We start from the raw sequence: 117,236 nt of genomic DNA, 5'->3' as shown, positions 1-117,236 counted from the left end.
TGACTGTGAGATGCATTAGCGCATGAGTGACAATGACTTCCAGAGGGAATATGGCACCAGCCAGCAGAGAGGTCCAACAGTGCCGTGACAATGCAGCAGCCCCAGAAAGTGTTGACTGCTGCAGCCATCAGGGAAGATGTGGATGACAGCCATCAAAACCAGAATGATGGATGAGCAAGACACCAAGCTTTAAGACAGAAGACTGTTAGGGACATGGGAATTCAATCCCCAGAGACAACTGTGTCAAAAGAGAACTCACAGAAGTAGAACTGAAGGTGCCACCCAGCTCACCACTGTGAGAGATGACTACTCAGAAACATCTACAATATGGCAGACGCCAGATAGATCCACACCTTAAGCTGGAATTACAAGACAAGAAAGGATCGACAGGCACTATGCTGATGTGGCAATGCATAGAGACTCACAGGAGGGCTACCAAGGTGCCTAGTGATCACTAAGAGCTACGGAGACATCAAGACCAGAGGAAGGTACAGTGTACAATGCACAAGACAGACTTAACAGAGTTTACACAACATAGGTATATGCTGAAAACTGCTTTCCAGGGCATAGTCCTAACACTGCTCCTGAACAACTCTCTCCCCTACAGTGACTTTAAACCCCTCTTTGTAATTCCCAACTTTGCCCCCTCCCCCCAGAGACCTCGCCCCTCAGCAACCTTCTCTCACCTTCACTTTGAAGGAACAAGGTTCTGAAGCCATCTTCCTTGCTACTCTCCAGCAAGCCAAAGCAGGCAGGTTTCAGTGCCACCGCCCTGCTCTGGGGTCCGCCTGCTGTCCGTGCACCCCGAGCCGAGTGCACGCACTGCCCGTAGTTGCAACAGCACCATGGCCCTCACGACCAGTCAAAGCCCCCCTCGTAGCCTCTGCGTTGCAACCCCCCGTGCCAATCCGAGCTTCCCTGCGGTGCCACTTTCAGCGAACAGGAGCCATCCACACCTACTGAGGGGTCTCACTTGCCTCACCCATGTTCACTGGCCCTCGGCATCTGCTCAGAAGGGAGACACACCCCACGCCCCTCGTGATGCCCCTCGTGATGCCCCTGTGACTGAGAAAGGGGTGCAGCAGCACTGCATCCCAAGCACAGTGTGTCCACCACCCGTGCCAGGACAGCAGCAGACAGGAAAGGAAACGGTGCCCTGACAGGGTGGTAGCACTCCAGGACCCCCCAGCGGCACCGAACCGAGAGCTCCTGCAGCTGGCGGGGAGCTCTGGCCACCAGCCGTGCACCACGGGAAGCATTAGTGCAGGGGGAGAGCTTCATTCTCAACAAGCCATCATCGAAGTGCTGCTGGAGTAAGTTTTATATAAAACCGAAGAAAAATACACCTTTGATACAAATAAGTAACAAAATTAATGTAGCTGACAATTATGTAATTTATCTACAATAGTCAACAATACAAAGAATTAGATATAAAAGGTTTCTTGGTCAAAAGCTTACTATACATTTGGAACATCTGTCCCACTATCTCAAGAATGATCAAATACAAAGAAATTAAGCATAAAGCTTTCTGGCCCTCAAAAGGTGCCATGATCCTAAGACTGAAGGAAAAAACCCTCAAACCAAAACTACTGAGTCTGTTCTACAGAACAGATACTTGAATAAAACAAAACTTAGGGGAAAAAAAAAATTAAGCTCCATCCACCACCAAACATATTTGCTACAGGGAGCACCGGGATAAAAAAGGAATGTAGTCAATACTGATATTCTTCCTTATGTTACCTGTATGATTTGAAAAAATCTGTCTTTGGGAGAAGTGAGGTCGGTTTGCAGATACAGTCTAAGGAAACTGAAAGAGAGGGGGAATTTCTCATTGATGGGATCATTTTTAATTCATTGTACCGCAAAATGACCATGGATAATGTTTCTGAGGATGAAGAACAAACTCTTTCACCAGAGATTATCCTGAAGCCTGAACATCTTCAGGAAATTATACCCCTGGGTTTTCTCCCCAGTGTTTTTAGTTGGCATTTCTCTGAGGGAGAGGGAGGCTTTCATGAAGATACTTCATGCTCCCATGCTCTGAAAAGTCAGAAACAACATGATTGTTCCCTCTCAGCAACCACTTCGTAGTTAAGAGTCCTTCAATTCCCACTGGTCCACGTGCATGGATACGTGAAGTACTAATTCCCACTTCAGCACCTGTAGGAAACACCCAAGATAAAGGTGGTTAATCCTCTGATGATGTTCACATCATACTAAATGTTTTCGCACCTCTAAGTAAAAAAGCTGCCTGCCTTTCAGAGACCTGCCAATCTCTGCTCCTCTCCAAATAGCAGTTCCATTTACCTGATGGAGAAGCTCGAGGAGATTAACTATTACATTATAAATTGTAATGTTTATACTTCCGGCTGCTACAATTACTTTTAGAAAGAAAGATGCAAGAGAGAGAGAGGTACCGCTTGCATTGCTTTTAGAGGGATTTAAGGGCATAATCCTTAAAAAAAGGACAAAAACTGAACTAGTAAAGATTACGATCTTACGTCCCTTTTTATCACATTAAGGAGGTATTGGAAGACAACTGGAATTTTTTAGTCACATGGAACACTGTTCCAGCCGATACAGTAATAGTGTAGTGGAGACTTCTGATTTTCTACCTCATCAAGGAATGTTTCCCTTGTCTTCTGCAATTCACAGTAGGTGCACCTGTTTATTTAATCGATACTCAGTTTGGTTCCTGCCCTTCATTACTTAATTCTGCAGGACTGGCACACTGGACAGCATCTCAATCTGCCCAGAAGGACTGAAGCATTGCACTCTTTACAGCATCGTTAGAAAGAGAAACAAAAGGAAAGCTGTTCAGCAGTTTCACGTTCTGTATTGCATTGTTCTATCACTATATGTATTCAGTATACTTCACTGCAATTGAATAGAGCTTCCAAGGATCCAAAACATCTTTGTGTCGATGAAATTTCTAGATTTCAACTTTTTGTACAGTACCTTTCCTGAAAACCTTTTATTAGACAGTAAGCTAAGAGAATACTCCTATCTTTCAGGGTTCGTACTTTTCACACAACAGAAAATTCTGCAGTCACAATCCTGCAATATCTTCCCTCTTACCAAGTCCAAACCTATAGCCATCAGAGAATCGGGTACTGGCATTCCAGAAAACACAAGCACTGTCCACATGCTGGAGGAAGAACTCTGCTGTTTTCTCTGCAAAAGAGGCAGAGACAAAAATAAAATACATTACATACAAACAGATCATGTATTCCAATAAACACAGCATAAAACAGTGAACACATGTAACAATATAACTTTCACATATGCAACTTTATCAGATAGTACTTAAACAGCCTGGGCTAAGCCACACTCATTTTTACCTTCCGCCTAGTATGCTTATCAAGTAGTCACAATTGCAAATCTTAGAAGAAGCTCACAAAGATGAGGAAAAGCAAAAATCAAAAAGATGTCCAACTCCAACTCTACTCAGTTTAGTCAAAGAGAGATTTAGTTGCACGACCGAGGCGAAACAACAGCTGCCCCAAACAGCATTTGTCATTCAAACTGAGACAGTTACACTACAGTCAGCTCTCCACTAGTCTCAAACATGGAATTGCTCCAAATACTGAGAAATCCTTAACTCAATTGCTATTGCAGGTAATATTTGAGAACTACAATGCAGAAATACCACATGTAAGTGTATGAACTTGGAGGTCAGTAGCTCTTAGCAACAAGACAGACATTCAAGAGCAACTCTATTTCCAGTGTAAATCACTAGTTCACCAGGTCCTGTGGCAGTGGTTATGGTATCAAATGCATTCCTTTTAGTGAGATCCATTTAAGCTCAGCAAGAAGTAGAGAAACAGAAGCCTACTTGACTCACACTGGCCAGCCACAGATCAACATGACCTTAACTGCAGCTGATTCTCAGAAGTTGTGGGCTTGGTTTGGTTGGAGAGTCAACCTTTGTCTTGGCACAGCTCTAGTAAGGTTTCGAACTGGCACAGACCCAAGAGACAAACTACTACAGTGTAGCTAGTTGCACTAACACCAGGAATTAGCAGTCAAATCAAAACAGCAGCTTAAAGGAGCCTGGTCACTAACCATTCTCTGTGATAATAACATCCGTATGGGAACTTCCATACTTGTGGATATGTTCAACAGCCTCTTGAACACTGTCCACCACCTCAATGCAGCACTCCAAGTCCCCATACTCTGTGCGCAGAGATTTCACTTCTGAAGGACTGAATGTCAAGTAAGATGCAAACTTTGGTCCAGCATGAATCTTCACCTGCAACACCAGAAACATTTTGTTTGTGGCTACTGACCATACCAGAGCCTTTCAGGAGAAAGTGTAGTTTCTTGTACTCAATATGGGATGGATAGCAGTCCCTGTGGTGCTATGTTTTGAACTTCTGACCAAAATAGTGTTAAAAACACACTAATGTTTTGGCTGCTGCTGAACAGAGCTTGCACAGCATCAAGGTTCTCTCTTCCCCCCCCGCTCCATCTCTGTGCCCCTAGCAAGAAGATAGAGTGTGCAGGAAGTCAGGAGGGGACACAGGCAACAGCTGACCAGAACTGACCAACGGGGTATTCCATGCCATATAATATCATGCTCAGCAATACAAACTGAGGGGAGGGGGTTTTTGAAGAAGGTAGCCATTGCTCAAGAGATTGGCTGGGCATTTTTTTGTGGCAGACAGCAATTAGCTTTTCCTTGTGGGTGTTTTGGGGGACTGGTGGGTTTTTAGTTTTGTTTTGGGATTTACTTTTTTACTGGGTTGTTTCCTCCTCTTTGTCCCTTTTCTTCTTTCTCTTTCCTTCACTTATCAAGCTATCTTTCAACCTACAAGGTTCCTTGCTTTTGCTCTAATTTTCTCCTTCTGTCCCACTTGGAACAGGGGAGAGTAAGCAGGCAGCTGGATGATGCTTAGCCAGTGAGTGGAGTTAACCCACAACATGCAGGCAGTGTAAGAAAAATACACCTGATACACAAATATGCTTTGGAAAACTTGGCACATAGGTGAATTAGCTACAAGGTACAATAACTGACATGCTAAGTTGGCTACCTACCATGACAAGCTCCTAATTCAGGACCTCATTTAAAATTCTTGAAAGCAATTGCATCACTTAGTCACCAGGCAGAAAAGGCCAATACAGCACTGCTAGGAAAACAGTTATCATACTCATGCCAGCCTTTGTTTTAAGACAGCAACTGTGATGCAGAGAATAACGAAAGGAATGCTTTCAAGCTTCCACCTACAGAAGTCTTAAGATCTTGGATGACTTTTATCCTTTCACTTTATAAACTGATACCAGCCCTCTCTGAAACACATCTCAGACACAAAGGAGTTACTGGGTCCAAAAAAAAAAAAAAAAAAACCCAAAAAACACACAGATCTTTTTCATTTGTTATAAAGAAGATTTTAACACGTTATCAACCTCTGCCAAAACACCTAAACAATGAGAGATCATTTAGAACAGATACAGCACAGAAATTCCATGCAAATGAAACACAAGAAATTTTGACAAGACAAGCATAAATGGGAAATAAGGTATAAGTCTACTAAATGGGAAGGCTTTTAAGACGAAACCAGCATTTTCTTGTGCAATTATAAATTACTTTAATTGTATAACCCTGCCCAATATTTGCATGTTTCTTGTTGTCAGGTCAGATTAGGCAAGAGGTAATATCCTCCCCACTGTATAAGGAGATGGATTAGGGTTCATGGTGGAAATGCACTAGTACTCATATTCCTCCCATCCAAAATACAAACATCTACCCTACACTCTACCCTTCCCAAGAAACAACTAAACAAGACATTAAAAAGCCCCAAACATTGAGAACTTTCTACTTGACTACTTATCAGCTTCTTTTATTATAACCCTTTTAGCATCATCAAAACGTATGACCCCTCTGCATTAATCACTGCCTGTGCACTCTATTTGTCAAATACACATCACTGTGTGAAAATCCTTGATTTATGTGAAATTCATACTACGTCATGGCTATTTCTTCCTGATGCACCTCTGCTACCTTTACTGAAAAAACATTGCTTGCATCTAAACAACTAATTAGTATGCTGGCCTTTTGATAACCTTTGGCATACCAGGAGGGAAATAGGTGGGAATAAAGGACATGCAAGAGGAAAATTTTTAAAACCCATGTATGAAGCAAATTTAGAAAGGATAAAAAAGGGAATTTACTTGGGTAAGAAGCTAAGTGAGTAGATTCAGGAAGATGTGGCTTTGCATCTGGCTGAATGTGAAAGGGCAGAGAAAGGGCTGTGTATATGCTTTTATGGCAGAAGAATATTTTTGCTATATACAAGGAAGTATATAGCAAAGGTATCCCAGTAACAGCCTGTAGCTGTTATAGCTGAATAAGCTGCTTTCAGATCATTTCTACAGAAACACTTGATGCTGTGTGGAGAAGCAAAGTTCACTGACGTGTACAAAGACACATATGGGTAACTAAAGTATTATGCCATGTAAACAGGGCTATACCAGCCAGACCAAATGCTTCTTAACGTTTTAGAAAAAAAAAAACAGACAAAAACCACAAAACAAAAGACAAGTATGAGTAACTAACCTGTTCTACTCTCAACATGTCTATGATCTGATCAAACAATGGGGTTCTCAGCAAGTCTCGATGAATTAAAAGAGTTTCCAGAGCATTACAGGCAGCAGGATATTCACACTTTGAGTCTCTGACTGAGGTTTAAGAGTAGATAATTGGTTATATAACATTTACAACAAAGATTTTTGATATTACATAAATTATAAATTACCATAACTACATTGCATACTCCAAAGTTCAATTATACCCATGAGATCCAAGTCACCCTCCCATAGCTTACTTATTCTTGTGACCTTCTCAACACTGGCATCCGTGTCAACAAAGACATGACAGATCCCTTCACTGTGTCCCATCACTGGGATTCCCTTAGCAGCTTTCTGGATATTTCTCACTAGCTGTGATGAACCACGTGGAATGATGAGATCTATCAGCTTATCCAAACGGCAGAGATCTTCTACTTCCTCTCTTGTGTTCACCTGTGGTAGTTGCAATACAAATGGTTTACAGTTTGAACTCTCAAGTTTTGCCCACACTTTTTATACATACCATAGCAAAGAAATAGTTGATTTGACTCTAGGAACTTACCAGTTGCACTGCATCTCTGACTCCATGAATAGAGAGCGCTTCTTGTGTCAGATGATGAAGGATTTGATTGCTATGTGCTGCCTCTTTCCCTCCTTTAAGCAGTAAGCCATTTCCACTGGCTATGGCCAAAGCAGACACCTGTCAAAGGAGTTTATTATGGGGGAAAAAAAACCCCTTAAACGTAATCTGGTTCTTCTGTCAAAGTAACACCCAATAACACAAACAAAAGCAGGATCTTTTGTTCAGTTGATTTACTCAATATTAATCTACAGTTTTCTTTTCCTGGCTCTGAAAAACCATTACAAGTAGCAGCACATTTAACTCCATAAATTAAATGTCCTAGTTGCTGGAGCAAACTTGGGTTTTCAGGGTATTGCTGCCAAGGGGAGACTACAGTGAACAAGTCAAAGGAAACTATGGACATAGGGCTTCACAGGAATTGGATTGCTGTGTGTGCAATTACCTCAAGGAGAATCATTTTAGGAGCAATGACTCTTGTCCCTAACCATTCCAGTAGAGAGTGGCAAATACGTTCTTCCTCCAGGAAGGAAAAACATTCTCATCACGCTGTCTAAAACAGCGGTTATAAATAGGTAATGCTCTAAGTGTGGAGAAAAAAAGACTTTGAGACAATAGGCCCAGCATCATCTTTGCTTCCATGTTTATCACCAGAAGAAACCGATAGATACTGCTGCTCTTCTGTTTAAGGTGTCAGATTTCACCCATTAAAGTCCAGCAACACAAGAGGTTTTTGTTCTTTTGTACCTCAGAGTACGTCAGACGCAATAAAGCTCTTTTTCTAGACCTATTTTACTTTTTATCCTTTTTTGTATTCATCATCCCAACTTCATTCACAATGGCCTCACAATTTTTCCACCCACTTAAAAAAAAGTTTAAAAGCATGCACTCCTTTAGAAAACAAAATCACCTCCTCTCCAGAATCTCTAGAATAAAGAAACCCAGTATTTTAAGTTATTTTGTTGTATTACTATCTTCTGGGAAAGACTATACATATCATTGTCATCACCTGCATATATCATCACCAAACCTACACTCGTTGGAGTATCTATTGTATGTTGTCGAGATGTAGATGACAAAATTAGCCAGGCTCACACCTAACAAGAAATTAGCTTGGTGGCAGACTCTAGATCCTGATTCATGAAATAACCAGCCAGATACATCTTTCCCCTTCTAGTATCAAATGGGAAATAATAATCACAATGCTTGGTATTCTACTTCATTTGAAAACAATATTGAAAAATAAGAAATACTTTAGAAAAACACACTGAAGTATAACCGTCTGGGAAGTCTGCCTTACATAACTATCGTGTGTCTTTTTAAGTTTTATAACTAGACCTTAAAAAGCCATCTGATTGTATTTTAAAAGTATTTTCTAAGCATCTGCCCCTCCAGATCAGTACCCCAAAGGAAAACTAAACAAATAAGCTTATTTAAGTAACAAGGCATAAGATTAAAGGAAAGGTTTTGACCTGGTTAGAAAAAATGAAAAGAAAAAAAATACTAAGAATTAACACACAAAAATCCAAAACTTGTGTGATTAAAAGTAGAACACAAGGTAAGGGGTTTCAAAATGGTTCAGTCTCAAAGACTAGTAAAACATGACTATACTTCAGAGCAACAACTGGACATGGTGGAATCTATACAAAACAGTCTCTGAAGGATGCTTGCAATTTCACCCTGTAAGTATTAGTATTATTGAAGCAAACATGTTGTTTGCATATGCCCACTAGAAACTTATTAAATCTTAACCCAACCAAGCATGAGATGCAGTAGTAAACTAAGAGGAGGGAGCTGCTCCTCTCAATCAGAAATCCCCCTACTATCAGGTACAGGATGGGACAGAAATCACGCAATTCAAATGCAGAGTTATCAAAGATGACCCTCTGAAATTTCATCAGGAAGACTGATATGAGTATGAGGACAGGAGGCTGGCAAGAAGCAAAGCAATTACCAAGACAAGTTATCCTAAGTCTGTTAAACAAAGCAAGGGAAAGGAGGGCAGGGCAGGGAAGCCAGCAGGAGTTAGTCCGCTCTAAGTTTTAAGATACAGCCAACAGAAAGAGGAAGACATCAGCTATGCAAGGCAAGAGATCTGGGTTCAAGTCCAGGAAGACAGATGCAAATTCAGAAAGGTACCATACTGATTATCTGCAACAAATAGAGCCTGTAGTCAAGGGAGACTAGCGCCTTTTTGTTTCACAGGAACTTTTCTTACAGCATACTCCTTCTCACTGTGAAATAGGGACTACTCACAAAAAATCTGGCATGAAGTACAAAGCTGTCCACTGGTTGAGTCTCACATCTTCTTAAAGCAGCTGTGCTCAACATTTTCTACTCAAACACCTGCTCATATGTTAGAGAACTCCTCAGTCAAGCTTCCTAGATACTTAATGTTAATTGTGGGAAAAAATGTTGCTAATCAAGGAGGTTTTTTGCTTTCCTTTTAAAATCTACTTCAGTTGCTCAGTAAAGTAGTTGGGATTTAAAAAGTAAGACCAATGTTGCCTCTGCAACATTAGTTCAGCACCCATATTTTCATGCATTTTATAACAGCATTTACTTACAGCAACACTTCCACACAGTGCTGCAGGGGAAGGCATTTGCCCTTAACATACCTGCCTTATTCCTGGCGTAAGACAAATGATTAACTGAACACTGCAGAAGCAAGTTCTGAAAACATCTCTGCATAAAACCAGGGATGCCAATACAATAGATTGTAGATGAATCCAAGCAAGAGTCCTTTGAAACAATACTTTTTGTAGTCTCTTGCTTGCTCGCCAACAGAAATACCCAACAGTGTAATCTACCTTCCTTACAAACCTGTGGAAGACAGTCAGGACGCGATTCAAAGATGACGAGAAGGACACCAATGGGCACTGTCACCTGCTCCAAATCCAGGTCTTTTGCTATTCGAGTTCGCCGAATTACACGGCCGACGCTGTCCTGCGAGGATGCTGCAATCTGACGCAGACCAATAGCCAAGCTGTTCAGCTTTGAAGTAGACAGACTTAGGCGTTTCAACAAAGGGAGTGCTAATCTCCCTAAAAGAAAGAAAAAGTTGTGCTGAAGATAGATTGGTCTTCCTAGGCTCAAGCAGAAGTGACTTAAACGAGTGCTGAACCTAAGGAAAATTAAGGTATTTCCCACACCCTAGCAAGTAATCTACCTGAGATTAAAAATACACAGCATCAAGTCTGGTAGTCACAATAAAACCCCTCAAATATGGTAATGATTTGAGGCACCACATTTTCAGTTAATGATGTTTAAGTGCTTTGTACATGAAGCAACCGCACAAACCACCAACATCCAGAAAGATAGGTTTGTCCTATTTCATATACTGAATGCATGACTGAATATTTTACAAATTTCTACCCTTGCAATATATCTGCAAGGGAAGGTCCAGGAAGTAATTTCATCTTTCTGTTTTACAAACAGAAACAGCAAAGCACTGACACATGCATAACATTTTCTGTGCAGACTGGGCAAGAATAACTTGAACTTTCCAGTCTGAACATGTTCAAACATTAAGTTAACCCAGCAATGTCCCGTCAAATACTCTGGTCAGTGGTGACTTCCACAGAGTATTAATATAATAATATATTAACATAATATATATATATATAAAATATATATATATATATATAGATAGATAGATAGATAGATAGATAGATAGATAGATAGATAGATATAAAATAACATAATTCATGATGGGTCCTTTTCATGTATTTGCTATGCCAACACAACACGTACACATCTGAATTCCAGCTTCTCAATGAATTCATCAGTCTAACACAGAAGAATGGGTTTCATCTGAGCCACCTAAACAGAACCTTCCTCAATCAGACAAGTGATGCTTTGGCAAGCATCAATTTAAGTGTAGAGATGATAGTCTTCCCTTCAGGAATCAAACATTACATTAACCAGCCCAGAAAATACTCACTTTATGCATGACAGTAACAGAAATATTTGCTCCATTCTTTTTGGTTTTTTTTTTACAATACACCACTTGGTGTTTTGCTCTGCCTCAGTATCTTCTCTGATGAAGGCATCTGTTTTATGCAATGAAGGAGGCTGCAGCTGTTTACTCTGACAAGCTCTCAAAGTCCTGGGTTCAATAATGTGTGTCAGACATATTGCCCAATCCCAGGTGACAGAAGATCCTAGTTCTGCTCATTCCTCTTGAGGTCCAGAGACATCCAACATGATAGTATTACTATGGAAGGATTTGAAACAGTACCTTTATTTTCAGCCTCTTCTAAGTCCTTTTTGTTTGCCAAGAGAATTTCTTCTCTCTGGTCCGTTAGTAAGTCAGCAAGACGATAAATAATCTCTGCTCTCTGAAAGAGAAAACAGTTTCTGAACTGACTTATTATTCAAAGTCCACGCTGTTTGACATGCAGCTCCTACAGTCCATTTATGCTGACCACATCTTCTCACTATCTTAACTCTCCTGATACCTGGCCAGCTGATTTTTCCAGCCTGCATCACATTGAAAGACAAGACCAAACACCACTTCAGCCTTTACCTTGCTTTTTATTATTTTGCTTTCCTTACCCAGTCTTGTTCACCAAACTCATGTCCTTCAAAAGCACCTTGTAACACATCATACCCACGCAGCTGCAGAGTAGTAATTGTCTACAGCTCCACTTTTGTATACATGTTGTATATGCTAAGCACCACACAGGTGTGAATGGACCAAGTTATTCCAGTCAATTCTTCAGCAGCTTTGATCACAATTCACTTCTTGTGTTACTTGATGTAATCAAAATTTTTATAAACCCCACAGGAAAGCCCATATTACTTCACAGCCCCAAGGAACACGATCTTTTTGCTTTTCTCATCTTTAAGCAGGCTACAATACAAACAAAGGATCTGGCAAAGAAATAATAGATTCTTGTCCCGAGTGGTCCATTTATTTTTAAGTCTGTAATGCAAAACTTGCCACACATGCACAGTATTAAAAATTTGTCCATATTGTTCTGTCACCTGCTCAGGCTGTAGAGCCGCCAAGGTCCTGCCACCAGCTCGAGCCATTTCAGCCTGCTGCTCTACAGTAGGCCCTGCAAAAAAACCCAAAAATATGCTATGCATATGCATATTTGTTACAAAGTAACAGCATAGGAAGAAGTGAGCACTAGCCCGTTCATCTTCCAATTCTTTGTTCAGAGCATGAAAGCTGGTACAGTTTTTAACGGACAAATTCAAGAAAAATGTTGTATTCTAAGACAGAGAAGTCTGTACCTGACACAAAAATACTGTTATGGTCCCTACATAATCACCACAAAGATTCTGTCTCCATGTCACAATAAGTGTGCAGCATGTACCAAAAGGACTTGACAAAGGACAAAAGAACAACAGAATAGCTAAGTCTCTAGGGCATAGTAGGCTACTGAAAGAAAAGAGGCAAACTTTGAAAAGTTCAGGTATCCAGCTGACAATCCACAGGGATGGACTTTAGCGACTTACCATATTTGTGACTCAGAATGGGATCACAAGATTAAAAGCTTTACTGCTGATATCAACTTATTATAGCAGGGCTAACCAAAAAGGCACTTGAGCACAATGACACCAAGTGCGTTCAAAGATGATTTCACATATTTATACAAAAAATCCATTAAGGATTACTATAAACAAAGAAATTCACTTGGCTTGAAGTGCAAGTCAAAAGTATCACTCCAGTATCTATTCTGCTAAGGTGATGGATCTTTGGTCTGATTTTATCCAGCAATTATTACACAGTTTGAGCAATGCAGTGGCATGAAAACATTTCTACCGACCATATCAGAAGACTGAGTCATAAAAGAAATTAATGATAAAAAAAAATCTAAACACTACCGTAGTTCAGCAGTACATTCTATATCCGTATTTTCACACTGAAATCATGGATACTTGCTGATAACTTGTAACACTACAGAAGGCAAAACTTCTACTCTACTCATTGCACTCTTCAAATGCAAGTCTGATGCACCAGTTTGTCAGCTAGGGGGAAGAAGAGCAGGGAATTCAGCAGTTTCTTTAGAAAATACCTTTCAAAATCTATTTTGCAAGCAGAAGGTGGTTTCCCTGTTACTGCACAGCTCTAGACAAATTTTAACTCTAGTTTTTCAGGAAATCTCTACAACTGTTAAGGTACACATTAACTCTGTACTCACCTGCAGGTTTTACCTCTGAAAAAAAAGTTCCAACTTTTTTTCCTTCTACAATATCTGTGATGACGTGACCTGAGATCTTTGGGTGGGTTCCATTTGCAATCACTACTGAAGTGCCTCCTTGCAGGGCCCACAGAGCTGCTTTCACCTACAGGAAAGGACAGAACCAGTTGCAAGAGATTCACTGGCTATATGAATCACCACTCTCAACAAGACTCCTTGGTCCACTCTAATGTCCAGATTGATCACTTATGCTTTCAAAGAGCATTCAACTCACTTCGGGAATCTCTGAACTTCAGTGTTGGAATACTGACATTTGCTTAATCCTTCAACAGCATGCTAAATTCACATCAGGATTAGCTCATTAGTAAGGGTCCTTTGAAATCCCTGTGCACTGACTGGTCCTAAGATTTTCCTCTTTGCACATTTTTGAGCAGAACATGATTTCTTTCAAATCCCAGATGCTACCTGCTGAAGAGGTACTGCCAGTGGTTTCCTTCATTTCTTTTCCCAATCAAGGTATAGGCAATATTATCCACTACTATACTTAATTATGTGTCATTTATTTAATTGCAAAACCTTCTCTGCTTACTCACTTCTATGCTTTCTTAATACAGTTCTACAATTTAGTATTACAGTCCACTGTCACTATGAGACAAATGCCAGATAGGCCTATGACATTAAACTCGGCTACCAAAAGACCATCAGCTGCTTCATTATTGCTCAAATTTCACACTGAAAATTGAGATTTGTTCTTTGAGCCACCATCTGTTTTCTGTTATTGACCCTACGGTTTTTCAAAAAATGTCACCTACCTTCTCAACCGTAGCAAATTTTTGTTACAACACTTGCATCAATATTTGCCTCTACGTGACTCAAAAGACACCAAGTTAACTCTAACTGATTATTACTTTTACAATAAAAGTACTCTCTGACCTTGGTAACTTTACCTTCAATACCTGGAATTGTTTAAACTATCCTAGAAACCAGATAAGGGAAAGTAATTTTTGAATAAGCTTTGTACATGCCATAGTTACAAATGCCTCCTCCTTTTGCCACCTTCCAGTCCATGCTCTGATACTTAAGAGTGTGCCTTACCTGATTCCTCGGAAAAGGGAATAATCAATAACAAAACTAGTGTAGAATTTTATTTTGGTATTTTCCTGCTTAGTCAAGATCTGCTTTGGTTTTTACAGACAACCTTCCAGATTCATGCCAGAGAAACACGCAGCAATTAATACTACAGCAGTTTGTATCTCAGCCTCATGAGAGACATATGCTGAAGTCGCACAACACACCCATGTTTATGTACTCACAGCAATGAATACTGAGACCACCTGACTGTACACAGCACTAAAACACATTAGCCCTCCCACCTCCACTAATCTTTCACTGAAAAACTGAAGTACCTTGGTCTCCACCAATATATCCTTCAGAAGTACACTGTACAAACTCAAAGGAGAGGGAGGTGCCATATCAGATTTAAGAGACAGGAATTCCCAAAGTCTTTGAATTATCATATAATAAAGAATTGAGGACTGACTCTTATTTTAATTTAAAACACTAAAATACAGTTCCAAATGTCACCTTTTAAAATATACTGGACTGTAATTCTTAACTTGCTCTTTTCAATCCCCATCGACCTATAAGAAAAGCAAAAGGAACCCATATACCATTTCGGGCTACTCAAAGAATAGCTGAGGCTGGAAAGGATCCCTGGAAATCATATAGTCCAAATGCCTGCTCAAAGCAGGGTCAACTAGAGCAGCTTACTCAAGACACCATCCAGTCAGGTTCTCTTGGCAACCTGCTCCAGTGCTTCAGCAACCTCATTGTAAAATTCTTACACTTCAATTTCATCACTTGTATTTCTTTCTGTGCCCATGGTCTCTTGTATGTTCCCTGGATACCACTGAGAACAATCTGGTTCTGTCTTCTCCAAACCTTCCTTCAGCTACTTATACCCAAACCTTCTCTTTTCCAGTGTAAACAATCCTAGCTCTCAGCCTCTCTTAGCGTGACAGTCCTCCAGTTCTTTAATCATATTCATGGCTCTCTGTTGGTGTCACTGTAGCATGCCATGTCCTTCCTGTACTGCAGTGTCTAGAACCAGATGCAGCTCTAACACATGTGGTTTCACTAGTGCTGAGTAGATGAAAGTAATAATTTTCCTCGACCTACTGGCTATGTTCTTTTTCATACAACCAGGACACTGTTGGCCCACTTTGCCCAAAGGCCAGGTTGTGGGTGTACATTCCATTTGGTGTCTACCAGAACCCCTTTGCCCTTTTCACTAAATCTGCATTGAAGGCAGTCAATTCTCCAGCCCATACCAGTGTCCCTAGGCATAAGACTCAGCATTTCCTTTTACTGAACTCCTAAGGCTCCTGCCTGCCCATTCCTGCAGCCTGCCAAGATCCACCTGAACAGCAGCACAAAGCACAATCATCTCATGCAGCTCCCTTTCCTTTCTGATTATGAAGCAAATGCTCCATATTTATTTCTACCTTAGCTTCCATGCCACCCATTCCCACTCGGGATTTGGTTCCAAATGTTACAGACTGCTGGTCTCCTGGGTAGAATATGTCAATAAGCTTTGCATCATCAGACCCTGGCGGGCTGTCAAAGAGTCCTGAAATAAATAATAAAAATCAGTTATATACCCTCATGTCCAAAGTTCACTCATGAAAAAAGAAAAACAAAACAAATCAAAAAAACCCCAAACAAACAAAAAAAACACCAACAACACAAAAAAAAAAAAAAAAAAAACAAACAAAAAAAAAAAAAAAAAAAAAAAAAAAAAAAAAAAAAAAAAAACAACCAACACGAGCACGAGGCTAAAAAGCTGTGCTCCACTTCAGGAGCAGGAGGAATCCTCCTTTGGGAGGAGAATTCAAAACTTCCACTGAACCCTTCTATTTGTAGAACTAAAAGCACAAAATTCTTAACTGGCAGACCCAAAAATTATAGGTTTATTGAAAGTCTAAAAAATAAGAAACCAAAAACCCACATGCTTAATAGCAGCAAGCGAGTTAGGAGCTAATGGCATTTGGTTGAGGTTTCAGACAGTTTGCAACTTTTAGATGTTCAAAATCAGGGCTTACATACACAAACCCCCAAATGAACAGGCAAAGAATAGTCCTCGTCACCAGAGACTCATATGATATTCTTGAATGGTGGGTGGTACAGTGAGAAAACAGGCATTTCAGAAACATGTAAAAAAGGTAACTGTTGAATTCTACTACAAAGGAACACAACACTACAGAGACATACTCTTATTAGTGTTTTTTAAAATCAAGTAATTCAATGTCACTACACTTGGAGTTTAACGACACTTTGGTTAACTAACATTAAACTTCAACTCTACCACTACACTTCCCAGAAATTCTATATGTGCACAAATACTGCCACAACAAATTAGAGAGCACAAGTGCAGTCTATCTGTGCCCGCCATTGACAGGTTGGGAAGTAGAGGACATCTTTCCATAAACAAGCTGTCACATTGAATTAGTAAGCTTGGAGGACGGGTGTGCTGGTTTTTGGGCTTTTTTACAAACTCCTACGATTATTGCTTTTCTGAGTTGCTCTAAGACAGTCATTTTGACTAGAATTAACCATGAAACCCAGCTGTATCTGCTAAAAGAAACTATGCCTATGGAAAGAAATCTCTTTCCTTCTCAGGGCCTATGTACTGAAGGCCAGGATCTACTACAAGAAGCCCATCTGGAGGAGAAGAATATGTGACTTAAGGTGATACAGACTGCATCGATCTGAAACTGTACCCATTACCCTCCTCTCTCTAGAAAAGGAAGTTCAAGATTCATAGGTGACAGGCTTATATCACAACAGCACAGCTCAGAATAGTAGAGCAGTGTAAGCTAAAAGTAAGTGAGACAGAAAAAGCTAGCAAGACCCAGGTATCCGGAAAGCAATAACCAGGACTTGCAGTACACCAATAATTCACTGACCAAACCTGCTGCCAGAAGAAACAAACTACTGTAGAAGAGTATTTGGTTTATACTCCTGATTCAAGACATGAAGCTTTTATCCTGCATACTATTCCTGACTATCATACAACTTTGAGAAGTCACCAGAGGTACCATAGTACATGTGGTATTCTGGGATCTGGAATAGGTCTCAGGTTCACATTCATTCTAACCCACCCAGATTCAACAGTGTGTCAGACTGTGTTTGGCTAATGCCACAGCATCAACACTTAAGGAATTACTGTAGTACATTGCAATTGCATTTGTAGAAGAGATGAACTGAAGTGATCAGTAAAACAGGAAAAGAGGTTGGTTTGACGATCTGATGTGCTTCACTAAAATCAGAAATTAAAGAAATTACTCACAAACCTTCTACATCTGAAAGAACAATCAAGAGATCAGTTTTCATTTCCACAGCCAGTCGTGCTGCCAGACTGTCGTTATCCTTCACGCTAATTACCTGCAATACACATGCATATCAGAAGCAGTGAATAGTGTCAAGAACTAAGAAATATTTAGTGCCAACATAAAAAAAAAAAAAATCTACCTCAGCACTAACAAGTCCTTCTGAGCTACTTTGTTCACACCCACCAGAAACTTCAAAGGTGATGTTTGTGTGAAAGCACATATGCTTCAGTAAAGTGGTATCCAAACAACAAGCAGTGTCATCAGTACTTGCATTCTCTACCTTAGTGCCCAGTGACAGGGCAAGAGGCACTAACTGACACTGCTTTGAGAAGGGGTGCTGGATTAGATGACCTGAAGAGGCATGCTTGCTTTTGGTAAAGGAGACAATTTTTGCCCTGGTTTCATCCCACAACACTGTATCATGCCAAATACAGACAACTCAACACAGTCTTCCAGTACCCTCTTGTCCATGTACTAATTCTGTATTTTTGTTTCCCTGCTGTAGACTTCAGAGGTCCCTGGTTATGGCATTAGTCTAGTACACACTAGTGCTGCACCATCTGCAAGCAGGACCCCCCACCCCTTCCCCCGCAATACTTTACCCACATTTACCCCCTGCAGATCACTGTTTGGCTCTGGAGGTGGAACAACTGCATCATTGGTGTTAATTATAGGGACAATATTCATCCTTAAAAGCTCATGTAATGTTCCATTTAAGTTGCGACGCTTCTGCTCATCATGGAAATCCAGATTGGTGACTAAAATCTAAAAGGAAAAGAGAAATCATATAAACTTACGTATTAACACATCATAACAGAGAAGTCATGCCTTTCGGGTCACTAAAGAAACAAAAGCCCCATTTAAAAAGATATAGAATAAAAGTGAGAAATATTCTTTCCACAATATTATTACGTTATTCCACTGAAGCCTGTAATAGCCTATCTCAAGCTGGTAGGTCACATACTCCAATAATTAACTTGGGAAAAAAGATCATAATCAGAACAAAGATACTCATGATAACTACTAAGACCCTAGGCAATTCAACAGATTGCACAAGATGCTGCCTTTCCAGTTTCTCCTCCCACTTTAATGTTCCTACTTGTAGCGAGCAGAAAGGATGCTTTAAACTTTCTTTCCACTGACTAGAACTCACTTGCTCTTCTGAAACAATCTTGTCCCCTGAATGCAGATAGCACCCCTTTCTCTTGGTGTTTAAGACAAAAAACACCCGCAATGTCTGCTCTGGAGAAATCTTTTTTTTTTGTTTTTACTCTGTCATTGGACATTTGAGAACTAAGCAAACAACTCCACCAGTCAAACGTACAAGAACACTTGGAATCAATGTGTATGCTTAGCTTCTTGGCATAGGCAATTCATTCTTTTATATCAAAGGAATAATAGTTGTCTACAGATTTGAACAAGATTACAATCCAGCATGACCTATAATGATTTTTAGCTATATTATAATTATTTGGCTATATCAGCTCTACCATATTACAGTAAGAAGTTCCTCCAAGATTTCACGCTAGGCTCCTAAATGGATTAATAGTGTCTAAACAAATAAGGCCTTACAATTAAAGCAACTCTGTATTTTCAGAGTATCTAAGATAAGCAAAGTCTGTTTAGGAGCAGTTCAACTGATACAGTTGCAGCCTTCAGTATAAGACCCCAGCCAGGGATACCATCACCCACAAGTTGGAAAGGTTAGAAGAGCAGATGGACAGCAAGTTCTGAAGTGTGGATATGCACTTCCGTCAACTTTACAGAATGTGTCGCAGTTTAGTCACTTGTGGTTTTTAAACCCTCACTTTGGACCATCAACATCAGCTTTTGTGAAGAGATCTTAACAGACTCTCCCCGCTATAAAAGAGAGGACACACCTCAACAAAAAGCATATTCCTTTTATCTTGACAATAGATAACTCCATTTCAGAAATATTTAGCAAGGCACTCTTGCATAAGCTACCACTTATGTGACAACCATAAGCTCCAAAAGTAGCAAGTCAGTCTAGGAAAGAAGGAATGCCTTACCTGAGCTGCACAGATGCTGTACTGTGTAAACATGGCCTCATACAGAGCCATCAGTCCACTCTGCCCAGCTGCTGCACAGGCCCGGGCCTCCAAGACTGGAATAGCCTGAAAAGACAAAGAGCGGCTGTCAGGCAGTGACTTGAACAGGTAGTAGCCAACACTCAAGGAAAAGCAGGAGTGCCACCAGCCTCTCACCATATCTTTCAGCTGACTCTGGCCTGAATGAAGTGCTTGCCTCACACTCTGAGAAAGCAAGATCTCATGACGCAACCGCTGCTTTCCAAAAGCTACAGCCCCACTGGTGACAATCATCATCTCTCGGCCCTGATTTTGCAGCATTGAGACCTGTAAGTAAAGGAAATAAGAAAGAGGGCCTGGTGTATGATCAGTGAGAGCAAGACAGTCCTGGCTACTATAACCTTTTGCTCACCAATTCCTACTGACCACAAGCATTTTGATTTCTCTATGGATGCACAAAGCAAGGCAATCACCCTTCATAGTATTTCTGCACACCTTCTTAGCCACTTGGAAGCTATGCCAAGGACTGCATGCAATCTATAACTTCTCATAAATCTTATTTTCACAGTACCAGCTTTTGTGACAGAAAAATGCTTGAATCCATAAATTCCCAAAGCTACCATTATACAGTAACTTCAAATTCTAGAAGTGATGAGGCCAACTCTCAATAGTAACCGTTTCAATTACTTCCTCCTTACGTGTATTTGGCTGGATTCCTCTCAAAGCCCCAAAGCTAAATGTCTTACGTTAACCTAATATATTATGTTAACTTTACTTCCCAGAAAGGACATGTCCAGTGCTCACCAAGACAACCCTTTCATTTTGGAGAAGTACTTGAGTTGATCCCATCAGTTTTTCCTACAAGTAATGAGGTTTCAGGCTTTTCTCCCAGGAGGAACTCTGCAAATGCTCAGGTGATCAGAAGTGTTGACTCATTTTGCAGAGTTCACATACTTCAGTGCCATCTTCCCGCTAGAGACAACTAATGCCCCAGCTATGTCTTACTTACTGCACAAAAATCTCACAGTGCAAATCTCTCCCTCTATACTGGGTTTGGCCAAGATGGAGTTAACATTTTTTATAGGGGTCTGTATGATACTGTCTTTCAGATTTCAGTTCTAGAACAGTTTTGATAATATTCCAATGTTTTGCCTATTGCTAAATAGTGCTTGCACAGCATCAAAGCCTTTTCTTTCCCCCATGCTGAGCAGCACTCGCACAGCCATCAAGGCTTTCCTTGTTCCACTATGTCCCATCCCAGTAGGTAGGCTAGCAGCTGGGCACAAAGTTCAAAGAGGATAGCTCTGAGAGACAGCTGACCTTAAACTGGCCAAAGGGACTTTTCACACCATATAACATCACACACAGTAATAGAGGTGCAGAATAGCAAAACGTAGGAGGTTGTCTTCCAAGGTGGCCACCACTCAAGAACTAGCGGGGCATTGGTCTGCTTGAGCAAGGTAGTGATATCTTTATTTCAACCCATGAGTTTTCTTAATTTTGCTCTACCCATTCTCTTCCCAATCCCAGTCATGGTGGGGCAGAGGTGAGGGAAGCAAACAAGAATCTGTGTGGATGCTTGGCTGATAGTCACAATTAACCCACCATATCATCAAAAAACAATTTACTGAGTTACATGGTTTATAGTACTGCAGCATAAGGATTGTAAAGGGAAAGGCTAACACATTGTTTTAAAGAGTATCAATATTTTATGATGTTTTACTACAATCTTCTGTAACATCCAGCACAGAGTACCTGAAGTTAACACAAATGTTCAGTAATAGAATTACCTGCTCTACAATAGAAGCCAGCCTCCCAAGGGCCAAGCCACACTCATCCCCTCGAGTAACAACAGCACTACCCAGCTTTACTACAATCCGTTTTGCATGCTTCAGCTCACTGCGGTGTGCAAATGGTTTTCCATGTGCACGGCTGAGAGGCACAGTGATAAACGGAATGTTGCTCCAACAACGGATGGATTCATTCCTTAATCTTTGGTTATGGAAAGGCAGATCTGTGGATAAAGAAAGAAAGAAAGAAAGCAAGCAGTTTTAAGTGTTTTATTCAGGCTTCTAACCCTTCACAATACACATTTCCCAGTAACTGGGAACAAGAAGCTAGCTTTCAATTCACCAAAACAAAGTGAGAAACAGGAGTATCTGAGCAGCACTAACCATATCTAAGGTATAGAAGGTCACAGAGCTCTAACTCTGAGAATCTAGAAGACCAAACTGAAAGACATTGTAAAAGAGCCCATATAACTCGCATCTCAAAGACTCGTTTTAAAAACAATCTCCTTTGCCTTGCCTCATTTAGATACAGCTAAGAGAGTTTTCCTGTCTAAAGCATCACAGAAAACCTGACTGTTAGAAAAGAAACACAGCTTTTACAACATCTCCAAGCCAAGTATTTTTGCACATTGCTCAGCTAGGGAGAATTGAAGGGGCACAACAGACATACGAACTCCAAGTCACATGATGGCAATCAAGCCCTGGAACAGGCCTCCAGAAGGTGTGTTTGTGCTCCAAGCCTGCCAATGTTCAGGAGGCATTTGGACAATGCCCATGGTGTGCTTTAGCTTCGGGCAGTCCTGAAGCATCAGGCTGTGGGACTAGGTGACCACTCTAAGTCTCTTACAACAAACTATTCTGTTCTAGTCAATCCTAACCAATATATCATCTGAAGATGCAGAGGCTTCTTTACAAATCAGCGAACTGAATACTATGTCATGGTCAGAGTTACCCAATTATATTTCGTATGTTCAGTATCTGTAATTTTGGTGCTTTGGAATACATATATTCATACATAGATTCATTTATAAGTTAAAGTGACTATTCTTAGTGTTACTATTCTTAGTGTTACTAGAGAAAGACAGGAATGAATAATGTGCTACATAAAAAAAACCCTTTTAATTTAACAATGCTTTAATTAAATACATCTTTCACTCATTATATACACAGAAGAAGTTTAAGTGACTAATCATAAGTGAAGGCTGTACTAACATGTCACATATGAAAAGGGAAAGTGGAATTTAGAGAGGAGTTCATTTGCCCCAGTTTTCATGAGGGAATACTTGCAAATCTAAAATTTACAATACATAGGAAAGACTGAGCAAAGGAGTACAATTTGACTGCTGTTTCCAGCATTACACCTTACTGTTTAGTATTATTTAGTATTTGCCTAACCAACACAGTATAACCAGAAAGGAATTTATTTCCAGTTTTCTTGGCTTCAGGGTTTAGACAGTTACAAGAAGGTAGATGTTGCAAGATAACCAGTATCTGAAAAGAAACCATTTACTTTTTTTAAGAAAAGTAAGGGAAAAGACAATAATTCTTGAACAAGCAGAGAATTCAATTCATCCCCCACTACAGTCCTAATCATTAATCTTGTTCTGTGGCTGCATAAATTTACCTTTTTTAGTTACTTTACACTGGATTGAGATGTGAAATCAGCTCCCATATTACACATGCAAAATAGTTTTGGAGATGCAAGCCCATTAACTTTCTCCACATGCAATTCGGGAGGAACTGACATAGTCATCCAGTCCAGGTTTTGGACAAGTAGGCTTAAAGGCATTCCAGTTTTTATATCACATACCTGTCAACAGTTTCACTTCCTTAATGAAGAAAGGGACACATATGAAACATACTTAAGTATCTGGCATTGCAGATCCTTCTATGTACCCTGCACAAGGCTTGCTTCTCAGGAGTAAAGAAGCAGAATTTCAAAATACACAAGTGGAATTGAACAGAAAAAAAACGTGGAGAACAGAGAACAGCAGAGAACAAAAAAAAAAATCCCCATGATAAATGACCACTCCAGCTTTAGATCACAACTGATGAAGCGACAAGAGTTGCTCCACTGCTGGATACTGTCAATACTTGGGAACAAACTTCTCATAGTTAGCACTGTGAAAATTACTGACTTCAGAAAATGTGGAATATTTAGGAATACTACACATACAGAAATCAAAAGAGATTCAGCTCATAAATGAAAAGTTTAGAATTTTCAAGATTTTAACATCTAAATCATATAGTTATTAATAAAAGAGAACTGTTAATACACAGACCAGTGGGAAATTAATCTTGCATGCAATGGTTAACAGCTACTCTCTCGATGTAATAGAGTTTATCTCTCCTTGCCTTTTGTATTTCAGACCACTAATCAAGCAGACACTGAATGGCTCTTTTAAATCAGGTTATCAGGGAAGAACTACTTACTGGGTACCTATGTATTTACACATAGGTTTCCTGAATGCATCTTTTCCACTTGAATTTAATCCAAGTAAATTTGAGTTTTACTCTTTGCTTTACTCAAGACATCTGAAAATGCAGATGGGGGAGCAGATATAATCAGATCTTGTTTTCCAGGAATGTATGAGGTTGAAATAAAGAACTTCTACAACAGCAGAACTTTTACAGCTAATTTTTTTTCCTTGAAATACATGTCAGAAAGAAAAATACACAAATTCAGACATCCAGCTGAATATTACTGAGTTAAGAGAGAAAGTAGCATTGAGAAAGTAGAGCTTCAGCTGCAGTTCACTTCAGAGGCTGTAAGTTTTGAATGATGTTAATGAGCTCATTTTCCTTTCAACAAAAAGGAAAGAGCATAGGCATACCCAGACACATACTGACCAACATTTTAGAAATGTGTGTTTTTCTCTCATACATACATAAACGGGAAATGACTGCGATGGCATGTGGTGGTAACACAAAGCCCCATCCAGGGGAACGGACAAGAGGGCTCAGAGCAGCTCGACACAACATTTTGAGATGTCTTCTGCAAATCAAGGATATCTGCAAGTTAAAACGAAGAGAGGAAGGGGGAAAACTGGTTAAATATCAATGACTTTCCATCTGTATTTCTCTCCTCACCCATTCCCCCAGTCCAATTCCTCTTTTCCTGTAGGAAATTTAATACAATTTCCTCGTGCCAAAGCCCCTCTTCCCGACCTGCTGTCAAATCTCTATTAAAGGTAAAGAATAAAACATGGCTCCCTGAGAAGGAAAAACACTATTAGTGAATGTACCCACAATGGATAGAAGTAATATTATTTTCATGGAGAAGCCTGGAAGAAAAAGAAAAAAGTAGAGAGGTTGGATTATACAGACTTCTCTGTACACCCCACAACAGAGCATCTACTATAATTCTCATGAATCTCAGCCCTATTCAACATAGGAAATGTGCTCATTCACTTTTCCCTGAGCACTATCAAATTACAAGATCTTATCCATGATTACAAATAAGAACAACAATTTCCAAGCACTTGGCATTAGCTTCACTTGACTGAACCGGAAAACACTCAGCATTCTTCTAACTGTAAAATTTACTAGAGCAAATACACAGCAAATAAGGAATACACAATTAGCAATTTCCTATGACAGGTCTAGTTCAAGTAATGCATCTAGTCTCACCAAGGAAACAAACGAGATTAAGAAGAATCCAGTTCTCCCAGACAGTATTTAAACCAAAAAACCTCTCCTTCCCTTTTACAAAACTTTGCTTCCTTTACTTGCTTTCAATCCATTTTCCAGCACCATTGAAATAAAGCAAACAAAACTGCGCAAACTATGGTACAGAGAAAGCACTGAAAAAAGGGCAAGGAGACCTTATAGTAACTGTGCTGGAAGACGGCTATTACAAATACCAGGACATTTACAGCACTGACAGTTCTGGCATATATGTACATGAACACTTAAAGGAGCTTCATTACCCTGTATCAGTGTATTATTATGCCTCATTACAATCCTTACCAAAATATACATCTCTACATTAAACGAGGCAGCCACCAGCACATGTTTCTCCTGTTTTGTCTAGTAAAGCTTACATTGCATGGCATTTTAATAATATTAATCTGCAATGTCCCTCCAGTTCTGTATTTCATCTGAAATGGCAATACTGGCCACTGCCAGGATGAGGCAGACAAAAAATTCTGAGCAGATCATGTAACTAAACAAGTAGTCAAAGTTTTCTTCTCATAACAGGGTAAGCTTAAAGCTGGGAAGAGTACTAATTAGACATTCCCCCTTTGAACTCTTAGCAGGCACCTCGTGCGCCTGCCTCCGGGGTTGCATAATTCCCACTATTCATGTTTCAGCCCTCTACCTTGAAGCCCGCCTTGACTTCCTCTACTGTCAGACACTGTCTTCTCAAGAGGGTCCTAGCTGGGTCTCAGAGAGATGCTCAAAATCCAGCAGTTCCCGACATGAGCTGGCAAACACCAGGTTCTTTATCCAGAACCCCTTCCACCACAAATACCCTGAGTGGCACTGCCCGTTTCCCTTCAGCTCCCTCTAGAGACTGTGCCCCTTAAGGGACAAAAACAGGCACTTGACCTGAAGTTTTACCTCCAGACACTTCCTGTTACCTCTCCTGTCAGACCTTCAATTCCTGCTATAGTAATAACCTCCACCTGGCACTTTGTTGTCACAGAATGTCACAGACCCACACTGGCCAGATCAAGCTGTGCCAACTCCTTGGCTGCTCCTACTGATCTGCTGGAGAACCACTTCACATTCTCACTACAGGCTGCTTGCAACTAAGAGCAACCTTGTCCTTCTGGAAGACTGTCTCCTGTTTCCCTTTGCCGGAGACAACTTTGCTAGAAGCAGGCAGACAAGAAGAGTGAGAAGTGTCAGACAGTGTGGATTCTTTAATTGAAAAAGATTAGAGAAAATAGCATGCTTCTGAAACTAGCTTGTGAGAAATGGCAAGGAGACCAAGTTAACAAAAAAACAGAGTTTAAAGCAGCAGCAGGTACCAGTATGTGAAATGGAAAAGGATGCTGTCAGAAAGCACAGACAGAGCACAATTTACAGTATGATGTTAACTACAGGCTTTCCTTCAGGCTAATCAAACTCCTTTCTCTCCTCTCACTTAATCAAGCATTTAAAGTCAATTTCAATCCTCATTTTCCATTCTACTCACATTTCCACCACTTCCATAGCTGGAATGGTTCTGACATTCAGTGACAAACTAATAAAAAAGGTGCATAACTAAAAGTAATTTTTTAAAAAAGTAAAACCTTCCTGCCTTACTTGGAGGAAGCAATTTTAAAAAAAGCAAAATGCATTATTCAGGGATTCCTCCTAGCATCAGCTTAATTTTTTTTTTCACTACCAGAAAAACCTAATTCAAACTAGTCTCCAAACATGACCTTTAAAAATATTATTTTCCTATTATCTCTTTGAATAATGGAAGTTATCCTTGTATTATTGTTCATAGAAAGCAATACCATGACATAGTTTTGATATTATATTATCATAAAAGCAGCTGTTAGGTAGCAGACTACATTTAGATGCTGTTCCATTTCAGTGTAAAGAGACTGAGCTACCTCCCAAAGCAATCAGCAATCTCAAATCCTAAAACCTGTGCCTTGAAAAACAACAGTGTTATTATTTTTCAGTCTGTTGGCTGCAGAGCCATAGCATGTACACAATTATTTGCAGGGAATTGACTAAATTAAACTAAGTAAACTGCTTTCACAGTTTTAGATATAAAGGCAAATATTTGAGTGTTAAGACATTCCACAAGTGAAAAAAATCTGGAAATCAAACTCTGATCGATAGAACTATTTTGCAAAACACTTAAGCAGAGAAAAAGAGATAAATCAAGGTCAAAGGAAATGCACACAATTTCTATGAAGTAAGTCTTTCCCACAACACAAATTTTAAGTTCTCTGTAACAATCAGAGGCTTTTTACTATTTAAACTATTTCATTACCTTACCAACTGAAACTTCTGCAAGGAGAAAAAAAAAAAAATCAATCTGCAGCTCTTCGTGTAAGCTTTAACCCTAGAAGTATTTCCAGAGGGAAGTCAGCTCAGAAGACTGACTAAAATAAAGGAAAACTTCAAATAAATGGTCTTTAAAGCAGATCGCACATAGGCTCACCCAGGGTCTGCAGACAGTATACGCACAGAGAAGAAGCAATTCAAAGCAGCGAGTATAACGCGATTCCTTTCTCTCAAGAAGGCATGCCAGCAGTACCGTGCGGTCACAGCAGTACTGTCCGGCGCGGCAGAGCCCTACCGAGTGCCTCACAGGGCAGTACGTGCAGGAGCTCGGTGTCGGTGCATTCTGCCAGACCCAGCCTATAAATCGGCCCCGCACCACAAGAGGGGCTGGGCAGCAGCAGCACGCGCGGGCCCCGGGCCTACACGGGCGCGCTCCCGACGCCGCGGCCCCGCTGGCTCGCCGCAGCCAATCCCCGCCCGAAGCGGCCTCGGCCGCAGCCAATCCGCGGCCGCGGCGGCAGCACCCACGCCACGTCACCGACCGCCGCCTCGCCGTCCCCGCCCGTGCTCCTTCCCCCCCGCGCTACCGGCAGATGATGTAATTCCACTCCACGTTGCAGCACAAAATCCTGGCCTTTGTAAATTGCAGCACTAACAACTGTTTAGTCTGGCCCCATACTAGTCCAGACAGCCTTACAGCACAGGGTGCTGAGCCATCTCCCACAGCGGCCTCCCTTAACCTGGATTCTCCTCGCTCTCACATGTTTGCAGACAGCAAAATGAAAGGGATCTGCAGCCAATCTTCTGAGTGCCTTTACCTTCTTAGGCCGTTTACATCCTTTCTTTTCTCCACTGCAACCCAAACCTCTTCAAAAGTGCAAGAGTGCTGGCTTTGCTTTCACTTTGGCTTTGAATTCACTTCTAAATTAAGAGAATCGGGGTATTTTAGAACCACAGAAAATCCTGAGCACTAAAGGACCCATAGGGATCATCAAGTCCAGCTCCTGGTCCTGCATAGGACAGCCCCAACCATCACACCACATGCCTGAGACTATTGTCCAAACGAGCCTTGAGCTCTGTCAGCCTTGGGGCCATGACCACTGCCCTGGTGAGCCTGTTCAGTGCCCGACCACCCTCTGGGGGGAAGAACCTTTTCCTGATGTCCAGCCTAAGCCCCTCTTGACACAGCTCCAGAGGATTCCTCAGGTCCTGTCACTGGTCACAGAGAGTAGAGGAGAGGTCCACTGCCCCTTGGGAGGAAGCTGCAGAGTGCAATGAGGTCTCCCCTCAGTCTCCTCCAGACTGAACAAGCCAAGTGCCCTCAACAGCTCCTGTGTGGCTTTTCCTGGAGACACTTCACCATCTTTGCAGCCCTCTTTTAGATGCTCTCCAATAGCTTTGCATCTTCCTTACGTTATGGCACCAGAACTGCACACATTTAGGAATTTGGAAAACACCTTTAAGATCAAGGAGTCCAACCACAAGCCTAACACCATCAAATCCACCAATCCCTGCCTGCAGCGGCCTTGGATGCAGCCAATCCGCCACCACGGTGGCCCTAATCCAACCCTAAGTGTCACATCTACAGAGGCACAGAGAGCCCAGTCAGCTGCCGCAGGCACTGCCGGGTGTTTTAGATCCCTCCAGGGACGGTGACTCCACCACTGCTGTGAGCAGTGAAAGGGTGCCGATGCCTGATCACCCATTCTGTGAAGATATTTTTCCTAATATCCAACCTAAACCTCCCTTGGTGCTTCTTGAGGCCATTTCCTTTCATCTTGGCTCCTGGGGAACAGAGCCAGACTCCCACCAAGCAGCATCCTCCTGTCAGAGTGTTATACAGAGCAAGGAGGTTTCCCTCAGAGCCTCCTTTTCTTCAGGCTGAACCCCCTCAGCTACCTCAGCTGCTCCTCATGAGACTTGTGCTCCACATCCTTCCCCAGCTCCATTTCCTTCTCTGGACACACTCTAGTCCCTCACTGTCCTTCTTACAGTGAAGGGCCCCAAAACTGACTTCAGGATTAAAGCTGCAGGCCTCACCAGTGCCCAGTAAAGGCCAGTGGTCACCACGCTGGGCATGTGGCCATACCATGGCTGATACAAGTCAGGTGCTATTGGTGTTCTTTGTCACCTGGGCTCATATTTAGTCACTGTCGACCAGCATTCCCTGGACCTTGCCTGCTGGGCACTTTCCTGTCGTTCTTCCCCCAGCCTGGAGCACTCCATGGGCTTGTTGTCACCCACAGGCAGGACTAGCACTTCACCTTGTTGACTCTCATACAACTGGCCTTGGCCCATCAATTCAGCCTGTCCAGATCCTTCCTGCACAACAGCAGATAAACACTCCTGCCCAACTCAGCATCATCTGCAATCACTCATCACTGCAATTGGTAGAAACCACAAATCAACAGTTTTTCATCTTCAAAGACACCACAAAATCCACGGTAGTCCCCCATTTTAACTCAGACACTAGTTATACTGTTGTCTATCCTCACCTATGTTATATTACCACTGCTATATTCCTATTAGAATTCAAATAAATTCCAACAGTATAAATTCCCATATTGTTGCAAGGGAGTTGTTCTGTGGGCTATTTTTGTTAGTTTGGGGGGCTGTTTATTTTTTACTTTTGTTTTGATTTTTTTAAAATTGTTAACACATCACCTTCTGGGAGCAGGAAAGAATCTTAAATTAAGGTCTCAAAATTATGGAGAAAACTTCACAAAGAATGAAAAATATTCATGGTGAGAAGTGGAGTTCAAGATGTTTGGAAAAACTTCAGTGTCTCAAGAATTAACAGAAAATCCAACTCACAGTTATCTTACATTAACACATCGCTCTCTCCAAACAACGGAAATTAAACAACTCCCCCAGATCCCCCTAAAAGGAAGAAGAATACCAAAATCACAAGATCCTCCCCATCCTTCTCCCACCAAAATACCCCAAACAAACAAAAAACCTAAACCTCAAAAATAAGGTCATCACTAAGTTAAAAGCCTATATTTGGAGATCTTTACTTTGCCAGAAGTAGAACCTGGTTTAATCATCATAGTGCATGTAAGCTCTGCTCTCTACTCCTCACTCCAATTATTAGCAACTGCAGAATAAAACCAATGACAACAGCAGAATGTTGGTCACTCACAAAAAAAAAAAACAGAACAGTGATTCAAGGTATATCACAGCAGTTGATTTTTTTTTTTTTTAAGTAAGAAAAGCCTTTTTTTATAGTAAGTCAAGCCTTGCAGGAGGTGGACTTTGCTGATCCTTGTGGGTCCCTTCCAGCTCTGTAGAATTCTGTGACTCATTTTGAATAGCTAACAAGAAATGGAGATGCTCTCATTTTAAGCTCACCTGGCCAATTTTTAGCATTTGCAGCTTCTCTAAACTGTGTTTCCAAATAAAAAGCAGCAGGTTCCCCATAACCATTGCAGATACTGAGGAGCTGCTTTTCTTTTTCAGATACTCAAATAGACATCAAATTGGTAAGAGAAAATGAATACAAAATAAATCAGTACTTTCATTTGCCACATGAAACCAGTAGTTTTTATAGAATGATCCTTGTTAGTGGCAGGGAATCCTAGATTTCCTACATGGTCAGCAGTTACTTACTTCAGAGTACTATGCAAGCACACTGAGAAGTGAGCAACATAAAACTGCAGTTTCAGACAGGTTAAGGTAGTGAACCTTCAGTAATCTTAAAGACAGTTCCATCTTCAAGAAAAAGCATGGAACTATCCTGATGGTAATAACCATATGTGTAGGCACACATGCTTCAGTCCACCTACCTGCATCCCAGACATAATTTCAGGAAACACAAGTACATCTCTGTGCAAATATTTTATTCCCCAGCTAATTAAAAGGACAAAGTAAAAAAAAAAGAAAAAAATCACACAGAGTAGCTGTTTTAATCAAACTTTCTAAGTGAGGAACATAAGGACAGGTTAATTTAATCAAGCATGATTAAACCACTAATAAACCTCAAGACAGGAGTCATTAGCATCTTTCAAGCATTTCCTTCCTCCTAACATCTCTTTACTCTTGCCTCAATCAAATCTTGCTACTTTCTTCTACCACCTGTTTTGAGCACTGAGCAGCAAAACATCAGGTTCCACCAGCAGTTAAGATAAAGATGATACAACAAGCATCCCAGTCCTGTTCCAGTTTCCCTACATCCATCAAATGAAGGTTGTACAATTGCCAGACATCACTGAGGAAAACAAATAAAGTAAAACAAAACTCATAGGTAGAACAGCAGTCTGTTAGATGCCCAGGTAAAGTACATGGGAAGGGCAAGAAGGCAATCAAAACTAGTTGAATACTCTCCTAGTTTCCAGCTTTGTGGAGACCGAGGTTATTCACCTTCATACCACTGATGATTTTACAGACTTGCAGTGCACCTACCTCCTCATTCCTCTACTTGCTGTCATGCTCAAGTTGTTCCTGAACAATTCAAGTTCCAGAGGTGCACTAGTTTTGCCACCCCTTCTGATCAAAGCCGCAATTCCTGTCCCCAAGCAAGACAGCTTGGTCGTGGTAATATTCTGATCAGAGATTAATTGACCCAACCATCCTTACTGATGAATATTAGCAGCAGCAAGAGAGAAGCACAGCAATTCCTTAGACTACACTGCTACTAATACATCAGCATAGGATGCTCTTGCTTTCCTTATATCAAGGCTATTTCATATATTTGTAATGATCTCCATTGCTCTTCCTCCACCTCCCTGATCAGCGCAAACAGTACGGCATGGTAGCCAAGGGAGAGTCCAGACCTGCAGCAGAGAACAGAGTACTCAAATTTGGATGAATAAAGGATTAATATACTGGCATAATATGGTCTTTTATTCTGCATTTCATTCATTAAGTCATAATTTCTACCATTCTATTTACTTTTTTCCCCCACTACATCTTGAATTGACTTTTCAGAGTATCATGGACAGTTACTCTCAGATGTTTTCTTCCCCAGATACTGCAGAAAAACATAAAAATATCATTGCTTTTGTATTCCTAGTAACACAATGCAATAAGAACAGCTGAAGAATTACTGAAGCTAAGCCTGAAAGATGTTTACTTTGCTATTGAACACAATTTTTATGACAACCATGACAAAACTTAGTAGCTTAGAAGAGCAAGTAAATACAGCAAAAAAATAAATCAGCAAAGCAGTTTACACAACAAAAAACATTCTCTGACACAAATATGGAACAAGTAATATTGTTTCTGAAGTGTACTTTGCTACAGAGTAGAAAAGAAGAAAAGTTTGTTTTAACCCTTTGTAAATTTCTTCTCAGTATCCTCAAGAGCAAATCTGGAAAGAGGAAGGAGGTAAACACTCCAAGTATCCATCAGCTTTAGGGTACAGAGTCGGCACAGGTGTAAGCACATGGAAAATTTCTATAAGCATATGAAATATTTGAGTTATGTTTCATTTGAAAAAATAAAACTTTTGACTTCATAATATAGAAACAGTTGTCAAATAATTTTGGTAAACCATGTAAACTTTGCTTAAGTCGCCCTTATCTACAGTTTGATTACACTTTTCAGAGGGCTATCAGGTTACTTAAAAAAAAACTCTAATCTGATCCTGTTCTGTCCACTGTGAAGAAACACTATGTGAAGAACACAGGCTTATCACAAAGTCGGGTCAAAACCTAGCGAGTGACTGTTAGCTGTCATGCAAGTATCAGAAGGGTTTAAATATTTTCTTTGAGCACGGAGAAATCTTTTAAGTAGGCACAAGAGACTGGTAAGGAAAAAGAAACCTCAAGAGGAGCAACAGCTCTGCTCTCCCAGATCTCCAGATGGATGAGGTCCGTGCAGCTCTTACCAGTTGGTCTGATGCTCGCAGAGGCTCAAATTGCGATTTCACACTGCGATAACTCCCGGCAGCAGTAACGCTCCGAGACCGCCGAGAAGCGACCCCGAATCAGCACGGCTCTGGCAAGTGTGCGGGTGCACCCCGGCAGTTGCAAGGCTGAACTCACTTCTTCTTTCCCTCCAGAGCCCTCAGCCTCCTATCACAAGCGACACAGCAGCCGCCCGGTTCTTCACGCCGAAGGGGAACCGGCAGCACCGACGGACGGCGGGCACAACCCAGCACGGGAGCGCCCCTCCGCGAAGGGACCGCGGCACTCCCTCTGCCGGGCCGGGCCGGGCCGCAACCCCGGGCCCGCAGCCCAGCCCACTTGGCCGCTCCGGGCACGGCCGAGGCTGCTGTGGCCAGCTCGGCTCGGTGCTGCCCTGCCCGGCTCGGTTTGGCCCATCCCCACTCACCCGCTCGGCCCGGCCCGGCCCGGTCCGGCTCGGCTCCCCGCTGCCTCAGTCACCGCCACCGCACTTCACTTCCGGCCCCGCCCCGCCCGCGGCTTCTACAATTGCTCTTGCTTTGAAATATACAGCTACATTTTCCAAAGAATCCAGGGTTATGTTTGGAACGGACTTTAAAAATTATCTAGTTAAGATCGTCTTCACTCGGACGGTGTAAAAAAACCCTACTGCCTCAAAAAAGGGAGATGTTGGAAAGACGGCTCCAGCTAGAATGTTGGCAGCAGAGGAATTAAGAGTTTTGTCTCTGCCCTTTGACATGGAGCACAAACACTCCATTCCTGTACATCTGACATATGAGTCTGCCTTGTGTGTGACACTTGTCATAACGTTGCCTGATACCGAATTGCAACACAGACGATTTCAGATCAGGCAGGGGGGAAAAGCTCAACACGACAAAGCAGACAAGAAAATGCACTGTCATAGGAAACTGCAGATTCGAAACTCACAAGCACTGCTGTCGCACGTCTAGAATTTGAATATGCCTTAATTCCGGCTGGACAAGGTTATGGGCAAGGCTCTTTCCAGCTCTATTTCTTGCTTTGGCAAAATGTGAAAGGAGCCTAATACGAGCTAGAAAATAAGGCATGTTGGAGGTTAGTAATTATGGCAGATAATTAATATAAGGCGATACATTCTTACAGAATTTAATGTATTTGCAGCCCAAAGAGTAAACAGTATCTCTGTGGTTATACCTAAGTGAATTACCCCAGTAAGGTAGAAAACAAGGATGCCAGATCCTTTTCATTCAAGCCCTATCCCAACGTATTTAGCACTGACGTGACATTTGGGAAGTTTCTCCAGCTAACCCTTTGTAATTCAGTTACTGTCACCTCTAAATTAATTTCCTGGATTCCACAAATTAGGGAATGAGAGGATACGGGATACACTACAACGTGTTCTGAGAAAAGCTTCTCAAAGGTATTACAGGCACAGCTGAGAAGCCACGTCTATCTAAAAATCAAAGGCTGTTACTGTACCGTGCAACAGTACAGTCCTCTGTAATACTGGAATGCACATGGAATGTTCTCACCAGCTTGGTTGGGCTGCCACAGAACAGAAATCAATGGAAGCTGCAGACACTTGCACAGAATTCGTTCCCAGCTAATAAATCACACAAACAATCACAAAGATAATGTGACATTAACCCAGAAGCTTTTAGATGGGTTGTAGTTTCGTTTTATTTGTGTTATCGCCTTTGATATCCTGACTAATTACAAATTTTTCAGTTTATTTTTGCATTCTTTTTTAGGCTTGTAACGAGGAGGAGCAACAGAGCTGCTATGTGCAATATAGTTACAAAAGCAACCAATAAATTTTATTAAAAGTAGGCTCTGATATTTTTGGCCCTTATTGATTCCACTGGAGTACCTAGCATCAGATAGGGCATATTTTTCCATCATCTGAAGAAGATAAATAATAAAATATTTTGCTAAAAAAAATATACTTTCATGCAACAGCTTCCTGGAACAATTGAGCAGATTTCCTATGTGATGGTAGAGGGCAGACCAGAAAATCAGAACACCACCTTTAACTTCAAAAACAATAAACTTATTTCGTGGTCCCAGAGACTGAGCCAGAGGTAAGCTTGCCAGAGGCAAGCTTCAGTCTCATAGTACACCTACAAATATTCCTAAAATATTCAGTGTCTTAGCTTCAGAACTATTCACAAGTCTATCTGATGTGCTACTAGAATTTCAGTGGTTATCATTTTCAGTTCAGTTCCTATCTGGAGCAAGTGAATGTTTCTTATCTAGGAGAAACTCTATTCAAGCCCATTTATTCCAGGGGAAAAAAAAAAGATCAGGAAGGAAGATATTCTGACAAACCACTAAAATTCAACTGTATTTCAGAGTATGTGGCATTTACAATTACTTTGCTCTGTGCAACACTGTTGCTAATGTGAGCAGTGATTAAACCATGAAAATTTCAAGTGAACATCTTGTATTGCGAATATTCAAGTATCTCAAAAGACACAGAAAAGCAAAATTCAAAAAATGTCACAGAGGTGTGGTTGTCGTCATCTTACAAGGACAGGTTAGGGGTGACCAGCACACGTCTACTCATAAAATAAGAATTCAGGTCACCCGGTAGAGCTCCTGTATTTTAAATGTTCAGTTAGTTCCATAGAGAAAAATCAGGTGCTTCTCCAACAGGGAACTAATTCTTTCTCCATACTCCTTGGTTTACAGAGCATTCTTGGTTTCTGGAGACATGGACTAACCGTTTTAACCTTCTCTTCCTTGTCCTTCATTAATGCAATGTCCCTGGATCTCTACATTTCTCAAGTGTGTCACTGCAGTGACATTAACAGATGGTTCACATACAGAGAACAGGGACATGAGAGGACAAGCTGTCTGCATGGCTTCATCCAAGAAGAGAAGGCATGTAGATATCACAAAAATGGTATAAAAACCTGATGACAAAAGTCCATCATTTGGATCGTATCCTGAATATATCCATTCACTCACCAAACTTTAAATACGGGCTCCATCTATTTTCAAAAGCAGAAAATACTAGATATTATTAGAATCAACAGTAAATATCCAGCCAGATCCCCTCTGTAACTTCCTTCTACATTCAGGGCTATCTTGAATGGGAAAAAGATGTCAAATGGGAGTTTCCAGTGCATTTGGGGCTGGCCTCGTGGAGGTTCTGGCCAATCTGTCATGTCAGTGAAGGTAACGACAGTTGTCAGAGGTACCGTACTCATGTTTAGAAACTGCAACAAGAAGGGAAACAAAAAGAGTTTAGCAGAGAGACACATTCCATGTTGTACCTCACAGCCATTAAGATGCCCGGGTGGGTGTCAGCTGCTCCCCCTAAAGCCCTTACAGAGAAGTGTAAGCCTTGAAATATATCTGCTGCACAAAATACTACGTGATATCAAAACAAAACAAAAAAAACCCCAACACAATGGGATCCATTGACACGTGCTTGAAAAAGACTGCTCACTGTTCTCTGTGGACTTGTTAACCGACACATTGACGCATTCCTGCGGGCATCACAGCAACACAGAATCATCGGGGCTGGAAGGGACCTTTAAAGGTCACCTAGTTCAAGCCTTCTGCCATGAGAAAGGATGCCTTCAACTAGAATAGGTTGTTCAGAACTCTGTCCATTGTGGCCTTGAATACATCTTTGCGGCTTACAGCCTTCCTCCCCAGTTCTCCCAATATGCTGCTATCAGCATTAGTCATTTCCTCAGCTACCTATTGGTGATTTCAGAAGCTACAGAGGAATAGAAATATCTTCTTGCGCAGATGATCAGCATTCTGTGGAGTCGGTGAAATATTACTCAACTCAAATTCCGTATCAAGGCTTTAAGAGACAACTAAATAAACATGGAGTTACTGAATGTTTGTAACTACAACTTTATACCAACCGTAACTGAAAGTTTCAAGACTGAGTCCTTAAGTAGCAGAAAGTGGTTTAGGGTTGGAAAGAAGGTATCTTTTCCAGTTATGCAACTGAGTGAGGACAGTACTGAAAAGACCACAAAACAAGCTTCCTCTATAAAAGGCTACCATTGCAGCCAGACAACTGCTAAAATTCAATAAATCTCAACTTACTTAGTTTCAAGACCATTTGATTCCTTGGTTCTTAAATAATCTGTAAGCCCCCTTTAATTATCTCTGTGTGTGAGAGAGGGTTTTGAATTCCATACCTTGAGGGGGTGACACTGGTAAAAGTGCCGTGCACCCAGTATGTGAGCTTGTGGGTTGGACAGGAGGCCCACCTTAGTCCACAGTATCTGTATCTCCAGGGTCACGGGAACCATACAACAGGAAGTGCAATTCACAGCCTGAAAATAAAACAGACCCCAATCAACTCGTTATAGTCTTTTAAAAGTGATAAAGGACCATTATGGTCAAAGTCTATTATTTTGGATAATATAGGTCACAGAACCTAAATCAATCACTTCAGCACTGGTCAGGACAACTACCCATTCTGGAGCTACATCCATCTCATTGCCATCTCAGCTCCACTTAGAATTTGTCTCAGCTTTACCACTTGGATTTCACATTCCACTTAGCCATTCTCCCACAGATTAACAATTATTATAATACAATTGGCTCACAAACTTTAACCCTATTAAGTAATATAATAAGATATAAATATCCCTACAAAAATACTCCCTGTTCAGGAAAAGCAGCAAGGATTATAATAATAATTAATAGGAAGTAGCCAGTTATTATCAGTTTCAAAAGGCTGTCAGAAAACCATATAACATAACACCGGATTCAGTATTTTACTCTTTTTGCCCGTCTAAATAGCAAAAACAGGATTAAAGAGATAGGAAATATCAGGGTTTGTTGGGGTTTTATGAGGGATTTTTCTGTTAAGTACTCTAATAATATGAACCATAATGACTGCATACACATTTTAAGACCCCTGAGAGTCATAGGATCATTATGCAAAAATAGTCCAGATACCCCCACCTTCCCAAGGCAATACAGAGATATGAAAGGAAAAATATTTACAGATGGTATTTTTGCATTCATATTACCTGCACACTGCAGTTCTGAATCAGAATGGTCATCCACTCTTCTGCCTCGGTTGAATGAGCATTGCCAGTTATAGCAAAATCTTCTGTTCTGTTCATCCCCCAAAAAGCCTTGTATAACTTCTGCTGCATGTAACTACAGTTACTGTCTTCCAGTATTTGGGATAGGCTGGAAATGAGAAAATAACATCTTTTAGAAAGTGACTTCCAGGACCAAAAAACCCCCAAATCACTGTCAACATCCTTTCTTAGCAGTAAGTATTTCTTCTCCTCTTGAAATGAGACAACAAGTATCGGTATTACACAGATGCAGTTTCAATCCTCTCTGCAATGAGAAAGGAGAAAAATATGGCAGGGTAATGCATAAAAAGGAAAACTGACAGCTCTTTAGCAATATTATCTCATCAGTGGTCCTACAATTGCCCTGTCAAAAGAACGATCCAAATCATCAAAACAACCACTTTTTAAGATTCACTTCTCAACTCTACTCTTGCCCAAGACAAATTGCCACATTAGCTCCTCAAAATGTCCCAGAAGACCTTCACAGTGTTCAGATCATTCTAGGAGTCCACCATCTTTCCTAGATTCAAGTTTTCTCAGGAGTAGATGAAAGATCTGTAGAGATCCACTGGTGACCTCAGGGAAGGAGCTTGGCTCCCCAGCAGTACACGAGAGACTACAGAAAAACATGCCAAGTGAGTCCACAACTTCCAACTGTCAGAAAGCATGACTGCAGAGTGTGTTGTTACCTGATTTTGCAGCCTGTTCTCATATTCCTTCCAAATTGTACTATGTGTCTGAGGACCTGTGAACAACTTCCATCACTTTCACTCCTTAATATGCTCATCTGACAGACTACACATCAAGAAGCCAAACAAAAGTATAAACAGACAACATACAACACTCATCTTGTATTTAACAATCCACTCACCCCATATTCCTCCTTTTCACTATCGGGGCACTATAAAAGTCCAGACAGTGCAGAACCAGAAATAAAAAAAAACCCCAGCGATAAACAAAAACTCACAGCAGATAAGGATACATGTTGCATGGCACCACTGTTTGCAATCAACAGTGGTGCTCCAATGATATAGCCAGGGTTTCCACTTCTAGGCAACATACGAGAAAGAGTCCTGGTCTATAAAGACGCAAAGGGAAGAAATACAAAAAGAGGAAAATATTAGCACCAATGACATCCATTCATCTCCAAAGATCAAATTTACATTCTCAAAAAACGTAAATGTAAGCTGGTTTTGAATTACTGATTATTATACACTACTTAAACTATTTGTTTCCAAGGCCTCTTTCTTACCTGGCCAATTTCATTTGTAGTCCAGGAGGTAAAAAAACCCCTAAATGTCAGTATCCTGAAATGTGGATAATACCAGGAAAGTTCTCAATACAATGAATTGCTATTGCTCAACATTTGTCTCTGAGGAAGTGATCAGATCAGTCAGGCCAATTCTACAGAAGAACTGCAGAGCAAACCCTGCCTTGACCCTGATTCTTAGTGGACCATTCCACTTCTAAACGGTTGTATGACAAGAGCCTATGGGCATAACTTCAATAGGGTTGCACAGCACACTTACCAACCCCTGAGGTCACCACTTATCCAATTTTACATTCTCTCTATGGGACATGATTTATGTGAACTTAACACACACTAGTGTTTCCCAGATTTCTACCCCCTTCAAAGTAACTTTCTTTCCTGCTGCAAAGTTAAGTGAGTACCCGGAATAAATTCAGTAACTTTGTTCACAAACACCAAACACGTCAGACACAGGCACCCCAGGGTTCTGCTACTTCTATACCACAGTGACACTGCTCTAACCTTTTCAGGTCTCATCTGTACAAAAATGAACCACAAGCTACAGACTAAAAACGTGGTAAAATTCCAGGGAGGATGGGGATACTAACCCAGAAGTGCACAGTGAAGTGCTGCTGCAGAGAGGATCTGGAGTTCCCAGAGATGTTGCTCACTTGGAACTGAACAGAAACACTCTGAATCCCACTTGTGCCACTATATTCTATCTCATAGATGACCTGAAAGTCCAATTTAGAGAATAACAGGAGACAAGGTAATAGGGTGACTTTAAGTTTGTGTTAAGCTCTCTAAAAGGAAAGATTGACGTACCTCAGAAACAACATTGGTGCATGTGTTGTCTTTCATGTGGGGAGCTCCAGGTGGTGAGACTGCAGTGACATTTACCTGGAGACAGTAAGCATACTAACAGTTAATAATTGTTTGAACGGAGAATGCATTTTTTATTCTTTTTCACTGCTTTTCCATGCAAGTCAGATTTACCTCCCTGCTGTAGTTGTGATCTAGGGGCACATCATACTGCTCCAGATCCCCAATCTTTTTCCAGGAAAGTAAGCTACCTCCCTGACTTTATTCCTACCTATGCCCATTCATTTAAAAATACACCCTTACTTATGTCTTTTTTTCCTCTAATGTCCTACTTTTGTCAAGAAAAATCTTGTCTCAGACACAGCACATTCCCATTTTCCCTTCAGAAGCAGAAATTCTTTTCATTGGCAGCAGAGACTGACCTTCATGGACTGCATAACAGTGTCATTAATTGGGACCTGGGGAAAATAAACAAATCGTTTTACAATACCAATAAAAAGCTAAGTAAATTGCTGTGTCTGCAAGCGACTAAAGCCATAAAATCATTACAAAAGAACCTGAATATTATATTGACAAAATTACTTTGTTTATTCCAGATGTGAAAACTTGTTATCATTTTGTAATCTATAAATGAGAGACACATTCCACAGAAAGCATTTTAAAATACCAAAAGACAATTTTAAGCTTAGCTCTACTAATGTCCTGCAGAATGCAGGTACTTTTAAGCATCACATCTCTGATCCATTCCCGAAACTCCATCTTCTGCAATCAAACAAATACTTCAGCATCCAGTTAAGGAAAAACTGAATTTGGCAAAGTGACAAAGAAAGCCCTGAAAACACTAATTAAATCTGATGAACAGAATATTCTCTGCTAGTTAAGTACATTTAGATTTCCAGTATAAATGTTAACTGAGTCATCACCCTGAATAAGTACCCTATTTAAAATGTTGTTTTCTCTTGGAAAGACAGCAAAATTCTACAAGGTGAGAGGAGACATTTTCATATAAGCATTCAGTAAGACCAGCAGGATGAACCCAGAACAGTAAATTGGTTGCTTTGAATTTATTGTCAGGATAAATAGTAGAGAAATTGATATGGATATAAATAGAGCTAATATTAATTAATAAGGGGCCTCCAGTATGATTTTAGAGGTAACACTTTACGTAAAAAAACCACCCTAATTCTTTACTGAGAACATGTACTGCTTGGTTGATCAAGCTGATAGAACAGACAGGAATACTTTCATAAACCATCTGTTTAAAATGCGAGAGAATTTCAGATAAACCATTAGAACTATGAAGTATCAATGAAGTACCAGTTAAATGCATTAAGAATTCGCTAATAATGGAAATTTATTGGAAAGTAGTTTGAATTGAAGGATTATCACTGGTCATGCACGACATTTTTAACAGGTTTCTCAGCAAGAAGGCCTCGGCAATTGGGAGATCAGGAATGACGTACCAGATGACCTTTAGTTTTACAGTTACCCGAGGTCACAGTGGAAGGCAACGCGAAGTCAAACAGTTAAGATTTTGAACAAAAACAAGAATTAGGAAATGCACCTTTAGCACAGTGAAGTCACGGTAGTAGGAAGCAGCATCTAGGGCAGGGTCAGTCATGCAGCTCTTGCTCAAGTTGGCAAAAATCCGAGTACAGCTTGTGCTTTTACTGTCCAGGAAGCCTGGGTGAGTTAAGATGTGACAACAGATAAAACAGAAGAAAACCACCCTACGATATTCTTCCCCCTTTACTAACCAGCAGGATTTCCATCAAAACAAAGTCCACTGGCTCCCATTTTTACTGGCTGTCTAAGCATGCTCAATACAGATGATGAATCAAAGTAGATTAGGATTGGATCACCAGCCTGAAAAGACAATTTGGAGAAATCACAAAGTTACAGTGGAATACTAAGGCCACGGGCAAGAGACAAATCTATACTTCTTTGTGTACACCCAGTTTTGTCTAAAAGGTTGTCCAACCTCTTAAAGACAAGGCAACTGACCAGAAACTTTTTATACACTAAGGAATGGAAAGTACTGAGAGATAAACAGCTTAACAATGTGCTGGGGTAACCAGGAGGGCCAACTGTGTCCTGAGGTGCATCTGGCTCAGCATCACCAGCTGCTAGGGGGAGGCAATTGTCCCACTCTACTCTGCATGCTGTTATGGCCTCACCTTGAGCCCTGAGGGCACTTATGAGTGCCACAACATAAGCCATAAAGCTATTGGAGTGCATCCAAAAGAGGGTTAGAAAGATGGTGAAGGGAAAGCCATACAAGGAATGGCTAAAGTTGCTTGGCTTGTTCAGCCTGGGGGAGACTGAGGGGAGATCTCATTGCACTCTGCAGCTTCCTCCCAAGGGGCAGACACCAATCTCTGCTCTCTCTGACAAGGGACAGGACCCAAGGAAATTGCTGGAGCTGTGTCAGGGGAGGCTTAAGCTGGATATCAGGAAAGTTCTTCCCCCAGAGGGTGACTGGGCACTGAACAGGCTCCTCAGGGAATGGTCACAGTCCCAAAGCTGACAGAGATCAAGAAGCATTTGGGCAACACTCTCAGGCACACGGTAGGATTGCTGGGGCGTCCTGTGCAGGGCCGGACTCGATGATCCTTGTGGGTCCCATCCAACTCAGGATAAGCTACGATCCTATGATATTATGGCTTCCAGGTACAAAACAATAATCTTTTAATCTGTTCTCGTCAGACATCATTACAGACAGCTTTAGTAAAAGCATATGTGCAAATTGATTGCTATTTTCTTTCAACTCACGCGGTAAAAAGCAGAGAACGATGTCTGAACTTGTGATGGTGCTAAGAAAGAGTGCCTGCCATACTTCTCTAAGAACTCCACAAAATCAGATTCTTTGATATCCTGTGGCTGTTGAAAATAGTTCAGCTTTGCTAGAGTTTGAAAAGGAAAAAAAAAATTCCATCAATATTAAGTTACTAGAAAAGATAACAGTAAATACTGTGCTAATATTTTTAAAAGGAATAACTTAAGTAATTGTAAACTAGCTGGTGCCTTATATTTATTAATCCATAGTAACACTTCTAATAGGCTAATACGCTCTACAAACAGGATGATATGAGTACGGTTCATGGGAAACAGACATTAATACACGGAAAAAAAAAAAAAAAAAAAAAGCATGAGACTCCTTAACAGCTATCTTAATATGTGCTGCAATTTCCGTGAGATGCCCAAATTAGGCACACATGAAATTTTAATTACAAAGCACCACCCGTTTGTGAGTTTACTAAAAGCAACATTAAATGGATTCGAAATAATTAAGTCAAACTGGTAACTGGTAAAACTCAAGATAAGTATGAATAGACTATCCTAAAAAACGAGACTTTATTTGGTATCCTTCAGTGGTATCTTCCTGACCTGGTGGTATTCAATGGTATGGTTATCATGCTATACTGTATTAATTTATTACTGCTACTGCACTGTTATAAAATGGCAAATTATTAAAGGCATGCCACATAGACTTATCCTAATACAAGAAACTTTTCAATGCATTCAAACAAAGCATCTTAGAAGAGTCAAGGATTACATATCCTAGTGACAATAGGAACAAGCAGCAGTATTCTCAACAACAGTAGTGCCAGAAAGAACTTACATAATCCAGTAGATTTGGGGGGAAAAAAAGGAACAGTAAAAAAAAGAATCTTAAGCTCTCAATGTAATTCTGCTGTTCAAAGGTAAAGCAGATGCTCAAAGGTACAGCAGAGCTAGCAGAAACAAAAGCTTTTTAATATCTAAATACACCATTAATTAAGCAGTCAAATCTTTCAAAGAGATAAAAGTCAAAGGAATATCAAGCTCCTACAAGGTTCACAAAAATAGGTACTCAGAGCAGCTCACTTAATAATCACTTGAGGGTATCATCATTAGACTGAAAATGAAAATATTTACAATTGTGCTACTCGCAGGCATTTAATTCATTTGGGATCCAGTTCATCACATACTCTTCCATTATCAAAGTCGAATACTTGCTACCACGGGTTAACAACATTACATAATGTAAAATATACCTGAAAACTGGAAGGAAATATCTTCGGCAGCAAAACTCAAGATATTCAAACTGCTTAAGTTTAGATACTAAAGGCTATTTAATCTTGTAGAAAAATAAAATAAAACATAATCTGCGAGCAATTGTTTCAACACGATGAAGTCTACTTGTACATCACTTTCACTGGCCACAATAATTAATTAGGGCTCGATTCTATCGCTGGAAATGGTATAGCTCATCACACCATCCTGGAAAAGCTGCTGCCACTATCAGTTGAATAAAATATATGCTTTCCTATATTTCCATGGGAAAGGCCACTGAAGAGAAGGCTGTTTCCACCAGAAAATGTTATGATTCTTCAGGTGATTCCAAACAAAGTCCTCCCCATATGTTCTTTCAACAACAAGCCCAGAAAAGAAAAAGGCCATGCCAACAAGTCTGCTACAACTAATGTATACATGCAGTCAAATATTTAGACCTCTTCAGTGGGCCTAATCACCATAGATATAGGGCCCAAATATCAAATGACTATTGAAAATCAAATGAATATTGAAAAACAACTGGTACCATCAGTCTGAACACAGATGATCTTTTCCGTGCAAAACATTAAAAATTCAGAATCCTTTTAATCTTATTTTTAGGATATTATGAGAGGTGTGGGAAAAGGGTAAAATTTAGATTCCAAGTTACAGGTTGAAAAGCCCAGGAGCTTGACAGCACTTTAAGCTGTGGTTAAACCCTCATCTAAATTAATCCTTACTGTGAGACCTACTGAAAATTGGAATGAGTAAAATTCTAGTGCTACTACCTATCATACTATATATTATGAAGCTCTCTCATAATTTATTTGTTCTTCCCTGCATGCAAAACACTCAGGTAAAATCTGTAAAGAGCTGAAAGCAGACAAGATAATAATAAACTAACCTTGTTTTGACTAGCTGTTGTACCTGTTAATCTCCTGAGTCCCTCCCAACATAAAATACTCAGATTTAGATCAGAAGCAGATGGAACTGTGGGTCACAACTCCCAGACAAATAACTCAAAAGAGAAAATTATAAGTGTTCAAATGTGAGACCGCAGCAATTGCACTGAATGCCAGGAACTGGACACTGAATCACTCAAATGAAGTACAGTGTGGAAAGCAGAAAGAGGAAAGAATGTTAATGGCATATCCTCCACGATATATGATTACCGGTGAAAAAAATCTCTGTGAAACTGTATCAGCCAAAATAATTAGCAACAATTATAACTTGTAGTTAAAAAAAATACTCCCTTAGCAGAAGCAATCTGTGAATAAAATGTGTGAAACAAAATATTGCTTACAGTCATCCAACTGCACACAGAACAGCGGATCATGTCCACCAGGATCAGAAACGATGTCTGTAGAATAAGGGGTGTTACTTCTGAAAATGAGTGACCTTTCCACACACACTTGACTCACAGACCTGTAAAGACAAGCCCCGCTCAGCGAATTATACAGTGAACCATGCTTGCATTATTTTGCATTTTACATTACATAACGCCAACTTTATAACACAGTATTACATTCCATCAGTTCAGATGAGCTGTACAATCTGCATTGATAATCAATTACAGAAAACCTGTCTTGTCATTGCAGTAGCTTTGCGGACACTCGGTTAGTGTAATTGGAAATCACTCTGACATTCTCTGGAAGAAAAAGTGATTAAAAACAAAATCAATGCCCATATATTACAGCTCCTCTCGGTCCTCATCACAAGGGCAATCTGCAAAGCCAGATTTTACTCTCTAATAAGTGAGATCATCTTCCTCACTGACAGCATCTCGCGGTCTATACTTGTTTGACGGTCTCCTCATAGCTCTCCAAAGTTTCTTTTCCTTAAATCCAGACTTCCCAGCTCCCACCGCCAGCTGCCTCATCACGGAGTAGCCAAGCCTCGCTTCATCTCGGCCCTTGTGCTTTGAAGCCTTTCTCCCAGTCCCCGGCCCAGCGCCAAGCTGTCCCTGGGCCCAGGGCCGCGGCAATAGCACCGCGAAACACAGCCGGCCGAGGCGGAGCTGCCGCCGGGAGCCCGGCCCGGGCCCGCTCTCCTGGCCCGCCTCGGCCCGCTCCGGCGCCAGCAGCGAGCGGCACAAGCCCATCCCCAACCCACCTGCTGCCGCCAGAGCGCCGGGACGCGCCCGCGGGGCTGAGGGCGGGCAGCGGCAGCAGCAGCGGCAGCAGCAGCGGCAGCACCGCACCGGAGCCGCTCATGACCGCACACCAGCGCGGGGACCCCGCGGAGCCACAGCGCCTGCGCGGCCGGAGGGGCGGCGCCGGGCCCGAGGGGCGGGGCTGTTCCTTGATAAGTTGTTCCTTGCTTAGTCTGTTCCTTGATTTAATTCCTTTCAGTTAATTTAAAAATTAATTCAAATTATTGATTTTAACTTGGTCTGGTTCGTTTCCTTTCTATGGTTTCCTGGTCATTTGACCATGACATAATTAGTAGATTTTGATAGTCACAAACCATGTGACCAGTTTTCTTTACGTAGCAGCCAGTAATTTTCCATTGAAATTGGAGCTAATACAGCCAGACTCTTAGCACAGTGTCAGAGACTGAAATATTATGACTTATGACTTAAACATTTTCATGAAAGACTTTCGCCTGTTGTAACAGAACTGTATTACAAAAGCAGCAGAGAAGACCATTACACCCTGAATGGGCTCCTGACAAGCTTTACACGGCTCGCTGATGAAGCTCAGGGCTGGAGACATTCACAAAGCACAAGCTTAACACCTTCAGGGTGGAGATCACAGCCCCAGGGCTATCAGTGCCAGGCTGCCACAGACCCTCGTACCATAGGGTGGGGGGAAAAGCCTTTGGGTGTGCGTTGGAAAACCTCTGGACAGAGGCGCAGTGACCGCCCAGCCCGCACTGTGAGGAGCAGCCCAGCTGAGGGGCCCCTTCACCCGGGGAAAAAGCCGCACCCACGTGAAGCACAGCAGAAGGGGTGTCATGGCCCCCCTTAAAGGGGTCCCCAGACGCTGCACCAGAGCACTGCAGCACGAGGCAACAAATCCCGAGTCTTGCAAGGAACAGCGTCAAACTGGCGCCCTGCACGTGGGTGTTCCCGCCTGCCCGGAGTATATTAACGCACTGGATCCTATCCTCTTCGGTGTGGCGGTGACAGGGGACCCTCACCACCAAGACCAGATAGAAGGGAGCAACGAGACGTTGTTGGGACCCTCAGACGGGTGATGTGTTCCACCTGACCCCTGTTAGTCTTCCCCTATCCCTCCACCCCCCATGCACACTTCTTTTTTCTATTTCTTCCTTTCTATTTGACTCTTTTACTATTAAATTAAAGATATCATTTTTTTGGCAACAACACTTGACGTCGTTTGGTTTTAGTCACATTTTTTTAGTATATTTTGAACCTTCAGAGTTCTTTCTTCAAAGTTTTTTCAAACTTCAAAGAAAAGTTTTCTTCCAAGTTTTATATACAGAGACTTAATTTTCTTTGCTCTTCTGGGTTTAAACCGGATCATAACACCCAGGTATTTCACGAGGAAGAATAATAAATAGAAAAAAAATAGATATTTATATTATGGTGGTGCTGTTTTTGCTATTATCTACATTACAAAAGTCAGTGGAGTCAGTTGAACTTTCACATACTCATTTGTGTATGAGGAGACACTAGTCTTACCTGAGTCTGGGATTCTGCCAACAGACTCCAGAAGTGGCTGTAGCCAAGCAGGAGTTACAAAGTTTGGGTACAAACATAAGATATAGATATAGGTACAGATTAGATATAGATATATCATGGTAAGCCACAGTAAGACACTGTTATTATCTAACATGATTACACAAGCAATATATTGCTGCCTGCTTCAGAAATCAACATAGGTTTGCTATAGGTTTTTTTCCTTGCCCACCTGTTCATTTCTGTTCATTGATATTCATAGAAGCAAGACAGTTACTTGATTTAAATGGGCACTGCGGCCAGGAGGATTGTGTAGTACACGTAGGGACTGAATCTATTCCTGAATTCTTTGTAGACCCTTGTACTGAAACAGCCTACTGGTACAAAGTTGCAGTCTAGCTCGGTTCAAAATTGAATTTATGCATGTAAGCCTTTAAACTGTGTTCATGACCACAATTATTTCCCTCACAGAATCTGGTATGACTCAGTAGTTGGAGGGCAGTGGTGAGGTTCTAAACACTTCGTTTTGTATGTGTTAATGTCAGCGCAGCCAGGCAGATTTTTTTCTCTCTCTCTTTTCTCCCTCACCTATGATTTCTTCCTGCACTGGCAGATATGATCCCAATGTTCTTGGGTATTTTCTAGTGCTTTAGTCCAAAGGTTCAGCCACTGGTGGTGCATGCTTTATTTCAAAAGGTTTCACGTTAGAAGCTCTCAGCATGGGGACAAAAATTACTGGTGACAGCATTTCTTAGCATTACTTTCATGCGCCGGAAGGCATCAGCCGTTGCCTGTGTCAGCCCTCGAGCCCGTGCCCGCTCAGGTGCCGCCCGTTGCCGCGGCGGTTCCCAACAGCTGCGCCGCCTTGCTACCGCAGCCGGGACACGGCTCCCTCCCGTGTCCCTGCCGGCTCCCTCCCGTGTCCCTGCCGGCTCCCTCCGAGCTCCCTGACGGCTCTCTCCCGTGTCCCTGACGGCTCTCTCCGAGCTCCCTGCCGTCTCTCTCCCGTGTCCCTGACGGCTCCTCGAGCGAGGCTGAGGGGCGAGAGGGAGGAAGGGAGGGAGAGACAGGGCAGGGCCGCGTGTGTTGTGGGAACGCTGCCGGGATACGCGCCTGTGTTGTGGGAACCGCGAGCGGCCGAGGGGCAGCCTGCGATGTCTGGCGGGCACCTCTGGCAGCCGCATCCCTCGGTTGTCCGGGCAGGCGTTCGAGACCTTCGGAAAGGCCTGGGGCTGGCGGCTTAGAGCTGCCGCACGCCCCTGGGCGCGATGGAGCTGGCCGTGAGCGAGCTGCTGCTCGCCGCGCACAGCGCAGGAGGTGAGCGGGCGGCTGGCGGCTGCGACCTCGTGACCGTCTTGAAAAAGAAGCGAAATTAATAATCCGACTTCAAACAGGAAAACAGCTTGATCCTAATCTGTTTTCTAAACTCACTTTCTAGTGTGCTAACGTTAGTGATTTTAAATAACAAGAAGATTGTTAATGCTTCCTCTTAGAACTATCCCTAACTTCGAACAACATGTGTGTGATAGTATTTTCCTTAAACATTCTTCATTTATTTCTGCAGAGGAGAGGCTGGATATCACGTAGCTCATTTGAATGCAATCATGTCAGTACACCTGGAAGCAAAAACTCTTTATTCCTTTTTTTTAATTTCAGATGTTCAGGCTTTGAAGAATGCTTACCAGTTAATCAAATCAGCCGCTGAAGGACAGTCTGCACTTGATTCATCAGATAACGTCAGCACCGATTTATATGTTTTATGTGCTGAACAAGCGCTTCAGGTTTGTAATTTAGGTCTTTTATCTGTATTAAATAAAAAGATGTATATGATGCACTGCATTTACAACTGTTACAGTTACTACTTTAAAAACCTCTGAAGCACCTGAGGAAAGTATTACACTGTTCTGGTTTTGGAGAGCAAGTGTTTAAACATGCATTTTTCATTAAAACTCCACCCCTAAATCCTCATTTCTTTCTGGTCAGTCAGCAAAGTGTGGTTTTTGAAGTTTGTAATCGTATCCAAATTAGCAAGGTGTACCGTAATATATACAAAAAAGTTTTCCATGCCTGTTTTTTCTTGTTATGGAAAACTTAGCATTAAGCAATTTGGTTATGGCTGAAGAAAGTATGTTTGTGAATATCTGTACCAGGCAAAAGAACCCTAATAAAAATAACAATAACCCTCGTCCATTCTAATGATGAAAGGCTGCTGCTAACTGAAACGAAATTACTTCTATAAAATGTGGTAGAGATTTTTAATTTTGAATACTTATTAATATTCAATTTATGATCACAAGTAATTGGGTTTTAAGCAGACAGAGTTTGTAGTAAAACATTTTTTTTCCTCCAAGCTGCAATCCAGTTAAAATCTGTCTGTGGTCTGAAAATTGAGGTACAGCACTGACAAATCCTGCCAGCTAATACCACTCCTTAAAAAAAAAAAACCAAAAACCTGTGAAGAGTTTTGTCTTTACGTCAACAATTGTGTTTAAAAAGGAAACATTTTTTGGATACTCTGAGCAGTTCTATGACTGACTGAGGAATTTTGTTAAATAAAGAAGCTTTTTTTTTTGTACATACATTTGGAATGACAAAACTATACCTTTAGTAAATTGTAATGGGCTTATACCACAGCTGGTATGTACCCCTATGGAATATTGCTTACATACTGGTATGGAGTTAGATGTTACCCTTGATTAGGTAAGCATTTTAAAAAGCTAACAATTCTTAATTATTTGTTGCATTTTTTAAAAATATTGAAATGCTTTTTTTTTTGAGTTTTAGCTGGGATATCTGGAAATTAGCAGTGACTGTCTACAGATGTATTTTAAAGGAAGATTTCCTGTGAACCAGTTTCTTGGCAGAGCATATTTGTGCCAAGGCCAGCTGCATGCTCCACGCTCTACAGATAATTTGGTGAGAAATTATGAAGGTTGCTTTATACTAAGCCTGGTTTTTCAAGTATTTATTCCTAAGTTTTTATGTGTTGCTTTCAATCATTTAAAATACACAAGGATAAGCAGGACTGTGGGAAAAATTGAAGGAAATACATAAACAAGTAGTTTGTGAGTAAACAAAACTTACCATCTGAATCACAGCAGTATTTCAAATATTTTGGAGAAGACAATAAAAAAAGAATGCTTGTAAAAATTTTTAGGTGGTTGATTGTTTTAAGTCACCTTCTTAACTTTTTACTTAAATATGATACTTTCAGAGCAAATTAGCTGTAACTGTTAAAATAATTACTGATTTTATTTGGTAGGCTTCCCTACCTTGGGAAGTGGAGGACTGAAGAGGCCCTCAAAGAGGTTGTACAGTTCTTTTCTGTGGCAGTGTATTTCCAGCACTCACCAGTAACGTTTCCATGTAGTACTTGGATGCAGCTTTTTGTAATGAGAGGTGGTAGCAATTCAGCAGGATACTTCTGCTTCTATGTGTTGCTTTGAGGTGTTACAATTCCCTAGATATAAAAAGTAGTTTTTATCTCCTGCTGATTTTAAAATGGAGTGGGATCTGTTTTCTGTCTTCAGTATTTCACTTGTCCTTGTACTGTGATCAGTCAGCTTTGATCACCTGTTAATGGTATCTAGCCCCCCAAAATAGCCTTAACAGATGTTTAGAATCATAGAGTATTCTGAGTTGGATGGGACCCACAGGGATCATCAAAGTCCAACTCTGGCTCTGCACATGACAGCTTCCTGTGCCTGACAGAGTTGTCCAAAAGCTTCTTGAGCTCTGTCAGCCTTGGGGCCATGACCACTGCCCTGGTGAGCCTGTTCAGTGCCCGACCACCCTCTGGGGGAAGAGCCTTTTCCTGATGTCCAGCCTAAACTTCCCCTGTCACAGCTCCAGCAGCTCCCTTGGATCCTGTCCATGGTCATGGAGAGCAGAGGTCAGTGCTGCCCCTCCACTGCCTCGGAGGAGGAAGCTGCAGAGTGCAATGAGGTCTCCCCTCAGACTCCTCCAGGCTGAATAAACCAAGGAACCTCAGCCAGTTCTTTTATGGCTTCCCCACTAGATCGTCACCACCTTGTAACTCAGGTGTTCACAAATACACCTGAGACATATTCTAGTAGTTTCTTCGAATAATGTGTTTGAATTGGCTTTCAAGCTAGAATCTTTTCCCTGTTACATTTTCTGTACTTTCTTTCCTCTATGAACACATGTGCAGAATAACTGGTCAATGGTCACTTTAAAACTTCATACATGTTTGAAACGTCCAATGTCCAGCTATGTTTCTAAATTAATAAACTATTCTGTTATGTTTTGTGAATCTCAATCAAAATTTGCTGTTTTCTTCTTGGTCTTTGCTAGCTTCTTAGAAGTTAAAAATACAGTTAAAAGTACAGTCCTGGCTTGGTTCCTTGTGTCATGTGGTGTAATGATCTCTTAAGATACACTTCACATCAGTTGTATAGTTTTGTCACTGCTATGTTACTCGGTATTTTATGAAAGTACGCATGGCACAACATCTCATACTAAGTAATCATCATTTATGTAGAAAAGATAAATTTGTCTTTGCTTTGATTTCCATCCTAAGGAATCCTTCTTAATTGATTAAGATGCTTGTGTTCTTAAGGGCCAAAAGTGCAACTTCTCTACTTTAGTACATATTTCATCTCTGGTTTTCTCTTTATCTAGGCAATTCCCATTTATTGATCAGTACCCTTCTTATGCTATCCAAGAGCTCAGTAAGTCAGTCCCAGTTCTCTTGGAGATTTTAGTTTATCTTTTCTAGCATACTGTAGAGACCCTCTCTGGTGTCATCCCATTCCTGCTCATCCAGCTCCACCTTGGCTTTGCTATTTGCACTGCATCCTTCTCCTACACTTTCAAAAATTCCCTTATATTATCTCACCTATCTTCTTTACACCCTGCCTTCAGGAATACTGATGAGATCTTCCCTGAGCTGCCTTCTTCAGGCTCAACAGTCTCAGGTCTCAGTCTTTCCCCATAGGAGAAATACTTCAGTTCTTTTCTGACCTTTGCAGCCGTGTCTTGGACTGTCCACAGCATCCGTGTCTCTGTCTGGTACTGAGGAGCCCAGAACTGGGAGCAGTGTTTCTGGGTGTGGCCTCACCAATGCTGAGGGAAGGATCACATCCCTCAGCCTGCTGGCCGTGCTCCTCCTAAGGCATCCCTGGACACTGTCAGCCGCCTTTGCTGCAAGGGAATACTGCTGGCTGCTATTCTTCGACTTGGTGTTCACCAGGATGCCTTGTTCCTCCTCTGAAGAGCTGATTCCTAGTTCCTTTAATGATAAAAAGGGCATGCCTGTCACATCATTCTGTTGACAAATTCCTGTTGGAGCCTTTTTTAGGAAAATAATTCCTTGAGATTTTTAATGGGACAAATGAATATAACGTTTTTCCCCACTGGATATGCTCTTGGATATTTCCAAACGTTTTTTGCTAAAAGCTTAAAAAGTATGCAGATTTGTAGTTTTGGAGAATTTCAGTCCTGATAATTAATATTTGGCAGAAATGAAATAAGTTGAAAATACAGTCTTAAAATTTGAAATCAGGAAATCATATAAATAGACTATCAACCAGTTTTTAATTATTCTGTTTCTATAGCAACAGCTTGCTATGGCAATATGTTTTAGTTGAGATTGGTCTGAAAATAAAAGTTATGAAATATGTGAAATATGAACATATTGAAATAGGAAAATAATCTACTGATTTATAAAAAACATATTCAAATTGCACTGGCTTTTCTTTGTTCTATTCTAGGAAGAGTTTGAAAAGTTTGTGCTGTTTTTTATGAAGGCAATAGATTTTGCAACCCATAACAGAAGGTAGGCCATACTGACAGGATTAATTCTAAATCCCAGGAATTGCTGTGGTCTGCTTTTTCAATTCTTAGTCTTGATTTTCATTAGGTAACATGGAGTTATGTTATTAGGGTTTTTGGTTTTGGTTTTTTTTTGTTTTTTTTTTTTAGATTTTTTTCCTTTCATTTTGTAACTTCTGTTACTGCTGTGTGTGCTGTAACAACGTAAGGATACTGCAGTCTTACACTGACAGGATGAACAATCCTGTTAAAAGCTGATGGATATCTCAGCACTTCCTACCCTTTCATAGTTATAATCTTTAGAATGAGAACACCATGTTAGCTTATTTTTAAGTGGATAATTATTAAGCAGAGTATGGTTGTAAGAGTTACCATATTCTTCTTGTTCTGTTCTTGTCTTCTTATTTTTAGTCAGGATTGCTTCCAACGAAAAATAGAAGTTGCACTTTTTAACTTCTAAGAAGTGTCTTACAATGCTCAAGCTGTAATTTTATATTTATTCAAGTTCATGAAATATTATTTTTTTTAATTCTTATTTTTCAGGTATTTTTTTTTGATATATAATGCCTCAGTTCTTTATTGGCAACTTGTGAGGCCATTTCTTAAGCCTGGATTCCGCTATTGCCTTATTCCCAGTCTTTCACAGATTGTTACAGCATTAAACCGAATTGAAGAGCAAGACAAAGAATGGCGAGCAGAACTCATGATGTGAGTTTAATTGTATTTTTTCTTATGGGCATTCTGTAGTCCTTTTGGAACTGCTAATTGAGGTAGTGTTTTATAAGGTATATTTCACTGTAATGTTGTAGATGTATTTATTAAAGCTTAATTAATAACTTCTTAAAGAGATGTGAATGTACTGAACATAAAATGTGCTTCATTTCAATATTTACTTTAAGCTTGAAGTTTTAGTGACAGCTAAAAAGAAGTTTTAGAGACAGCTGGGCCCTAGATCGGATCTGAAGTTTCACAGTCATTTTGGTATAGTGTTTGAGTCATTGATAGCAACTGGAAATAAATAGTGTATAAATATCAATGTATTACCATTCTCGCATTTCCTGAGCAAAGCTGGTGCATAAACCCTGAGATAACTGTACTGAGAAAAATAGTTTTATGTGCAAAAGGATGAGCGTTCATGTAATTTTTCGAATTACAGGTCGCACTCCCTTTTCGTAGAGATGTTTTGATCCCCTATTCAACAGACTGATTCCAGTTCCTCTTGCAGTCCTACTATAGTTTGTTCCCTTTCTCTTTATGAGTTTTCTGTTTCTTTGGTCTGTGACTGTGGTGTAGTGATATGTAGCATTTCCTTTATAAACTGGAACTGGAGGGAAGTAACAAAACATTCCAAGGAGTTGCTAAGGACTGTCTGGAATACCATGCATGCAGTTTCTTGGAACAAAACTCTTGCTGGGGTATTGATAAGAACAAACAAATGCATGTAGTGTGTTTGTATTATAAAACTAATGCTTGCATTTGTTTATTTTAAAGTTGCCTTTATTTCTAAATTTTTAAAAATTATGGTTATCGTTGTTATTAATTTATGTTGTGGAATAACAGGCTCTTTTCCAGTCAAATAAGATGAAGTACATAAAATCCAGTAGCTATATTGCAGTTTCCAATAGAAATAGTTTTATTTTTCTAAATGGCTTTGAAATACTAGCCTTTCCAGTTGTTAAGGGAGAATCTTGGAATCCGTCTTACAGAAATATTTTTTCTCATACACTTTAAAACAATTAATCTTTTTACTTCCAGGTCTCTTGTTGATAAAAGTTTTCACAAAAAACCTCCACATTTTCCAAGGTTTTTACTGTGATCTGCACTAAATATACATTAACAGCTGTATATATTTGGAAGAAGCAAAAATCTAGAAATTAGGGGATCTCTTCTGTGTTGAGTCAATGCTTTATAGCACTAATTGCTTGTACTGTGTTTAGAAGTGGTAACTTGAATACAAAGAGTGTTTAAAAAATATAACTAAGAATAATTTTGGAAAGTGTTAATAAATATTTAATACAAACATTTATTTGATCTGCAGAAATTTACTTGAGTGCTTCCTCGATGCTTCAAAACTGGAAGAAGCAAAAGAGTTTTCATCTGCTGCAGCAGTCTTTATTAAGGAAAATGTTCCAGATAAATACTCTCAAATATTTTCTTTAATGGTAATGCTGAAAAATATTTTAAATTCCCATTAAGACAGGATCTCTCTCTACATTTAGTAAGATCATAGTTATAATTGTTACATAATCTGTTTTTTTCATTTAAGTTTTGTGAGCTACCAAACAATTCGGTAGATATGCAGAGATTTTCACGGGTTGTATATTTTTGATACTAGAAGCTAAAGAGCTCCCTGCTGCTCAATGTTTTTTTTAACACATCATGATATAATGGGGATAACTTTGACTAACCATAAAAATTCTCTTTGGGATTAATTACCATTGAAAGAGGTGTAGTGAGAGCAATTTAACCTGATTTATGCCACTGAGGGCATATTTAGTATCTTTTGACTTTTCTCATGCTGATAAATGCTTGAGTGATTCAGTTTGAACTCTGTAAATAATTCTGGAAATTGAAGGATATTACAATAGTCCACATTTCTTGCATGCCCTTAATTTGGGAAAGAAGAGGGTAAAGACAAATGTGGCAAAAGCAGAAAGAGGTAAATAAAACTCAGAAGTTGTGTGCAGGCATATTTTCTTTCATTCCTCTACGCTATCTCTTGTCTTTTTACTGTTCACCCCCCAGTCGTTTCATTCCAGAAGTGTATGTTTATATTACAAATTTCTCTAACATTTCAATTAAGAGAATCGATATTACAACATTCCAGAGGTGTGATAATAATGAAGTGATCGCCCTGGGGCAAGCTTGAAATTGCTTTTGTATTTTTTAGAAGAATTACTGAGCAAACCTGTTTGATAATGTCCTTAAAGAGAAGAATGAAGCCATTTTAAAACTGCGCTTAGGCTACAGAAGTGTGATTAAAACTACTGAGTGCTTTAGCAGCAGTAAACTGGGGTCCTGCAAAACTTAGTGTACAGCTTAAGTAATCAGTATTGATAGTTGTAGGCAGTCAGTGTGAGAGTCAGAAGAAATGATCTGCACACAATTAATGTGTAACTACAGTTAAGTTGAAGTAACTGCAGTTTATTGTGATGTCCTCGTAATATTTTCCCCTGCCGATTATAGCTACAGATAAAATTGAATTGGGCATGTGTCTCTCAGCTGGATGACATGACTTCAGAATGAGTTTTATCAAAAGGTGTTAAAAATGCATTCATTAGGATTCTAACTCAGAAGGTAGTTCCACATTTACCTTTCTGCTAAGAGGTTTGATCCTGGCTATCAGAAGGTCAGTATAGCTCTACTGGGTGATCTTTGTATTATCTATGCAGAACAACATAGATTATCGTAGTAGCCACATTGCCCTTAAAGTCCATGAAAACAGTCAACATACCTGCTTTATTTTAGCCCTGTTGAGTGTTGGTCCTTTGCTTATTTAACCACATAATAATTAAATTGTTATTTTATAGGTGTATCACAAACTAATGGATATTTCCCAGGTAGAGAAGGAAATAGAAAATTCCATCCATCTTTCAGTTATTTATAAAATGCAGGTGTTAAAGTTGTAAGTATGAAAATGTATCCTTCCACTTGTACTTTGATGCTGCATATTACAGAGGTAGAATCAGGTTCAGGGATCCCATATGCTTGTAGAAAAACCTACTGCAGAGTTTAATTCCTCAAAAGGAAAATTATAATGACAGTCTGTGTAGTAACTGTCAGGTCTGTCTAGAGAACACTCTCATCTAAAAAGTGAGCTAGCTATTTGGGAATGTAGGGATTTGTGTGTTATACAGATATTGCCAGAAGAAAGAATTTAAGAGTCTGAAAGACATTTTAATATCAAATGGACTCTCGTTCCATCCCCAAGCTGTGTACAAGAAAGTAAAGATGAGGTGGGGAAATCATCTAAAATACAATGTACAAATCATGAAGCATAATGCTTTTAAACCTCTTTAAATTTTAAAAATATAAGAAAAACTTGAAAATTAGGCTTCATAGCAAATTCTTATGTAATTTTTTTTTCAGTGTCTCAAGATTTCACCATTTAAAAAATATTGATTTCTTTTCTTAGTAACAGTGAATTAATTTATACTGACATTATGGGAAATATCATTTATAATGACATTATATGACATTGTGCACACCTTTTTTTTTTTTGTTCTGGGATAAAATTTACTGTCGGAAATATTAATTCAGATAATGAAGTTAGGTTTTATTGTTTTGGTTTTTCTTCTTGATATTTCAATATCCAGGTAGCCCAGTGGTACCTTGGAATAAGAGCCATCCATTCTGAAGTTAGGAGAGTATTTCGAAATTTTAATGCAATAACCTTTCTCAGTAAATATTATGACCCAATTCCTCATATGTTGCAGGCAGTGGGACACAAATGTATTTCCAAGTGATGCCACCACAAATCTGAATTCTTTATATGTGCTTTTGAAACAATATGATGTACCTCCAGCATCTGTTCTCAATGTGAAGTGAGTTTTATTTGTCATAGCCCCCTGGAAGTTGATGATTAAGCTGATCCTGCTTCCATGGAAGTCTGTCAAAATTCCTGATGACCTTACAGACATTGAACTCTTACTTTGTTGTTTGCATTGTGTTAACACATAAGTCATCTTAAAAAAGGACAGAATCTTGTTAGGCTTTATGACAGAACCCAAGATTAAGTATCTTCTTGTATACAGCTGTTTGTATAACATGATTAAATCTTTCCATAATAATTTCTTATTGGTAAAATGAGATGTTTTTCAAAGGTCTTAAAATTGACATGTACTTTTCAGACTGTAGTTACTTTTTAGCTTTTCCTGGGGCCCTTCCCAACTCTTCAGCATAAGTTTGAAAGACTAAACTGACCACTATTCCAGTAGCTATATCACAGCTGTTACATACAGAAGTAATACTACATTTTTACTTGTTAAGGTAAACCCTCTTTGACAATATTCAGGTACCTCATCACTTCTCCTGTTCCAGACAGTGCACTGTGCTCATTTGGTTATTTACAGACAAACAGTTAGAACAGTCTCCATCTCTGTATCTGTGTTCTTAGTTCCTAGGTAGCAGACTGATGGATTTAACTGCTTTGTGTGCCAGTTCATTGAATTATATTTCCAAAATTTTCTGCAATCTGAAGTTTCTTACTTCATTATGTCTGTGCTTCATGCATTTCATTCTGTATTTTTGTCTTCTTCAGGAACTGTTTGTGCATAGGAGTACACTTATTATTTTCCATAAACAGATTAATTTTTGTATTTTTCATGTAGCCAACTTTGAACTTTCTTTTTCCCTTGTTAATTGTGAGCTTTACTAGTATAATTATAATTGTAATAATATTTAACATTATAATTATAATTCCTCTAATATTCTTATGACTTTAAGGTTTTCAGATACATTGCACAGTTACTTTCAAATAGTGGTTTTTTTAATTTCATGGAAGAGCAATATCAAATTCTCTGAGTGATGTTTTTGTATTTTTAAAGGTTTCCTTTGATTCTGGAATTAGCTCATTTTTCTCTGAAAGTAAATTGCACTGAGCTCGCAGCTCATTGTATACTTGATTTGAAGAGCTTTCCAATTACTGTAAGTTTTAATTATGTGGGTTTGGATATTTTTTTTCACACACCTCTACACTCCTATACCACTTTTGTGTTAATGTTTTAAAAATAGTACTAATGATTCTATGTTTCTTTTGGCAAATAAATATTGACTGTAAATTTGTGCTTGTGTTCTTAAAACGGTACCTGTGCTAGAGTTTGATTAGAAGTTAAATTCCAGTTTCTATTAGAATGAACCCACTTATAGTTACTCATAAAATTTAACTTATCCTCACAATTTTTTTTTATTCTGGGTGTCTGATTCAGGCCCATTATTCTGAACATTTCCTGCAAGTCTAAAATCTTATACAAATCCATAGCATTCCACTGGAAGATGTGTTTAAATCCCCTAGATCAAAGATTCACAAGGATTAATCTAAGTATTTGTGTAGGCAGTAGTGGGAAATATCTGTTATGTGGCAGCAATAAAGAAACTCGGCTTCTAATTCAACCTTCTCCATTGGAGTTAATGTGTTTTTAAGTGATCATCTTCTGATTGCCCAGCATCATTTGATAGTGATTTCTTCTCATCGTAGAGTAAGAGAAATCTATGTCAAAATTTCAGTTCCTTGGCTTTTGCCAAGTACTGGCAAATTTCCCAACCATGACACGAGTTTCATCTCTGTGTGTATTTGTCATTAAGTTTTTCACGATCTCTTTTCCAGTCATGGGGATGTTATTTAATCCAAATATTGTGAATCTTAGGTGTTTCTATAATCCAGACATACAATTTATATGATTTAATAGTCACCTCTTTCCTAAGCTGTTAAAAGTCTAACCTCATTTTTTCACTTAAAAGTTTTGCTGCTCATCAAGATGAATCCTTTCTGTCTTGGCTATTGCCTGTTTATTCCAAGCATGTACCTTTTTAATAATGTTAATGAGTAAATGAAAGAGGGCAGATTTAAATCAGATATGGAAATATTCTTCCTTGTGAGAGTGGTGAGGCCCTGGCACAGGTTGCCCAGAAATGCTGTGGCTGCTCCATCCCTGGAAGTGTTCAAGGCCAGGTTGGATGGGTTTGGGGCATAATGGGATAGTGGAAGGTGTCTCCTACCCATGGCAGGGTGTTGGAATTGGATGGGGTTTAAGGCCACTTCCAACCCAAACCACTCTGTGGTTCTATGATTCTGTTAGAACTGAAACCAAACTACAGTATAGGAGGCATCAGGTGTACACTGGTTTTCTTACTGCAAATTCTGGCAATGAACAGCTTAAAACTTATTTTGCAGCCTCTGGTGAATAAAAAGTGACTGCAGCTCTAACAACAAATTCTATTCCCTTTGTACCATTTTAGTTAACTGGCTTGTTTAGTGGGATTTTCAGTAGGAAAGTACAGTCCTGTCCTACTGTAATTGCATGGCTTTAATCTTTATTGTATTTATTTTTGATTACTGAAATTAGCATTTTGTGTATTAATACTTCATAGGAGCAAGGGAAACTTATTGAGATAGAATGTCTGGAATATGAATATGAAATGAAGAAAAATGGCACTGAAATTGTGACTTATACCAAAGGAATTGTTGAGGTATGTTCTTCAACTTTGAGAGAAAAGTACAAGTTTTAATTTGTTAAATGTGGAAAATTGCATTTGACTGTGTGTCTTAATTACATTATACTGATAAGGAATTCTTTTAACCTTCATATTCTCTTAAATTGAATTTCCAAGAAGGAAATGGAGAAAAATAAACCACAGTTGTGTGTTGCTCCCTTAAGTCTTCTGTCTGACTGTAAAAGTTTGTAATATATTAGGTTCCAAGAGCAAAGATGGTAGCATGGAGGCATACAAGGGCAACACTCTCATATTTTCATATTTTGCCTTTATGGGATCTCTTTTCATGGAATATCTTGAGTTGGAAAGGACCACTAGGGATGATTGAGTCCATCTCAACTGCAGTTGCATATTATGGTCAATCTTATACAAACTCTTATGTCAGAGAAATGTAGATTGTTCCTGATAAATTGTCACACTAGAGAGGATTTTCTTGAATTTCTGTGGTTGGTTGGCTCAGTTATAATTCAGATCATCAAAGTTAGAAGCCTAAATATTAACATTATCAATGGGATTAGAGAGATGCCTACAAAGAGCAGTTTAGACCAGCTATTAGAGTCACCTAAAATTCCTACAGTGGGAAGTAGGAATATGTTTAACAGAAATTGGAAGTGCAAAGACTTACTCCTATCTAGGGCTGTTACAATTTTGGAGTTCAGAACTTCCAATCACCTTTTGAAAAAAACCCTCTTGTTAATGAATTCTTCATAATATGAAACACTATTAATAGTAAAATGTAAAACAGGGTGTTTACATATTTCTAGACTTTAAGTCTACAGTGGATGCAGTTGGAGAGGGATTTTGTTTGAGGTTTTTCTGTTTTGTTTTGTTGTTTACTTGCATAACCTCTAAAAATAGCATAATAAAAGACATGTCTGTTACTGTAGGTAACATTGGCCTTTAGATTTAATAAGAGCCAAGTTTACTTGACAGTATGGCAAATTCCATTAATAATATTTCTTTTTTTCTTCTTCTGTACTGCATTGGTAGCTGAATGTGAAAAAAGCCAAAAAGTCTAAACCTTCTGAATTCAAAAGTATTCACAATTATCAATTTTTGTTTACCATAAGAATGGGGAATAGCTGACAGACTTCTGCCAGAAATATGTGATAGCAGCTTGGAGCACCTAAAAGAAATGCTCCTTAGTCATTGATGCCTATATACAACAAAAAACAAAACAAAACAAAAAATCAAGCAAAACAAAAAAAACTAAAGGAATTATTAGGAAAAAAGTTTCTGAATCTGCTGGCTGAAGGACTGCTTCCTACTGAAAACAGTCCTGAGATTAAAATTTGGAGGAACAAGTAAGAAATTCCATTTATTAAATGCAGTAGCGCTAATTACTTCTTCATGTATGTAGGCTCAGCTGAAATTGATAAAAAGTCTTGAATTCACATTAAAACGTGCAGTTCAGTTGGGAGATCCTGGTGTGATCCAGGTTGTTTGTGCAACCCAGTGGAATCTGTGCTTACCACTACTGCAACACAATTTGCACCAACATGTGCGAAAGCCACTGATCTCAGTTGCTGATGTCCTTGAAGAGATTGACAGGTAATTTTTAATGCTGTGTAGTTTTTTGAAAGGTCTCAAAGCATAAACTCATTTAAAAGCTCAAGTTCCATGATATTAAGTGTCTTTGAGAATAAATGCATGTCTGCATGTTGCATACATTTCCCTGTTACTCATTTAAATATAGATTTGTTTCAGGCACCATCTTACACTGTTTAATAACCTGTAACAAAAATTGAAATATTTTAGGAATTTAAAAATACTCTAGTTAATCAAAATTATTTGAGAAAATGCCAAAGCTGCAGTGTGTGTGTTAGACTGTGGTCTGTATTCTTGTGTTAACATTGCTTTTGTTGGTTAAAAAAATAAAATCATAAAAAAATTACTTTTGAAAAAAACATCATGGCTTCTATACTACATGTCAAATAAGACACTTCTTGCAAGATACTATTTTTGTATCTTTGATGATACTTCTTTTTAATTGAAAAAGCTGTATTAAGAAAATTTATTATTTTCGGGGCTATATTCTTCTATTTGCTATTATGCTGTACTTAACCTTAAGCACCTAAATATTTTCACTTTTTTTGTTAATTTGAGCTGACAAGTAAAAATTGCTATTTGTAACTTAGTTGTTTGGACCTATGCATCAAGACTTAAGAACAGAGATCAGAACTTTTGCAGTAGAGTGAGTTGTAATTGACATTTCAGCAGGACAGTAGGTGGTTTCTGCTGCAAGTTTTGCAGAGGAAGGTGAGGAATCTAGTTCCAGTGTTCTCAAAATTTTTTTTAGTTGCATAAAGAGGAGATAAACACATGCATGAAAGCACTATATGGTATTACTGTACTGTTATTCAAGCATTTCTTATGCTTTCCATATAGAGAATGCAAGATCAGCATAGGCAACTTTGAAATTTGTACTAAATGTTAGTAATGACAATTTTTCGCTAAAAGAAAGATGGGAGATTTTGGAGAGATTAGGGTTTGAGGGTTTGTCACATATATATTCCTGATATTCTTAATAATCCAGTGGACTCAGCCTGAACTCTGATGTGTTTCTGTCTCTAGAGATTGAATGAAGTAATTTATTAATTGACCTGTCTTAATTTTTGTTTTGATTGCAGCATTAATTGTGGCTACTTTGGTACGTAGGAAAAGGGTGACACTTGCTCAGTCAGGCTGTCTCTGATGTGGACACACATTAGTCCTTACAGCATATTTGATGGCTTTGAAAACCTTTCTTCTCTCTCTTTTTCATTGCTTTAGTTTATCTGATTTTTTTTGTTTTTCTTCCTGAAGATAATCAGTGGTAGCATGTGGAGCTCTGAGCTGTCAGGAACAGCTTCCTGGGGCAGGTGATGGATAGGGAGCTGAGCATACCTGAGACTGGTGAACATGCAGTTTTTGGTGAAAACCTGCTGCTGGCTCCATAGAGTGGTGAGTGGTGTCAGCAGCACCTGGCTAGAGACAGTACTTTGAACCTTTATGCCTGAGGTGAGCCACAAAAGAGCTGAGCAAATATGACCAGGGCTAGACTTGGAGGAGTATTAGCTTCTACTTAAATGTTAGGAACAGAGAGTCAACTTTGTCAAAAGTCCTTATTCAGCACATTATCATCTCTCTGGCAGTTAGCTACTTTTGAAAACCTCTTCACTTGATTTGCACACCTAAGCAGTACTGAAAAGGAGTTCTACAGATACGTAAAGATCAGTTAGTTCACAGGATGTGTTGCTTTCTCCTGCAGGGCCAGTAAAAGTAATACGCAGTTAAATTTTGTTATTAATTTCAATTTAAAAGGCATAATAGTGAAAATTAAAGGAACAAGTCAGTTAAAAAGGGAATATCAATTTTAATACTAGAGTCACTTTTAATTTTTGAGTTTCACCTTCAGGTGAGTTTTAGGTCTAAAAATTTTAGTGTGTCTTATTTTAACAGTTTACACTTAAATTTGTAATCCTTAGCATGTTGATTTCGTTGCGTTGCCAAGTTCATATGGAAATAGCTCGTATTGAAGAAGATGGGGAAAGACTAGAGGCTGCTCTGGAGCACTTGCACAAAGCTATGCACCTGAACAACAACGGGCAGTATCGAGAGCATCTGCGGCTGAGTTTCAAGCGCCTTCGTTTGAGTGCTCTGCTCTACGAGTCACCCGAGCGCCTAGAGGATCGGGCAGGAATGCTGATTGAACAGGTAAGCATTTAGAACAAGGTCTGTAGCTGGAATAGGCTTGCTTATTAAATTCCAGCAGAGGAGAGACAGCTGTTTAGTAGAACTGAATATTAGCAGAGGCAGATCAGCTTGTTTTCAGCAAACTGTCTTTGCTTTGTTACCTTGAAGTGGTCGTGCTGTTCCACAGTCAGAAAATTATAATAGAGAACTTTTTTTCCCAATTTTTTCAAATATTATTTTTTAGGGGAAGGCAGGGAGTTGCTAATTAGCAGAAATATCAGCAAATAAAGAATAGCAGTTATCAATAATTAGGATTTCCTTGCACAAAACAGTCTTTTATTTAATGAGAAGCACAGTATCCAAATTGCTAAATGTCCTAGCTGGCTATGAGATAAATCAATATTATGTAATGCTTACAAATGCCACTAAGTAATACACTCTACGGTCACAATATAGGCACTGTCAAGAGTTACTGGATCTAATTCTGTTGTGCTGCCTTAGCACCTGTACAAAAATCATACTGGCACCTTATTGTTTTCCTGGTTTAAATGCTTTTCCATGCAAGCTTACTCTGTTTAAATTTTGCTTTAAAAAAACCCACACCTCCTCTAACTTTGGCTAGTTCTTAGCAGACGAGGATGTTGTTTTATATTTTATAGCAATTCCTAGTAACTGCACACTGGACATCTTACTGTTGGTTGTAAATAAATTCTGTTCTTCGAGAAGGTATAACATAATGTCTGGTTATATACTGAGGAATATACTGTAAAGATTCATGAGAAGCAGGAACAGTACTTTGTATTAAATTATTCATGGTGTAATCATGTGAATATCAATAGCAGTTCCACAGTCACTTTCAATGACAATAATACTGCAGAACGATGTGTAAGATACCTAGATACACAATTCCTATAGGTATTTTTTTTGGTAGTAGCAACTTACATGATGTGTACTCTGTTATGTTTAGTAAATAAGATCTAGTTGAAATATAAAATGAACACTATAACAGTGAGTTCTTTTCTTTATGTAGGCTAAAAGGGGAGAACAAAAAGATAATGTGAGGAAAAACAGATCGCTTCTGGTAAATGCAGGTCTTGCATTAGCTCCTGATACATTTCAAATAGTCCTTGACAGTGAAAATGAAGTTAAAGGTAAAGTATGTGTGTGTGACTAAAAGAGACTGCACTTTGCTTTGCATACTCTTAAAGGCTGGATGTACCACCCCGTGGCAGCATATAGGGAATATTGCAGTACAGGTGAAGTGATAGTTCTGCTGAATTCTGTGGCAGACTTCCTAGCATTTTCATTAGGGATCTAAAAGTTGTATGGTGATACTGGAAAAGATGTTGATTTCCCCTCCAAACTCCCCTGGACCTTACCGTTGTGCTGTAGGGTGCTTTAAGTGTTTCTATTTTTAGTATGTGCAAGTCCTGAATGTTTTTAACCAAGGTCATTTTTAAGTGGTGTTTTCAGAAATTTCACCAATAATAGCCTGTGTTAATTACATTGTTTATTCTTTCTATATTGTAATTGTATTCCTCTTCTAAGATCTTGCTTTTGAAAGCTCTAGTTTTGCACAGAGATTTAGGTGTGAATTCATTATTTACTTTCTAAAACATGGCAGAAAAATGGACACATTTTCATGCCCCAAACGGCTTCAGTTTGTGATTATACAGCTGCTGGTTGAGGAAGAGTGGACAGGGAATAGACTTTCCAGATTGCTTAAACCGTTTTGTATTATCGTGGCAATAAAACAACTGCATATGTGACTAATATTATTTTAAGTAGAGCCAGTGTACTCTTGCAGTAGGGATTATAGATCCTGGTGGAATACGTTTTTTTTTCATGTCAGTTGGTTGGTTTGGAGAAAGCTTCAAGAAATGAGAAAAGGACTGGATTTTGAGTGTTTCAGCAAGGAATTATGAATCTAATTGCTTGCCATTCATATGGATTTTTAAATTTCTAATATATAAAAGCTACCTTTAATTTTTATTTCTTTACCAAGTTCCCTCAGGTAAAAGCAATAGTCAAATAAGCTGCCTCTGTGCAAAAGCCCAACATCATACTAAAAGTGTGGAGAAAGTTGATGAACATTTGAAACACTTAAGAAATGGAAATGACAGAGAAAGGTAATTGCTGCAGATCAGAAGCGTCTCTTTCATCTTCTGTAGAAGTGTCTAAGAGGAAAGGTTCTGTCTCTGAGGCTTTGTAGATGGTGCCTTGTAAGAGGCTGAATGCTTCAGCCTCTGGCAACGTATTGAAGCCTGTGTATAATCTCTTGTCTGAAAAGCTCTGTTACATTTCCATGCTACACAGAATTTTATTCTTTGCCTGTTTCTAATCTGCTCTCTCGCATGCATACTTAAACTCACCTGTTCTATTGATATGAGCCCAGCATACAGAGGGATGCTTGGATTAAGGCTTGTGCTTGATGTAAAATTGAAACTCACAAGTGTCCTTTTAGGTCCTTGTACCACATAATTTGCTACAACTTTTTTGGTAAAAAAACTAAGTAGTTAATTCTGAGGGTCAGAAATATTAATCTGTAGGAAAATGATTTAATTTTGACAATTTATATATCATTTTGTCATTCTTTATTTAATAGGATGTGTCTACTTTTTTGCTGCACTGAAATTTCTGTGCTGAAATTTAAAGGCAGTTGTTTTCTAAAAGATTCTAAATCCAGACTTGTTTGCAAGACTTATTTATAAATTCTCAACATTAGTTTTGAGATATTTAGTTTCGTTTATGAGATAGAAAATGAGGGTTGTCACACATGTTTTGAAATTTCTTGGATGGTATAAATACCATCCAAGACAAGAATTTTGTCTCTTGATATGCTGAGAAGATTATTTTTAATTGATAAAGTAATTGTGCTACCTTTGCTACTGACAAGAAGTCTTCCATATATTAATTTTGATTAGATAGTAATTATTTCTTTCCTGACGGCCATCATTATTGATATTGTTTTTGTCGATCCTGAACTGAGGAACCTAATCCTGCTTATTAACTTATTTTATTTATGCTTTTTCTTTGGTAGAATTATACTTTGGGCAGATTTGGCAAAAGTTGCTCGTAAACGGGAAGTGTGGGATGTCTGTCGTGCAGCATGCAGATTTTGCCTCTTGTATGATGATATTTTCTTTAGGGAGGCAACAAAGCATAAAAAAAGTAAGTGACAAATTATTTTCAATGTTGTAAGGAACTTTTTCATCGTTTATTAAAGTTACTAAAAGGAGTCAGATAATATTGTTTTCTTTCCTCCCATTCCCAAAGTTCCCTGAGTTTCTTTTCTGGCACTGCATGTTGGCATACGTGGAATATTCTTTCTACTTCCAAATCTAGAAATGGGTCATTACATTTTTTTGTAGAAGCTGTACTCTGCCATCAGAAGTGTTTCACCTGTGTTGTAGAGAAGCACTTCTATGAAATACATTTACCTGCCTTAAGGACACAGGCAAATTCCCTAATGGTCATCTAGGTCCATATCATTCATGCATTCTGTAGAGAAATGGGTTGTTGTTACACTTTGTATGAGGCTCATATGTTAATATTTTTTACCCTTTAATCCCCTATTAGTGAGTGGTTCCTCTGAGGTATCCAACATCATACCTTGTTCCTTGAGGGTCTACCACAAACCTAGCACTTGAGGAAAAAGCACTTTCAAATCACTCTCTGCTCGCTGCCATTTTAAGCAGGTTTTGTCAGGAAGTTTGTTTTAAGAATAGATGAAATGGTTTTTCTTTTCACTAGCCAAAGTTAATCAAACCTATTCCATACTGTTGCCAAGGTCCACTTAAAATTGGACATCAATTTGTCGGTTTTCTTTCACAAGTTTTGCGTCTTCGTACTTGCCTTGTTTAGCCTTTGTCTTCTTTCCAAACAAAATAAGGGAAAAATAAGTACACTTAGCAAAAACTAAAGGCAACCACGTGCCAAAAGCATCGTGAATAGAAACTGGTGTGTTCTTACAAATTTTGTGTTTATATTAAAATAACCTTAGTCCTTTCTCTTCATTATTAAACCAAAGAAAAAGAATGCTATTTTCCTTCTTTACTGATGTGTGCATTACCTGAAAGTCAACCCAGTCCATGAATCAAATGCACAAAGGCTTTTGCCTCTGCATAATTCAGTTCTATGGTCCACTTCCACTAATGCCATAAAATTGAACTAGAGGCCATGGAGTCTATTCAACTGAAAATTCAGTATGTATATTATGACTGGGGAAAGTTATTTGCTGCAAATACTGAAGGTTATGCACAAATGCAGCAAAATAACAGGTAACAAATGCCTCAGCACTGCTTGAGAACAGGTTTTGAGTGCAATAAATGGTACTAAAGAAGAAATTGGTTGCTTGAAATAGTTAAAATATTTTCTTGCTAGCTATTCCTTGTGAATTTAAGAATATGAAGAGGTTTGTAAATTTAAAAATGAAGATGATGATATGCATGGAATTAATAATGTGTTTATTTATTTTTTAGCACAGAAGAATAAACCTAATGCAACTATGATGGTTGGTCAAGGTGACAGCTCATCAGGAGAATCATTGCTGCCTGCTAAATCCTTCTCTTTTGAACCAGATTTACTCAGAATACTAGCAGAAATAAGATTTATTAATGCAGAAGTAAATAAATTTACACAACTGTCATTCATATTTGCTTAGTTTTGGTTTATAAACAAATCTTGAATCATTGGAGATTTGAGTTTAGTTATTTTCTATCTCCCTAGGAAGTAAAGGGAGAAGTGGTTTCATGAAGCAACCTTATCAAAATACTGTATGAAAGTAACTGTAGCAATAGTTTTACCACAGGTGCTGATCACACTTCTTTACAAGAAGTCCAACTGTAAAATTTTGACATCTGACATTATATTTCTGGATCCTTGAAGTTCCAGAATGATTTTAAAACTTACGTATATAAATAATATTTTTTTCTCCATGTAAGTATTTAGTAAAGGTAACTGTAGACAATTTTAAGCTTATGAAGTACTAAACCTGTATATTTGTACATGCCTGTACAACATTTGAAAAAGCATTTTGCATTTTTTAGTTTTTGAAGAGGTAACAGCAGTAATATGAAGTCATAATCCATTTTTACAATGATCACCTGGGTAGACAATTTATTTCTCTGTGTCTTTTCAGGCAACTGTTCATTTATTAAGACTGCAGGGAATCAAACTGAATGATCATGCTGTACCTCCAGAAGCTGCATACCAGAGTCATCCAGGACGTGTTCCATATCTTCCTGAAGGTGATCCAGAATGGAAAATGTACAGGTGCTTCTTTCTAATATATATCAAGACCAAGGAACTCTTAACATCATTATTGTCAGACACCAATTATAATTGCAAAAGCTATTTCTTCTTAGTAAAATTGTCACCAGAGTCTTTATTTTTGTAGGTAGTCATGGGAAATGGGAAAAGGATCTAAAAAATCGTTTGAAATATTTTTTCTTAGGTTTCGTTTCACTTTGGAGTGTGGATTTTATCTTTCATTTAACATTTATTTCTCTGAAACTAGAAGCTAGTATTCCAAGTTGAAAACCAAATAAATCGTTGTATATTGACACTTAGATGATTAAATTCTGTATTTAAAAATATGTTTTCCCAAATCAAAAAAACTCTTTTTGTCTATACAGTACTGAATGCATGCGATGAATTAGTCCAGTTTGCAAATCTAGTGTGTTCCATCCAACCAACTGAAATGGATTGGGGAGAGTAGAATATAGCAAGTATTGTTTGTTACTAGTCTCACATGATTATTTCTTGTGAAGGAGAAGAGGGGGTAGAGAGATTTCTGCAGGTGATGCTTAGACTCTCTGCTGTTGGCATTCATAGTAATAGCAGCCTTACTGTCCCAGTGCTCGTGTCCTGGGAGAGCAGAGTTGTGTCCCTAGGTCTGTTCATTAAGGCTCAAAGTGAAGTGAAGTTTCTCACACTGTCTGCTTGCAAATGTGCAGTAGAATGGGAAAAATTATAAACTGATCAGAGCCAAGGGGCAAAGATGATGAGAGTTCTCTTCCAAAATTTGCTACTAGCTATTTTTGAGTTTACCTAATTAGATTAAAAGCCCATATTAAAAAACTACTTTGGTCTGGTACTGTGTCCTATACCATCGTTGAAATAGTAATACCCAGTGTCATTTTGTGCTTTTGACTTTTTGACTTTGAAACCCTGGCAATTCTGTATGATCATTCAAGACTGCATTTTTAGTATTGTTTATTCTAAGTAATAGTACATTTTGATAATAAAGAAAGAAGATAAATTTTTTGAAAGTTGTCACATAGGTTGAAAAAAATTGTATTCTATTTAAAATTATTACAGCATTTTAGAGCACCTGGAAATGTCTTTGAATGCAGGAACACATTCAGTTTTGAGTAAAAAAGACATGTCCTTAAGTCTCAGATGGCATGCCTCACTTACATTGATATTCAAGTAGAGTCTTGACATGGTTATTTAATGATTTCTGGCACCGATGGGTGGATTCACACATGCATTTAAAAAACCTGAACTTGTGGATGAAACATGAACCATAGACACTGGTTTTTAAGCTAACAGCCTTGAATGTCAGAGACTACTCTTTTGATATTGATACTATTTCCTTTTCTGAATCATCTTCTCATGGAAGTAAAATACAAGTCAGTGGATGAGAACTTAATAAATGCAACTGAAAAGTAATGAAATTTTTGTTCTTGAAATTTTTGTTGTTGGCTGAGATGTAGTACTGCATATTTAATCTTACAATAGAACTTCTTCTAGTGTTGAAGCTTTGGAAAAACATCTTCTTTATTCCAATTTTATAGTTTATGGATAGACAACTTATCTTGGTACGCTATGGAAAACTTCCAACGTGCAGCTGAAATAGGAGAAGAATTGAATGAAGCCTGGATTGTTCATAATGCTGTGGTGTATATCTTAAATTATAACAGACATCTGATTTCTTCAGGAAGACAGAGGGACATTATTGAGTATCTCCATACTCTTCTTGGAGCCATCAAGACTGTTGGGCACGACAGGTAAAATTAAATGTTTGGATATGAACTTTTTTTTTTCTTAAAACATAGAAAATATTATTGCAAACATTGAAAGTCAGTTTGTGCTGTGAAATATTTATTGCTGGCTTTCACTGGTAGTGAAAGAGCCTTGGTATATACAGAGTACCTCAGGAGGTAAATTGTGAAAATTAAATGATAATCCTTTCTGTTTGTTCTTTGTTACTATACTGTAAGCCATGCTAACTTTAGACCAATAAATATTACTTTCTCTTCAGTGTGGAATAGCAACATATGCATGTGAAATAGCATTTTGTTAAGTTAGTCAGAAAATTGGGAAAATTATCTTAGACTCAGAATTTGCAAAATGGCTCAAAATGCATTTGCTTGCTGTCAGTTCTCTGAACTTGAATTACTTTGTAAATATAGTTGATTGAAAATATTTCTAACTAGTGTAAGGTGATACTGGTTCTGAAATAAGAGAAAATAGAAAAAAAAAAAAAAGGGAATGTGCTCATTAGTTCCATGAAAATGGGAACACAGATTACACAGTTGTTTAGAAAAATCCTGTTCTGCAGTAAATGCAAAGGGAGAATGATTGACCATTGTGAAGTAAATACTCTAGTTAAAGTCTGACTATGGGACAAATTCCTAGGTATTTTGGCCCTTCATTGACAGTGACCTCATCACTAAGTAGAGTAAGGACCAGCAGCAAAGATATCTCTTTTAACAGTACTGGGAATAAAATCTAAATTTCAGTTTGTGCAGAGATGCTTATTAATTTTGATACTTACATCAGCATGTACTAGCAATACTCTCTTAGATGTACTTAGTCTCATATTTTCTCAAAAAAAAAAAAAAAGAAAAAAAGAAAAATCTCATCTTCTCAGCTTGGCAGTGGATTGGCATGATAACCATAAAAAATGTGAAGGCTTGGTTAAGGAAAATTTTTTAGAAAACATTTGCTCTTTTCATATATACCCATCAATAAAAAGTTGTTTTAAATGTTGGTCTGGTATATGCTTTTTTTTCCTGTGATGAAAGGGAAACTTCAGTAACAGAGTGAGAAAAATTGATGCCAGCTGAAAATTGATTCTGGATTTTGTAGTTTTAATCATTAAACTGCTTAACCAATGGGCAGATTTTTTTTTTTTCTGTAATATCCATAATTTTGCTTTCTAAGAAAAAAACCTAGATTTTCAAGTAATGCTTACTTCTTAAAATCAATAACTTTATTCCTGCCTTTTAGGTTGATCTGATGCAGTATGCACTTCTGATTTTTATTTTCTTCTATAGAAGTACTGACATTTTTCTGATGTTGTGTAATGCTTTGGCTCGAGGCCTAATTATTTCTTGGATTCCAAAGCCAAAACCTGCTGAGAACACAGAAGATACAGCAATAGAGAGTAGCAGAAAAGCTGCAGCAAAGAAACAGGAAAAAGCAAATATCATCCAGTCTTTTTCAGTAGATCCCAGTGGACTTCCTGACATCAAAGCTGCCTTAGAGGTACAAACCCCTGATTTTTTGTAGTCCCTTTCATTCTGCTGTCATATATTACAATTCCTATAAATTTAATAGTAGAAACTTTTGGGGAAAAAAAAAAAGCTACCTTCTTTTACAGTTTCTGCCACCACAGATCGTCCCCAGTTGTACACTGGAACTCCTTAGCAGCTGGGGGCTGAGGACTGTAACTTCTGTTTGCCTCGGGTTGGCTTAAGGGAGATTCTGTTAGCCTTAGAGATGCATGTGCAATAATTTAAACATAACTAATGGATAGCACGTTCCATAAAAGAAACTTTCCACATTCTTCTGTGTTTCACATTTATTTTTTCTCTTCTTGGTGTTTAGGTTTGTGAATTTGCCCTAAATGCAATGACTGGAACCAGACCTAAGGAAAAAGTCTCTATTACTGCACAACAACAGATCATTGCTACCTGGGTGAAAGCAAAGCAGTTAAATCAGCAGCAGATCAGGCAGCAGCTTGGGACTCAGGAGGAGGAGGAGGTATGACTGCCCTGAAATCCTGCGTAACGTTGAAACTTTACAGAGAAATTAAATTTGTAAATTCATTTAATAATAACTGAAGTTATCAAGGTATATTTTCTTCTGTATATTTGATCAGAATGTAAAAACAAATTTTGGCTTTAGTTCCTTATGGAACATAGCAAATTTTTCACATTGGGTATAGCAGTGAGTCTACATTTCTTAACTCTTCCTTCTGTTGTTAGCTGCCATGGAGATGTTTGTCATATGATGACTGTTGAGCAAAACTGATTTTGAATTCACAAATGTAAAATAATAAAATGGCTGTATTAAGAGTATCAAGAAAAATCAGCTATATTTATGTCAACATTTACTATGGCCTCTTTATACATAGAGATTATAGACCTAGTAAGCTGGAAAGAAAAAAATTAATTCTTATATTTTTATTTTATAGTGTCTATAAAACGGGAAACCCTCAGTGGAATATGAAATATGCCTTCATTGTAATGTTGATGTGGGCTTTTAGTGTTGAAACTGTAGTAGTTGAGTTCACAATGTAAATTAAAAATATGTAACTACAAAAAAACTGACCATTTTAAGGACATAGTAGAGAGCAGGAATTGCTAAGAGCAAATTGAGATTTTCCAACGTTGTTGTTGTTATTATTATTTCTCAATTAATGTCCTTAATGCTAACTTGCAAAAAACCCCCAAAACCTCTGAATGTGAATTTTTAATTTTTGCTTAGAATAATGATGAAGCACAAAATCCTCTGGCAAGAATTCTTGTTGGTCTGGAAATGTATTCATGTAATGGCTTGGGTCTCATGGATTTCACTGTTCCTAGCTTATCTCAGGTATTTTGGGTTTTTTAATAAGCTCTTGAGTTTTATGAAATTGTGTACTATGAATTTTATTTCAGATTCCATTTTAAATGGAATTTAAATTATTTTAGAAACTTTTATTGTACCATTATTTGCTTTAACCAAGAGATTAAATATTTATGACAGGAAGGAGATTTTTGTGGCAGAGTAATTTTATTTATCCAAAGACCAGATAGCATTAGAATATAAATATTAGGTTTGTGCTTGTGTTGCTCTAGCAGATTGTTTCAGTAACCATTAGATGATCATAATGAGTTCAGATGAATTCTGTACAGAATCATACTTCTAACCTTTCAGTATTCTTCTGGAGAAAAACTTAATAAAAGCATAAAGTTGTTTAAGTTAGAAAAGCCCTCCAAGACTGTGGAGTCCAGCTGTTCCCCCAGCACTGCCCAGGCCACGAAATGCCACATCCACACGACTTTTAAATTCCTCCAGGGATGGGGACTCCAGCCCTGCCCTGGACAGCTGTGCCAGGGCTGGACAAATCTTTCAGGGAAGAAATTTTCCCAAAATCCAACCTAAACCTGCCCTGGTGCAACTTGAGGCTGTTTCCTCTTGTCCTGTCGCTTGTTCCCTGGGAAGAGAGACAGAGGTTATAGGGTTATACAGAGGTTTGAGTTTGTATTAGAAGCATTCAATATTTCAACAGAAAACTTCATGTTATAGTGAATTTACTTTAGATAGTCGCAAGGTAGAACACAGCTACGCTTGGTTACTGTTGATTGACTCTGTGAAACTAAACAAGCAGGTTGCCAGGGCAGCCACCAAACTACTGCTGACAACTGGGATTTGGGTCCTTATAAGTTTATAGTACCTAATTCTTGTCGGTCTACAGATTTATGTCAAATATGACGAGTTAACTTTAGCTACACTTCACCAGCATAGTTTTGTACAGCAGTGTTGTAGTATCTTCATTTGGACCAATTCATTAACAATCACCACTATCCTAGAAAGGCAGAACTTTGACATGTACAAAAGAAATTAAATGGAAATGTTTAGATCCTATAATGAAACTATACATGAAACTATCTATATCTTTATATATGTTTAGGTTGGATAAGACCTCTAGGATTATGGAGCCCAAGCTCTCCCAAGCTGCCACACATATAATAACAGTGTACATAGCAACTGCTTATTACAATGACCGGTTGTTGCAAAACCAATTCTATGTCCCATTCTTACTTTTGGCTTAACTAAAATGGGCTCTGAAATTTGAAAGTCCTATTCCACTGATTTTTGAAAGATGACAGAGGACATAGAGTAAGTACTGGCAGATACTTCTGGCCAAAAGGCATGCACATTTACAGCTGGATTTGCACACACTGGTAATACTTACTACGATGGATAAGGCCTCTCTATTGTATATTTGGTACTTGTAGCTCTTTGATTTTCTAGATAGCTTTATCACATACTTGTTCCATGCTCAGGTGGGTTGTAAGGAAGTTACAGCTCTAGGCATGTAATTGCTGTAGAAAAAAGCATATAAAAACCTGAAAACTAAACTTTCATATTTTTTTTAATCCTAGTTAGTGAAATTGGCCTTAGAATGCAGTTGGTCAGATTCCTTAGTGGAATTGCAAACACTGACACGACTTACATATTTTGCATATGTATCACAAGACTATGAAAGAGTGATGATGTGTTCCAAGAGGATCTTGGACTCAGATGAGAATGTTGTCCGCAATAGAAATATTAAGAAATATGGCGTGTAAGTACATAAAATTTTGTATGATATGGTAATGTACTTGAACTAAGTTTTGAAGAAAGTAAAGAGGACAAATGTGTTTGGTCACATAATCAAAAATGGAAGAATCTTTTTTCCCCAAAAATGGTGCAGTTAGAGATGAAAATGGAAGTTAAAGGCAGTGAGAGATCCAGATTGTGGTTCTGTACCCTGTTCAGAAAGATTGATGACGCTTGCCATCCGAGTGAGTCAGAGGTTGTACATCTCTGTGTTTGGGGGTCTTCCCAGGAGCACTGCTGCTCTGAAATGATCCCTGGCAATTATAGTATTTTGCCACTTTTTAAATCTCTAAGCAGAAAATCTGATTCTACTTTTTTTTGCTTTTTGGTTCAAATTGCTTTCAGTGCTTATCTGGCTCTAACACACATAATTCATGGGCCAGGTTGGAGCTGGGGGTGATGAAAGACACGAGCAGCTCCTGTACTCCAGGCTCTGCTGTCAGGTAGTCTGACAGCACTGTATTGCCACTTCTGCATATGGGTGCAACAGGAATGAAACTAATTCCTTTGAAAGCCCAGTCTCTTACTTAACTGATATTTTGAAACTTGGCTTTAAAAAAAAAAAAATTATAAAAATGTTGGTATCCTTCAAGCCTTCTATTTTTTAAAATGATTTCGTCCAAAAGCAACATTTAATTTTATCTGAAGAGGAAAGAATCAACTCCGTTTAATAGCAGTTTTTCTGGAATGTCGGAAGTTTGAAATAAGCGTGTGAAAGATTTCAGATACAATACAGCGTTCATATTCAACTTATAAAAACAGTATTCTGTTCCTTGAAACTCGTTTTGTACATGGGTTTAAAAGCATACAAAGCCAAGTAAGTTATCTTAAAATTAAATAGATAGTTTCAGAACTTCACAGAAATTCAGCGACTACTTGCTGCCATCTAGCAATCTGCAAACTGCTGAGAGATTAAATGTTTGTGTAGCGATGTGCTGCCGATGCCGTTCCCAGGGAATGCGGGGCGGAGTTCCCAGGGAAAGCCGGGCAGAATTCCCAGGGAAAGCCGGGCGGAGTTCCCAGGGAAAGCCGGGCAGAATTCCCAGGGAATGCGGAGCAGAATTCCCAGGGAAAGGCGGGCAGAATTCCCAGGGAATGCCGGGCGGAGTTCCCAGGGAAAGGCGGGCAGAATTCCCAGGGAATGCCGGGCGGAGTTCCCAGGGAAAGCGGAGCAGAATTCCCAGGGAATGCCGGGCGGAGTTCCCAGGGAAAGCGGAGCAGAATTCCCAGGGAATGCCGGGCGGAGTTCCCAGGGAAAGCGGAGCAGAATTCCCAGGGAATGCGGAGCAGAATTCCCAGGGAAAGGCGGGCAGAATTCCCAGGGAATGCCGGGCGGAGTTCCCAGGGAAAGCGGAGCAGAATTCCCAGGGAATGCGGAGCAGAATTCCCAGGGAAAGGCGGGCAGAATTCCCAGGGAAAGCCGGGCGGAGTTCCCAGGGAAAGCGGAGCAGAATTCCCAGGGAATGCCGGGCGGAGTTCCCAGGGAAAGCCGCGCCGCGGGCAGCGCTGCCCTCTGGTGGCCACGGGCCGTGACTGCGCGCCCGAGCCTGGCAGCAGACGCCGAGAACTCCCGCAATCCGTCACTGCTCTTTTCTTACTGCAATCCGTCACTGCTCTTTTCTTACTGCAATCCGTCACTGCTCTTTTCTTACTGCAATCCGTCACTGCTCTTTTCTTACTCAGTTGCTATTAATCAATGGTATTAACCAGTGGGATACATTTATTTGTGTATTAATTTCTTAACTGATTAACTCTGGGACTGAAATCTACATTGTTTTCTTCTACATGAAGTAGAGTAGGATACATATCAATTTCTCCAGAGCCCTGGGCAGACTTTATTAGAGTATAACAAATCCCAAAAGAAAGTACCAAAAATTGTCTAATTTTCCTGATTTCTGGTTTTAATTTTAATTTGACTTGGACCTATTTTTTTTTTTTATTTAAGGTACAATAGTGAAAAATAGGGAGAAATTTACAAATCTATGTTGTTTCACTGCTAACAATAGGTAATAGTTTTTAAAAATCCGATTTCATAGCTATTTTCATTAGTGGTGTGAAAAAGATATATTAGTCTACCTTTCCACAAAATAATTCGTTTTTTTAAAATGTTTTCTAATTTTAAAAGAAAACTCAGTAGAAAGATTTGTAACTTCCAAAGCAAGGGACAAGTATATAGCAGCAACTTGAATACATCATTAATAGGAATTGGTATGATCTTCGCCCATCAGACTTAGCACTTCTTGAAGTATTTGCCTTTATGCAGGCTTGGTAACAGGGTGAGACAAGAAATGTTGAGCACTACAGCTTGTATACAAGGAAAGAGCATAATGGAAAACTTGTCTGGAAGAAAACATCTGCGTGTAGCAGCAGTAAAGACCTTTGTTCGGAGTGCCAGGTATGTTTTATGTTGAGAAAAAACGGTTATCAAACAGATCTAAAATTTAATTAGAGTTTTAGGGATCATCATATTTTCTCCTAAGGCTGCTAAAAATCAACATAGTTGTGAGTTGAAATGTTTAACAAAGGATTTGACAGAGTTTTGCACTTTAGTAAATTTATCAAGCACTTTCCCCATAGCTGACTGTCTTGAGTTTGAGTTGCCAATTTGAATAAACTTATTTTTCTTGTTGTGAGACAGAACCAGGAGCAAAAGAGCAAGGCAGGCCTAAAACTTGAGAGAGTACAAAAGAAAATTTATTAACTACACAAACAAAAAGAGAGGAAAAAAAAAATTCAGAATAAGATTTTTTAGATCACTCCTTCCCTCCCTCTCCCAATCTTCATAACAAAACAAACATATAACAAATACTTCGGTCAGTGCCCAATTTAGTCTTTCTCAGTTCACTTCTGGAGAGAGAAGCCTCTTCTTGTTGAAGTTGTAGGGATTTTTCCCACAAGAAGGAAAAAAACAGTTCTCTTGTGGTTTTATCTTTCACGATTTGCATCCGCCCGGGAACCTGCAACCGTGACGCTCCTCCCACCTCTACAGCTGTCCCAAAGTTGTAGATGTGGGCCATGTCTGCTCCATGGGGTATTACTTTTAAGAATGAAATGTTCAACCGCAAAGATTCTCTCTGTCCTTTTTTCTCTGCTCAGGCTTTATCTTCAGAAAACCAAAATCCCCTTCTTTTCTCAGGACAGAAATTCTCAACACAGGTGCTCTTTAGTCAAATCATCTATTAAATGGAACATTTTCATCCCCCCATGTCTCTTTCCATGGTTTATAGGAATATTCAGTACATCAGTTCATTCCTACAATTTCACAAAAAGATTTTCAGCCATTTCAGCATCTTCTCATTCTCTTTCCATCTTAAAAACTTAGCTCTTACATCACTGACTTCAGAAATCTTCTTATTCCCTTTCATATTCAAAGGAAAGGCTGGAGGCTTTGCAAATCTTATCTGAACACTAAAGAGTTAAAGTTTAACACAACTACAAGAGTTGGGCCAGGCTCAGGCCGTGCTGGGGGGGCAGCTGAGGTGTTAATCAGCCTTTCTGGGGCTGGGCAGCAGCCCCACACTGCTCATGGCCACCCGGGCAGGCCCGGCCCGGCCGGCAGCAGCAAGAGTCGGCCTCCCCCCACGCCAGAGCCGCAGGCCCCCCGCATGGGGGAGAGGGAAGCTCGGGTTGGTGTTACCTGCTCAGCCGCCGGAAGACAAAGAGGGTCAGTTCCGGACCACCCCCCTCAAAATGTGTGCTCACGGAGCGAACCAACCCCCTCTAATTGGCTGTTGCAGGTATCCCAACCCCCCACAGAGGAAACTCCCTTAGGAAGAATCTCCCCTGAGTCTCCTCTTCCTAAGTCAACCCATCACACTGACCTTGTAGTGTCATAGGATCATCCCGTCCTCAGAAGGACTCTAATTCAAATTCCTGCTCCAAGCAGGGCCAGCCCAGGGCTTTATCCAGTGTGGCTGTGAAAGCCTCAGGGACTGGAGACACGCAGCCTGTGTGAGGAACCTGCTCCACTGCCTGGCTGTACCCATGGGGCACATTTCTGAACCTTCCTCATTTTAACTAATGCCTGTGTTTGCTTCTTCTGCCATTCCTGGGAAGAGCCTGACTGTTGCTTCTCAATAACTTTGTTAGGTTATTGAGAAACTTCTTCTTGCTAGGTCTCCCAAAGCCACCTCTTCAACCAGCCCTCTTCTCCAGTGCAGTCCAGTCCCTGGATCGTCTCAGTGGCCCTTCACTGAGCTCCTTGTGGTTTCTCCATGTCTGCCATATATTGGGTGGCCTAGAACTGGATGCAGCAGTCTAAACATGATCTAAAGAGTGTTGTCTAGAGGGTGATCAGATTGACAGCTTCAAGAAACTGCTTTTTTTAAAAGACACTACTCAATTGGTGATTACATTGCACCGATCTATAATTTTTCACTAAAATGCCAAGCCATTTCTCATTCAGAACACACTGTGTTGTGTCACAATCTGGAGGATTATTAACTTTTATTAATTCAAAGTATCATTTGCATGAAATATGCTCAAAGCAATTTGAATGCAGCTAGAGGCATTTGGGACATATTCTTGTGTTACAGTGGTACTGTACTAAGGAAAATCCACAGTATGGTAATAATTACTGTGTTTTATTTTTTAATATTTTTTAGAATGAGAAATTAACCTAATAGGAAGCCAAAAAAAGTATATTATTCCAATTAGAACATCTTGAGGAGGTTTCTGCTATTTCTTAATGAATGCTCTTGAGCTAAGATTGTACAGAAATACAGTAAAATCATTAATATGCTACCTATTTATTCCTAGTTCTGCTGAGTGTGTGAAGTTGTTCGGTATATAAGAATGGAAAATAGCTTTTCTATGAAGTTCTTATGCTAAGTCCTCGTTGCTGAGGTGATCCATAGATCAGCTAAACCCAAATGTTCCTAGAAGTAAAATTCTTTATTATAGCTAAAGTCTGGTTGTTTTTCCTTATTAAGTTCTGCTTCCCTTTCTTCAGGTATGCAGGTGAAGCTGGAAATTATTCCCTTGTAATGTTTGCAGCTAGGCACTTTTGGAATGCGTGTTTACCCTTGCTGGGCTCACCACATGGCAGAGAACAGTTTAAGGAACCTACTGAAATAATTCTTAAGAATATAATTAAAGCAGAATCTAAAAACAAACAGGTAAGAATTTCTAATAGGTATTGCTTGTTTTTAGTGATTGGTGCTGATGGTAAAGAACCTTCAAGATACCTATCCTAAGAGTCAAAAGTGACTTATTTGTCTAAAACACATTTCTGCTTTCTTACCTGCAGTTACATACTCTTATATTCCATTTGGTGAATCTTTTGATTTTGGGCAATTGTCAAACTCACAACAGTTTTCTGCAAAGTAATTTGCTGTCTGATTTTTGCTGTAGTGTTTCACTTCATGAAGCGTACAAAAAAGTATTTTTAGAAAATATTCAAAATCCAGAATAAAAGCCACTTCTGGTAAGTATGATAACAGATCTGAAAAATATGATAACAGATCCTAAAACAGTAACTCAGAAAAAAAAAATGTTGCTAAGTTAAGGTTTCTCCCACCTGCAGACTCAAATTTCTTCTACCTGCAAAAGGAAAGTTTTACTTTGCACGTCTTTGGGTTTTTAACAGACTGTTTAGGACTTTGGCAGTAGGAAAGAGTTAAAATTTAGACTGTGCTGGGAGTTTGTGATAAAATGAAATACTTGTTGATTATGAACAGCACGTGTAGTCCAAAGGAGTCATTGCCTTGAAGCAGTATGCAGGTGATGTGTGTCATAGAACACATCTCACCAGGTGGAATTTCTTCTGCACACTGAAACTTCCATGCACATTTGCAACTTTTCTTCAAAACTCCATGGAGCTTATCCATTTCTCTTTCTCGATTTGATTTACATGTCATTTACATTCAGCAATGAAGCTGCTGTGAGTTTCCCTGTACATTTCCATGGGCTCAATTTCAATGAGCCCTTGAAGGAATTGTTGATGACTTTTACTTCCAAGCTTGGTGGTACAAATTTGAGTCTACATCTCAGATCATCAAGTAGCATAGTACAAGAATAGAAACTTTTATTTTGATTTCTCATCAAGCCATGTATAAATCACAAATAATCAGAGATAATCTGTTTATTGGTCTGTAGGAACTGATAACTACAATGTATACTTGGAAGCACAGTGATAATTGCGAGTTTAATGGAACTTTGACAGTATTTAGATAAGTTACAGTAATTGCCCATAGACACAGTCCTAAAGTTGATTTGTAGAGATATATTTAAAACCAATACAAAGGAATACTCCAGTCTGTGTATATAGTTAACTGTCTGCCACAGCATAATTTCAGAGTGAATCCTTATTGAGTGGTATTAAAAAGCAATTATATGTAGACAATTAAAATTTACAGTTATAGGTAGCATAGGTATTTTTATGTCTGAAAATGTTAGTGGCTGACAAAGCTGTCAACACAGTGTTAGTAATTCTTAGTTGGAAGTAACTTCTGATAGTAGTTTAAAATTTCCTGTTAACAGAGTGGTCTATATTTAATTATTTCAGGAGTTGCTGAGTTTTTAAAGTAGACATACACCATAGTAACCATTGTGAGAGGCAGGAACTGGTCTCCACTGATCCTTGACCAGGATAACTAGCCAGTGTTTAAATGCAGTCCCATCTGGAGAATGATCTACCTGCAGAGGGCCTGTTTTTCATCTACCAGTACTCCCAAATCCTTCAGCGCAGGACTGCTCTCGTTTCATCCTCTGGGCTGCACTGATACTGGGGTTTGCCCTGACACAGGTGGAGGAACTTGGTCTTGTTGAACTTCTTGAGGTTGCCTTGGGCCCAGTGAATCCCTCTAGGTGACATCCCTCTTGTCAACCAACCACACCACTCACCTCGGTGTCACCAGCAGATCTGCTGGGAGTGCACTCAAACCCCTTGACTGTCAGCAAGGAAGGTACTGAACAATATTGGTGCCAGTATCTCTGGTATTGGTATCCCTTGAGGTATACCACTTGTTACTGGTTTCCACTGGACATTGAGCCATTTGGATATTGAGCCATTTGGACATTGAGCCAGTGACTGTAACTCTTTTCCATCTAAGTTCTCTCTGTCCAGCTCGGTAGTAGCGAGGTTAGGGGCCACGATACCAAAGGCCATACAGAAATCCGAGTGGATGGTGTCTGCAGTTCTTGTCCATTGATGCAGCCACTCCATAGTAGAAGGCCACTAAATTAGACAAACTTCATGCCTTCATGGAAGTAAATGCTGATTAGACCAAATCTGGTAAATCTTTGATGATGCTAATGTAATACCCAAAAGTTGTGGCTGTAGCTTAGTGAACTTCTTAGCATCATCGTACATGCTTTCAGTGGTTAGTGTGCCATATACAGATCTATTTGAGAAACAAGACAGTGAATTTATCTTTGAAGATGCAGAGCTGTGCTGTAGAGGAGAGAGAAACACCAAGTCTCTGACTTTTGGGTAAGAATTGGGTAAGTGATGTCAAATTTTCACAGGTAGAGTGGAGCCTACTTTAGGCAGGGGCGTAGGCAGAGAGCTCTGTAGGGTTTCTGCCAACCTCAGTTACTCTGTGACTCTCTGAGGGTACTTCATGATTTCATGTTAATTAATGAGTGGAAGCAACTGAATATTACTAAGTCTGGTTATTTTTGTATTGGGTTTGTATTATAGGACTCACTCTGGAGAAATGCCTGCAGCTTCATCTGGTCAAGAAGCTATTTAGGTTACAGATCACTATTCATATTAATAATATGGATTGGTTCACAGACAAGACAAAATTTCAATAATACTTAACTTCAGTTAATATATTAACTGAAAGATAAAGATGTATTGGTTTTGGTTTTTGCTCTTTTTTTTTTTTTAGGAAAAGAAAGATACATGTCCTTTGCATCAGTGGATTACAAAGGATTTTCAAAATATGGGGTTATCAGTTGGATGCTTTCTCCCAGGCACGTTCTTCCCTCTGTTTATCTGGTAATAAAAGAAACCCCAGTATTTTGTAACCATTATTCTAATTCTTCAATTATTAATAAATCGTTTGAATCTACTTCAAAGGTGCTGAGGAAGATCTGACATTGAGAACCTCCTTATATAGTCTATTATTCCACATCTATGCTGATAAAGCTGACTGGGAGACAGCCCTAAAACTCCTGGATGAAGCTATTCAAGTTTTGCCTCAGACAAGACACAGACTGTAAGTTGGTTGACTTATTTTTATTAAAATAGGCATTTTAGTTCTTGAGAAGTATAAAACTCCTGAGTATTTTTTTATTTTGCATTGGGAAAGTATTATGATTACTTTTTAGTGGCCTGTCCTTACAACACAAAATATTCTTGTGCCTTTTCCATGAAAAAGACACACATAGACAGTGCTTCCTATCATTAATCTGCTAATAATATTTGTAAATTTAATTTTTAAATAAAAATTATACATGTCTTACTTCCCAAGCAAATAGATGCATGAAATGTGGCTTTATAGCAAGAAATTCCTAGATGCAAAGGCATCTTCATTAAATGGAAACTAAATTGTTTAGGGAACTGTTAACATAATCTTCTCTGAGTTGGTTTCATGCCCTTTTATGCCAGTTTATAAACTTTGCATCTTTGCACTATACTGATATGAACTAGTGTATGTGTCTTACTCACAAAGTTCCTTTACAGGTACAGACACAAGTAATTTGTAATTTGTTTGATCTTTGTTCTAGCCTGATTTTCAAACTTATGGCTACAGTGAGAGCAGCATCAGGATGCAATTTTATGATGGGCATTCAGAAAGTCAGTCATGAAAGTGAAGATTATTTGCCACATGTGTGGCGACACTTGGTCACAGTCTACAGAAGTATTGTTGGACAGTTGAGCTGTTTTCAAAATGCCATCATTGCTTTACAGGTTTGTCTCTCCTTCCTATTTGTTCCCATGCTGATAGAATGATGTTTCTCAGGTGATTCATAGGACTGCAAGTTCCTGAACGGGTGGGGGGGGGCACATAATTTTTTATAACTTTGAGATTCCTTTTCAGTAAGAAAACTCTCTGTGGTTGAATCTTAATATACAGTAAAATTTTATTTGAGTCCGGCCAAAGAAAAATGTCTAAGAGTAGCAAGTGGTTTTAATAAAATGAAGATTTAACTGGTGAAACTTTGGAATATCATGAAACTTTACATAAAACTTTAGAATATAATTTTGATTGTTTGCATAAACAAATACAAATTAACTCCTCCTTTATTATTTTTATAGAAACAAGAAGCTGAATGGCAGAGAGTTGATTACCTGATGGAATTTGCTGAATGCTTATATTGTAATCAGTTTCCCCTTAATGATGCTATTAAACCTCTGGAGTGGGCAGTAGATCTCCTGCTCCGTATGAAATTTCCTATGCAATCCTCACAAGAGGAAGGTAAATAATGGTTGTTTTTTCCTTAAGAGGAATTTCTCAGCAGGAAACACAAGCGAGAGTTTCAATTTACGGCTTAGTTATCAAAAAGAATGGCACAAGTTTGCCTGTATTTTCTCATGAATTTACTGTAATTTATTCAATGCAAGTTCAGTTCATCTGTGAATTCTGTGTTATGCTGCAGAGACTTACCCTCAGTCTTTTGGTAAGATACTGCTCCCCTCTGACAGCGGGGCTCCTGAGATGTGAGATGCTACCAGAAAGCAGTGCTGGACAGTTTGTTTCAAATGAGTTCTCATGAAGGGACAGATGAAACTCAAGGAAATCGTTTCTGTGTCAAGATTTGGGTACCTAAGTCCGTTACCCTTTCCTTGGCATTATCTTAGCATTAATTTGGCAAAAATTACTTTCAAAGGGATGTATGCCTTCAACTACTTCTGTAAGTGTAAAAATTCTTTGCTTCTTTTACACAAATATCAACTTGTACTGGTATGACCTTAGTGACTGTTCTGGTAGGATACCCCAATATTCATTTGGGAAAAAAGAATCTGATTTCTGGAACCATACTGTCCTGTGTGACATTAATGAACATCTGCTGTGCTGTTCTTTTTTGTTTGAATAGACATGGATCAGACAAATACTTCTGGTGTTTTCATTGAGGAAGATAAATATGCAGTGTGTCTCCTATCACACACTTGATTAGTAACAGTAGCGATATTCTGTTTATACGTTCCTGTTAGTGGGGTTTTTTTGAGGGTTTTTTTCACAGTCTCATGGTGATTTAAGTTTTGTATTAGTTCTGTAATGATCCTCCACCCAGTTTCACCTGTTTGCTTGTGATTACTATCCTTACACCACTTAAGTTTCAAGAAAATTTTTGCAAAGCTCTTAATGGAAAATCAAATAATATAATAAGGGAAATTAGATTCAAATATAGAACAGCCCAGGTTGGAAGGAACCTCAAAAGGTCATCTGGTCCAGCCTTTTGTGGATTTCATCTCTCTATCAGGCTTACATCATTTATTATACTGAACTGTTACATTGTTGATTAAAAATATGGCACAAGTAGCATTACATCATTTTAACAAGAGCACCTGTAGTAGATAGATTTCCATTTTTCTTTTTTCCCCTAAATATTTTCGTTTTCAATTTAGCAATTTTAAATTTTAAATACATTTTTACAATGCTGTCACTGTGAGCATGTGTTTGCTTTTTTTAAACAGAAAACAATGCTATACCAAAGTTATTGCCTACAGAAAATGCTAAGATGGACAATGAAGCAAATGGTACCATGCCCCAAATTAATTTGGAAGACTTGAGCAATATTAAACAACTAGAAGCTTTGTTTAGAGCCCAGACATTAATGGCTTTATTTTCTGGTCCTGGTTCTTCTTTTCATCAGCAGCACTGTTTGATGGCCTATGCCTGCATCGTGCGTATCTGGCAGGTGAGCTCCTGTGACATCCCGTGCTGTGCTCTGGTGCTCCCACCTTGCCAGGACATTTCACATTTCCTTGTGTAATCATGGTTGCAGCTCTTCCTTTAGTGTTTAACTTTGTCCTTAGAGTTTTCTGTTTTATGGTGCAGTTAGCATATTTTCTCAGGTTTAAGGATTAAACAAGAAAATGTTTCTCTCAGGAAAATGGAGAGGCTAAGGATAAAAGCAGTGAGCCATCGTTTTTCTGACATCCATACATATGTTTTGTGCAATAAATTATCAACTTTCGTATTTTTAATTTGTTAAGGCATCTCTGTAGTGGCAGAATACATACTTCAGTATGTATTTCTGGCAGTTCTGAAGAATGGTGATTTCAGGTAGACCGTCATGAAATTGAATCAAAAGGGCTGACATTTGACTGAAAGGAATTGTAGAGGCCGGCAGTGTTCACTGATTGATTTCTCTAATTACTTTTTCATAGTTAGAGCACTTCAAGTCAATCAAATCTACTTCATTTCTCATAAATATGCCCAATTGAAATGACAATTCAGAATCGCAGCAATGATCATAGGAAAACAATTATATGTTAAGTAAAGTAAATATTTGAAGGGACTAGATATGTACTTGATAACAGTAATGCAGCAAATCATTATAGGAACAGTCTCAGTTGGGACCTATCAACTAGATTGGTAAGCTATAGATTATGTATAGTTTTATTCCAATTAGAAGTAAAAGCCTGCAATTTGTTATCACTTAATTGTGGTAATTATAAGCAAGAATTCATTGTGAAATCAGTTGAACATGTGATGTCAGATAGGAATTTGCAAAACAGGAATATTGATATTTTCAGATTTACTACAAGCATACCTTATAATATCCAACACTTGACTGTGTCTTACTAGGGAAAAACTGCCTGAAGACAGTACTACTGTTTGAATAAGCTATTAAAACTAAAATTTAAAAGAGTTGATGCTGCTGTCAGTGCCAGTTGTAGGATAATGATAGTAATTCTAGGAATCATATTTACAGCTGAACAGTATTGTGAGAAAAGGAATAACCATGTGGTATTAAAGGAATTAAAGTAGTGCAGGACACCTTATTTTGGCCTTCAAAGTAAAGCAGACCTGACTGCAGACATCCACTTCAAAGCAGGCTCCTTGGTGTTAGGATTCCATAAATAACTCAGTAGAAGATTTTAAACATTCTCTGAAAAAATCAGCTGCCTCTGACTTTTAAAAAGATGTGTTACCTTTAATTTGAAATTTTTATTTGTTGTGAGTATCCAGAATTATTTTTTTATTCATATTTTGTATTCTACTCTTGATTCCTGCAGTAAAACATGTTCTTCTCAAATTAATGTGATGTTTATTTTATTTTGTTTGTTTGTTGTTTGTTTGGTTTTGTTGTTGTTGTTGTTTGGAGGTTTTGTTTGTTTTCAGTTTTGTTTATTGTTGTGTTTGTTTGTTTAATTTTAGGTAAGATCAGAATATATGCTCTTGCTTGTGCAGAGAAAGTTTCAATTCATTCTTTTGTACGCTTAAATATTTAGAAATATCTTTTGTGTAATATTCAGTAGTAGCATTGTAGCAAACTAACCCAGAAAGAGGACAGAGTGACTCTGCTGTCTTGCAGATTACTTCCTTATAAAATTCATCCCTTATATAATATGAAGCTAGTTAGACTGGTGGTTTGAAAAAACCAAAGAATTGCATTTGCAACCATATAGGATACAAAAAGGTAGCAGTAGTATTTATCACAGGGATGATCTTGTCTTTTCACAGTTCTGCTCTTAATTGTATTGCCATGATTGTCCTACATGCTTGTACAAAAATTGCAAGCATCCAGAAGTCTCTGAAATTGTTATTTTTTCGAAGAAAACTATTACACAAGCAGAATATGTTATATGACAATTGTTAATAGCTGTAGATAGTGACTTGCAGTGAATAATAACTATTACTAGACACTCAGGTTTGGGGTTTTTTTACATTACAAATTGAAAATAATTAACTGTAATTATTTGATTGTCTAGGTGTCATTGACAGCATCAGGGCTTATTACAAAAGCATTCTCAAAGCCTTCACAACCTGCAGGTTCTCAGAAAGTGAAGTTAAAGACTCCTAAAAAGAAACAAGTAAGACCCACTTTTCTGAGGATTTAAAACAACCCTCTCTTTCTAAGAGATTTTTCCCTGGGCACATTTGGTAAATGGTTCAGATGCTTTCCTGTACTGGCTCTCATAACCTGGGAAGAATTTCTGTGTGAGTGTGTGGATCCCACCTTCACTCTTGATCACACAGCCTTGACAGATAATGGATTTACAAACACTTTTTCTTTTGTTTGTTGCCTTGGTCAAATACTGCTGTTTTGTAACATCCACGGTCTGGAGATCTAAAAAACACCCCAAATCTGACAGTACTTCAAAGGATATTAAGCAAACATGTACATTTTTTTTTAGCTGAATATTTAATACTAATAGGAGTATTAATTTGATCTCATAAATGTTCTTGTTTTTATTATAGGCTGAAGTCTCTGTTTCAAAGGAGAAGCCTAAAGAGAAAGAATCAGTTCATACCTTGCCAGCAGATGTGGAAGAATGGGCCCAATATGACTGTCCCAATAAAATCAGAGATACTTTTAAACAGAAAACAAATAGTTACGGTATTAACTGGGATAATTTCCCAAAGCCTGTAAGTATACTCCTCAAAATTCTAGAGCATTTACTGTTTAGGAGAAAATCAGTACCAGAAAATGGTTGTATTTTAGTTTTTCTGTGTATTTTCAGACAGCTGTCCCAAATACTTTTGTATTGTAATATTCATTAATACTTCAAAAGGTGTTAGCTTGTCTTCTGCATGCTGAAATGAAGTTAACTAAGAGAAGACATTTACCAGCTTTCTGTGTACCTTGCTGCTCTTTCAGCTAGAAAGTTTCTTTGTGTCTTTTTTGAGGTTTATTTTGAAACTGAAGATGTAATTATTAATTTAAAATTTATTCTCTACAAAATTATGTTTATACTGACTGAATTTTAAAAAAATTTCTTTTCAGACTTACACTTTGTATTTTATGGACCTTTTATCTAAAGAACTACAGAAAATGTTTTGCCCCCACTTGATTCTTCCGATCTTTCAGCTAGCTGAAGTTATTGCTAGTGAAGTTCTGGAATGTAGGAGTCTGTCTGATCTCTATCACCTTCGGTTTGTATCCCTTATTTATTTTAAATAAAACAGAAACTGGATGGAGTGGACCATCCATTAATATTTCACCAAGTAGTAACAAGAATTTTGGTGTCTTACGGTTTTATATTTTTAATGACTTTTAATTTGTTTTTCTTTTTTTAAAATTAATTTTAATAGAATTTTGATGAATAGGTTTGTGGAATTAAGGCCCCTAAATTTATTTATTACTAAACATGATCTCCCATGTGGAAAGCATGTGAGATTATGAAGCCTGGCCACTTTCATGTGAAAAGTTTTTGAAATGCTTTATTGGCATCTAATTGAAAAAAGCAAAGTCCAAGAAAGTTTCTATGAAAATAGTCGTATCTATTAAGTGTTCAAAAGGCAGAGTCCCTACTTGCATCAAAATATACATTCTCCACCTTATGGGCACAAAGAAGCTGCCCTTGTAAGTGCATTTTTAGAGAGATTTGTCTCCGTGACCAAAATTATGTTTTTTAAAATGGATGAGAACCTCTAAAAGTTTTGATTTAAAAGCATTCAATATGCATGGAATTGAAAATTCTTGCTGTTTCTGTTCAAGCATTTAATCATGCTTTTTTGATAGTTATTAAATAAAGTTTTCTTAGTAAGTAACAGTCCTGAGCAATAATTGTTTGCTTACTTTCTGATAGTTCATGCAGTACCACGTAATGAATCTTTAAAATGCCTGAACCTGATCCCACCAAGCAGAATAGATATTCATGTGTACAAATACGTTTCTCTGCCAATTGATTACTGGGTTGCTTTCTAACAAGGCTAAAAGGGACTTTCTGGTAGGAAATTTTTTTCAGCCAAGATTTGCCAGACAAATATTTTTTGTTGATTCCTCGAGACTTGTTCTTATTTCATGGTATTTTATTTATATCTATGACCCAATATACGTGTAGGAATATATTCCTCTTTACTCAGGAGACAAAAGTAGGTTAGCACATACACATTGAGGGGCAAGGGCGTGGTGGTTGCATGCTATAGTGAGACCATATCAATATTTTCATGCTTTTAGTATATAATTTTTGCCATTAAGTTGAAGAGAAATGGGTTTGATGGACAAGACTGGGGTTACTGGTGGATGTCCCATCCCTGGAAGTGTTCAAGGTCACACTGGATGGAGTTTGGAGCAATCTGGTCTTGTGAAAGATGCCCTTGCCCATAACCTTTAGATATCTTTAGAAGTTCCTTCCAGCCCAAACCATTCTTTGATTCTGTGACATCTGTGAATGGGTAGTTTCCCCTGGTTCTATTTACAGTCTTTCTTATTGCCAGTATTTATTAATCAAGGCACGTGAAGGTAGAATTGACAAATGTGGAATATGTGCTCTGTATATATAATGTGCTTATATGAAGCACCATATGAAGGATTTGGATTGTTTCTTAAACATTTCTTCTTTTTATTTGTAGAATCGCCCTGATATGCTCAGATTTAAAACTGAATCAGGCATCTGTGTATCATGAGAAAGCTGCTGGAGAAGTATACATTAGTGAATTAGAGCAAGCAATGTATGTATGTTCACTGCTGAGGTGGTATTTATTTGGGACTGTTTTCCCTACAGCTGGGGGAAAATAGTAAAAATCATAACCTCAGAACACCTTTGGTATATTGGCTATGCCCTAAAAGTCTGTGCAGGTTTGGTTAGTGTCTATTTACAGAGTAGTGTATGGTAAAGATTCCTAACACTCTAATACTTTGGTATGAAATGCTTTTTAATATATATTTGAGTTTACGTTTTCTTTCTTGTGATTTAGGTGTAGGCAGGAGATTGCACTGAAAAAAGAAAAAACTGTAGGCATGAAGAAAGAAGAAAGAAAAATACCTTTTGAGAATGCTCAGCTTAATGGTAGTAGGAATGAGAATATCCTTACTTCAAGTGAAAAGGTTTTTATTTCCACTTCAGTTTTTATACTAAATTAATTACTCTTCCCCCTTTTTTAAAAATACACTTGCTAGTTTGTTTTTAGATAGTACTTGAGAAATACTTGAACACAAAAATCATCAAAAATGCATACTACCTAAGTTCTGCTAGCAGTCATCTGAAGCTGAGCTGGGTTTACCTGGCATGTTATTTATATCAGGGAAGAACAAGATTGGAATCTTTATTCATACAAAGTAAAACTTTCCTACAAATGGATTTAGGGAGTAATGCAAATAGATTTAAAAGACTGAGAAGCAAAAAAGATACTGTATTCACTCTTGGCCTCGTTTTTTCTCTTCTTTCTCCATTATATTAGCATGTAAGTCTTACATACTGTTTCTATTTATTGTTTCAGGGGCTTGCAAATATTTCAAGTCTGTCTTTACTGTCTTTTCTTCAGGAAGATAATTGCCTTACTGATTTCTTTAATGCTTATCTCCACTTTGCTCTTTAATATGGCAATGCTGTCTGGATTGTCATCACACCATTCTGCTCTCTTTGTATATTTTTTCCATACTTGTGCATATAACATACTTTGTTTTTCTCATTACTAATCCCTCTCAAGTCACCTGTTTTAGATCTTGTAAATAGTATTCCTTTTTGAGTTTTAGTTATTACAAAAAATCAACTTTGTGACAGCAGCATATCTGAAGTAGTTAATCTTTCATACAGTTTAAATAGTATATACTTACTAGTTCAATGCCTTTGGAGGATTGTAAAATTCAAATCTCATAAACTACCTGCTTTTCTTGCAATATAATGTTAAATTTTGAAGTTAGAAAATACAGCTGAGGTGTGGGATATCATAGTTAATAACAACTTGTATTTATCTAGTTTGTTTTGAAATTTATGAAGGTGCATTACTTCTTTAATTTTTCAGGGTTTTGAGGTAAATGCAGTAACAGGAAAAGGACTGAGTGCACTTTCTTTCCCTCGCTTATGGATTGAAAAAGCTGAAGTACTAATTCAGCTAGGCTTGTATCAACCAGCAAGGCTTCTGCTTTCAGAGGCCCATGCTGCAACTCAGGTACAATACAAACTAAATAGAAAAAAACCCCACTAATAGCATGTATAGGGAAAATGTTCATTTTGATGCAGTTATCCCTTAGAATAATAATAATCAAACTACAAAGCCAAGCCTTCTCCTACCACCCCAAACCAATTTCTTACTAAGTTTCAAAGTATGTAATAATGTACATTTAAATATATGGCATTTCTCTCCAACCTTATGGGAGTTGTCTGAAGGTTATATAAATTTCTGGAGTAGTGTCAGCATCTCTGTCTGCTTTGCAGTGGCCTAGGAAGAAATAGGTATATTTCAACATTGTTTGTTTAAATAGGTGGGAAACGTTCAAGGTCTGTTCAGGAGAAAGAGAGAGCATTTAGCTCCATCCTCTCAATATTTTGATCGTTTGAAAGTCTGGTTATTTCATTTTGAATTCTATTAAGGATTTACTGTAATGTTTTGATAAAATGGAAATTATTTCCTAGCATTCTGGAAAATCTGACATAAGTGTCCGTATGTTCCACCAAACAGATCCACATCATCTCATTATTACGAAGGATTATACATTACAGATATTTTCCCTATAGCTAACATTTTTCACTATAGCCCTTTGCTTCATTATGATAGTTATTGAAATATAATTATTGCAGTAAAGCCTTTACTTTAAAAAATGTAATTGATATCCTCTTATTCTGTGTAATAATTTTTCTCATGTAAGGAAAAATTTCCTATGTAAATTTAGTATAATCATGAATACTTTTAATAATAATATATGAATGATATTCATGAATAATATGTGCCCCTTTATAAAATATTAATTAAGCATTGTATATTGAGGAAAGTTCAAAATACTTTACAGAGGACAGTAATTTTAGTTATGTAATTCATCAATAGTATCCTGTAGGTTTGTATGCTGGTATATAAATACTATACAATATTTGTCTCTTAGACAGGACTAGTTATATAGTTTATTGCTAGTGTAAAGCAGTCTTGTGAGTTCACTGGGTCTCTAGGGTATCTGTACAGTTCACAAAAACATCTTCTGTCACCACATTTCTTCATCAGACCCTGGCAAACACTAACAGATATATACATACTAAATAATAGCAGAAAAATAGCTTATTTGACTGGTGAGTTAAAGAAAGAAATATGAAGTAGATGTACTATAAGGAGTAACTAAGAAATTCAGCAGGTACTTGGGGGAATAGCACTCGATTTTATTTCCATAAGCTTAATCTGAAATATGGACAGACATACATGGAATAGCAGCACGGATTTCTGGTGTACAGATCACATCTCTTTCTTTCTAGGAGCTGGGGGCCCGATCTGATGTGTCAAGGTGCTTGTACTTACTTGCTGTGTTGGCTAACCTGGAAAGAAACCACAGACAAGCTCGAGCGCTCCTTGAGCAAGCCCAGCTGCTGGGGGGAAACGAGCAGCTCTGGTATAACTGTGCTCTGAGTGTGACAGAGGCAATTCTAGAGGAGCAGGGGGAAGGAAAACAGAGCATGGTAAGGACATTTTTAGGGTTTGGAGACTGTGGCCTTTTTCAGCAGTGGTTTCTCTGAGTGAAATATTATAACATTTGCATTTCAATAAAAGCAAAATTAGGTGCTAAATGCACCATTTCTCTGAGCATTTAATAGACATTAATTACAGATTCCAAACAGATGCAGGCCTCTAGGAATGAATGAAATTCTACCCAGTGAAGTTTAGGATGTTTTTGTGATAAGCTGTATATTCTTCTATTGGAATAAAACCAGTTATAATCTAGTATGTATGACTAAATCCCAGAGATCTGATTCTTTTGTATTCAGACAGTTCTGTTAACACTGGTGTGTTTATTTTTCATATTCAATAAAAATCATAGCTTTCAATAGTATTTTCTATTATGCTTTTCCTTCCCAAGTATTTAAAATAGTTTTACAAACATTATTTCTAGATTCTGGAAGATACTTCTATAACACTTTTTTTTTTTTTTTTAAATTTTAACTAAAACCCAATAACATCAAAATATCCATTTACTGTTAAATCATTAACTTTGATGAGTTTCAGCATAAATAAAGTCTCATATCTGTGATGATCTAACCTGTCTTGATACACCATGCAAGTCTGTGTCGTGTAGAGGGATTATTTTGATTTTGACTGAACTCGTATTTGCTGTCTTTCACTGTGTACCTCCGAGATGAACCTGGCTCCGTCTTCTCTCTTTCTGTGTATGTGACTATTCATGTAATCATCGAGGTATCTAAGTATGATCATGACTCAAACTTTCTAGGCTTATTGACAGTTATCAAAAGCCAGGCATCTTGGGAATAATTAACATGTTCTGTAAAAAATCGAAGCTTTCTAAATGAGCGATTATTATTATTCATAGACATTTAAAATAGAACTATGAAAATTCTGGTGTTACCTGCAGGCTTGCGAGATCCTGGAGCAAACTGTAAATGTGCTTCGATCTACTTCACTGAAGCGACCTGGAAGGCAATCAGAATTGGGTTTTATGATTGCATCCCTTGAAGCCAGGTAAGCTGTCTTTTCTCTAAAATATGCCCAGCTTCTAATACACAGCTATATTGCAAATATATGTAATTTTTACAATGCTGTCTTATTTTAGAATGACAAATAATGTAGATTCTCAAATATTTTTGTTCTAAGTCCTTTATGGGGTTGGTTGTTTTTTTTTTTAATTTAAATTTCTTTCCAAATTTCCGTATTTCCTTCCCAAATGCATGCACGTGGCCCTACTCCCTGTTATATTGGTAAACTAGACACCACAGCATCTTGTGCTGGACTTGCAGTACAGGCTTGTGTCTGCCTAGGGAGGGGTGTCTCTTGGAACACTCCCACAGCACTGCTGCTGTCCTCACCACGAGCCAAAGCTTGTTCATGGTGAAACCAAACAATGATTTCAGTTCCACTGAAATCCGAGCACAGACACCTTAAAATGCGCCGGTAAAGGGAAAGAGGTATACAACACTTACCCTCCTGTCTCTTTCCATGAATGGGAAGCTTTCAATTAGTAATGGAAGACAATTATCAGTCTTCTCAGTTCATCTGTATTTAGAAGACTAATTAGACCTAGTAAGATGGAATAATTAGATACAGAGAGCAAGTGACATCTCTAATCTCAAAATATAAAACTTGGTTTCTTTCAGAATTACTATAATTTGTAAAACACACATTTACGATTTTTTTTATGTTTTCTTGGAATTTAAAGGAAAGCAGAGAGAAATGTGCCTGTTCTCAAAAACAGCCTGTGCTTTCTGACTGCTACCTTGTATTTCATTTTTATTTCTAGAAAAACACTTATTCAGATACATTTTGCCCAGGATCGTATGACGCTTAATGGCAATTCTGCTCAGTTGCCACACATTCTACAGGAATCCTACAATAAATTAGTTCAAGTTGAGAAGAACCTTTTTCATCATGGGCATAAAAACTACAGTGCTGAAATACTGCTGGAATGTGCAAATATTCATAGGTAAGACTATACCTCTATTGAAAAATTTTATTTACGTTGAACTAGTCCATGAAGTGTATTGTGTACATTTTATAGTCTAATTAAGATGGAACAGAGCAAATAACATTGCTAGGTTTTATATATTGGTCTTAGATGTCTGTTTGCATTCTTCATGTGTTCTGTATTCAAAAAAGTACTGTAGAATCAAAAATTGTTTTCACTGAAGGCAGAGTTCTCTTTTGTGGTCAAAACAAAGTGTCAGGGTCTCTTAAGTCAGCTTTTTGACTTCCCGTTTGTAGAAGTATTTTAGCAGCCACACCAATCATTCTCTAGATTTTACAGGCTTTTACAATTCTTACTGTTGCAATGTTTCTCTAGAAACTGCTGCAACAGTAAAAGTGCAAAACATGGTATGCTTGGAATCCCAGCTGTTTGCAAGATATCCCTTAAAACAACTGAGATGTATTTTGTACCTGGTATGCTGCCGTTGTGTCCTGCTAAATACACACTCTAGAATATGATCTGCCTTTCTTCTCTTTGGCTCTTGGCATCTTCTTGCATTGCAGCAATACAGTTCTAAGAACAAGACCTTTCAGAAATAGCTTGTAAGGGTTCACTCCTCCTATTTTACATTTCAAAAACACATATACAAATTTAAGTTTTTTAATCTATAATTAATCTATTGAATCTACTAATTAATAGATTCATTATTTTATTATATATGTTCAACAGTGTTGATACCGTAAAAAAAAGCACTTTCTTACATTAGTTATTTTGAGTTTATGGTGTTGTTTTGTGTTCTTTTCTTTTTTCAGAATGACTGCCAAACAGGAAAGGAACAAAAAAGACAAACACAGTCACTATCTTGATGCTTATAACTTAGCTCAGAGAGCAGTATCCAGAACAGAGGAAGTATTTCATAGAGTTTGTAGTTTATTTGCATTTAATGAGGTATTGACTTTATTCCCCCTTACTGGTGGAAAGGAAACCTGGTTTAGTTGTAATATTCACTCATTGTTGGATAATCTCATTTGGGGCTTCCAGGAATTATCTTCTTGTAATGATTAAACATTCTTTGTATATAGAAGGAAATATTGCATGCCAAAAGAACTTACAGTTGAAAAAGGGATGAAGAGAGGATTTGTTTGGTCTTTGTCAAGTTTATTTAATTCTAGCATTTATCTAAGTAGCTACAAAAGAAAAAAGTATAAACCTAGAACTATTTTTGATTCTCTAAATATCTTCAAAGTTTAAAATTCTTCAAAATGTCTTTCTTCTCAGGAGAAACAAAAAGACTTCACAAAACATTATTATAAATAGTGTCTGTCTTCAAAATATTTTGGGAAATGAAAGCCTGCAGCCTACTTTGTAACTGTCTATGTAGCATTATTAGATATTACATGTTTGTACTGGGTACATAAAAGGTGAAAAGCAAAAACCCAGCTGCTCTTATTCTGTGGAGTTACTTTGATTGCCTTGTAATATATTTGATATTGAAGTTTTTCCTTTAAATTACTAAAGTATCTTCATTGCAATATTTCTGCTCTATCAAGGTGATAATGCTAAAATGTTTGTTTCTTTGCTTAAAAGAAATACAACATTCTAACTTCTTATCAGGTTGATTTGCAAAAATACTTGATATTAAAATTCTACTTTCTTTTGTATTTCAGAATAAAAATGTTAGTATGCCAATAATGAGGCAATTAGCTCTTAGAAAAATAAATCTTGTAGAAATTCTTTTGGATATTTTTCATCTTGTCATTAATGAGAAAAAGCTTAAAAATGTGGGAGAAGCATCATTTCATGAATTTATGGAGGAATTAATCATTGAAGATGATGCAATAGAACAGGTATTACAAAATATTTAGTCCTATGATTTGCATAAAAGGTATAATAAGGTTTCCATAGCACAACTTCTTCCCCTACTGAAGAAATGGGTTCCCAGCCCAGTGATGTAATTTTGTAGCAATGGAGGTTGAAATGTGTGGTTTTAGTCTTGGGGATGCTTTACTGGCCACCCTCCCCTTATCCCAGGTTTTCCTTGGCACTGGTTGAACTTTGCTTAGGGATATTACATTGAACTTTTTTCTAAATCAGTTGTTAATGAATTTGTGTATCTCTTAAAGAGAGCTCATTTACAGTTGGAAGTATAATCACATTTTACATATGTATTTGTATGTGAATATATATGTGTTACTTTGAAAAAAATACATTCTTCTGTCTGTGTGGGGATATATGAGCAAATAAATATGAATATGTATTTTACCAGGATTGGAAGTACATGAAATGCACCATGGCTCACATTTCACTGGCTCAGTTAGCAAACATACAGAATCTTTGCAAAGGCTGTCCCAACATCAAATCCAAATGCCTGTATCTAACTGGGAAAACCCTTCATTTACTTGCTGTTAATGTGGATCCTGTGTATTCAGAGATTTACTGGAAGCCAAATGTTATGGTATGCATTCTTTCCTTCAGTTAAATTTCTTTTTCTGTGTAAAGTTTATCTGCTCTAATATTTTTCTGTATACATTTGTATAAAAGCTGCTCTCAATGTAGAGCTATTAAGCTAGAGGTTTTATATACTGCATGCAAGCCATAATTAAAATGGATGGCAAAATTAGTAATTTCAAAAACATGCTTCTGTCTACATGCCATCCTCATGTAGCTCATTTTTTATTTGTTTGTGAGATACACTTATTAGCAAATTTTCAAAAGAGAGAGAGAAAAATTTCTTGAATGCCTTAAAGGGCGAGCGAGATACGGTCTCTGAATCCATGTGATCAAGAAGTATTGATTTGTAGGTTAAAATCTTGGGTTTGAGAGTTCCTTTTGTGTTGGAGTAAGAACCCCATGTAAAAAGAAGGGGAGTTGATGGAGGCATTATAAATTCAGTGACAAATTAAAAGTTTTCAGAAGAAATGAGTGAAGGACAAATATGAGAAAGTCAAACTCTTAGAGGTTGTATGAGGGGGTCTTTTTAGTTGATGTTGGTCAAATTGCCTTTGTAACATACTAAGAAAATTTGATGGTTGATAGTATTACTAAATTTCTCACTATGAAGGAATTATGGTAGTGTTTTCTTTTAGGATTTATTCAGTTTTCACATAAACTTTCACAAAGAAATGAAGCCTTCCTTACTTAATGGAGTGATTAATTATTCCCTTTTTTTGTGCTGTGATGGGTAGGAAGATGCTAAATCAGACATCAGAAAATCTTCGCTGACTTCAGCAGAATGCAGTGAACAGGACATGACAGAGAGCAGTTTATCAACTAAGAAATGTCATAAAGATAAGTATAGGAGGAAAATACAGGAATTAAAGGTACATTACTTTATGACCTTGCATTAGAATTTGAGTGCCTTCTTTTTATGAAATAATAGTCAAGTTGGCTTATCAGTTCTGTTTAGACTGATAATGAAAATGTTGTAACAAAAACTTGGTCTTAGAAAAGAAAAAAATCTACACAACACCTTCCAACAAACAGCTTTCCATCACTCTCTGCTGTGTAGCTTTGTCCCACTCCTTAACAGATTGTGTGGGAGCTCCTGAATGAGCTTACCCAGCTGCTCCCAGAAAGAAATAATTTCTCCTTCAGTGCTTTCCCACGGATTGAGCTTGCAGCAACCAGGATTAGATGAGCAGGCAGTTTCTTTCTGCCTCACGGGTACAAGCCTCACAGGTACAGCTTTTTAAGGGAATGTAATATTTTGCAGACTGGGAACAAAGAAAGAAATTACTTTCATCACAAAACATTTGTGAAATTCAGTGAGCTGATCTCTGTTAGTTACTGCAATTGAAAGCACACTAGGAATTGGGAATGTGCAGTTTGTGTTGCTAGCAAAATCAATAAGTACCTGAGGTAAGAGATTCGTGGGTTAATTTGGACTAAATATGGTTAACTGTCCCCAGAAACAATTGTATTGATCCTTGGTTCTGAACTGCTCATATTGCTTGGAATTGAAACTCTGTTCTGCTGGGTACACATTTTATATTAGAAGAAATTTCTGTGTTAAATATTTTTTTAACGTTGTATAACAGATGTTGGTGTCTGCTAAAAAATAAATCCATAGTTGTGTATTTTTGATCATACATTAAGTTCCTTAAAAAGAAAATGCATTAAAATTACTCATTAAAAAGCGATACTTATCCTAGCATGCTGTGGTTGGTGTATGTATAACAAATACTTCATATTAGCCAATTTTAATATTAAGCTTGTTATTTTTATCATCTAGACACAACAAAGGATGGCACAGAAGTATCTTTCTCAATCCAGTGAGGCTTTGCTACAGTCTATGGCTGTTGCATTCAGTCATAATGTTACCGATGTGCTGGCTCTTGCTAGTTTGGAAATGGCTGAATGCTTTAGACAGTTTGATCCAATTTCAACTACCCAGTTTTTGGCACTTCATCAGGTAAGGCAGCTAATGTTTGTGCTGCTTTTCAGTGGGAGGATGTTTGAAGCTGCACAAACTAAACTGTGTTTGCATAGTCTGAAAATTGATTGTACAGAACACATGTGGGGTTCTGTGTAAGAACCGGTGTGTAATATAGATCATCAAATATATTATAAATTTGCTAAGTTCAGAACATTTTATCAGTGTGTTTTAAACAGTTCTGTTATCTGTTGTGTTTGACCTGACATTTTCATTGATGATCGCATATATAAAAAAAATTTAAGAGGAATAAATTACTATATTGTAATTAGCAAAGATAAGACATTGCCACAAAATACAGTTTCATCCCTCTCTAGCAAATAATTTTTAAAATGTTTCTCTGGATTTGTTCAGTCCTTATTTTGAAGTGGAAAATTCATTTTACATTCGGTTTGTCGGACTGATACCTGCACAGCATGGTCCTGTAGATGGATTGAAGGTGCATGCAAGTGCACTCCATCAAAGAGAAGATGCAGAATGGCTGTAGGGTTTATATTCCCTGCATCAGGAACAAATAACACATAGTTCCTAGTTCAAAGGACAGGACTAATACGTTTGCTGAAAGAAAAGTTTATATAGTCTTACCCATTCTTTTCCTCTTTGTGGAAGTCTGTTGTGTGGTCTGATGGGTGACCATTAAAGCACAGAAACAGAAAAGACTCAGCTTACTTGAAACACAGTATTTACCATTCCATGTAGACCTTAGATGGCTAAATGCAGGAACCTTGATGATAAATGTAGACAAAGAAATCAATTCCAGATATTTGTATTTAAGAGCTCTTCCTTCATTATTGTCAGACTGTTTACATTAACCTGTAAGAACAAACAACTGTCTTCTGCTAGTTCATCTCACCTTTCAAGGAAGAGAACTTATCTGTAACCTATGTTATAAAAAGCATAGTGTATATTTATTTGTTTTATTTCTGTGAAGGAAAATAAATAGATGTAAAAATTTTACAGAGTTGTTCAGTGTCTATGAAGATGAAGAGTATCCTTCTAACGGCTGCATCCAACACCAGCAGCTCTCAGCTGGCAGCGTTGCTGCATCTTCAAAATCAGTTAATACAAAACAGAAACACAAGTGATCTTCTAAAATGTGTGGAACAGCAACTCACTGCTAATTCAATGGTAACTTTCTGAGCTACTTATTGGGGGGTTATATATATGTTATACAAAGGCACACAGAGATATATGTGTGTGTATACAGGACATGGGCTAGTGGTGGGCTGGCAGTGCTGAGAGCGTTGGACTTGGTGGTCTCCGAGGGCTTTTCCAACCTGAACAATTCTGAGATTGTAAGAACCACCCCTGCACCTTCCCCTGCTACTAAAATCTGCCACATAAACCAAATACAATTTTATAAAGTACTTATTGGTTAGGTATCTAGCAAAGTTTTTTTCAAAAATAAATGTAACTATTAATTATTCTACTTATTTCCTTTGCTAATACCCTGCTAGTATTTGATAGCATTTTTAACCTCAGAAATTTTGTAGCTGAAATAAAAGTCATATTGTTATGAAGAGTGGACTAAGATACAGTATTTATAAATTGTTTTAAATTATTTTAGTATGTTCTGCACTGCACAAAAATTACATGGTCATAGAATAGTTGAGGTTAGAAAAAATCTCTGAAGGTCATCTTGTAACCTCCCCTGCTCAAGCCAGGGCCACCTAGAGCCTGTTGTCCATGACCACATCCAGATGGCTTCTGAATTATCTCAAAGAATGAGGCTCCACAGCCTCCTTGGACAACTCGTGCCATGCTTGCTTCCCTCCCAGGCAAGCAGTAACTCCTGCTGTTTGGACAGAGCCTGTTGCCCTGGCACATCTGCTGAGTGTTTGGATCTTTAAGTATCTTCTTGAACTACTATCAGTTTTCTAATGAAAGAACTGAGAATGGGGTTTATAAAGTCTATGAAAATAATAGTACTTTTGAACAATTGTACAGGCATGGAGAAACCTCTGTATTCCTGCTGAGCATTTTAATATAGTGAATGAATTGCCGTCCAGTTTCTACATAGTTATTCTCCAGCATTCAGAAGACAGGTATAAAATTTCATCATTTTGATTTAGCACTGTTTCTTACAAATATAAATTTTTTTTTTTACCTGGTTGAATATTGCCTTTCACTTCTAATTTTGATGGACTTGAATTTTAGGATAACGAACTAATTCATATATGAATAAAACTGCCTGCAGCTCAGTTGTACGTTTTCTGTTCTTTCATTTTCCCTAATTATCTCTTAAATCTCCAGAGGTCACTTGAAATGTTTCAGGCCATTCTTGATATCTCTCCTAAGTTCTGTCAGGAGTTTCCTGCTTTTATTGCTTATGGTCTTGGAAATGTTTGAAGGGGTCATATTTAGCTTTATAAAGCCACCAATTATCTGCTTATTGCAGCCTAATTAGCTGCAATAAACTAGCTCATAAACTGAGCTATAGCAACTGACTATGAGAGCATTCAGCAATTTAAAAAGTCTTTAACACTTTTCATGGAACAAATAGAAATCTACCTTATTGGTTATATAGTAATAAAAGAATTTACCTTACCACTCTCAGTTTGTTCCAGCTAGAATCTGCAGGTTTTTGCACTGAAGGTGGGGGTAGTTAATGCATCATGAGAGTGTTTGTGAGCACATTAAATTAGAGGGCAATAATTACTCATCTGATAAATCTGAGTCATATAAACAAGGCTAGACAGTCAAATACTCTATTCAGCACTTTACTGCTTTCCACAGGTCACAGCTGTACAGCTCATTGATTGAGGTGCCCAAAGGAAGTTCTGCACAGCAGAAAGGAAGGCTCACACAGAGGATGGGTAAGTACTTCTTACTTTTAAGAGACAGAAATAATTGCAGTGATGTTATGAGAAGGCTCTTATCTTTCACTGTTGCAGTTAGCAAAATTTTGAAATACTTTTCCAAATAATTTTGACTCTTCTTAATTACAAAGGAACATAAATTCAGAAATATATGTTTCATTATCAGACGTCATGTAACAATTTATATAATTTTTGTTTATATTTGAAGGCTGAAGTTGTTATAAGTAAAATAATAGAGTTTTTTCATTGTACATTTCTGTATATATTTTGTGTTTGTATATATTTCGTGTTTATATATATATATCTGTCTAGGTTTTATTTTCAAAGAATACCACAGCTAGAAACTGATGGTGTTTGTACAATCATTTCTTCAAGTACAAATATGTCTCAAAAAGACACTTAAGAGAGTGTTATCCTTCTTTTAATAGTGCAAGCAAAAGTTTCTCGATTTCCTGTGAATCCTGATGTGTTTCGTATTTTGTTGGAAAAAATGGGTCTTTTCAAGCAGCAAAAGATGGAGAATCATCTGAAACAAGCTGTTATTCAGAACTTGCAAGAGTGTGTCTCCAAAACAGATGTGGTAATATGTTTTATTTCCTTATATTTAAAATTGGATGAAAAACATGTAGTAAAAATATGATAGACATTCTGTATGCAAATTTTTTCCGTTCATTCTAAGTGTGGCATCCCTAGTCTTCATAGTTACTATATGCTTTGTACTCTGCTTCAAAATTTAATCTTACTGTGCTCTTGCTGCTGTAGTTGTCATTCAGGAGCTTTGAAATGTTCAGTAGTTTATCAGAATTGAAATGATGCAGTTGAGATTGGTTTACTTGAAAATGTGCCATATTTCAGATTTGCATTTGCATTTGTACACTACCTTTCATATCACATGAATAATGAAAAATGTTCCAAGGAAAAAACCAAGATCTAAGATTGTAACTTAGATTTAAATAAAATAAAACTGCCTTAGCCAGAGATTTATTGCTGATTTCCAACTCAGAAAAGCTTTCTGTTGGGGCATACAGTATCTTCTGCACTGTAGCTCTTTATTTGGGTGCAGTAGATCCAAGTCAGTCTCAAAATTTTGCTTCAAGGACATGTTTTGTTGGAGTCCAAGTTTGTAGAACACTCTTAAATTCTAGAAGATACTAGTTTTCTGTAACTTTAACTGCAGGAAGGCTTGGTTCTAAAAGAACACTATCACAGTCACTTCCTATATTTAGATTTTCCATTTTATGATCTTTCACATTATTTTATTGAGTCTCTGATTTAACGCATTACAAAATTTATATATATAATGGTGTTTGACAAGGATGGACGTTGAAAGTATTCTAATTTTTGTTTCAATGTGTGTGCTAGACTCCAACAGAGAAAATAAATGGTAGTGAGATTGATTTGACATCAGATTTCTCTGAAATAATAGAAATGATGGAAGACTATCTGAAACCAGTGCTGTCACAGGTTGATTTTTCTGCTATCAGGTAAGATATATTGGCTTTGATTATCATTTGTGGAAACAGAACTGTAACTCAAGTCCCTCAAACAAAGGAATGGCTTTGGCAAGGATACTCTGTTGAATGAATGTTTCATGTCTTGAGAGAGAGTATATTCAGGACATGCCAGACTGAGGCCGAGCAAAATGATGGACTAATGGTCACTTCTGACAAACACTGCTCTCCAGCTTAGTTACACTTAAGTTGAAGCTCAAGATGCAGCATTATAATGAAACTGTTTAAAGATGGGATTTCTAAAGGGCAAGAACTCTAAAGGAAGCATGTCCTTTGTGTAAAATTTCACTGAAACTGAAGCAGAAATTGAAGTTTATAATATTTTCCATGAATTTCCTCTTCCCAGAGAATCCCAGTGTGGATCAGTTTCAGCAGCTGAAACAGGAAAAAAGAAAATGAGAGATAAGGACACCAAACAAGTTGGAATGCAGGGTATGTGCTTCCTTGAGTGGGGTGTGTGTGTATGGACAGATACCAAAATCCAGTAATTTCAATTTTAATTTTATGTAAAACAAGGAGAGGACAAAGGCTTTAGCATTGTTTTTCTCTGTTTTATTTTCTACATCAAGTCAAATATTTCAGTATACTTTCAAAGACATATTTAGATGCTGGAGCAATGCTTCTGCATTTATTTAGAGTCTTCCAAACCATACAGTCTGTAGACACCTACATTAAATGACTTTTTCACAAACCAGCTTTTCAGGAGAAAAGCTAGAATAAAGAACTTTCATAAATTGGTAGATATTTTTGTTTTTGTTTTGGGGGTTTTTGTTTGTTTGTTTGTTTGTTTTTGGGCTTTGGGGGTTTTTGTTTGTTTGTTTGGTTGGTTTGGGGGTTTTTGGTTTTTTTGGGGTTTTTTTTTGTTTTTTGCTTTTAACTTTATAGATTCTCAAAGGTTTTTAGTTTGCATACAAGCCTAATGCTACAGTATGTCTCTAAGCACATCTCAAGAGTAGTTCTGCAAAAACTGGCTAAATCTGTAGAACAGAAACATTGCCATAATAATATTTAATACTTTTATCCTAAATAACAGAAACAAATTTTTTCTACAGGACAACACAGTATTGAATAAGAGTTCCTTTACAACTCTCTTCTGTTTAGCCAATCGCTGCTGTGCCAATTTTGCATTTCCAAACCTTGTTTTCTTGAATGTATTGCACATACCTGGGCTTGGACCCGAGATGGTTGGTTATTAATGTGGGGATATTTTTCCCTCTGGTGATAACAAGTGCATAGAAATTGGAGAACACCTTAAGAGTAATGATATAAACAGAAATGTTTTTCTTAATGCTCTTAATCCACAGTACAATGAAGTTCCTGTGCCATACAATGGAGGAAACTTAGATTTTTACATTTAACTACAATTGTTTATATACAAACTGAGAACTAAATCTCAATCATGTCCTGTCCCATCTCTTTAGATAAACCTGTGGATTTGGGATTGTGTGTGGTATTACTAGTGGATACATTACTTATGGAATTGCCTTTGGAAGCTCTGAGTATTTTTAAAGAGGAAGGAATAAGTTCTGTCTCCAGAGATTTTTCTCTACAGTTTCTCTACAATCGACTACACTGGACTGAGTCAGGTACTATCATATTAAATATGCACAGTCCTTCAAGGACATTTATTTGCTAAAACTACCAATATATTAATTTTTTTTCTTTAATTTTCACAGAAGCTGAATTTAAAAAAAATGTTGAAGTATCTAAAGAAAAAACCACAAAAGCTTCTCAGAAAAAGAATGTCCAAATGGTGAACTTTCCACGCTTTTTGTAAATAACCAGAGAACTTGCATAGAAAAGTGTGAAAGTGGTTGTATAGAAGCTCATTATGTGTGCTAGAATTCTGGAGTGGAATGAATGTCACATAAGTCCATAAGAATCTTGCTTCCTGTTGATTTTGCAAGGAGTTTTTCTTTGAAAAATCACACTTTATAAATGGGACATATTTAATAACCTACAAAGGAAGATGCTTAAAATTACTGAAAATAATTTCTGAAAAAATTACATTTTATATAGTGAATACATATGTTTTTACAAATCTATTTTATATTTGCATATATCTATATATGTGCATGCACATGTGTGTGTATGTATCATATAGGTATATGCATTGCAGCTAATGCAGAATAATTAATTAATTATTAATTTCCACTGACAATTGAGTCATCATCATGGTTGCTTTTGAACACAGACTCAAAACTTTGTTAGTTGTTTGACATGCTTTCTCTTAGCTGTTTGACACAGGGAATGCAGTGCTGTTAGTATTTAATTGAAACTTTGACACCTAAGAGAATATGTGTTCTTTTTAATTGTAGGCACCAATTAATCGTGATCTACCTTCTAATTGCTTGCCTGTTGATACAAGGAATTTAAAATGTATCCTTTCACAACATATTGGCTAAGTGTATCAGCTAAATTTCCTTCTTTTGGTGTTTGAAAAGCATTGTTTGTGATTAACTGTTTATCAGATATTGTGGACCCCTACAATGAAGGAAGGGAAGCCGGTAATATATATTAAATAATATTTTATTCACAATCTACCTGTGGAATTCAGAATTGTTTTGTAACAAAAATGAAGTAATGACATCAAGATGTTGGCAAAAAAGGAGGTGATTTTGTAATCTTGTTTCCTGAAGTCAGGACTCTGGAAACTCAGTCAGTTTATCCACCCTCTCCTGTCTGAGCCTCTGCAAGGGAACCGTATGAGCAGTAGGGGTTTTCCATTCTTTACCCGTTTTTCAGGGTATCTAAAATTTTTTTCCTCCTATCCTTAACCTGTCTACCAAATAATCCTAGCTCATTATAAAAAAGACCTTTCAAATGGGCACCCCAATTTTACTCTGAAAATGTCACAATTGTTTTAATTTTAAAAGCCAGACTTAGTTTTCAAAGAAGCATGAAATCCAATGATGACCTAAAACCTCCTAAATAGGATAGTGTCATTTTAAAGTTAGTTTATTGAAACTGAGATTGCCCAATGTAGTTTGTAGTATGTTACATTCATAATGATGAAATTCTGTTGTTACAGAAGCTTCAAGTCCTTCCCAAAAAATGCAGGAAATACTGGGAAAATACCGTGACCTATTTACACTGCGGTGGGAAGGTGTCCTTGGCAATATGCGTGCTCCAAGGTATGGAATATTCTATCTGCTTTTTCGTTTATCCTGTTTCTTGTTTAAAATTGTGCCTCTTTTCAAAGGCTGACTTTGTTCATAAAGTAGACATATCTTCATATGTTCGTGTTCATAAATATTGCTGAGCTGATAAACACATAGCAAACCATTTTTGCTGTATCAAACACAGGTCTAGGTTTGTAGACAGAATATTTTAGGGATGTGAAATGAAGTGCCACAAAGTGATTTAGCCAGGTTGGTTTTGTCAGAGTTGTTGTATATATAAATAAGCTTTGATGGAAATCTTCTGGTGCAGTCTTTGATGAATACATATGTGTGAGAGTAAGTGTAATTTCTGGCTTTGCTCATAATTGTTTGTAAATCCACGTGGTAAGAGCACAGCATCTCCATGCACCTTCAGCCAACTGTAAATGAGAGCACAGATTTCAGAAGCAGAGTAGTGAGGGTACATCACACAATTTCCAAGTTTCCAATTTCAAACATTGATCATGAAGCTAATACCATTTTATGGAGTCTACTCATAAAGACACTTTGTTCTTTATAGAAATACTTTGCTTTTAAGATCACAGCCATAGAGGGATAAAAGGGATCTCAAGAGGTCAAACAGTGACAAGCCCTATGAGACAACAAGGCTGTCACTGGACCTTCCTTCCTACCTGCTGGTTTAGCAGCCAGTCCTTTGGAATTTCCTCTACTTAGCTAATACCACTGAGTAGGTACTCTTAATATTTTTTCATAACAATTTCAAAGACCATTATTTCCAAATTGCATTTTTTTCTGCCAGCTATCCTGATTATCCACATCTTTTTTCAAAAACTGATTGCTAATGTCCTGGTGGCTGTATACACATCTACTCCCTTTGAATGTTAGACAAAGACTGTATTTTAAAGCTGTACAATGCATGCAGCAATGATTTTTTAAGTTTTGGTTTTTTGATTGAGAAGTTGGTAATTATCTAAAAATAGACTATGCCTCTTGCTTGCTATGAGATGTTACTGAGTAATCATTTTAATACAAGAGCATAGTATGAATAATCCATATGAGTTATTACACTTCTCACAGAATTCTGCAGCCATGTTTGTCTTCTTTCTTTGCATGCTGACTTTTGTTACAATTCTTTCTGGAGTAAATAGCACTGAAATGTTTGCTATGAATAATTTCTGAAAAGTATTCTTGTAAAACAGTAACATGAAAGTAACTTCTTTTCTTTCTTCTTCCTTCCTTTCAGCCAAGCTGAATGGGAGCAGCTGCTGACAAACTGTAGTGCATTTCTGTTCTATGGGATGGAGAGATTCATGTCTCATGTGTTGCTTAATTGGTTGGTTGCTATGAACATCCCAAGTAAGATAAGCAAATTGAGAAATATTTTTAATTACACCAACTTTTATTCCTAGATGTGTCATTATCACAGTATTGATGTTGGCAATTAAGAGCTTTTTTTCTAGATCCAGGATTTTTAGTCAGAAAACCTTTGTGTTATGTTGGTTTTATTCTGTTGCATGCCTTTCTTGTTAATACTCACAAATAAGCTTAGTGCTTCATTTCCATGTGTTGGAATTTCTTAGGTTTCAAAAACTAAGTCATCATCGAATGGTTTTCTCAGTAAACCATCTCCTTTTTTTTGGAATTTAGTATTTGGTTGCAAGATATTTTTTAATGGTAAGACCATCCTCTGCAGTGCCACTTCAAAATTCCTAAGTCTCTGCTGAGGCAGAGGAGAATTGTCCATCGAGGCTGGGTTAATGCTGAAGGACTACTCTGGTAGGACAGAGCATTTGTAGACTCTGAGAAGGCACCTTCCCTCTGTTTCTTCACAACTAATTAGTCCCTCTGTTGTAGCATAAGGCTTAGATTCAGGACTGGTTTTTCGGATTCACAATCTTCCTTTCTCCTTCTGTTTTCCTTGCATATCTGGAAGATCTTGACTTCAGAGTTGTGCTGCATTTGTCAGGGTAGCTGCATTGTGTTGGCATGTGACAGTGAGAAGGAGAGCACACATCAGGCTCTGAAGCCCTGTAGGGCAAGAGGAAGCTTCTTCATGGAGCTTTGATTTTAAAAGCGATTTCAATATCTATATGTAAACATTACAAGAAATAAGATAATATGTTTTCTATATACATGGATCATATCTGAAGATGATGTTTTAGATATCCATAGACCAGATATTGACAGGACTGGCAACTTTTGGAAAGTTTCTAAACCTTGCCCTTTGTCCTACTCTTAAAATATGCCAGGATTCTGTCTGAGATTTCTGAAAGCTGTAATCTAGACCAAGTATTATTAAATATTTGATTTCATCATTTACGTGACGAAATGAAATATATCATTGCTAAATCTGAGCATGAGACCGGGCTGACAAAGAGAACGCAGTGGTTTAGCAAATCCTGAAATGCAAGATTATGATACAAATTAACCTTGCTTTCTGTGGGTGTAATTTGGGAAAGTCTAGTGGGAGATACTATACTTCAGGGAAAATAATCAGTTAATCATTAATAAATTAAGGTAGGACTGCTTAAGGGACAGAGTTACAGAACAGACTCGAGATGGATCACAAATCAAACAACAAACAACATACCCTTGCTAATGCTAAAAACCCCCCAAGGTCTGTACAGGGGGTTGCTTTACACGAGTGGCACATGCAAGCTGTGTGCAATAATTTTCCACTCTCTGTAGTATTCCAAAGGTCTCAACTGGTGAAAATATTGACCACATAGAGTAAGCTGGAGAACATTAGGTCAGAAGGCTGTACCACAGCTTGTGTGCTTAGTTTTATTAACAAATATGTGTGTGCATTGGTATGTTTATATACATTTAAAACACTTTCAGAGGAAAGACTGACATATTGAGAGGAGACATGATAAAAGTTTTAAGTGTGTCAAAGACTTTCCAGGCAGAAAAGTAATTTATTTCTCATCTGCTTGGGTTAGGAGAATAAGTAACAGATTTATGCTACAACAAACAAACAGTAGGCAAAACCTTTTAATTCTGAGAGTACTCCGAGTCATTTCACTGGAGCCCTTTAAGGAAAATAAGTCATGTTAGGGATGTAACTTGGTTGTGAGTGGTGGAGAGGAGCTGTAGTATAAAAAAAAATTCAATATCTGCATACCATAAACTCTTCCTAGAGTTCATAACTACAAAGTTGGGTCATAGAGCTCATTGGCTGTAATAAGATGGTGTGTGGACTTCATTACCCATTACTGTAATGTGGCTTAGGAAAGAAAAACCTGCAAAACACTATGGAACAGTGTAGCAAAATTACATTCAATAATGCTAGCATGACTTTATTAATGTACATTTACATAAGACTTGACAATTGTGGCTGAAATGTGTAGATTTTATACTAATGGTTTAGACTGTGTTCAAGAAAGTAATTAACTTACAAGAGGCCTGTTTTTCTTTCATTATTGTGCTGGCTGTTATTATTAGTGCAAACATCATTGCTGTCTTTTTTCCAGAATGCCATCTGGTGATTCTTCTGGATCTGGTACGATCCCAGCAAAGTTACCGAAGAATCACAAACTCTGATACCCACAAAAGGTAGGTAAGGGCAATCTCAGTCAAGTCCACGATAAGGCAGATTATTTCAAAGCAAAGCTACAATTTTGAGTTATGAATATTATCCTTTACTTCTGCAAATAAAAGAGCTTCTTTTTAGGACTAAATAAGATGAAAGCTCTGTTAGAAGGCAATGATAAGAAAATATGACACAGAAACCTTGCTACATTACACATTCCTCACAAGCTGGAGAGCAAGATTCTCAAAATGTTCTAGTTGAATATATAAAATTTTCCTTTAACTGATGAACTGCCAAGAGTCCCTCTTAGGGTTCATATATAGAAAAGTTTAACAATCAGGCAGATTTTTATTTAAATAAATTATTATGGCATGTTAAATAACCTGTTCAGAATTTTTAACATTAATTGCAACTTTTTTTTTATCTTTAAAAGCATGTCAGTATTTTTGTTGCCTTTAAGTTGACAGCTGGTAGGGTTTGCATTCTTTTATTGCATGTCCATTATGAATTCTTGACAGATGCCACAGTGTCCTAATTTTATTCATTAATTATTTAGTCCATGCTGAATTTTCAGATAACCTGATCATACACTTGAGGGATGAGATGCCCTGCAGAGGGATGTGGATAGATTGGAGCATTGGGCAGTCGACAGTGACATGGAATTTAACAGGAGCAGATGACAGGCTCTTCACTGTGACAGAGTGTAAATCTGGCGAGGAGTGGCTGGAGAGCAGCCCTGCAGAAAGGCACTTGGGGCTGAGCCAGCCATGTGCCTGGGCAGCAAGTGAGCAAAGCACATCCTGGGGACATAAATACCTCTCGACTTTTCTAATTGCTCATTCCATGAAGAAGAAATAGAAAAAAAAATTTCTCTAAAATTACGATTTAATTAGTGCAACAATGCATAAGTTAAATCCAGTTGTGTGTAAGACAGGTTATACACACATCTACACATGCAGATGTCTGGCATTTTTTTATATCCTTTTTGATCCTAAACAGCCATCTCCTAAAGTAAACCAAAACACAATTTCTTAAACTGGTTTTTCAAACTCAAAAACTTTGAAGTCTCAGTTTAATAGTTTGGTGAATTTTATCAATAAGAGTTACAAGTCTAACTCCAAAAGCTTCCTGAAAATTTAGAGTAACATGCATTTAAAAATGAGTCACATAAACTCTATGGAGAATCAGACAGCATCTCCCCAAAAGATTGCAGAAAACTTTATCATCTTTTGATAAAGTCACTATGAAAAGCAGATCTGAATAAAAGCAAAATGCAACCTTCTATTTACTGCAGTTTCAACCTTAGAGTATCACTCCCCTTTTATGACTAAAATAATTATGCCAAAGACACTTACTGAAATATTCAGCAGTAAAAACTCAAGTCCCCCGTTATATGTGGTTTGCTTCTAAGCCTCCAAATCAGCACCATACTTACAACAGAGAACAAGGTTTCAGTTCCTGCAATATTTTGTCTAAACATGTCTTTTTACACCTGATTCCCAATATTCTGACTGTCTTATAAAAGGTATTCTGCAGTGTGTTGTAGAAGCTAGGGTGTTACTACTCCTTTCTGATTTCCAGAGATGTCCAGAACTACAATAATATGACAGAGAATAAACCCCATGGTAAAATTGCACCATGAAAAAATGTAGAGAGAAGGCTGCCTGAATTCATTGCATTAAATTCAAAGTGCTGTATGAATGTTAGAAAACACTTGATGCTCAGCACAGAAGAAAATGCACTCTGACATTCTTTCTCCTTCTATTAAAAAACATTGTGCATTTGGCTGTATTTTGAATATATTTTGCACATTTTTCTTTTATTGATCTCCTAATTCTGCTTTTCCTTAGTTGTGCACGAATTGCTCTGGAGAGTCCAAGAGAGGCAGCAATGCTGCTCAGCCTTGCAGGGGCTGGCTCTGTGATGGGCACGCAGTGGTACACGAGCTGGGAGGAGAATGCAGCAAGGCTGGAGACCTTGTTTGAGAGTAAGAGCTGGTGTTTGGTGTGTCCTGCTGCAGGGTCTGTGTGCCCCTCCCTGCCTCCTGGCTCCTCTTTCTCTGCTCCTTTCCAAATTCCGCCTGGAGGGTCCAGAGGAGGAGAACTGTGGTTGCCAGGCTGATCTTTCATACAGAACAGTCACCTACCTAGAGCAGACATGGTGAGGTGCTTGTTTATGGTCGTATGGTAAGAGTAGGATTTATATGGTGAGAAGCAGTGCCCGAGGACATGGCCATCGGTAGTTACATCAACTATGGGGAAAAAAATCCCCTGGATTCAACTTACATCAGCACTGATGCATTGCTTACATCTGGAAAGGAATCCTTTCTCATAAAGTTTAAATGTGAAAGCACCAGGCTTTATGGTTGATAATTTCTTGTTTTTCAAAACTTTAGTTAAAAACTCACAGAAACTATCATTTCTTTCCAGATTTGCTGAGCTTTGGTAAAACGACTGGGCAGGCAGTTCATGTTCTTCAGAAAAACAGAAGCCACAGGAAAAGGGATTCCCTTAAAAGTAAGAATTAAAAGGCTTTAATATGAAAGACTGGCTATAAACACTGACTAGAACCTTTAGATAGGTAGTTCACGGGTATAAGTGAAACCTTATAGATGAGCTGTTACAATTTTCTCTGAAACTTCTTAAAAGAGCTGAGAGTTGGAAGACCACTGATACAGTATGATAATTGGAGTAGCTTTATTTTATATAAAGAAAATTTTGGGGTGGCTTTGACATAGCTGACCAAAAGTTTTGTTTTTTTTTTTCTCCACTGAACCGATAAAGTAGTGTTACTAACAAGGTACATCAGGAGTACAACATAAACAATATAAATGGTATGAGATTTTAAACTGCAAAAAGATCAGTAGGATCTGCAGTGATTTTAGACAGTCTGAGATCTAAGATCTAAGAATATTAGACAAGAGATATACAAGATATATCTAAGAAATATCTAGCATCATGTTGGAGAGTGGGGAAGAATTTTTTAGTAAAACAATTTCTGATACTGTCTATGAAATTGTACTGCTATTTTTCAATGTACAGGACTTGCCTTTTAAAATAAGGTTGACTAAAATACATTTTATTTATAGCTTGCACTGTCATAGTATTGAAGAGAGAAATAACTCCGATCAGAAATATTCTCTAGTTTTCTGTTTTTCAGAAAATGCTTCTTCAATATAGTGACAGTTGTTAATATTTTTAAAAGAATATAAAAGAACCACAAGTATTAATCCAAGAAAAGATGTGTTAAATGATGGCACTTACAGCATTCTTATATTTAGTTATATTCAGAAATAACAATGGTTTTTAATGTATTTTTATAGTGGAAGCAGATTCTCACAGATCTCCTGGAGAAAAAAGAGAGGAGCAGACTGTTTGCACTTCCTCAGATCTTCCTGCAACTCATCCATCATTTTTTAATTGTGTGCTCTATGGTTTACCCAACATAATTCTGATGTAATTTGTGTCAATCTTTTCATGCTAGGAATACCTACACTGATCTAAGGAGAGGTGAGAGTAAGATGTGCATATTGCTGATTCCTGTTTCAGATGTAAACAGTTTGATATTAGAAAAAGTGTCAGCAAAATAGAATATATAGTTCAGAAATTTCAGTTAGTACTCTAAGGCTTTTTTAACTTGGTGAATCCTTTAAAAATTTGGTAAGTACCAACATATTTTAAAGAAAACGGGCTAGTATTTTTCAGCCTTGATGCATGAATGGGATTGAAATGTATCAAAGTTAGTGCTTCCATTTGGAAAAACATTTCCTTGATGCATTTTATTTTCACATGGATGATTCATCAGGAACAAAGATAAAAAATTTACCAGGTGACCTTACTCTGAATGAACCGATCTTTCTATATGGAGGTTGTAGCTTAATTAGAAACCAAGTTAGTGTTAAATAAAATGGTTAATAATTTTTGCTTTATTTTCTTGTGTTTTTCCTTAATAACATTCCCAACATAATTCCTGCCCAATATCCCATCCATCCCTGCCCTCTGGCAGTGGGAGCCATTCCCTGTGTCCTGTCCCTCCATCCTTGTCCCCAGTCCCTCTCCAGCTCTCCTGGAGCCCCTTCAGGCCCTGCCAGGGGCTCTGAGCTCTCCCTGGATCCTTCTCCTCTCCAGGTGAGCTCCCCCAGGTGTCCCAGCCCTCAGAACACCTTTGTGGCCTCCTCTGGGCTCACTCCTATACTGGGGACTCTTCAACTAGAAGCAGTACTCCATCTAGACTTTCACAAGAGTGAGAAATTATTTTTATTATATTAAGCAACAAATTGTTTTAATGAAATAAAAATATTAAAATATTTTAAAATTAAAAATACCTGAATTTTTTTGAGTATTCTGAAGTATTCATTTATTTTGCAATGAACTCTTAATTTTTACAATATTATATACTGTTCAGCAACCTGGAGGAAAAAAACCTACCAACTAATGACCCAGAAATAAATTACAGTAGATACACCTTAGGACATATGAGCTCTCTCGTCGAATGACATTGGCACAAGCCCAAACAACAAGAATAAGAGCTTCTGAAAATATTTCATCTACGTGACACTACATCATTCCCATGCACTGTATTCATTCATACAAGAAATATTAAGCAGTTAGTGCTATTCCATGTATCAAAGGCTTTAAAATAACTTTCTGAATTATGTCTCAGCAACATAACAAATCACACTATCAATTAGCTTTTATAACAGAAATGACATTTCATAATCTATTTTAGCATGAAAAGAATTGGTCAGCTAAAATTTATGTAATCTGAAAAATGTGAGGAGGAAAAAAACCTTGGTGAATTTATTGATGATATTCTAGGACAAGAACATAACTCGAGTTGTACATAGCTCTATGAATGGTCTGCAGTAAAGAGCTGCAACAAGTCTGCTACAAAATGATAAAACAAAAAAAAATAGAAGCTCTAGCATTAGTCCCTGGTATAACCTCTCTAAAATGAGAGTGCCTTAAGCAGTGATTGAAGGATTTCATGTCCCACGTGTGTCTCTCTGCACAA

General features: G+C 38.1%; 3 protein-coding genes across 11 annotated transcripts; 1 reads left to right on the top strand and 2 right to left on the bottom strand.

The window, feature by feature from the left end:
- Positions 1-1,303: 1,303 nt before the first annotated feature.
- ALDH18A1 (aldehyde dehydrogenase 18 family member A1) lies at positions 1,304-33,823 on the bottom strand. Of its 8 annotated transcripts, none has more exons than XM_088169494.1 (18): positions 33,757-33,823; positions 24,420-24,543; positions 21,532-21,755; positions 19,919-20,068; positions 19,724-19,828; positions 18,300-18,458; positions 17,655-17,745; positions 15,807-15,931; positions 13,303-13,447; positions 12,137-12,210; positions 11,388-11,487; positions 9,971-10,191; positions 7,130-7,267; positions 6,825-7,020; positions 6,557-6,678; positions 4,066-4,252; positions 3,079-3,174; positions 1,304-2,160 (listed from the first exon to the last, which is right to left on the bottom strand). In XM_088169494.1, the coding sequence occupies exons 2-18, from the start codon at positions 24,511-24,513 to the stop codon at positions 1,979-1,981; spliced, it is 2,409 nt and encodes an 802-aa protein (XP_088025620.1). In that variant the 5' UTR covers positions 24,514-24,543; positions 33,757-33,823; the 3' UTR covers positions 1,304-1,978. The 8 variants fall into 8 exon arrangements, with proteins under 8 accessions (XP_088025620.1, XP_088025623.1, XP_014746156.1 ...); XM_088169497.1 differs by having other exon boundaries at positions 18,306-18,458; positions 33,757-33,822; XM_014890670.2 differs by lacking the exon at positions 33,757-33,823 and adding an exon at positions 33,311-33,608.
- A 1,147-nt stretch (positions 33,824-34,970) lies between these two features.
- TCTN3 (tectonic family member 3) lies at positions 34,971-46,730 on the bottom strand. Of its 2 annotated transcripts, none has more exons than XM_088169498.1 (13): positions 46,593-46,730; positions 45,784-45,905; positions 43,218-43,348; positions 42,203-42,311; positions 42,010-42,128; positions 40,868-40,903; positions 40,449-40,523; positions 40,232-40,357; positions 39,357-39,452; positions 39,064-39,161; positions 38,318-38,483; positions 37,475-37,612; positions 34,971-36,529 (listed from the first exon to the last, which is right to left on the bottom strand). In XM_088169498.1, the coding sequence occupies exons 1-13, from the start codon at positions 46,691-46,693 to the stop codon at positions 36,308-36,310; spliced, it is 1,539 nt and encodes a 512-aa protein (XP_088025624.1). In that variant the 5' UTR covers positions 46,694-46,730; the 3' UTR covers positions 34,971-36,307. The 2 variants fall into 2 exon arrangements, with proteins under 2 accessions (XP_088025624.1, XP_088025625.1); XM_088169499.1 differs by having other exon boundaries at positions 37,547-37,612.
- A 2,661-nt stretch (positions 46,731-49,391) lies between these two features.
- Positions 49,392-116,151, top strand: CFAP46 (cilia and flagella associated protein 46). The gene is made up of 59 exons (XM_088168530.1): positions 49,392-49,440; positions 49,780-49,904; positions 50,908-51,039; positions 53,856-53,920; positions 54,460-54,624; positions 55,955-56,078; positions 57,447-57,541; positions 58,353-58,460; positions 59,463-59,562; positions 61,006-61,104; positions 62,489-62,679; positions 64,596-64,824; positions 65,834-65,954; positions 66,809-66,932; positions 67,844-67,974; positions 69,285-69,427; positions 69,944-70,077; positions 71,604-71,816; positions 73,089-73,299; positions 73,642-73,797; positions 74,524-74,631; positions 76,188-76,369; positions 78,668-78,799; positions 81,356-81,521; positions 84,240-84,324; positions 84,431-84,569; positions 85,081-85,264; positions 85,613-85,772; positions 86,993-87,216; positions 89,237-89,338; positions 89,727-89,894; positions 90,253-90,401; positions 91,824-91,922; positions 92,169-92,298; positions 93,216-93,362; positions 94,652-94,852; positions 95,761-95,867; positions 96,643-96,825; positions 97,620-97,755; positions 98,475-98,654; positions 99,074-99,262; positions 99,993-100,127; positions 101,039-101,218; positions 102,200-102,367; positions 103,187-103,284; positions 103,976-104,055; positions 104,487-104,638; positions 105,421-105,542; positions 105,916-106,001; positions 106,991-107,155; positions 107,246-107,322; positions 107,888-107,948; positions 108,041-108,076; positions 108,601-108,703; positions 109,935-110,047; positions 112,165-112,246; positions 114,074-114,210; positions 114,653-114,739; positions 115,546-116,151. Exons 1-59 carry the CDS (start codon positions 49,392-49,394, stop codon positions 115,680-115,682), a joined length of 7,905 nt encoding a protein of 2,634 aa, XP_088024656.1. The 3' UTR covers positions 115,683-116,151.
- The last annotated feature ends 1,085 nt before the right edge of the window (positions 116,152-117,236 follow it).

This window comes from Sturnus vulgaris, chromosome 8 (assembly GCF_052056855.1).
Source record: "Sturnus vulgaris isolate bStuVul1 chromosome 8, bStuVul1.hap1, whole genome shotgun sequence".
NCBI classification, from domain to species: domain Eukaryota; kingdom Metazoa; phylum Chordata; class Aves; order Passeriformes; family Sturnidae; genus Sturnus; species Sturnus vulgaris.
Note: the sequence above shows the minus strand (reverse complement) of the source record. Positions and strands in the feature narration are given on the sequence as shown.

Excerpts from the sequence above, each read along its gene's own strand:
- TCTN3 (XM_088169498.1), bottom strand. The coding sequence starts at position 46,693 with ATGAGCGGCTCCGGTGCGGTGCTGCCGCTGCTGCTGCCGCTGCTGCTG. Across the intron at positions 42,312-43,217 it reads CGTTCTCTGCTTTTTACCGC|GCTGGTGATCCAATCCTAAT; the intron begins GTGAGTTGAAAG and ends TTGTCTTTTCAG. Across the intron at positions 38,484-39,063 it reads AGAACAGGCTGCAAAATCAG|CCTATCCCAAATACTGGAAG; the intron begins GTAACAACACAC and ends TCTCATTTCCAG.
- CFAP46 (XM_088168530.1), top strand. The coding sequence starts at position 49,392 with ATGGAGCTGGCCGTGAGCGAGCTGCTGCTCGCCGCGCACAGCGCAGGA. Across the intron at positions 81,522-84,239 it reads CAGAATCTAAAAACAAACAG|GAAAAGAAAGATACATGTCC; the intron begins GTAAGAATTTCT and ends TTTTTTTTTTAG. Across the intron at positions 107,949-108,040 it reads TGATACAAGGAATTTAAAAT|ATATTGTGGACCCCTACAAT; the intron begins GTATCCTTTCAC and ends ACTGTTTATCAG.
- ALDH18A1 (XM_088169494.1), bottom strand. The coding sequence starts at position 24,513 with ATGTTGTGTCGAGCTGCTCTGAGCCCTCTTGTCCGTTCCCCTGGATGG. Across the intron at positions 7,021-7,129 it reads TCAGAGATGCAGTGCAACTG|GTGAACACAAGAGAGGAAGT; the intron begins GTAAGTTCCTAG and ends CAACTACCACAG. Across the intron at positions 3,175-4,065 it reads TGTTATTATCACAGAGAATG|AGAAAACAGCAGAGTTCTTC; the intron begins GTTAGTGACCAG and ends CCTCTTTTGCAG.